Genomic DNA, 144,179 nt, shown 5'->3' on the forward strand with positions numbered 1-144,179 from the left:
ATTTTATATTTTAATTGCTCAACCTATTTGTTTAGTTTTTCAGACTCGAATTTATAGAAGGTATTAATTCTTTCAAGTCTATCATTATCTGAATAATATTGTTGCAAATCATTGATTAGATGTGTATTAATTTCTAGAGTTTTATCCAAATCATTTTGCAGCAATTCCCTTTTGTTTTCAGATATTCCAAGTCTTCTAACAATGTTGATGCTATGGATGTAAAGTTGATTGTAAGCATCTTGTAGTTTATTTTGTTCTTCTTCTTCTTCCTTTTCGGTTTCTTCATTGTCTGATGGAAATGATTCGATGGCTTGCGGTTCAGACTCGTTCTCAGTTTCAGTGGGAATAATTGAGGCTATGGAGACCATAAGAATTTTCAAGGATTTCTGGTCTCCATCACTCTCAGAGTCGCTAAATTCTGAGTTTGACTCTTCCGTATTATCCCATGTGGCAGTCATTGCCTTGCCCTTAGTTTTTTTGTTTGGGCATTCAGTAGATAGGGGTCCAAACTTTTGACAGGCATAACATTGTGGTTCTTTGGTCTTTTTACCAAATTTGCCTGCAAACTATCTGTTATTCATCCTTCTTCCGTTAAGTGGACGGCCACAATTTTTCTAAAAGAACTTTTTGAATCGTTAAGCCAACAAAGCCACTTCCTCATTTTCATCTTCTCTTTCACTTTCAATGTCCTCATTTGCTATTTTCTTTGAAGTTTTGAGGATAGTAGTTTTGGATTTAGGGGTTTGTTTGAAGTGTAGTTCAAATGTTTGTAGGGAACCTACCAATTCTTCTACTTTCATTTCGTCTATGTTTCTACATTCTTCAATAGTTGTTACTTTTGGATTGAACCATTCCGGTAGGGATCTTAGAATTTTTCTATAGATTTTTGGTAATGGAACTCTCTCTCCTAATCCACCCATGGAGTTGCAAATGATATTCAACTTTGTGAAAAACTCCATAAAGGTCTCATTCTCTTCTATTCTAAGACTTTCGAACTGTGAGGTCAGTAGTTGAAGTTTGGATCTCTTCATAGTGCTTGTGCCTTCATGGGTTGTTTCCAATAGATCCCATACTTCTTTAGATGTCCCACACATACTTATTTGAATGAAAATGTCTTGGGACAACATAGTAGATGGCGTTCATAGCTTTAGCTTCAACGGTTTGTTTTTCTTTATCGAACGACGTCCACTTCTCTTTGGGTTTGGGTTTTGTGATGGTTGTGCCATTATCAAGTACAATTTGTTCAGATGGTGACACATATCCACTTTCAACTATATCTCAAACATCATGATCTAAAGATCTCAGAAAGTAGTGCATTCTAGCCTTCTAATATGCGTAATTTGAGCCATCAAATACTAGAGGCCTAGTGACTGATGAGCCCTCTCCTTTGGCCATATTCACAACTTCAGTCAAGATCACTCTCTAGGTGGTGAAGCCCTTAAAGAGAGACCCTCTCTGATACCAATTGAAATTGCGGTGAAGACCGCCTTAGTTGAAGTAGGAATATGCCAATATGTCTTATAGGGGGTGAATAGGAATTTTTAAAGGTTTTATGGTTTATTTAAAATCCTATCACTTTAATCCTAATCACAAACATGTATTAGGATTACTCAAAATTAACCCTACCGGCTTCTAAGCCCAGTAGAGGATCTAATCACAAACTTACTTAAGAGATGAATAATATGTAAGCTAGTTTACGATGGTTATGACTGTGTGTGTGAGGTGTGATCTCAGATAATCAAATATGAAGAGTTTTTAAGGAAATCACACAAACAAATATAACACAATAGCAATCCCAAACATAGTCATTTTTATAGTGGTTCGACTACTTGTCTACTCCACTCCCGGTAACCGCACTCAACCCTGGAGTGTACCGGATTTCACTGAGGTTTCACATCGTTCACCCCAAACCCAAGGTTTTAAATCAGGTTCACCTTTAACCTTTACAACCTAGCCCTAGGCTGACTGTTTATGCTCCCTAAACAAGGGTCAACACATAGCACCCGATTTTAGACACACTGGCCAAGGTCCACACAAGGAACCTAACTGTTTATGCTCTCACGAGCAACGGTCAACACAACGCACCCACTTTTAGGTACACTGGCCAAGGATCTTCCACAAGACCCTAACTGTTTATGCTCTCACGAGTAAGGGTCAAGACAACACACCCACATTTAGGCACACTAGCCAAGGATCTTCCACAAGACCCTGACTGTTTATGCTCTCTACAGAATAAGGGTCAACACAACGCACCCACTACATACACTCCTGCCGGAAGCCTCCTAGAGGACTTGCAAGGGGTGAGAAATACCTTAGACCCAATCCTACAAAGGAATGATCACAAGGGTCCTCTGGACTCTAATAACTTACAGATAAGTAGATGATTCCCTTTCAGCGCATTGACGAAGATCTCCTCCTATGTTAACGAAGAATCTTCTGCTTCCATGATCCGCAACTCAGATGATGTACCAATACATGGCGACGGGTTGGGTCAAGGTTAAGACGGAATCCTACTCTATTAAATGTTTTCCTATAAGAAAGATAGAGTGATTCCAGTCATCTATGCAATCAAGGCATCCTAGCTTAATGATTTGCTATTAAGGTGGAAGCTAGAGGATCCTTGAATGTGGAAGTTCATTCCCCAATCCACTCTATTGAATATCAATCATGAGGGTGGATTAGAGGATGAACTCCCTTGAGAGAAAGGGCTTTGTATAAATAATCTAAGGTTAAACACTCAAAAGCATTCTCTTCTTTCTCTGCCAGCAACGAAAGACAAGCTCTCTATATATAGGCAAAAAGTTCCAACGGATATAAAACGGTCACATTTATGAAAGAGTTCGATATCATTGAGCAGGGTCGATATCATCGAGGGTATACTCTCGATTGCATCGACTGGCCGCTCGATGACACAAACTCAAATGTCATATGATATTGAAACTTTCTGCCAGCGGTCGAGGGAATCAAAACACGCGTCGATGCCATTAGATTTCGAACTTTGATTTTATCGAAACGAGGATCGATTCCTCGATATTTGAAAATGAGAGAGACTTGCTTTGAAATATTTTAGGTTTACAAGAATGATTGAGGGACCTTCGATATCATCAAAATTTGAATGTTAATGATATCGATAGCTGTGTCGAGGCATCGATAAATCCAAAGGATTTTCGTTTAAGCTTGCTAGATAGTTTGTCCTTGTTCGATGCCATGGAAACCGTACCGATATCATCAATATTTGAATATCGATTCTATCAAGTGACCCTCGATCATAGATAAACTATCTTGAAATATTTTGCTGAAAATCTTCATGCCCATAACCGATAACATCGAGAGCCTTCCGATGACATCCGGATTTGAACATCGATGGTATCGAGGAGGGCTTCGATATATCGTTGCAAATATGAAATTGTTAAGTGAAAACAGGGGCACCTGAGATCTGCCTGTCGATATTATCAAGTCACCTTTGATGGACTCGAGATTCAAATATCGATGATATCGATAGGTATATCGATACATGGATAAATCCATCCAGAGATATATGTGGTTACTGGACATATTTTGTCTTCATATCGATGATATCATTTAGGCATCGAGGACATCGACAGCGCTGGTCGATGGTATCAAGCAGTGTATCGATAAAATCAACCAAGTAAGAAAACTTAGAGATTTTCTAATTTTGAAAAAGTTTTCTTAACTTAAAAATCCTATGTTGTTCTATCTTGTTTTAAGGGTTTAAATACCTGGTGTTATAGGACATGGAATGTGAGGCTTAGATTTACCTGTGGCGAGGTTGTGTACACATCCGATTGAGGCAAATGCTTTGAATTGATCTTCCTATGAGGCTCTGCAGTCTAACTGACTCAACACTCACACTAATTGACAAACCAGGGCACTTTCAGGGTACACTCAATTTATTATTTTCTAATTTTCTTATGGTAGATTCCCCTTCATCTCATCCTTAGGAACTTGTGGGGCCCATCAAGCGATGATGGAGGTCCCCCATGTTTCCATGATTGAGGCTAATGGTCCATTCCTTTGCTTGCAAGTTTCATGGATGGGGCCATTCTCCATGGACCCCATCATGGCATTTTTCCTTGATGCATATCTTTTAGGGGTCATCTAGACCATAGATTTGGGTGAGAAAGTGTTGAGGGTCAAATATTGCATATCAGACCCAGTTGTTACCTGGATTTACAAACATAGTATTGTTTAACGGCCTGATTTAATTATGTTTGTGATGCAGAGTGTATTTACGAGCATGGACTGAAAAAGGATGCTTAAAGCATTGATTTAACGCTCTGATGACACCAAAGCATGGGATGGACCCCAGGAGATCAAGATCGACTGATTTGTACGCCAGGGATCCAAGAAAATCGAGGAATTGAAGCTCAAGTGGCCTGAAAAGTGTCCAGAATGCAAGATCATAGGGTTCCCACCATCTGATCAGTTCGAAACTTCATACGTGGCCTGAGGACCACAAATTAACCGTACAAGGCGAATTCCAACCTTCAGATCCCTCCAGAAGTGGCCCAACGGATAGATCAGCCCCTAAAATCTTGATTTGGGGCCCGTCTGATATCTGGATACACTTGAATTTCATTATCAACGCCTCAAAGTGGATGAGGAAAAGGAAGGAAGGAACGGATTTCTCAGATTCATCACGAGTGGACCCCATTGAATTGCCAGAGCATGGTGCGTAAGTGCACTCGACGTGCACCGAATCAAACCGATCGGGTCAGCGGCGCTGACCCGATCCTTCTCGCATGCGGAGAACAGCGGGCGGACGCTGCTCGTCCGTTTTTGTGTAGTGGACCCCATCTATCGCAGGTTTCGAAAATCAGAACCGTCCATATGCTCTGCGAGGTGACCAAAACCGTCGCCTAGCTTTCTTTTTTGTCCCATGCACACACACACAGGTACAGTGCATGTAAACGCAGGATAGACGGTGCAACGAAGAAATCCGTGGGCCACACCAAGTTTGATCCGAAACCAGCCATTCCCACCTAGTTTTTCATTCCTCATTCAATGGACGGAGTGGATTTTCAACCCGGTCTCAAAAAACGGGCCATCGCAGGTGGCAGAGTCAACTTGCGGCGACTCTGTTTCGCAGCAGGAAGCTACGTCGACTCTGGTGGGCCACCATCATCATACCTCATGATGATCCAAGCCATTCAGATGGAGCAGGAGTGAAAATCGACCGTGCACGGAAGTTTTCTCGAAGATATCCGCGGTGAACATCACCGACCATGTCGTTCTTCCGGTGGCGAAATTCTCGGCTGCGGCAGCTCTGTCTGCGTAAAAGGATTTGTTTCCGTTTCGAATACAACACCTCGCTCCTCCGTCCCTAGCAAGGGATAAAAGGAAAAGAGAGAGAGAAGAGGGAGGCATTCTTGGAGGCTGGAACGGGCTTAGCTTTGAAGAGAAACGGAGAAGAAAGCGTGGCTGCTGGACGTTAGCTCGGGACTGGCAGCGTTCAAGGAAAAAAAACGGGAGGGCTGCACGTTGAAAAGAAGGGCTGCACGGCTGGAAGAGGGAACAAGGAGGGGCTACGTGTCAAGGAAGGCTGGACGTGGGAGGGAGAGACGTTGGCTGCTGGGATTGAAAGAGACGGACGGCTGGAACGGGAGGAAAAGCTGGGTTTTCTCTCTCTTCCCTTCTTGTTCTTTTCTTTTCCTTTTTATTTTTTATTTTGTGTTTAATCAGCCCATCCATGTGTAGCTAATCCTCTTAGCTGGGGCTAAGAGGAGAAGCCTGTAGCGAGATGGGAGACACTATTTTCTACTTTGCGCCTTTAATTTAAATTTCAGAACCGAACTTGATTCTAGTTGATTATTCAAGGAATATTTTTCTTAGTCTTTAATGGTCTGTTGTGACTGAAATTACAATGGGTTTGCAATGGCTTTGAATATTTCTTTCCTTTTTTTTATGTTTATGAAGTCAGGAAGCCCTGTTGTTCATCATTGTTCCATGGGCATGGTAGGATGACAGTACCCTTCCTGATCTTCATACGTTGTTGGTTGGTTGGTAATTAGTTTAATTCTATTGTTTACTTTGTCTCCTGGGCATGGTTTGATGATGGAATCCATTCTAATTCATATACCTTTCATCTCTTGAAAATCAGATCAAGTAAGTTCAGTTTGAATTCCATAATCCTTGATGCAGGCATAAGATCTCCCTGATCCCTACAAGTGGATCCTCTGAATCCCTAGTTTCTTTCCTCTGAATTTCTTAAAGTTTTAAATAATTATTCCACAATTATTTCCTCAATTCTATTTGGTTTAGATCACATCTTAATCTAGTTCTATTTCTACCTAGTTTCAGGATACGTACAAGTTTCAGTCCCTGTGGATTCGACCTCGGTCTTACCGAGTTTATTACTACATCACAACCCTATACTTGGGGAGTGAACAGAAAGGTATTCCCACCATTGGATTGATTCCTAACTCCATGCATGTGCTAGATCTAGATTGTATATGATCCAATGGATGACATGAATGTGTTGTGATGAATGGAGGACTCAATAGTGGCAGAGATCCTCTCTTGTGGCTGGACTTTCATTTTTCCCTTATTCTATATTTCATTTCTGATGTGTGTGGCCCACTTGGGGGCATTGGAATATCCAAACCGTCCAACTAAGGTGGATGCCCATGGCTGTCCATTCCTTGGACGTTGGCACCCTAATTGCTCCATATCGGATGCATGCAATGGGTCTTATGAAGGGGAATTGGTTTGGATGTTTATGGGGCCCACTAAGGTGGACCACAACACTAATTTCATTGGGTGATTCCCCTTATATTGGTTCCCATGCTCAGTTCATTTCATATATATGTTGCTGTCCAGAAATTTTCTGGACAGTTGCTGGATGGTTTTTGCGTCAGGATAATGGACTGATAAGAGAGATGTTTCACCCCCATTGATAGATGATTCTTGGAGGTGTGTACCCCACCTTGATATATGTTGAATCCCACATCCATCCGCCCATGATTGATCACCCAAAAAGGTGGGCCAAGAAGGTTAGTCAGTCTAGATTTTCTGGACTGTCCAGCCACTTTGCATGTTGTAAAAACATAAATATCAGCTTGTTTCTAAAATGGTGGACCACCTTTGTGGACCCCAAATTATTGTATACTTGTACAGGGATGTTGGCCCTACATTTTCCCAAATTTTTGTAGATCTAGGCCCACTCTAATGAGGTGCACAAGTCAGGGGCAGCAACATTGTTTCAGCAGGAATTACTTATGGACCTTGTTGTCCATAATTTGTGTGAATCAAATAAAATACTTATACTACCTCAAAAATTCTAAATTTTGTAGATATGTGACCCACCCAAGGTAGGACCCACCTACAAAATTGGGAGTCCAATGGACACTTGTATAGACCATGGTGGTGGCTGGACCGGCCCACTATAATGTGGTGTCCAGATCAGGCAGTATCTCAGGATCGATTGTTTTCTTAAAATAATTTAAAATATCTCTAGTTGTCAAAAAATCATGAAATTTTGTGGAGATGTGTTACACCCATGTTAGGACCCACCTACCAAGTTTTGGTGCCAAAGGACCCCTTTGCACACCGTGACAAGGGCTAGACCGGCCCACCACGTTGGCACGTTCAGGTCAGTCTGATTTTCTGGACAGACTTCTTTATTTAAATTAATTAAAATATTTATAGATGTCCAAAAATCCTGAGATTTTATGGGGGTGTGTCCCACCCATGGAAGTATTACTCTCTAAAATTTTAGAGCCATCGGGCCCTTATACTGCCCGCGGTGAGGCCTGGAGTGGCACACCAGGCAGGGACACCCAGGCTGGGGTGTCCAGCCTGCTTTGTGGGCCCACCTAGATGTGTTGTATATCCCATCATCCATCCATGTGGGGTCCTTAAGGGACTTGTTCATCTTCCCCTTTGGTAGTTTGCAATTGGGGCCCATTTGGATGAGATTCTGGGCTAAATACACGGGCCCATAGGGCTGCCTACTCATGAGGCATCCCCATCTTGGGCCGCTGCTGAGCCTGCACTCCAACGGCACATCTCACTTGATATATGAGTTATATGCCCCCATCTAGTGGGACCCACTGTTATGTTTGTGGGCCATCAGGAATTTCTTCTACTATAAAATAATTTTTTTGTTGTTGGATTCCAACCAACCTAGAAAAATGGGTGGGCTGGAATTTGGCAATAAGCCTAATAATTGTTGCTTATAAATGTTGTTTTGGGGCAGTATGGCCTACTAGATTTGAGGAGGATTTAAGTTAGTTATCTTACTATTTTAATTTTATTTTTGGGCTTAATTAGTGCATGATTAAAGGCCCATTCCAATTGGATTCTTCTTGGGCTAGTCTTCTAGTTAATTAATGGGCCTTATAACCTTGGTTGAGCTGGAACTTTTAATAGGCCTGATGGACCCATGGGTCCTATATTTACCATGCCATTGTGATGGGTCTTATGGGCCAAATACTCAAGTAGTTGAGCCCTTGCTTTCCCACTATAATAAATCCATACTTGGGCCGAGATGTGAGGCCCAACTTACTTGTGATAAATATAAGGATTTCCCATATGTTGGGATAATGGGCTGCCCATTAGGCCCACCACAATGACTGAACCCATGACCCTTATGGTTGGGCCCCAACCTTGCTTAAGGGCCCACTAGGTTACCAATGTATTGGGCTTAGTGTATGGCCCACTATGCCATGGATTGATTGGGCCTTGGACCTTACTTTATATACGTAGCAAGCTACCTTTTTGGGACCCAGTTGAGGTTAGATGTCCTCCTTGGTGGCCCTAAGGTAGGCACATAAGGACCTTATAGGTGGTTGAAGGCCCACCTTGGACCTTATTAGGCCCGTTTCCTTTTTGAGGCCTTAAGACTCCCCTAACTTGTGGGTCATCCCGAACTGTTGGGCCCCCACTAAGAGAACTTCATTTGTCCTTAGAGTACCTGTCTATATATATCTTGTCATTGTCCCTCCTTGGGAAGGAGGAATACATATATTCTACAGGTAGCACACTTACATCGTTGTGACCCATATGCATCATTTGTGTGAATTGATTGCATTGTATGGTGGTCATAAAGGGACAGAGTTTCTCCCCTTGTACACGTTGAGTGCCTGAAGCTTGTGCATGATCTGTATGTATGACTCATGCATTGGCATCCTATTTCATAATGATACCGCCCTTGCTTTATCAGGGCCTTGCCTCCATAGGAATATAAGTGGATGGCTAGATGTATGGACACCGAAAATATTACTTGAGCATACCGGGTGCATAGGATGCCCATTGGTGAAATTCTCAAAACTTCCATGGTACCAAGGATCTGCTCCAACATCGTGACCGGGTGGAATATATGAGTGTACGAGGGCCTTATTCTGTTAGGCCGCAACTCCCACTGTCGTGTAGTCAGTTGGATAGGAGTGTGGCCTTACTCGCCTGATGTAAGGAAGCATTGCCAGGCTGAGTCTGACCAGCTCGTGAATGGGTCCGCTACCGTCAGGCCTTGCTAGTGATTGGCTGTCCACAGGCGGGTAGTGAGGTCTCTTATGCTCGTTTGACTGTATGGGTTTTGTAAAGCGGCATTCATTCAGAAGTGTAATGGACCCCAGTGAGTTCCTTATGATTGGAAAAGTACTTGACAAGTGGTTTGGATATGAGCACTGGCATTACTTGCATCCCATTAGCATTGCCTAAATAAGCCCCTTCATGCACTGCCATGGTATGGCACCTAGTACTCATTGCATTGTATTCATGATAAGCCTTGGTAAGGCTAGTGATATTGTCATCGAGCATGTTTCCCTTCCTGTATCCCCTATTATTCTCTTGTGCACTATTATCACACACATTCACCACCCTTTAAGCTTCTATAAGCTTATGCACGATTAATGCATGCAGGAGATCCTAGGCAGGCGTCGTAGCGGTAGAGTGTGGAGTAGAGTTGAACTTGAGGACCCCAGTGTTGCAGTCCTTCCTTTCCTTTTTCTATCATCTTATGTATGTCCTCTTGGATCTTATGGATACTTGTAAAAAATTTAAATTCTTAGTGGATTTTGTGATGTGTGCCCTTAGTTATTGTCAGATGTACTTGCTGTGATATTGGGTATGCTCGCATTGGAATTGATTATACTATTATGGAAATCCTCCTTGTAGGATCCAAGGATCGGAACCTACCTCAGGAGCCGAGAATAGGGTACTATGGAGGCTATTGTGGTCAGAACTGGTCATCGGGTTCCTTGTGAGTCCGGTTACCATGTCTGGGGCATGACAGGAGTTGGTATCAAAGCATGGCAAGTAATTCTAAAATAACTCGGGGTAACATCACATGTCTGCTTAGGGCATAAGGCAAGTAGTGTCCTGAGACCTTTCCTTTCGCTCCATATCAAGTCTGTAATTACCCTGATTCTTCGCATCATTATTATTTTGTAGACGATGCCACCTAGATGTGGCACCCGAGGTCTCAGCACCCGTGGTCTCGGCTGTAAGACCCGTGTCCTAATCCGTACTGTTCCGTTAGCTTCCGCGGTCCTTCCGGTCAAATTCCGGCAACCTTCGCACCGTATTCGGTATTTGCGCACGATCCTAAGCCAGGTCCCGCGCACCGACGTCGGCTTGGTCTGAAAGTTATATCATAGCGACCGCGTCGTCGCCGCGGTTCCAACGCCGTGACTTGCACACTGAACCGATATCCAGGCAAGAAGATGTCGATCAGCGTTTATTCCGAAGAAACACCGCGCGTTGCGGATTTCGAGGGAATCTCTACAATTAGTCCCATCAATCAACCATTAAAGCATCCCATACCTCAAGTACAACAACCCATCACCACCTTTTACAAAAGTCCACCATTCTTTCCACCTCACCACTCCTCTTTTCCAAATTTCAACAACAACCATACCTCTTTTTACCATTTTCAACCCAAACCATCCCCCATCACTCCATCACCCATCTCCTTCTCTCTCTCTCTCTCTCTCTCTCTCTCTCTCTCTCTCTCTCCCTTTACAACTATCTCTCTTATTCATTTTTTTAAAAATCCAATCCAAGAGAGAGCACCATACGTATGAGACCCTCTCCCATTCTCTCCCAAGTTTCAAGTGTGGCCCATCTCCTACCCCTTGATCTCTCATCTCAACCATCCATTTCTCATCTTCCACCATCAAAGAGGAGCTCAAGGAACTAAGGAAGCCAAGGGAGCAAGAAGATCAAGTGGTGGGTGCCTTGATAGGGTAGATTTTCATATTTATAAGATGGGCCAAGTGAGGCCAACCGATCAATGGTTTGGATCTCACATTGGACCCTAAGATGTGGCCGATGGCCCACTTGGATCATCATGATCATTCCATGATGGGGCCATTCTCCATGGACCCCATCATGATGTTTATTTTCTTGTATGTTTAGGGTCATCTAGACCGTTTAATTTGGTGGAGAAGGGATCTCCACCGTTGGATTTAATTTTTAATGGGCCACATAAAATGGGACCCACTTGATGTATGATTTAGTGCAAGGGAGGGCCCATAGTGCCGGGGTCCCTCCATCACACGGTCTCACTCTCTATCTCTCTCCCTTTTTATTTTTAATTGTTTTATTTTTATTTTTATTTTTATTTTTTTATGTTAATGAGGTTATGTGGCCCACTTGAATGGACCCCACCATAGGGCATGTATTCCATCCAACTCACCTACGAGTGGGGCCCACCTTGTGTGTAGTATACACACCATCCTCCATGAGGTGGCCCACCTAAGCAAGGCCCACCTCTATAATAGTTGCAGAGTCCAGCGTCCAGGGACGCTGGACGTTCCATGAAAAAAAAAAAAAAAATGTAAAAAAAAAAAAAAAGAATTTGCTTGGTTTGGGGATGGCCCACTTGTGTAGGCTCCACCTTGATGCATGTATTAAATCCACACCATCCATTCCCTTCCCAAGCTCTTTTTAGCCGTTGACCTGAAAGATGGGATCCATCAGTTCATGCGGGCCATACCGTAGCAAATGATGGTCTTTACCATTAAAACTTTCCCTATTGGTTTTATGCATCGAAACAGGTCCAATATTGGGCTCGTTTAACTTGTCTAGGGCCATGGAAGGCCATTGGATGGAGTGGATGGCTTGGATATGGACCCCACCTGCAAAACCCATCAAAAAACAAAAATAAAAAAAAAGAGCGACCGGGCGGGCGGACTGGCCGCCGTACAGCCACCCACGGCTGCGGCCGTGGGCCCCACGTTGATGTTTACATGTCATCTAATCCATTCATCAGATGGGCCACTCTCTGAAGTGGGCCCATCTCAAAAATCAGCCAGCTCCAAGACTCAGGTGGCCCACACCGTGTGAAACAGTGGAATTGAACATTTACCTTTCAAACCCTTTTTGGGGTCCACAGAAGTTTTGGATCAGGGTGAAAACTTCTCCCACCCTCTATTTAGGCCCACTCGGCCTTGTCAACGGGTCGGATGGCATAGAAACGTCATGGTGGGCCCCACATGGAGCCCATAGTAATGTAAGTGTTTTATCTCCACCGTCCGCCTGGACGGTGGAGCCCACTGTATGTGTGTGCGCGTGCGTGTGTGGGTGCGTGTGTATGCACGTGTGTGTGTGGGTACATGTGTGTGCTGGTGTGTGTATATATATTTATATATAATATTATATTACATATAATATATGTTATATATATATATATAATATTATGGTATATATAATATATGTTATGTGTATATTTATAATGTTATATTATATATAATATTATATGATATATATATATATACATATGTGTGTGTGTGTGTATATATTATATTATATATAATTTATTGATGGTGGGAGGCCCACCTCAGTACTTGTGACCCAATGAGTTGAGGCCCATTTGATGTGCACATGGGGCCCAATTGGCGAGGCCCATTTGATACATATAAGGCCCAGGTGAGTAGGCCCATTTGATGTACATATGGAGCCCAACTGTCGAGGCCCATTTGACACGTATAAGGCCCATAAACGTAGGCCTATTTGACACGTTCTAAAGCCCACGGGTTATAGCCCATTGCAATGTACATATGGCCCATTGGTGCGGTCCGCTTGATGAACATGAGGCCCATATGATACGGCCCATTTGATGTATTGAAGGCCCAATGAGTTATACCTAAGGTTCATTGCAATGTGCAGTCCCATTATGATTTATGTAATGATGTTTACGTCAGGGCTATGCCTTGGGAGCAATGGTGGTTTGACGTCCACATTGCAAGTATAGTGTGGTTAAATGTCCGCATTATGACATTCCCTAAGGCCCATTGTTAGGCCCATGCGTGTTATGTGCAGGCCGTCTAGGCCCACCTTCGTTATGCATGTCATCCATCCTATATAGCATGTTTAAATTCCATGATTCATGATCATATGCATCATATGTATGCTTGATATGAGAGATGACTGATCATAGCATAAGTCTTTGGGTAGATTGTTTAGGGACTCCCGTATAGGGGGTGTTGCCCTACATGAGCGCACGATACGCGCAGGATTGCTGCATGACTGAATAGTGTGATTCATGCATTCGCATTATGTGATATGGTTACTCTACGCCCTAGCGACATCAGGGCCATAGCCTCCACAGACGCATCGTGGTTGGCAGGATTGGATACCGGAAATGCTGTTCTACATGGGGTGCGATAGATATCTCTGGGTGAAAGTCCCTAAACCCTTATGGTACCAGGAGGTTGCTCCAACGTCTAGACCGAGTGGGTGCATGAGCGCTGGGTGCCGATTACCAGACGGTTGCGCTTTCCACTGTGTCGTGGTCGGTTGGAAGGGGGTGCGGCCTTACCCGCCCGAGAGTAGGGGGCAATGCTAGGCTGAGTCTGACCAGCTCGAGGAATGGGTCCGCTATTGACGAGCCGAGCCCGATATTGGCAGGCGGATAGTGAGGTCTTTTCCACTCACCTTATTGCGCGCGATGGGGCGGCAATCTGGCTTGGAGTGTACTAGACCCCGGTGATGTTCCAGATTTGAGCCGTATTGACATGTGGACTTAGATGAGGATTTGTATGCTTGACTTGCATTTTGCATGGCCTTGGTATGGCCGACATCATTCTTTGCACCGCATGGCCTTGGTACGGCTAATGGGATTCTTAGCATTCATTAGCATGTTCCGCATTACTCTGATACTGCATAACTACATTATCACCTTGAGCATACACTTTCACCATCCTCTAAGCTTTCTATAAGCTTATGCACGACCGTTGCGTGCAGGTGACGTTGGATCGCAGCAGCGCTGAGGCTTGGACGCGTGGCTGATCTTCTTTTGGAGTTTTGGTCTATCTTCATTGTATTTCCCTTATGCTCATTGTACCTGTAAAGTTTTTGATTATAGTGGAAATGTGATGGAGTTTTTGGTCGTTGTTTGTGGGTTATGTCTTTGGTTATGCTTATTACGAATCAAACTGAAGTTAAAAATCCTCCTTGTAGCATCCCAGGATCGGAACCTGGCGAATGGGCGCTGGGAGCCGAGAATGGGGTTCTACGGAGGCTGTCGGTGCCAGATTCGGCGATCGGGAATTTTGTGAGCCCGGTTTCCGAGTTTGGGGCGTGACATCGGCACCCATGGTCATGGTGCCCGTGGTAGAGGCACCCAAGATACCCGTCCTACTCAAGCATATCCTGCTTCCATTGTTGAGGAACCGATTCCAAAGGTCCCAATCTGTCCTGTTCCTCCGGTTGAGCCTGTAGCACCTGCTTCTTCAGTTGCTCCGGTTCCCCCACTGATCCTCCCTCCTCAGCCTACTATTCAGGCTACAGATGCTCCTACTCCATCGGCCACACCCGTACCTCCGTCCGAGGCGAGTGCTGCTCTTGCCTTTTCGATAATGCCGATAGGGGCCAAGCATTTTCAGCAGCTGATGCAGCTTGTTGCCACTACATTGCAGACCCATCAGCCTGCTACCGTCGAGGTTTCTAGGCCGTCTGACTGACCGCGTGCTAGCGCGATAGCTCGAGAGTTCCAACAGCTTGATCCCCCGAGGTTTAGTGGTGATCCTGACCCTTCTGTCGGTGAGGCTTGGTGCACCGAGGTTGCAAGGATTTTTGACACTATACAATGTCCTACAGATCAGAGAGTATCTCTTGCGACCTATCTTCTTTAGGGTGAGGCCCGTCATTGGTAGTCATCCATATCCAGGATGGTCGGGCCTCAGTTCGTTTGGACATGAGAGGAGTTCACGGTTCATTTCGATCAGAAGTTCTTCCCTGAGCACGTTCAGATCCAGCGGGTGATCGAGTTTGAGACCCTGGTTCAGGGAGATTTGACCGTATCTTAGTATGAGGCTCGTTTCTTGGCCTTGTCCAGATTTGCTTATCATCTCACCAGCGATGAAAAGATGAGGGTCTGTACTTTTGTGACTAGTTTGTGTCATGCCTTTCGCAGCCGTGTAGTAGGGCATTGCTTGGAGACGTTCGACCAGGTCATACATCAGGCACTGGTTTATGAGGAGGACTAGGCTATGACCCATAGATTGAGAGAGCAGAGTTCCGGTAGAGACCGAAAGAGGAGAGCTCCAGCCGGCAGTTCCATGCATCACCGTCAGCAAAAAAGGAGGGGCAGATCAAGGTATCGAAAATCTGTGGCTCAGTCAGTAGCTTCTTCATCATCATCAGCACCGCCAGCCGCTTCACCTTCCGGCCTCTTTTCCAGTGTTTGCTTCGGTTGTGGATAGGCCAGGCATCGGAGGCGTGAGTACCCTCTCCCCATTCAGTAGGAGAGGCCACCGCAGTTTCCCCCTCCTCATCCCCCTCAGCAGCAGCAGCAGTGATCACAGCTTTCACCTGCTACTCCTAGGGCTCCTCCTCAGCAGTAGAGGCAGCTAGGCAGACCTCCCCAATAGAGACAGCAATAGCAGCAGCACCAGTAGAGGGGATATCCGTATGTCCAGTCCTTGGGTCGAGTGTGTATCGCAGCCCAGCAGGCATAGACTTAGGACCCCCAGTCTTCCAGTTTGCTTCCTCTACCAGCTCAGGGCTGCTTTTATTCTGTGCAGCAAGCACCAAGCCAGGACCTGCAGTCATTGACCGGTGGAGTCATTGAGGGTATTCTTCTTGTTTCTGCTTGCGTTGCTCATGTTTTATTTGATTCGGGTGCTTCCCATTCTTTTGTGGCTGAGCAATTTTGCCGATAGATCGGTATTCCATCGAAGTTAATATCTGAGGCCTTGGTCGTTTCGACTCCCATGAGGAAGTCCGTTGTGTTGACCCATCGCTATCCTTCTTGCCCGGTGTTAGTGGGTGAGATGTTCCTTCCTGCCGATCTGTTCATGATGCCGTTGTCAGGCTTCGATATTATTCTGGGTATGGACTGGCTTGTGGAGTATCATGTCATCTTAAACTATGCCGTGAGGACAGTCACATTCCACATTCCAAGCTTACCAGTTTTTCAGTTTGTCACTGAGCCCAGAGGAGAGCCGTTATCTAGTTTCTTAGCTTCTGTCGTCGAGGATTATGTGGCAGAGTGTATTGAGCAGCTGTCAATTGTTTACGAGTACCCGGATGTGTTCCAGGAGATACCGGGTTTACCGTCGAGTCGAGAGGTGGAGTTTCATATTGATCTGGTGCCCGGTACCGCGCCTATCTCAAAGGCCCCCTACCGGATGGCACCGTTGGAGTTAAGAAAACTGCATGAGCAATTAGATGAGCTCCAGGAGTTAAGTTTCATTCGTCCCAGTACTTTGCCTTGGGGAGCCCCGATACTGTTTTTGAAGAAGAAGGATGGTTCGTTGCGGCTCTGTGTGGACTATCGTGAGCTCAATAGAGTCACCATCAAGAACCGATACTTGCTTCCCTGTATTGATAATCTGTTCGATCATTTGCAGGGTGCACAGTATTTTTCTAAGATAGACTTGCGCTTCGGTTACCATCAGATTTGGGTCCGAGAGGAGGACATTCCGAAGACCGCTTTCCGGACACACTATGGTCACTTTGAGTTCCTAGTCATGTCGTTCAGACTGACCAATGCACCCGCCGTATTCATGCAGCTAATGACCAAGGTTTTCCTGCCATTCTTCGTTCAATTTGTGGTGGTATTCATTGATGATATTCTTGTATATTCGAGGGCTCGAGAGGAACATGCTGAGCACATGTGAATTGTACTAGAGACCCTCCGTGCCCATCAACTGTATGCGAAGCTGGAGAAGTGTGAGTTTTGGCATGAGGAGGTAAAGTTCCTCGGTCATGTTGTGACAAGGGAGGGTGTCACTGTGGACCCCTCAAAGGTTGATGTAGTGCGTCAGTGGAGCCAACCCACGAACGCGTTCGAGATCCATAGTTTCCTCGGTCTAGTAGTGTATTATCGACGGTTTATTGAGGGTTTCTCCCATATTGCAGCACCGCTGACCTGGTTGACGCGGAAGGGCATCGAGTTCGTCTAGAGTGACGCCTGCGAGGAGGCATTTATGGAGTTGAAGGACATCTCAAGTCCTCTCCTGTTCTCACTCTTCCTGATGGGAGTGAGGGTTTTGTTGTTTTCACCAATTGCTCTAGAGATGGCTTGGGTGCTGTACTGATACAGCACGGGAAGCTAGTGATGTATGCCTCGTGCCAGCTCAAGGTTCATGAGCTAAACTACCCCACCCATGATTTGGAGCTTACAACAATTGTCTTCACACTGAAGGTGCAGAGGCATTATCTATATGGGGTCAGGTTCGAGCTCTTCTCTGATCATAAGAGCTTGAAGTATCTGTTTTCGCAGTCCAAGTTAAACCTGCGTCAGAGGCGATGGATGAAGCTATTGAAAGACTATGATTTTGACTTTTAGTATCACCCGGGCAAGGTAAACGTGGTGGCAGACACGCTCAGCTATCAGCCACAAGGCCTGGTGGCACATATGATGGTTCGATAGTGGCAGATGCTCGAGGATGTTTCAAAGTATGACTTTGAGTTCAGTCTATAGTCTTCCATTGTTCAGCTTTCAAGCTTATCGATTCAACCCTCTTTGGTGGCTAGGGTGATCGAGGCTCAGCAGACGAACGAATCACTTCAAGAGTACCAAGCGGAGGCCGCATCCATGGAGCAGTCAGACTGACAGATTGGTTCTGATGGTGGATTACGCTTTAGAGGCCGATTCTGTGTCCCGGACGTGACAGAGCTGCGTCGTGATCTGATGACCAAGGTACACCAATCGAGACTTACTATTCACTCGGGCTCCACGAAGATGTATCATGATTTGAGGAGGCGGTATTTTTGATAGGGGCTGAAGCACCAAATCGCTAGTTTTGTGGCTGAGTGTGACACATGCCAACGTGTCAAGGCCGATCACCAAAGACCCCCTGGTCCCTTGCAGCCGTTGAGTGTTCCAGAGTGGAAGTGGGAGCACATATTGATGGACTTCATCGTAGGTTTACCGAGGACTCCGCGTAGTCACGATACCATCTAGGTTATCGTTGATCTTCTGACGAAGTCGGCTCATTTCATTCCAGTGCGTGCTTCCTAGTCTATGGACTGGCTTGCAAAGGTGTTCATTGAGGAGATAGTGAGATTGTACGGCGTCCCAGTTTTGATCGCTTTAAACCGAGACTCCAGATTTACGTCTCAGTTTTGGAGGAGTTTTCAGCAGGCGTTGGGGGTCACTTTGCGTCTTAGCACCGCTTATCATTCACAGATGGATCGGCAGACTGAAAGGGTCAACCAGATCCTTGAGGATATGCTAAGAGTTTGTGTGATCGACTTTGCAGGCGATTGGGATGAGCATATGTGCCTCGTCGAGTTCGCGTACAACAACAGCTATCAAGCAACTATCGGTATGTCTCCTTTTAAGACACTTCATGGTAGATCATGCAAATCTCCTAGTTGTTGGACTGAGGTTGGAGAGCGTCATCTCTTAGGTAGTGAGCTTGTGCAGCAGACATCAGAGGCTATTGATGTTATCAGGCAGAGGATGCACACAGCTCAAAGTCGGCAAAAGAGTTTTGATGATCGTCGGTGTCGACCCCTCAAGTTCGCAGTCGGGGACATGGTATATCTCAAGGTCTCGCCTATGAAGGGCGTGGTTCGCTTTATTGTGAAGGGCAAGCTCGCCCCGAGATTTATTGGATGTTTTGAGATTACCGAGCATGTGGGCACTATGGCCTATAAGCTTGCCTTACCTCCTGAGTTGTCCGCGATCTACGATGTGTTTCATTTTTCTATGTTGCGGAAATGTGAGTCAGACACTATTCTTGTGATTGATTGGCAGCCACTTGAGGTCCGTGAGGATGCTTCTTACATTAAGCAGCTGATTCGTATTCTTAATCAGAAAGAGTAGGTCCTTAGGACCAAGGTCATTCCCTTGGTGAAGGTGCAATGGGGTCATCATTCAGAGGCCGAGGCATCTTGGGAACTCGAGGCCGAGATTAGAGAGCATTATCCTCATTTGTTCGAAGATTGATTTTTTGTATTGCTTATATTGCTTCTCTTGTGATTGGTGATTGAGATATATATATATATATATTATATATATATATGATGTTTATGCATTTTTATTATTCCAATTTTGTCAATTTCAAGGATGAAATTTCTTTGTTGGTGGGGAGGATTGTGAGACTCGACCTGAGTTCGCATGCACATGTGTGCATGTGAGTATGCATCTCGTTCATTTTGGTCCCATGGTCCTACCGGTCAAATTTCGGTGACCCACGACCCTTGGGTAGTGTTTGCGGTCATCTTTGAGTTTGATCACGTAGATCCGACTCGGATTAACCCAAGACCTATACCATTGTGACTACATCGTCGTCGCGGTTCCAACGCCGCGTCTCGTGTATAAATCCAACGTGTACATCAAAAGTTGTAGGCCGCACATTATTTGGGCCATTGATCACGATGTGGGACCCACCTGGAGCTTGTACACATTTTCCTAGGTGGACCCACCCTGGTTCCATAATTTTCTATGAGAGTTATCATTACTTATAGCCATCTAGTCAACTCTCTTACAAGCCATCATGGATTTTCTTCCCAAAAAGGTTACCATGAGCCTTCTTCTCAAAAAGCAATGATTTCCTTACATTGCAATGATGAGTTCTCTACAACACTCCATCTTCTTCTCATATCCTTCCTTTTCTCTCCTCTAGCAACCCAAGAGAAGCCCTTAGACGTCCCCCATATTCCAGCAGCTCCAGCCCATTTTCTCTCAAAAACCTCCCAATCTAACCTTTGAAAAATAATCTCAACCATACATCTATAACCCTTGGAGCTTAAGGAGCTTGAAGATAGGAGAATCTTCAAGATCCATTAAGGTGGGTGCAGTTAGCTTAGTATTTTCTTATTTTCTTTTGGTAGATTCCCCTGCATCTCATCCTTAGGAACTTGTGAGGCCCATCAAGTGATGATGGAGGTCCCCCATATTTCCATGATTGAGGCTAATGGTCCATTCCTTTGCATGCAAGTTACATGGATGGGGCCATTCTCCATGGACCCCATCACAGCATTTTTCCTTGATGCATGTCTTTTAGGGGTCATCTAGACCATAGATTTAGGTGGGAAAGGAATTCCCACCATTGGATTGATTCCTAACTCCATGCATGTGCTAGATCTAGATTGTATATAATCCAATGGATGACATGAATGTGTTGTGATGGAGAGAGGACTCAATAGTGGCGGAGATCCTCTCTTGTGACTTTCATTTTTCCCTTATTTTATCTTTCATTTATAATGTGTGTAGCCCACCTGGGGGCCCTGGAATATCCAGACCGTCCAAGCAAGGTGGACGCCCATGGCTGTCCATTCCTTGGACGTTGGCACCCTAATTGCTCCATATCGGATGCATGCAATGGGTCTTTTGAAGGGAAATTGGTCTAGATGTTTGTGGGGCCCACTGAGGTGGACCACAACACTGATTTCATTGGGTGATTCTCCTTATGTTGGTTCCTATGCTCAGTTCATTTCATATATATGTTACTGTCCAGAAATTTTCTAGACAATTGCTGGATGGTTTTTGGGTCAGGATTATGGAATGATAAGAGGATGTTTCTGTAAGTGTTATGGTCTCATGCTCCTTTGATTGTCAAATTTTGTTATGCCAAAACCTCTATCTATGTCTTGTGTTTGTATGTTGATATATATATGATCAAGACACTGCATCACAATGGTTCAAGACATGTACGGTGCTCTACTTCAAGAAATGTAAAGTCATGTATTTTAAGCATCAATGTTCAGAGCTACATCGATAAGAATAGTACATTTCAAGACTCAAGTACAACTCAAGATGAAGTTTAAGTTCAAGCTTTCGAAGATCTCAAGATCAAGCTACATCAAGATAGAGATCTCAAGCTTCATAAGGTTTAAAGGTCAACCTACATCTGAAGGGACGAAGTTCAATGTTCATACTTCATGTCCCAGGTATGATTGAGTCATTTCGGATTCATAATTCAAATTATATGTTTATATATGAATTTGGTCTGTTCTAAGACTAGTCCTGAACCTTGTTCGACTAGTCCTAGCACTGGTTCGACCAGTCCAAGAAATTCCATGACCAGTCCTAAGTTGTTGAAGATTTTCAGAATTATTTGGTTACTCTACAACCAGTCGTGGAGACTGTTCGACCAGTCGTAAGGAGGTCACGACTCGACCTTCAACCAGTCCTAGAACTACGACTCAAACTCCAGCAACCAAACCTGGTTGTCTACGACCAGTCCTAGGTCAGCTACGACCAGTCGTAGGTGGTCCACGACCAGTCGTAGCACAGTTTTTAAGATCGCACTCAAAAATTTCAAAATGCCGTTGGTTCTACGACCAGTCGAAGGGTTCCTAAAACCAGTTATAGATGTGATCTTTTCATCTATAAAGTGAACGCGAACTTCAGAGTTTTTCATCGATTAATTTCAAGAAAATTCAAGCCTCCACTCTGAGATAAATTTGTTCATTTTAAACTATGATGTGCATATTTAATATTCTTTTTGTTAGCTTTTCTTATTTGATTTTATTCCTATATTCTAATCTTATTTGAAAAGAGAATTTGTTGTATTCTTTCTTCTTGGAATCAAAATCAAATAGAGCTAAGCCCATATGATTTAATTTAAAATCAATTAGAACTTAGAACCATTGTAAAGTGAGTATTGGACATTGAGCGTTGATTCGAACATCTACTCCGATTGGTTCTACCGGGCTACTACAAAAAGGAGAAATCTAGGTATTTTACTTTTATGTAATTTACATTCTTTTGGTTTCTTTTGAGATTGAGCCAGAAAAATCTCATTGTGTTGGTTATCTGAGGAAAGCCAGAAAACTCAGAAAGTGTGAGTTTTTGGATTGTGTAAGCCTAAGTTAAAAAGGCACAATTGTGAAGGTTTTAGGTGAACCTGTGAAACCTATTTTGATAGTGAACGCAAATATCCCCTGTGTGAGCATATTAGGAGTGAAGTAGTGTGTGGCTATTATTTAACAGTTGGTGAACACACAGGCGAACCACTATAATTCCTTGTGTTTTGTGGTTTGAATATTTGTTTAAATTCTTATCTATTATCATTCAAGTTTGTGGAATGTATGTGTGGATGTGAATGTTGTAATAATTTAGATTTAAATTTTTACAATTTATCTCAATTCCTTGCTATTTATTTATTCCTTTTCGATTTGAGTTTTTAATTCAAAGAACGTTCTAGAAATAAGGTTGTCCTATCATAAACCCTTGGTTTTTATGGTGTAAGGTTGTCTTTAGAACTACATTTGTTTCAATCTCTCAATACTTGATTATTAAGGCTGCTTTCCATTTAAGCATTGTGAATTGATTTCTTTTATTTAGCTATCACATTATTTAATTCCACTGTCATTATTTTAAATTTGGCATAGTCCTATTCACCCCCCCCCCCCCCTTAGGACATAGCTTGGCCTTTTCAGTTTCACCCCCATTGATAGATGATTCTTAGAGGTGTGGACCTCACCTTGATGTGTGTTGAATCTCACCTTCATCCGCCCTTGATTGATCACCCAAAAAGGTGGGCCAAGAAGGTTGGTCAGTCCAGATTTTCTGGACTGTCCAGCCACTCTGCATGTTGTAAAAACATAAATATCAGCTTATTTCTGAAACGGTGGGCCACCTTTGTGGACCCTACCTTGTTGTATACTTATACAGGGATGTTGGCCCTACATTTTCTCAAATTTTGGCAGATCTGGGCCCACTCTAATTGAAATTGCGGTGAGGACTGCTTTAGTTGAAGCAAGAATATGCCATTATGTCCTAGAGGGGGGGTGAATAGGACTTTTTAAAGTTTTTATGATTTATTAAAAATCCTATTACACTAATCCTAACAGACTGTACTTATCAGGATTACTCAAAAGTAACTCCACTGGCTTCCAAGCCAGGTAGAGGATCCAATCACAAACTATTTAAGAAATGAACAATATGCAAACTAATTTATGATAGATATGACTGTGTATGTGTGTGAGGTGTTATCTCAGATATAAAAGTATTAAAGTAAATCACACAATCAAAAGAATAACAATCTCAAACATAGTCATTTTTATATTAGTTCGACTACTTGTCTACTCCACTCCCGGTAACCACACTCAACCCTTGAGTGTATAGGATTTCACTAAGGAGGTTTCACAGCGGTTCACCTCAAACCTAAGATTTTCAATCAGGTTCACCTTCAACCTTTACAACCTACACTGAGGCTGACTGTTTATGCTCCCTAAGCAAGGGTCAACACATAGCACTCAGGTTTTCGGCACACTGGCCAAGGATCCACACAAGGAACCTCTGTTTATGCTCTCACGAGCAAGGGTCAACACAACGCACCCACTTTTAGGCACACTGGCCAAGGATCTTTCACAAGACCTTAACTATTTATGCTCTCCACAAAGTAAGGGTCAACACAACGCACCCACCACGTACACTCCCGCCGGAGGCCTCCTACAAGGGCTTGCAAGGGTGAGAAATACCTTAGACCCAATCCTAAAAAGGAATGATCACAAGTGTCCTCTGGACTCTAATAACTTACAAATAAGTGGATGAGTCTCATTCAGCACGTCGACGAAGTTCACCTCCTTATTGATGAAGAATCTTCGACTTCCTTGATCCGCAACTCAGATGATGTACCAATACGAGGCTTCGGGTTGGGTCAAGGTTAAGACGGAATCCTACTCTATAAAATGTTTTCCTATAAGGAAGATAGAGTGATTTCGATTATGCATTTAAGGCATCTCAGCTTAATGATTTGTCATTAAGGTAGTAGCTGGAGGATCCTTGAATGTGGAAGTTCATTCCCCAATCCATTCTATTGAATATCAATGATGAGTGTGGATTGGAGGATGAACTTTCCTGAGAGAAAGGGCTTTGGGTATATAATCTAAAGTAAAACACTCAAAAGCACTCTCTTCTTTCTTTGCCAGCAACAATAGACAAGCTCTCTTTATATAGGCAAAAGGTTCCAATGGATATAAAACGGTCACATTTATGACAGAGTTCGATATCATCAAGCAGGATGGATATCATCGAGCGTATACACTCAATAGCATCGACGGTCCGCTCAATAACACAAACTCAAATGTCATATGCTTTTGAAACCAATTACCAGCTGGTCGAGGGAATCGAAACACGAATCGATGTCATCGGATTTCGAACTCGATTCCATCGATGCGAGGTTCGATTCCTCGACATTTGAAAATGAAAGAGACTTACTTTGAAATATTTCAGGTTTATAAGAATGATCGAGGGACCTTCGAGATCATTAGAATTTGAATGTCGATGATATCGATAGCTGTGTCGAGGCATCGATAAATCCAAGGGATTTTCATTTAAGCTTGCTAGACAGTTTTTATCCCTATTCGATGCCATCGAAACCGTACCGATATCATCGATATTTGAATATCGATTCGATCGAGTGACCCTCGTCACAGATAAACATCCCTGAAATAATTGCTAGAAGACTAGGCGCCCATGATCGATAATATCGAGAGCCCTCCGATGTCATCGAGATTTAAACTTCGATGGTATCGAGAACGGCTTTGATATATCGATGCACATGTGATTTTTTTATGTAAAAACAGGGGTGCCGGATATCTATCTGTCGATGTTATCGAGTCAACTTCGATGGATTCGAGATTCAAATATCAATGATATCAATAGGTATATCGATGCATCGATAAATTCGTCTAGAGATATATGTGTTTGCTGGACATATTTTGTCCTCATTTCGATGATATCGTTTAAGCATCGAGGACATCGACAGCACAAGTCGATTCTATCGAGAAGTGTATCGATAAAATCAACAAAGTAAGAAAACTTAGAGAATTTTTTTATTTTGAAAAAGTTTTCTTTACTTAAAAACCCTATGATATTCCAGTTTCTTCTAAGGGTTTTATATACCTGGTGTTTTGGGACATGGGATGTGAAGCTTAGATTTACCTGTGGCGAGCTTGCACACATCCAGTTGAGACAGATGCTTTGATTTGATCTTCCTATAAGGCTCTGCAGTCTAACTGACTCAACACTCATGCTAATTGACAAACCAGGGCACTTTCATAAATGGGGTGCACAAGTCAGGGGTAGCAGCATTGTTTCATTAGGAATTATTTCTGGACCTTCCTGTCCATAATTTGTGTGAATTAAATAAAATACTTATACTACCTCAAAAATTTTAAACTTTTGCAGAGAGGTGACCCACCCATGGTAGGACCCACCTACAAAATTTAGGGGCCAATGGACACTTGTACACACCATGGTGGTGGCTGGACCGGCCCACGATATTGTGGTGTCCAGATCAGGCAATATCTCAGGATAAATTGTTTTCTTAAAATAAATTAAAATATCTCTAGTTGTCCAAAAATCTAAAAAAATTTTAAAAGTATGTTCCACCAATGGTAGGACCCACCTACCAAATTTTGGGGCCAACAGACCCCTGTGCACACCGTGGCAAGGGCTGGACCGGCCCACCACGTTGGGAAGTCCAGGTCAGTCCGATTTTCTGGAAAGACTGCCTTATTTAAATTAATTCAAATATTTATAGATGTCCAAAAATTTTGAAATTTTGTGGGCTCATGGACCACCCATGGAAGTATCACTCTGAAAAATTTGAGAGCCATTGGGCCCTTGTACTGCTCGCGGAGAGGCCTGGAGTGGCACACCAGGCAGGGACGCCCAGGCTGGGGCCAGCCTTGGCTGGCCGTCCAGCCTGCTTTGTGGGCCCACCTAAATGTGTTGTATATCCCATCATCCATCCATGTGGGGTCCTTAAGGGACTTGATCATCTTTCCCTTTGAGAGTTTGCAATTGGGGCCCATTTGGATGAGATTCTGGGCTAAATACACGGGCCCATAGGGCTGCCTACTCATGAGGCATCCCTGTCTTGGGCCGCTGCTGGGCCTGCACTCCAACGGCACGGCCCACTTGATATATGAGTTATATGCCCCCCCTCTCATGTGATGGGAGCCACTGTTATGTATGTGGGCCATCAGGAATTTCATCTACTATAAAATAATTTTTTTATTGTTGGATTCCAGCCAACCCAGAAAAATGGGTGGGCTGGAATTTGGCAATGAGCCCAATAATTGTTGCCTATAAACGTTGTTTTGAGGCAGTATGGCCCACTAGATTTGAGGAGGATTTAGGTCAGTTATCTTACCATTTTAATTTTATTTTGGGGCTTAACTAGTGCATGATTAAAGGCCCATTCCAATTGGATTCTTCTTGGGCTAGTCTTCTAGTTAATTAATGGGCCTTATAGCCTTGGTTGGGCTGGAACTTTTGATAGGCCCGTTGGACCCTTGGGTCCTATATTTACCATGCCATTGTGATGGGTCTTATGGGCTAAATACTCAAGTAGTTGGGCCCTTACTTGCCCACTATAATAAATCCATTCTTGGGCCGAGATGTGAAGCCTAACTTACTTGTGTTAAATATAAGGATTTCCCATATATTGGGATAATGGGCTCCCCATTAGGCCCACCACAATGACTGAACCCATGACCCTTATGGTTGGGCCCCAACCTTGCTTAAGGGCCCACCAGGTTACCTATGTATTGGGCTTAGTGTATGGCCCACTAGGCCATGGATTGATTGGGCCTTGGACCTTACTTTACATATGTAGCAGGCTACCTTTTTAGGACCCAGTTGAGGTTAGATGTCCTCCTTGATGCCCTAAGGTAGGCACATAAGGACCTTATAGGTGGTTGAAGGCTCACCTTAACCTTGTTAGGCCAATTTTGTAAGTCCCGTATCCTAGCCCGTACTATTCCGTAGGCTTCCGCAGTCCTCCCAGTCGAATTCTAGCGACCCACGATCTGTTATCAGTGTTTGCGAGCAAACATAAGTCGTGTCCTATATATCAGGGTCGGCTCAACTTGAAACTTATACCCTTACTACCGCGCCGTCGCCGCGGTTCCGACGCCGCGTATTACGCTCCAAGGCGATACCCGGGCCAGGAGATGTGGGCCCACGTTTAGTTCGAGGAAAAAACGCCACGCGTTGCAAATTTCAAGAGAGCATCACATCAAACCTATCAATCAGGTACACATCACACATTAATGTCAAGTACAACCACCTCTCCTCTAAGTCAACTCTTTCTTACAACAAGTATATACCCTTCGCCCATCACCATCCCTCTCCCCATCACTCACATCACCTCCCTCTCTCTCTTACACCTCTCTCTCTCACCTCTCTCTCATTTTCAAACTCCACCTCTCCAAGTAACCCACATCCATGGCTTCCATGGGGAGAAGCTAGTGTGGCCCACCTTCTTAACTCTCATCTCCACCATCCATGATCCATCTCAACCGTTGAAGTTCGTCCATTGGGGTTTTAGCATGCATTGGCGGAAGAAGGAAGGGAAGATCTAACTATGGGTGCTTCTCTCTCTCAAACCCTCTCTTTTTCATTTGTTTTGTGTGTGAAGATGTGATTGTGTGGCCCACTTAATGAGTTGTGAGATGTCCAAACCATTCATCAAATAGACCTCACCTTGATGTGTGTCTTATGCACACCATCCAAACATTTGGTGGGCCACCCTAATAGCACGTCTATGGGTGGGGCCCACCTTAAATGTGTTATATGCAACCGTCCAGCGTCCCTAGATGCTGGATGGGCTTCACAGTAAAGTGTGAGCTGATAGTGGATGCACTAATGCCAGTAAGGAAAAAAAGGGGGGGGGGGGGGGGGGATTTGGGTGGACCACTTGTGTAGGCCCCCCCTTGATATACATTTTCAATCCAAGCCGTCCATCCCCTTTCCTACCTCATTCTAGGCATTGAGCCGAAAAATGGAGCCAATCTGAGGTTCTGGCGGACCATAACATAGCAAACAGTTCCTTTACCATTGAAAATCACCCTGCTATTTCTGTACCCCAAAACATGCTCGATATTGGGCTCGTTTGGTTTGTCTTGACCAGTAAGAACCAATGGGCGGGGTGGATTTTGTTGATGCGGGCCCCACCTATGAAAAACCTCAGAAAAACCTTTTTTTTTAAAAATAAATAAATAAGCAGCACCTCTGCTGCTAACGTTAAGGACGCAGCAGCGTCCTGCGCTGGACACGGACGGGCAGGGACGTGAGTCCCATACGTGGGCCCACCATGGTGTGTGTTGGACATCCCCACCGTGCATAAGGTGGGCCCCCTTTTGCTGTGAGCCCCACCTCAAAAATCAGCCGTACCTGGAGTTCAGGTGGCCCACATCATAAGAAACAGCGGGATTGAACGTCAGCCATTGTAACCCTGTTTGGGTATCACAGAAGTTTTGGATTAATATGAAATTTGTTTCCCCTTTTCATCCAGGCCCGTGTGATCCTATTAACGGGTTAGATTGTAAATAGACATTGTGGTGGGCCCCACGTGGAACCCACCATGAATTATGTGTTTCATTTACACCGTCCACAGCTGTGGACGGTGGAACCCCCCCTTGGCCTATGTGTTTATCCACACCGTCCACCCCTGGATGGTGGGACCCACTCCATGATGCATGTGTTGCATCTAAACCATCCAACCATTTTGAAAGCCCGTCTTAAGGCTTGAGACTAAAAATGAGACAGATCCAGTTGTCAGGTGGACCACACTACAGAAAATAGTGAAGTGAATGCCTACCATTGAAACCCCCTTTGGGTTACAAAAGCTTTGGATCAATATGATATTTGTTTCTCCCTAGGTCCTTGTGACCATGGGAATAGTCTGGATGGAAATTAAAAGTTGTGGTGGGCCCACTGGAATTTGAAAGTGGAAAATTAATATCACCACTATTAGTTGTAGTATGGTCCAGATGAACTTTGGATATGATTCATTTTATTTTTTTTTTGATATGATTCATTTTATCTATTTATTCATTTATTTAATGCTCTATAATGATCTCTATTGACAAATGATTGATTTGGCCCATTCGAGTCGACCCATTTGACTCGGCCAACTCGACTCGGCCCATTTGCTCAGCCCACTTGCCATATATAAGGCCCATTTGAGGAGGCCCATCTTGATATGGTTATGGCCCATCCATTGAGGCCCACCTTGATATGTATAAGGCCCATTTGAGGAGGCCCATCTTGATATGGTTATGGCCCATCCATTGAGGCCCACCTTGATATGTATAAGGCCCATTTGAGGAGGCCCATCTTGATATGGTTATGACCCATCCATTGAGGCCCACCTTGATATGTATAAGGCCCATTTGAGGAGGCCCATCTTGATATGGTATGGCCCATCCATTGAGGCCCACCTTAATATGTATAAGGCCCATTTGAGGAGGCCCATCGTGATATGGTTATGGCCCATCCATTGAGGCCCACCTTGATATGTATAAGGCCCATTGGTGTGGCCCATGGATAGGCCCATTCTCATCGTTCTCCAATGGGTTAACCCAAACACTTGGGCCCCTTTGATATTGTTTGATCCATCATCGGCCATCCATCTATGAACCCCACCTTGGGGCCGATTGCCGATTAGCAATCAGGGCCGATTATCGTGACCGATTGCTGATTAGCAATCGAGGCCGGTTATCGTGACCGATTGCCAATTAGTAATCGAGGCCGAATATCATGACCGATTGCCAATTCCGATTATCGAGGCTGATTATCGATTAAGGTCGATTATCGATCGATTCCGATTATCGTGGCCGATTGCTAATTTCGATTATCGAGGCTGAGTATCTTAGTCGAGTCAGATTGTTGAGGCAGATTATCGAGGCCGATTCTGATTATCGACGTCGATTCCGATTGTCGAGGCCTAATGTAATGTATATAAGGCTATGGAGCCCTTTGTGGTGTATATTAGGCCCGTGTTAGAGGCTCATTGTGATGTATATGTGGCCCATTGATGCAGCCCAACTGATGTATATTGAGGCCCATGGGTCGTAGCCCATTGTGATGTATATTTGAGGCCCAGATATGAGGCCTGTTACGATGTAATTGTGACCCATATGATGAGGCCTGGTATAATGTATCTAAGACTCATTTGGTTAGGCCCAATGAGGTGTATTTCTGCCCATAAGATGCGGCCCATTGTGATGTATATAAGCCCAGGTATGTGGCCCGTTGTAAACTATTTGTGGCCCATTTGGTAAGGCCCGATGTGGTGTATATGTGGCCCTTGTATGAGGCCCATTCGATGTATTTTAGTTCTTAATGTGAGGTCGCGGGCCTACTATACGTTTGGCTCTATGTGGGCCACTCAATGGGAGCAATGTTGGTTAAATGTCCACATTGATGGGCAGTGATGGTTAAATGTCCATATTGAGACCTTCCTTTAGGCCTGGATAGGCTCATTTTCGTCATCCTCTAGTGGATTACCCCAAACAAATGGGCCCCATTGATATTGCTTAGACCATCATCGGCCACCCATCTATGAATCCCCGTCTTGAGGTCGATTTCGATTGATGTGGCCGATTTACCGATTTCTGATTATTGATTGCCGATAATCGATCAAGATCGATTATCGATCGATTCCGATTGTCGTGGCCGATTGCCGATTATCGTGACCTATTACCGATTCCGATTGACATGGATGATTTACCGATTTCTAATTATTGTGGCCCATTTGATGTATATGAGGCCGAGTATCGAGGCCGATTCCGAGTGTCAATTCCGTTTGTTTAGGCCGATTTCGAATGCTGAGGCCGGTTATCGAGACCATATGATATATACGCGACCCATAGTTGAGGCCTATTATGATGTGTATTCAGCCCGTGTTTAAGGCCTAATGTGAATAGGAGGTCTATGTAATAAGGCCCATTGTGATGATTTAAGGCCCATGGGCAAGGCCCATTGTGATGTATTCGTGGCCCATTGGCAAGGCCCATTTTGATGTGTATTAGGCCCATGATGCATGGCCTATTTGATGTATTCGAGACTCATGTGTAGGGCCCACATGTCATGTATTTGAGGCCCATGAGCAGGGCCCACCTATTGCGTATATGTGGCCCTTGAGTAATGCTCATTGTGTTGTATATTAAACTTTTGTGTGAGGCCGTGGGCCCATTATATTTTTGGCTCTATGTGGGCCATTCCTTGGAGGCGATGTTGGTTAAATGTCCACATTGTCGAGGCTAATTGTTGATGTCGATTGATGGTACCGATTATGAGTATGTGACAGCATAGCATCATGATAAATGCACATACACATCATCTGTATGTTTGTTATGAGATGTGGTTGACCATTGTATATGACATTGGGCAGGTTATTATGAGACTCCTAGATAGACGGAGGTTATCTCACATGAGCGCACGGTATGCGCAGGATTGATGCATGACTGGATTGTATGACTCATGCATCTTACATTGTGATTACTGTACGCCCTAGCGACATCAGGGTCGTAGCCTCCACAGGCATATCGTGGATGGCCAAATGTAACATCAGAAATCTGTTACTAGCATCGGGCTACCATAGATGGCCCTGGGTGAAAATCCTTAAACCCTCTTAGTACCAGAGGACGCCCCAACGTCAAGACCGAGTGGATACATGAGCGCCCGAGTGCCGAATACCAGGAGGCCGTGTCTCCCACTGTGTCATGGTCAGTTGGGAGGGGGTGTGGCCTTACCCGCCCGAGAGCAAGGGGCATTGCTAGGCTGAGTTTGACCAGCTCGTGAATGGGTCTACTATCGACGTGCCGGATAGGTATTGGCAGATTATTGGCCAGGCGGATAGTGAGGTTTCTTACGCTCACTTGGACTGTACGGCTGGGAGAGCGGCAGTGCCATTTAGAGTGTATTAAACCCCAGTGATGATCCTAAAGATGAACTGTACTGATACGTGGACTTATTGAGTAGGAGTTGCATACTCATTCATTCATTCATTCACTATCCACTCGAGCTAGTGGTGCCAACTATTTGTTACGTGTACCTTCGAATGGCCAGAATTTCGGTTGGGGCGCGCAACTAACCTGAGATCAGGAGTTTACCACATTGGGACTAACTATCCAAATTAGGTATGGGACTAGTTTGGATAGAAGTCCCTTGTGATGGGCCCCATAGCCTGCAATACTACGTACTATCATCCCAACTTCACACTCTAGCATGGTCACTCCATTCACACCGCATATTGCATTATATCTGTGTGTAATGACCCGAAAAATTTTGTGTAAAGACCCGAGTACTACCTCAAATTCTTTAGAAGTTTAATGTGGGTTATTTGGCGCTAAATTCGATTGCTTGTGAAACTAGCATCAATCACTTTAAATTTGATCTGCAGGACTCAAAACCTGTAGAATTGTTAGCGATATGTTACCCTGAAATCTGGGATTCAACGCTATATCCAGTTGCTCTCGGGAGTACTTAGAAACTTTGTATCGGACCTGGACCGCGTGTCGAAAGTCCGATAACGATGATCTTAGACAATTATGATTTCCTGGTTGGGCTTGACCATCACCTCAAAAATCAAGTCCAGATGATGTCCTGAGTCGATTTGCTTGAGTCCGAAGTAAAGAGTGTGAGAAAGCTAAGAAATTAAATATAAATTTGTGAAATCTGAGTCGTGTCGCTTGCGCGCCGATTCTAAGCTTTCTGACCGTTGGATTCTAACCCAATTTCACCCTCGGATCAGGGAAGATGGCCCAGGCATGTCCTAGTGCCGGTGGACCTGATCGAGTTTCGGTGATCGTTGAATTGAGATTGGTCCGCCACGGCTGATCTGTAAATCCGATCGCTACGAAAACTCAGACTGACCTAGATCCATGGTCAGTGAGCTTAAGTCCGACCGCACATGGAAAAAAGACCACCAGAAGTTCTCCGTTGGACCGATATAGACCTGATTTGGTTATAACCTAAGTATACCTTGGCCCTGGGGCTATTTTCATCAATTTTAGGCCTATATAAAGACCTTAAAACCCTCACTCTCTATTCCATACGAATTTTCTAACCCTAGCTAAGAGAGAGAGAGAGGAAAAGAGAGAGAAAGTGAGAGAGAAGTTGGTGAATCATCTTGAGATTCTTCCTTGTTGCTTTGCATCCCTAAACCATCACTTCTAAATCGTTATTCCGGCGATTATAAGTTCATTCATGGGTAAGTCAATCAAACCCTAACCTGTTTTGGAGCTTAGAACAGTCTAAGTGTTGATGTAGCTCATTTCTATTCATGTCTTAGGTTATCTAATCACCGTTGACGAAGACTTATCGTCTGAATCAGATCTGTGCACTTTTTCTGGTTTAAGGTGCGGACTATATTCGTATAGGTTATGGTTTTCAAGGCTTTCAATGTCGGTTAATGATTTATTATTGTTGTGGGTGTAATTTCACATGCCAAATGCGACGTTTATATTGCGTTCTTGATATATATGAGATATATTGAGATGTGTGTATTCCTAGTATATGTAGAAAGTATCGTATACGTATAAAATATGAACATGTGTTTTCCATGATTAATTGTCGTGTACTTGTGCTAGTTGTATGTGTGTCAACTCCTTGGCAAAAGGAATTGTCCAAATGTGTGTTATCGCCAACATATGTCATGTATGTTGGAATATGTAGTCTAAGTGTTTGTAGAAATGTCTGAATAATCATGTGTAATATATTGTCCTGTTTACGGACGTTGAGAAGAGATTCTCAACTCTCTTATTGGTGTGTATGATTTCCTACATGTAATTTACATTATTTGTTGTTTAACTTCAAGTACTACTTATATGTAAATCCATGTTAAGTTGATATTCATCAAATGCTTCCATATTGTATGATTAGAATTGTTATTCCATTACTGTTCTAAATTGTTCATAGGAATATCTATTATAATTGAATGTGTTTGGGACTATAAAATAGTCCAGGGAATCGGTAACAAACCTTGAGTTCGTGGGAGAGGTTGTTTTCGCCACGTAGGATGTGTTTGACGAACCCGAGTCGTATTAGGGTTATCGGCAGTGGTTTGGCCACACGGAGTGTTTGCGCACTCTATGTCGTTCAATTCAATGTGCACTCGTGCTAGTCAAGTTCGTCAAGTAACTCGATTGTCCCGATGGATGTACACCATGTATAGACGCTATTGTTTGAATCTAGGGTACCAAACTTACCGATGCAATCCCGTTAACCGTTGTACCTTGATCCGCCAAGACTCATGAGCCGGACATGGTGGTATGGGACACCGTGGTCGAGCTGTCGGCCTACGCTGGGGTGACGAGCCTCCCCGTAGTGACCAATGAGCACACCAGACTCTTGAGCCGATTGTGGTGGTATGGGATACTATATTCGTGCTGTCGGCCTACATTGATTGGTGACGAGCCCTATGTAGTGACCTTGAGCATACCTTGCTACTGCACTGAGGCGATGAGCCTTAGGATAGTAACTAAGGTATGATAGGCATGCATTGATTGGTGACGAGTCCTTTACAGTGACCTAGAACCATATGGTCATATGAGATTGTCTAGGACTGACGACCCTAGAATGGATCACCGTTTGGAAATTGATATGAGGAAGGTACCTTAGTTTCCCAATCCTGCTGTATGAAAAGGACTAATAACAACTTGGTAATCATGTTCATACATCGCATTGCATGTGCGTTGGCGTCGTTGGCACTGCGGGAAGTTGTCATGCGTATCGTAAGATGAAGACACTGAGAGAGTGCAGGCGAGGGCATGCATCATTTCTTCATACATCCTTGCATTAACAAGAGTACTTAGGACATGTTTGATTATATTGCCTTATCATTACTGCTTGATTGATTTGATAACATGTTAACTTTTACTGTATAGTTCTACTGAGTTGATCACTCACTCCCACATTCTGGGACGGTGTTTCAACACCAACCAGACTCTGTCTTAGATGCAGATGATAACGTGACCCCTGAGGCAGAGCAGGAGTATGAGGATGATGAGGACGCGTTTTCTGTTATGCAGTTCTCAGGCGGGTTCATGTGAGCTGTGTCCTGATCTACGGGGATACAGAGTTTATGTTGTAATGGTTTCTTTCTTTTGATACTTGCATTTTGAGACACACATGAATGTAATAATGACCTGGCAGAGTATACATATTACAGGGACTTTCACATGTACACATATATTTCTTTAAGTCTTCCGCTTGTGTCTTTCACTTATCCCTGAATTATGTTGCAATTTGGCTTAATCTATTCCATGTTTTATACACTCATACAGACAACATACATCCATCATTAAATATGTTGCATAAGTGATGTTTTGAAACTCAGGAGCTGAGTTATGCTCGACCCCCAAATTTCAGGGCGTTACACTGTGGCATATGGCAATTTGGGTTATTGTGTTTCTGCATTTATATGGTTTAGGTACAGCTGACGCTATTTGTATTACTCATCAGGAACGTATATTGCATTGCATCCTCTGCATCTAATAGTTGGCGCTCTATGACTCCTCATTTGAATAGTTGATTCGTATTGCGTATTCTAATATTATATGACTTATGGACTTGTCAGTATTTCAGCTTACTCTGTTATCTTATGATTTATGATCTTGCCAGTATTTCCTTTTACTCTGATAATTCCTGATCTTGTCAGTATTTCTGCTTACTCTGATAATTCATGATCTTGTTAGTATTTCTGTTTATTCCGATATTGTACGATTTATGGATTACCAATATTTTCGGTATTGTATGACTATGGCATTGTATTGAATACTTGGTACTTACCTTATACACATACTTACACCACCCTCTAAGCTTTCTATAAGCTTATGCACGATAGATGCGTGCAGGTGATGTTAGGTTACAGCATTGCTGAGCTTGGAGCGTACAGTGGCCTTCTGAAGCTTGATTTTCGATTTATGTATTTCCTTTTTAGCATTGTACTGAAATGATTATATTAGTAGATATGTGATGATGATGTTGACTGTGTGAATTGCGTAATCTTGTGATTATACTTATTACGAGTTAAATGTACAAAAAAAAAATCCTCCTTATAAAATCCCAGGATCGGAATCTGGCGTATGGACGCTAGGAGCCGAGAATAGGGTACTGCAGAGGTTATCGGTACTGGATTCGGCGATCGGAATTTCTGTGAGTCCGATTTTCGGGTTTGAGGCGTGATACGTTTCCTTTTTGAGGCCTTAGGACTCTCCTAACTTGTGGGTCATCCCGAACTGTTGGGCCCCCATTAAGAGAACTTCTTTTCTCCTTAGAGTACCTGTTTATATATAGCTTGTCGTTGTCCTTCCTTGGGAAGGAGGAATACATATATTCTACAGGTAGCACACTTACATCGTGGTGACCCTTATGCATCATTTGTGTGAATTGATTGCATTGTATGGTAGTCATAGAGGGACGGAGTTTCTCCCCTTGTACACGTTGAGTGCCTGAAGCTTGTGCATGATCTGTATCTGTGACTCATGCATTGGCATCGCATTTCATGATGATACCAGCCTTGCCTCATTAGGGCCTTGCCTCCACAGGGATATTCGTGGATGACTGGATGCGTGGACACCAAAAATATTACTTGAGCATACCGGGTGCATAGGATGCCCATTGTTGAAATTCTCAAAACTTCCATGGTACCAAGGATCTGCTCCAACGTCGTGACCGGGTAAAATATATGAGCGCACGAGGGCCTTATACCATTAGGTCGCAACTCCCACTATCATGTAGTCGGTTGGATAGGGGTGTGGCCTTACTCGCCTGATATAAGGAGGTATTGCTTGGCTGAGTCTGACCAGCTCGTGAATGGGTCCGCTACCGTCAGGCCTTGCTAGTGATTGGTTGTCCACAGGCGGGTAGTGAGGTCTCTTATGCTCGTTTGATTATGCGGGGTCTATAGAGCAGCAGTCATTCAACAATGTAATAGACCCCGGTGATTTCCTTATGATTGGAAATGTACTTGACATGTGGTTTGGATATGAGCACTAGCATTACTTGCATCTCATTAGCATTGCCTGCATAAGCCCCTTCATGCACTGTCGTGGTTTGGCATCTAGTACTCATTGCATTATATTCATGATAAGCCTTCGTAAAGCTAGTGATATTTTCATCGAGCATGTTTCCCTTCCTGTATCCCCTATTATTCTCCTGTGCACTATTATCACACACCTTCACCACCCTCTAAGCTTCTATAAGTTTATGCACAATTGATGCGTGCAGGAGATCCTATGCAGGTGTCATAGCGGCAGAGCGTAGAGTAGAGTTGATCTTGAGGACCCTAGTGTTACAGACCTTCCTTTCCTTTTTCTATCATCTTATGTATGTCCTCTTGGACCTTATGGATACTTGTAAAAAATTCAAATTCTTAGTAAATTTTGTGATGTGTGCCCTTAGTTATTCTTAGATGTACATGCTGTGATCTTGAGTATGCTCGTATCGAAATTGATTATACTATTATGAAAATCCTCCTTGAATGATCCTAGGATTAAAACCTGCCTCAGGAGTTGAAAATGGGGTATTATGGAAGCTGTTACGGTCAGAACCGGTCATCAGGTTCCTTGTGAGTCCGGTTACTGAGTCTGGGGCGTGACAGACATTTAATGCGCAGCTAGTTGGACCAATTTAAATAGTCCAACTAGTTGTGTGTGAGCATTTCTCATATATATATATATATATATATATATAATCATTCATGAATCAATATTGAACCATTGATTGATTGAGGTAAGGTAATCTACCTTTGTGGTGGCCGAGTGGGCTGAGACTAGTGGCCGAGTGTTGAGCCGGGCTGAGACGAGTCAGGTTGGGCGCGAGCAAGTGGCTAAGTGAGGATCAGGGAGAGAAGGAGAGAGAGAGAGAGAGAGAGAGAGAGAGAGAGAGAGAGAGAGCTGCTCGTAGGGGTGTACACGAGACGAGTCGAGCCGAGCCGAGCTTTGCCCAGCTTGTGCTTGACTCGGACTGCTCGAGTCCCAGCTCGTGCTCGGCTCGACTTGGCCTTCGAGCTTAGAACAATAGCTCGTGCTCGGCTCGGCCGAGTTCGAGCTAATAACTACTCCTTGTATTCCACCTCGATTTGCTTCAGGGTCGCCTTCTGCTCTTCCCTGAGTGCGCACATCTTCAACTCTATCTCTTCCATCTTCTCCCACCGCCGGGACGCCTTCTCTGACTCCAGTTGTAGCTCCACCCTCATCAACCTCCAGGTTGCTTCCTTCTTATGCCACAACAAGCCCTGATGCCCCTCTTCCAACTCTCTGCAACACTCCACCAGTTCAAAAACCATCAGACTATTTGCAATGGGGACTGCACCATGCTGTAAGCTACCCAAGAGCAAGTTATTATCTGATCCTCTTTTGGGCTGAATCCACGGAATGGAAGCTGAAGGAATAGTCGAGTTGGATGTATTTTGAAAAGGGGGGTAGGGTTTTTTTTTTTTTTTTTTAAGGATATATATACCCTGTACCGAGTTGAGCCAAGTTCAAGCAGTATTCAAAGTCGAGTCGAGTTGAGCTGGGGCAAGATCGAACTTGTTTCGAGCTCCAAAAATCAGCTCGACCTAGTTCGAACTCAGCTTCGATCCGAGTCAAGTCGAGCGAGCTATCGAGTTAACTCTGCTCGTGTACAACTCTAGCTGCTCGGCCTGGCGACCGGCAAGTTGCAGCGGGTTAGGTAAGGGAAAGAGAGGAAAAGAGATGGGAATGGGAATGGGTTGGGTTGGGTAGGGTTTTGTTTTATTTTAAAATTTTATATATATATATATATATATATATATATATATATATATATATATATATATATAGTCAAGTCGAGGTACAATATGCTCAAACTTGGCTCGATTTCAAATCAAGTTGTTTAGTAAGGAGCTTGACTCACCCCGAGTCGGCCCTTCAAGTCGGAGTCAATCGGAGCTAACTCGAGCCAAGTCGAGCAAGTTATTTAAGCCAGCTCAACTCGTGTACAGCTCTAGTCCTAACCCATGGGATGCAAGTGCTGGGTCATGAGATAACGGGATTGCTTCACCATGTTCTATCAGTTCGAGCTTTTAGAGCAAGTGATTAATTGTCCTGCATCAAAGTGGTATCAAAGAGGGAGGTCTCGCGTTCAAGACTCCTCATCGGAACATAGAACACGAGTTGATGAAGTTACCGCCTCAGTTAAAAAGGCCTAGGAAACCTCATTTATTATTCTAGAATAATCAATATATATTAAATATGTTTACCGTTAAAACCAACTCAACCGACCCAGACCAGTAGACCCAATTTTAAACTGGGTCTAAAGGTGAGAACTGAATCCAACCCGTTTTCTCAATGGGTCCAATAAATGGGAGCAGCAATCATTAAAATACGGTCGGTTCCATTGACAGCCCTAACCCCCAACTATCCATTCAGATATCAGAGTAAGTGAACGGGTTCTTATACAACTACAATAATACCCATGGCTACATGAATCTTTCTACCATTCCACTCTATCAAGGGTTAAACCTTTAATTAGGCCACAGGTTATCAATCAAGTCTTTTCTTATTAGCTCCATCCACGCATCCTTTTGGGCATTCCCCTTACTATTTTAGAGCCTTCAACTTGTACCAACTCCTAGCTTGGTGCGCTTCTTGGAAATGTGGAAATATTATATGTGAATGAGAAAGCCTACTCAAAAAGAGAAACAAATAAGAGGGAGTGAACCTGAACTCATATATCTTTCGTGACAATGACCACAATTATTTTGATATCAGGCAGAAAAGTCTTACTGTAGCTTTCCCAAACTCGTGGGTCAAAGTCCCACATGGGGCCCATATAGTCCAATACGACTTTTATATGAGCCAAGCTCATCTAGGCTTTGCAGGACAGCTTACATTATTCAACAGTGATTTAAGAACTTCACTTCCATGGTATGTAGTAACTAATAAAGAAGTGCCAGAACAAAGCACAGAGTGTCTACTTTGCCCTTCTGCTAACTTCATAGACGTAACTAAGGATTACCACAGTGGCAGCAACGGCAACTCCAACAGCACTTTGCGCCAATACAGTACTGGTCTTTGCATCTATCTTGTTGACTGAGGTGGACGAACTAGGAGAAAATCCCAGTTCAGAAAGTTTCTTGTGTGATTCCGCGTAGTCTTTGAAAAATGCATCCTCATCCTGCAGAAGTTAACAGGCGTACATGCTTTTGATTTAGCATCAGGTACTGCATACTGAGAGAACATTCCTCAGAAAAGAATAAAAATAAAAATAAAAAAGACTGTGGACAATGATAGGAGGAAAGAAACTATATGGTCCACAACCCGAGGATGTGTACGTCTGTGGTGTCCAATTACAGAGGCCACATCAATCTGAAGGGCCCCACTGTGGAAGCAAAATGGCCCAAAAATCTCCTCAATGGCACAATCATGTAGCCCTTCAATTGGTGCCTGATGATAATAGTTCGAGGAAGAAATATAGCAAAGTCCACATTGAAGTGAAAAAGGACCATGAATGGATAGCTAGGATGTTTAAATGATGGTATTTGGGGAATGGCCCATTCAGGCAGGAGACATCATATCAAATTGGTGGTGGATAAAAGTTCTATTCATGGTCCTAACATTCAGTGGGTTGGCTCAAAACTCAGCCGAGTCAGATCTCCTCTGAGAGGCGTGACTCAGTTGGAAACCGTCAAGACAAATCGAGTCATCTCTAAACTCAGTTTACTGGTATGAGTCAACATGACTCAACTGAGTCACTTGCCCAGTCAACAACATTTTGGGTTATAGAAAGACAATGATGATTGCATGGCTCAAACTAAAGAGCTAACAGTTCAATCATTTAAATATTTCCCCACCGCTCCAAATAATTTTTATTCAATTACTAATACATCGGGTCAAGTTTAGTAAAGACTCAGTCGAGTCTTTGAGTTCACCCAACCTGATTGGACATCGAGTCAAGTTGAGTTTTTGGATTTTTAAACTCTGGTTATATTATGTTCTCTGCGTGATATGGAAAATTGACAACACTTTCTGGATGGTAAGAGGCTTGATCGTTTAGTTTTAATCAGTGACAGGTTTTCATCGACTTGAATCACAGTGTGCGTCCATTCTCCTGTAAGTGCAAAATCCAGTTAAAGATTGAAGAGGAATTATAAGGTACTTTACCTCAAAAACATACGGCTCATGAATGCTCCCAAATATGTATATTTCGGACCCATGGTTCAGTCTTCCAGGCCATCGACTAAACTGACAAACTGGCCATCGGGGGATGCCACGAAATATCCCATATTTCAAGATATTAACTTTTCGGTGGGTGGTCAAGAAGCAGAAATGAAAAAGAGAACCATGAGATCCCGATTCATGTTAGGGTCAAAGATCGAAGGATTAGACTTGTGCAGCTCTTGGGGCATCCACCATGCACGGTAAGGCCCATCAGATCAACAGTCTGGATCACCTACCCATAAACCCCCGCCTGTCCAGAATCAGGAGCATCTGAAAACTTTACATTTGTTGAATAGATTCTCTGGTTAGAAGATGTGCAAGAGTGGAACTCGAAGATATTTCCAAACCGATGCCATTCATGCCAAATATGTCAACTTTTAGCTGATTTAATACACACATCAAATGTTATCTTTTATTGAGGAAATCATGCGCATAGTTAGCAAAACTCCCTTTTGAACTCCATCTTTCTGAAAGGAAAATAAATAAATAAAACCCTCGTATAATTGATTAAACGTTTTAAACAGTATACTTTAGAAGATAGGCCAAAAAGAAAAAAAAAAAACTCCTTTTTATTCTTTTTTAAGCAAAATGAATTGAACACTTTCTTGTGAATAAAATACATTTTAATAATTAAAAAAGGACTTTTGGGGGAAGTTTAAAAAATAGAGATTGGTGGGCACTACCCATTGATAAAATTGAGTAGAAGGTGAAAATTTTTAGTAGAGACGGACTGATTTATATGCAGAGTACTTGAAAAGGAAGGATTTGCAAGCTGCAAAGAACACCATTCAACTATATATATATAAACACACACACACACACACACACACACACACATTATTGTTCATACATGTGGAAATTGTAATTTTTTTAATTAAAGTGTTCTATTTTAACCTTATTTATATATAATATATAGACACATATTTGCACATATATAGCCATTCTTTTCGCTCTGTTTTCTTGAGTCCAAACCATATTAAACCCGAACTTCTCATTCTCCAAAATTTTGGCAATTCCTTCTCTTACTGTATTTTTTTTTTCTTACTGTATTTTTATAGATCGAGAACGAATTAAACTCGAACATTTCCCCTAACCTTTTTTTTTCTTTTCCTGCATGCCCTTTTGTTAACTATGATCATGTGTTGATGTAGATATATTGGTAGTTCAAAAATCAAATGCTGCACAATAAAAAGGCCATACCAGCAATATTACCTTTGCATACAGCTCGACATAACATCGAAACTCAGGATCCACCAATAGAGTCTTGTCCGTCGGAAGCTTCAACAGCCCTTCTGTTTCCCCTTTCAGCAGCTCCCTGATACAAACAAACTTTGTAGTGAGTTTGCTTGGTTCCTATTACTATATAAATTAATTGGAAAGTGAGATCGAAGATTGAGTCCGAAGTTTTAATTGGCATGGAAAATAGTTAAGTTTCTATTAGTCTTACACAAAGTAGGAGTTGTCAAATTTCAGAGGCTCCTTTGTCCAAGGTCCTTCAAAGCCTGACCTCTCTGGATGTGCCCTTCCCTGCAACAGCAACCCAATAGGATGCAAAGGATGATATGCATTTACACCATGAAGATGTATGGTACCTAGATGTGCTTCTATGCTTGCTCAATCAAAAGAAATAGTGCGGGCCCCACCTTGCATAACCAAAGTGGTGCACCTGCTGATCATTTGATGGGCCATGCCCTAATATCTTTCTACCCATCAGATGATACTATCCATGTGATGAAAATGGATAATTACAACCAATTTCACATTTAATATGGCTCAATCGTACGTAGGATCATCTGGTAGGGGTAACTTTGGAGCTTCTTACACCCACCCATCATATGAACGGAATGGATCACCAGAAGGTGACGCACATACATTTTCTTGGGCCAAGAAAATGCTTTGATTAAAAGTTGAGAGTTTCCTCATGATATTTGTATGTAGGTGTAGAAACGTGCATCTTATCCTTGGACAACATTACCAGTGTATGGCCACCAGACAACGCCACAATATCCTTGTCAGAAAGACCCATCCGATAAAAAATGTCTTTCAGATGCTGTGAACCTACAACCAACACCAGCAATTAAAATGATCATTATCAATGTCTTTATAATTGAAAATCAAACTAATCAATTACAAATGCTGCTGCTTAGCAGATTCAATTTTTCACTTGTTTGTATATGAATCCTTTACAATATTATAGAGAGCATTAATCACTCAAGATTCTTGATCAGGCTTGAGTTAGAAAAATCCAAATATGCATGAATTGCATTACCAAAGAAGAAATGGCCCCCCATTCTTCATAGAGCAAAGAAGATCACAGAAAAATATTTCTAGACCCCATTAGAAAATGTCCATCTCCCAGAAAATTTGCACATGAATCCTTGCAAATGACAAATAGGGGGGACACTGCCAAGAATGTCGGGTGAAGGACATTCATGACCAGCAGTGCCCTAACCTCCATTTAGAATTGAGATCACTAAGGGCCTGTTTAGCATTGCTTAAATAAACACTTTTAGGTAATTGTGATTTCCAAAATCACTTATTTAATCATTAATTACATTATGCTTGCCTCCAACATGATCTTTTGGCTTTACAAGTGGCGCCAACGACAACACTGCTTTAACATCCTTACTGGTCAAGGCTGAGGTGATGGTCATAGTGGCAGGGGCAATCAAGGTGATCATGATGAAGCAAGAGGACGTGGACCTAAGAAGTGCACCCATTGTCAGCATAGGAATCATTCTATTGAAAATTGTTGTGCTCTTCATGTAAAATCAGCATAGGTTAATCCGGCGTCTCACATTGGAGAGCAATGGGTCTTATTCGGCTGGTTCTATATCTACAACTCAACAGTCACGTATATATGGTGAAACGGTTATGCATACTCAAGAAGTGTATTCCAAGTCGTTGAAAAATCTACAAATAATATTAGTTTATTCCTACTACTTCTGCAACTACTTCAACTCCTATGGTTACATTTGTTACCTCAAATATGCCATGTTTAGGATCCAAGTTCCATGCTCCATGGGTAATTGATTATAGAGCATTTGACAGTATGACAAGTGAGTCCATTTCTTTTTCCTCTATTAATAATATTCATGGGTTCATCTATCACTTTGGCAAATGGTACCCAGTCCAAAGTATGTGGAATGAGTATTGTTCATCCAAGTTCTTCCCTTTCATTATCATCTGTCCTTTATATCCCTAAATTTCCTTTAAGTCTTTTGTCTATTAGCAAGCTCACCAAATCTCTTAATTGCTTTGTGACTTTCTATCCTTCATATTATGTTTTTTCAAGATCTATAAACGAAGAAGAAGATCGGTAGAGGACAAAAATATGATGGGATGTACCATCTTGATTGTGACATTGTTGGCGCAACAGCCCATAAGAATATTTCTCCATATCAGTAGCACTACCATCTTGGTCATCCATCCTTTTTTTTTCTTTTTTTTTACACGCACACACACCACCACACACTCACGCCTTAGTGGGATTTCACCACCTATGGGTGCTTGAACCCTTGACCAGGTGTTGAAACTCCTAAGAGTCTACCACTGGAGCAAGAGCAAGGACCAGGTGTTCTTGGTCATCCATCCTTGAAGATTCTTAAAGGCGTTATTTCTTCTTTGTCAACTGTCTCAATTCTATAATATAAAGTGTGTGAATTGAGTAAACATCACCATGTTAGTTTTCCACCATGTGTGGAAAAGTATAGTTTAGTTCATTTTTGAGATTTTTGGAGACCGGTTAAATTTTCCAATAGGCCAAGGTATAAATACTTTGTAACATTTGATGACGATTTTTCACAAATGACTTGAATTTATTTAATGAAAGACTGATCTAAATTATCCTCAAATTTTAAGACTTTTCAAATGGAATTATAAAATTAATTTAACTCAAAAGTGTCTATGTTTCATTTCGATAATGCCAATGAATACCAATCCTTCAATCAGTATTTTTTTTAGAAATAGGTATTCTTCATCAAACACGATGTATCCACACCACACAACAAAATAGTATTTTGGAATGGAAAAATTGTCACTTGTTTGAGATGATTCGTGCTCTATTAATTCACATGAATTTTCCCAAAAGTTTTTATTGTGATGCAGTATTGACGATATGTTTTTTAATAAATCGAATGCCCTCGATTGTTTAACTATGTCAATCATCTCATGAGGTTTTACTTCCAGATACTTCATTGTTTTCTCTGCCTTCCAAAGTTTTTGAATGTATATGCTTTGTTTACCTATTGGAGTCAGGCCACGATAAATTAGATCCTAAAGCCTTTAAATGTATCTTTCTTGAGTACTCCAGGACACAGAGGTTATCGTTGTTAGTCCTTCACTTCGAAAACAACGTGTGCAAATGTTACATATTTTAAGTCCACTCCTTATTTCTCAAAAGATAGTAAATCTATTGATGTTAAAATGTGCCTATACTTATTGTCATTCAAGAAGACATCATCCAAGCTCCTCAAGTTGCTGACCCTTCCATTACCACTATGCCTCAGTTGAAAATCTATTCACGCCGAAAATGAAACAATAGTGCAGCCAATCGTGATGTGCCACCGACCATATCTTGTTTCGAACCTAGTGATCTAGTGAGCTCTCCAAACAGGTTTGATGTTCCTATTGCCTTGAGAAAAGTTAAATGTGCTTAGACTGATCATCATATCTCCAAAAAAGTCTCTTTCCAATGCTTACCTCCCACTTTCCATAGATTTGTCCCATCCTTGTCCTCTCACTCTATTCCCAAGTCACACTAAGAGCACTTTTGCATAGGAGGTAGGTGCAAGTAATGAAAGAGGAAATGGGTGCTCTTTATGAAAATAACAGTTGCAAGCTAACTAATCTACCTACCGGTAAACGTGTTGTTGGTTGCGGATGAGTGTGCACTATTAAGTTTCATCCTGCTAATACAGTTGAACGTTTAAAGGCATGCTTTGGTTGCTAAGGGATATATTTAGACCCTTGGCATTGGTTATACTACAACATTCTCTCATGTTGCCAAGTTGAACTCCAATTTATGTTATCCTTTACGTGGCCAATAATCATGGTTGGCCACTCTTCCAACTTGACGTAAAAATGACTTTCTTCATAATGATCTCACTAAGGAGGTCTATATGGAGTAACTACCTGGAGTTGTTGCTCAGGAAGAGTCATACAAGTTGTGTAAGCTGTAGAAGGCAATTTATGCGTTAAAGCAATCATCATATGCATAGTTTGACAAATTTAATAAAGTTGTGTTAAACTATGGCTTTGTTCGAAGTCATACTGATCATTCTATCTTTGTACGGAAATGCACCTTGGGTTTTATTGTATTAGTAGTATATGTTAATGATATTATTGTTACAGAAAATGGCAATGGGGGATTATGGATCTTACGAAGTATCTCCGAATAGATTTTCTTACAAAAGATCTTGGTCATCTTTTATACTTTCTTGGTATAGAAGTAAGTCACTTTCAAGGAAGAATTTAATTTGTCTCAATAGAAATATGTTCTAGATTTACTCACGAGATAAGTCTTCTTGGTACTAAGCTAGTTGATACACTAATAAATTTGAATCATAAACCTTTTGGTGATCAAAGAGAAGTAGTTGAACACCTATGGAGGTATAGAAGTTTGGTTGGGAAACTTATCTGTTTAACTATCACTCAGCCAGAGATATCTTATGCTGGGAGTGTGGTGAGTCAGTTTCTGAGTTCTCTAAGAGTACCTAGCATGTATGCAGTTGTTTGAAATTTTGCAGTACCTTAAAGGAGCATCAGGACAAGAAATTATGTAAAGACGGAACAATCATCTTCAGATCATAGGGTACTTTGATGCAGACTGGGCAAGTTCTTTAATAGATGGGCGATCTACTACTGAGTACTACACATTTGTGGGAAGAAATCTAGTCATATTGAATAGTAATAAGCAGTGTTGCGACCTGATCAAGCACTGAAGCAGAACATTGAGCAACAGCTCATACTACTTGGAGTTTAAGTAGATATAGAAACTATTGTAGGAAATTGGGTTTGCGACAAATCTACATATGCAGCTGTTTTGTGATAAACAAGCAGCATCCCAAGGTGCAAACTTATTGGATTCATCATGAAAGAACTAAACATAGAAAAGTCAACTGTCACTTATACATGAGAAGGTCTCCAATGGTGAAATCTCTACACCAAATGTCCGGTCTTAGGATTAATTTGCTAGTTTATTCACCAAGGACCTTCCTTACAACCAGTCTACATACATATACTCCAAGCTTGGCATCGACAACATCCATGCTCCAGCTTGAGGGAGAGTGTTAATGCATTAGGATATGGCTTATACAACTGTATGGCCACCTAATGGATGTGAATGTAGGTCATCTCACTGTATAGCCTACCTAGCTTCTTTCTATTTTATATTTAGTGTTTATATTGGATTAAAACTTGTTTGGAATATGAACCATGTTAGTGAGGATATTTTTGTACTTTTGTTTTTTATTATTAATGTAAAGGAGTGAGGACATGATGAGGACATCCAAGCAACATACCGGAGGAGGGTTGAGCCAGTCTCCTTATGGCTAGATGACCATTACATGCAGCTCACTTGGCCCAATTCATATTCCTAGCCACGTTGAAGACCCCACGTGCATGTCCATGCATTTTTTAAGACCTCACACTAGGAAGATGCACGTAGGCTGAATATAGGAGCTTGATGGACACATCGGACTGTTGGATCGATTGGACACGAGGATCGGACTGCTGGATCATCATCATCAGACATTTTTATCGTGGACCCTCATGGGCCACGAAATAATTTAGTTTTTTTGTTTGTTTACATGTTTCGTTATTTTTGGTATAGCTCATATTTGTATTGAGATTGGGGAGTTAGGAACAACTTTTAATTAATTATCTTTATGTTAAGAAGTTTATCTAAGAGCGCCTTTTTGTAAAAGGTCTTTTCTGAGACTATAAAGGGTTGGATGTCCCCGCCCTAACCGATATGCATGTTATGAATGAAAGAGATTTCTCTCCTTTCGCTTTGAGAATGAGCAAAATTTCATCCTATGATTGGATTAGTGGTGTTAAACCACGATGAGCGATTCCCTAGTTATCTTTTCTACTTTTCTCTCTCCTCAACAAGGTATCATCTTTTCTCATTATCTTCTTTTCTTCTTTCATCTCTTCCTTTCTTTTCTTCTTTGTTACCAAAAGCCAAATCGACCAGTTCCAAGCCCAATCGACCACAGTTGGCCATCCTTTGTTGTCCATACAAATAGCCTTGTATAGTGGCCCTCTTGTTTCATCACGAATGCTCTTCCCTTAGCTTCCCTCTTCAAAATCCCTAAACTAATTTTACCAAACTCCAACCCTAAAATCCACTAATTCCAAAATCCCCAATTTTTCAAACCCAAATCCCCAAAATCAAAAAATCCCTTGACCAAATCGTAAATCCCTAATTCCCATAACCTGAAACCCATATTCTTAATTCTAAAAACCCTAAATCCTAAATCCCTTAAATCCTAAATCTGAAATCCAAACCCAAAACCTCAACCCTAATGTTTCAAACCCTAATTCCTCTAAGCCTAAATACCCCAAACCCATTTCCCACATTCCCTAGCCTTTAAATAGCCCTAACACGTCAAAACTCTTATATGACACATGATTTCCATTGAATTCAGATTTAACCCTATGATAGGATGGGGGTTATATCTCCCATAGGTCCCTGTTAATCAGTAATTTATGAGATTCGCATTGTAGGACTGTCATAGGCTTAGATTTGGATATGTCATGAATCTGATATTTATAAATTTATGGTAAATTAACTTTATTTTATCGTTCCATTGCCCTAGTTAATCTGTCTTTTAATTTCATGGCATCATATTAGGTTAGATCATTTTGTCCTGCATCGGGACATCTAACCTTAACTCTTTTTCCGCTCTTCTCCTAACTTTCTCTTCTCTATCCTCCGCTTCTTCTCTCTTTAATCTATATGATTCTACATGTATAAATGCCTTAGAATGGATAAATAAATAAATGAGAGACTGGAGGTAAACCAAAAAAAATTGTGAGTTAAAGTAGGGGAAAAGCTGGGGTCGAGATTGATGGTTTTTAGGTCTCAATAAGAAGATGAGTAGAATGAAGAAAGGGAGAAAAAAGGAGAATAATAAGAAATGGCTTAGCGCCACTTACCCAAAAAGTAGATAAATTTAATTTGAGAAACAGGATCTCTAAAGTTAGTATGTTAAACTTAAGCTCTTAGGGCTCATGCTATCACACCAATGTTTTAAATATTGATATCACAAATACGACGTAACACCCATTGTTTTAAATATCGACGATATTGGCCAATATATCTTATATCCCGCCTGTGCGATACGAAACACACAAGTAGTGGGATATATCCCACATGTTTGATCCAGTGAGCATTTTTTATTTTTTTTCAATACTTTTTTCTGTAAATCATGTTAAATCAGTATCAAATTGTTACAAATCCATATGAAAAATCATGGACTGGGAGCTTTGATTTTGAGATTTGGAGGAGAAGAACCGAGTTGCGGAAAATTGGAAAAAATCAAAATCAAACATGCATAACCTAATCTAATACTTCTTTTGCTTTTGAATGTATTACTTGTGTTTCCACACGTCTTCTTACATTTATAAATTATATGAATAGACTTTGAATATACTTGCATCAATTCAGTTAGACAACGCATAAATTAGGACCCCATACAAAGAAAACCTATTATGTGCACTTGATTTTTATAATGTTTTCATTTGTAAGTGTATTAATATCTTTTTTAACAATCACTGAAATTTCATTGACAAATTCAACCAATTTCCAATGTTTCCCCATGTTTCCAACAACAACGATGCATTACGTGATACAACTGATATATCCCATGCGATAACCGACACATATCCATATCCCAAGGGTGCGATATGTAACGCAATACCGATATTTCGAACACTGGTAACACCTTAGACAATGGGAAATATTGCAGATATTGCGTGAAGTTTTATAATTTACAGGGTCATTTGGATGTAAGGTTCCTGACCTCTTCTTTTTTTTTTTGAACGGTGAATACACACTCTCTTAGACCCACACACACGCACGCACACACCACATAGGTTCTCAAACCCATAACCTCATAATGAAAATCTGAAAGTCCAAACCCGAGTGAAAATTTACAACTACGACTTCTTGTATGTCTTCCGCCTATGCATGGAGTCTCTCTCCATTCGCCCCAACAAACTGAGAAACACCTCTCCCTCTCTCCATTGCCCCTACTCTCTCTGATGATAGAGTGATTTTTATTAAGGATACAATAATCACGATCCCTTGTGTTTTTAGGCCTCAGCTTCTGTCACATAGGGTTATGTAAAGATCAATAAGAAGGTAAAAAGGATCAACTTTGTTCCTTGACATTGGCAACAATCATTGACATGTTCTTGCAAGCGGAGCCTTTATTTCATTCATGATGCTATGATGATAGTGGGAATTGAATCCGTTTAAACCAGTCAAGGATCTCCTATACAAGTTGATGCAGGACATAAAATTTAAATATGATATGCAAGATCTCAGGCTTAGATCATACTAATTCAGAACAATCACAGAATAATTCCACATCCCACACAAAAGCTCAAATATTCAAGGGAAATCTACACAGGTCCAGGCCTACACAGGCTAGGATTGAATCATTAAAATTATGGACCAAACGATGCTCAAAGGGAAATAGAAATCATCCACACACGCACAACAATCAGTCCCTAATCCAAGGGATTCACCAATTTGCAATTCAGAAAACCTTATGGTAAGAAAAGGGGCAAACGAAGTAGGGATCACGCAATCTAGGGTTAGGGTTATGAAAACAGGTATGGAAATGGAAAAATAAGGAGGAAACCTGAACCTGTGATAGTCCGCGTGTGCGAACAGTGGGCCAGGGCCTGGCGCACATGCGAGCGTGGCCCAATTCCCCGAACCGACTCCTAGGGTCTAGTCGGCCAGGGGTGGACTCCAAAACCCTTGATTTTCAGCTCGATCCGAGATGTGGTCTGCGTGTGGTGCTCTCAAAGTTTCAGCCCTCCTACAGGGCCAGATTCTGGAAACTGGCTGTATGGAGAAGATCTGCTGCAAAAACTGATGAATTCGAGGCGAGGATGGCTATAAAAGGTGAGAAGTATGGATGATAGGCGATAGGGGCGGGTTGGGATAGATGTGGCTTCGCACCACGGTATTTAGCCATTTAATGAAGGGAAGGCTTCGCACCCACTTGAATTTTTCCACAACTCAGGAACTCAGAGAGTTGAAAAAAACACAGAAATTTTTATTAAACTTCAATAATCAAAAAAGCTACAAGGGGTGCCTATTTATACAAAACCCTATACCCCAAAACTCGCGCCATGTGCGCAACCTATTACTTGGCGATGAGGTAAACCAAAATAAAAATTAATCAAAGAAATCTAAAGCGTTCATGATATTCCAAATAACATAAATAATCAAAATCTAAAATATGAAATTAATCCGACTAGTGGGCCATGATCATGAGATCCTATGATGGGCTTTATTTGACTATTGGGCCCACTCTCTTGAACCAAAACTCCGTCTTCTAACTAGGAGGTCCTCCCTGGACGTCGTCATCGAGTCAGATCAACAGTGAGGCCCTCCTCCTTGCGTATGTGCGTAGGGGGCAGCGTGCGTGCGCGTGCGTGTGATGTCCCCATCAACTCTCCCGGGCTACGAAGATTTCGCCACTGGCGAAATAAAACTCTTGAACCACTCTAGGATGTCAAGATCAAGTCTCTGAAGCTCCTCCTCAGTGAGTCACGTGTTGTTTGAAGCTGGGCGTGACTTCCATTTAACCAGGTACTTCTGAAACCCGTCATCCAACGTTGAAACTATCTGATGATCCAGCATATCCTCTATTTCCTCTCTGGGTGTGTGAAGGTTAGGTATGGGAGGTAGAGGCCGGGAAGAAAGGTCGGGAAGAGGCCATGGATCAAAGGATAAATCTGAGGAATCAGGATGGGTGAGCGAAGGGCCAGACAAAGTATCAGTGGTCCCCTGAAAAGTAACAAGATCCTCCACATTGAATGTGTAACTAATTCCCATGGAAGGTGAAAGATCTACCTCATATGCATTGAGACCGTTTCGTTTTATAACTTTGAAGGATCCAGTGCTACGCGCATGTAACTTACGAACGGCCACCGAAGGATACCGCTCGGGCCTGATGCGGACCATCATAGAGTCCCCAATATTCAGTTATGCTGGTCTGCAGAAAATTTGTAATGTTCATTACTAGTAGTGATCTTTCGCCTGATTTCTTGATACAATGAATGGATGAGATGCACAAAAGACTCTACAAACTCTGATGGCCTATGCGACAATGACATAGGGACAAGATCAAATGACATAGGGACAAGATCAATAGGCTTCCTAAGCTTATAACCAGTAACGAATTCAAAAGGACCTGAACCTGTGGACCTATTGACAGAACTATTGAATGCAAACTCGGCTATGGGTAGTACGGTGTCCCATGTCCTGGTATACTCCCCCACTAAACATCTGAGCAAACTCCTAGGCTCCTATTAACCACCTCAGTCTAACCATCGGTCTGAGGGTGGTAGGCAGAAGAAAATTAGATCCTAGTATTCATCATGTGCCATAGCATCTTCCAAAAGTAACTCATGAATCGCACGTCACGGTCAGACACTATGGTTTTAGGTAACCCATGCAGTTTGACGACCTCACTAAAGAACGGCTTGGCAACATGATATGCGTTGGAGGTCTTAGAACAATGAATAAAGTGGGCCATTTTAGAAAAACGGTCCATGACAACAAATATGGAATCGTGTTTCTGAATAGTCTTGGGAAGTCCAAACACGAAGTCCATACTGATGTCCTGCCAAGGGATAAATGGGACTGGCAAAGGTGTGTATAATCCTGTATTTTGTTTCTTTTGCTTTGCCAGTTGACAAGTACGGCATTGCCCTATAATTTTGGCCACATCTCTCTTGAGGCTTGGCCAATGAAGCTCATCCTCCACTAAGGCAATGGTCTTGTCTCGACCAAAATGACCCGCAACCAGTGTTCAAGTTGTCGGTGATATTATCGAAATATTGCCGATAATATCGGTATCGCTAGTCTTGCGATACCAAAACCCCATTATTTCGTTTCCCTTCGGATTATCGGCGAAATATCGCAGATATCGGTGAAAAGTCGGAGATATCGGCGAAAATCTTGGATTATCGCCGATAATATTGAGATTTTTGCACTGTAACTACCAACCACGATCCCTATCACGGGAAAACTGTGGCCAACAACCCATAAATCCAATAAATAGGTAAGAAAACCCCTCTTTCAAAAAATCGAAAAAAAATATCGGAATCGAGAAGATCGCCTACTTGTTGATCGGATCGACAGTCGGAGCTCAGAAGAACGCATCGATCAATAGCGCCAGGTGCCATTCCGTTCAGATTTTCAGGTATGAAAATCCCCTTTCTACATTAACCCTCTTTCAAAAATCCTAATTCTTCGGCGAAGATCTCTCTTCCACGAAATTTTAGGGGTTTTTTTCTTTTCTTTTCTTTTCGTAAAGAAAAACCCGTAATAGATATCGGGATTTTTTTTTCTTTTCTTTTCTTAAAGAAATACCAACCTGATGAGGCATGCGCACCTACGCACTTACGCACATGTGCACCTTTGTACACGTGTCACGGGAGTGTAATCCGGACGGTCCATGTGATGCGGAATCACATGAAACCTTGTAGGGACAAATTTCATACTAATCTAAAACTCTGGTGGGCTATAGAAAAGAGAAATGCAAATCAATAGATGAAACATTTTTCTTCTTTCATGGCCCACCAAAGTTTTGGATCAAAGTAAAAGTTGGGCCTTACAGGTTTCATGGGGTGCTGCATCACGTGGACCGTTCAAATTTTGGACTCCCATCATGTATGATGGCCAACCAAAAAGTTCGCACCAGTTACGTACGAACTGGTTCGCAGTGAGCGTATATCAACGGATTACGCGGAAAACAATCCGCGCGTGTATAAAGGCAGCCCGGCCACAGCATGTAAGGCCCACCATGTTTTATTTATTTTATCCACTCTGTCCATACATGTTAACAGATAATTTTAGGCCTTTTATAAAAATAAAATAAAAATAAAAATAAAAATAAAAAAATTGAGGCATATCAATGTTCAAATGGACTACACTATAAGAAACAGTTGAATTGAATGTCTACCGTTGAAAAATATTTGGAGGGCCACGGAAGTTTTGGATCGATCTTATATTTGTGTTTTCCCTTCATCCATGTATGTATGATCTTATGAACAGGTTGGATGAAAAATAAACATCACTGTGGGGCCTATAAAGGTTTCAACGGTGGAAATCATTATCCCTACTGTTCACAATGGTATGATCTACTTAGTCTTTGGATATGAATCAATTTTGGGCTCAACCCCTTAAATTAGATGGAAAAACGGATGGACGGCGTGGATATACCACATACATTCAAGGTGGGCCTAAATGAGTAGTTAATTATGTTTAAACGGTGGTCACTGAATCTCCACTATTTCCTCTCGTGCAGCTGCCCTGAGTTTTGGATCCACATGATTTTTTGTCTGATGTCCTAAAATGATCTTAAAAAACGGATGAATGGGGTGGATTTTTTAAAAACATTATGGTGGGCCCCACATAGCATCCCAGTGCAATAAAGAACCCCCCTTAAGCGGATTAGCTGCTGGCGTAGGGAGACTTGCTACCGAGGTGACGTCCCAAAGTCCTGTAGGCCCCACCATGATGTATGTGTTGTATCAACACTGTCCATCTATTTTTCTAAACCATTTTTGGGTATGAGACCAAAAATGAGGTATATCTAAATGCCACGAAAATGGGACAGTGACGCCCACCATTAAAAACTTCTAAATGCCACGAAAGTTTTAGATCAAGCTGATATTCGTGTTTTCCCTTCTTTCGTGTCATTTTTAACTTTTGAACAGGTTGGATTTCAAATAACATTATGGTGGGCCTTAGAATAGTTTCAATTGTGGGAATCACTCTTCAACTGTTTTCTGTGGTGGGGTCCACTACAGATTTTTATCTACCTCATCCTTTCGCTCATGCCCTAAAATGATATCTCAAAATGGATGGGCGGTGTGGATACAACACATACATCGTAGTGGGGCCTACAGAACATGGTGACGTCACTTCAATAGCCGACCGCTACTCAACCTATCAGTATCTAAGCCACGTCCGCGCGGATCGGAAGTGGATTGGCTATTCCCCTGCCACCAGCCATTGCTCTGTGGACCCCACCATGATGTATATGATTCATCCATGCCGTTTATCTATTTTTATAGATAATTTTACGGTATGAGACCAAAAATGAGGTATATCCCAATCTTAAGTGGACCACATTACAAGAAAGTGTTGAATGAACATTGACGATTTAAAACTTTTTGCGGCCCATCCAATGAACGTCTCACCTCTTGTTTTTACTGTAAACATGTCTTTGATAGTATATCAGATCCATGAAAACGGTGGGACACACCACGATGATCACCTAGTCTGAAAATAAGGATGAACCGATTTTTGGGTGGGCCACAACTTCAAAAGCAATGGGCAGCCGATGGAATACTTAGTAGACATGTGTGCCAACCAAAAGAGTGGATCGACCTGATTTTCATTCCAGTTGATCATCATGGTGTGGTCCACCTGTGGCACGTAACCGATTTTGTACAATTGTGACACTTTTGCTAGAAAGAAATCATTGTATCAGAAAATAACATCCAGGCAGGCCCTGGTTCAGTTGAATGGGGATAATTTCTTTAAATTTCTACTCAACTCCTATTTTTGGGCCAAAAATAGAAAGCTCCAAAAATGATATTTTGCTAATTGGGTCAACGCATGCTTTTCGGCCCCCATTAAATGGAAACTTTTAATTTAATGTATTCTTTTTGCAAATTTTTCATTCCTGAATATGTAAATATATGTATTTAGGCATGTCCTGAAGTTTCACTGAAAAATTCCACCATTTTCTCCATATTTTCCCCTTTTTCCCTGCATTTTCGATTATCGGCGATAACGATATTATATCTTTATCTCCGACCAGCGAAACTTGTAGCGACACCGACAACTCGAACACTGCCTGCAACCCCTCCTGAATGTAACTCTCAGACAAGAAAATCGCGGAGGGAGGTGCATGGTATACACAAGCGGTCACTCCTAAACAAATATCCGTCTAAAATCAAGTACTCAATACTAACACCTAACGGACTCCCTAACAACGATGCTTACACAACTCTAAAATCTGGACACTCAGACTACTCTTCTTTAATGCACTCCAGGCCCGTAACTTCCACACTCATGGAGTTGAGTAATGCGACTCGACGACTCAACGCATCGGCAAGCTTATTCTCTACACCGGCCTTATGCTTAAGCACAAAAGTATACTCTTGAAGGGATTGAACCCACTTGGTATGTCTAAGGTTTAATTGCTTCCGAGAGTTCAGATATCTCAAGGCCTCATGATCTGAGAATAATACGAATTCTTGCAGCAATAGGTAATGACGCCAATAGCGCAGTGATTGCACTACCACATAAAATTCCTTGTCATAGGTAGAATATCTTTGTCTCGCCTTATTCAGTTTCTCACTAAAAAAGGCGACAGGGTACCTTTCCTGACCAAGTACTCCTCCTATGCCGACTCCTGATGCGTCACACGCGACTTCAAAAGCTTTTAAAAAATCTAGAAGCCGCGTGACTGGAGCTTCGCTCATCTTGACCTTTATCTCTTTGAAGGCCTTCGAGACTGCCTTTGTCCATTGAAACTCTCCCTTTTTTATGCAATCCGTGATGGAAGCCATAATGGAACTGAAACCTCGAATGAACTGCCTATAGAAGGTAGCTAAGCCATGAAAGCTGTGCACCTCATGAATATTGCGGAGTTCAGGCCAATTGACGATGGCCTTAACCTTCTCGGGATCCGCCGATACGCCCTCAGCTGACACAATAAAACCTAAGAAGATCACACTACTAGACAAAAACGCACACTTCTTTAGGTTGGTGTACAACTTTTCGACCCTAAGGATCTCACAAACCTGCCTCAAGTGGTTGAAGTGTTGCTCCTTGGTCATACTATAAATTAAGATATCATCAAAGTATATGACCAGGAACTTCCCCTATAAGAACCCTAATCTCCGATACCAAATTTGATGCAGGACGCGAAATTTAAATATGATATGCAAGATCTCAGGCTTAAATCATACTAACTCAAAACAATCACATAATAATTCCACATCTCACACAAAAGCTCAAATATTCAAGAGGAATCTGCGCGGGTCCAGGCCTACACAGGCTAGGACTGGACCATTAAAATTATGGACCAAACAATGCTCAAAGGGAAATAGAAATCATCCACACACGCATAGCAATCAGTCCTTAATCCAAGGGATTCACCAATTTGCAATTCAGAAACCCTAAGGTAAGAAAAGGGACAAATGAAGTAGGGATCACGCAATCTGGTGTTAGGGTCATGAAAACAAGTATGGAAAGGGGAAAATAAGGAGGAAACCTGAACCTATGATAGTCTCCACGTGCGAACAGTGGGCCAGGGCCTGGCACACGTGCGCAGAAGCCTGCCCGATTCCCCGAACCGACTCCTAGGGTCTGGTCGACCAAGGGAGGACTCAAAAACCCTTGATTTTCAGCTCGATCTGAGATGGGTTCTGTGCGTGGTGCTCCGCCGAAGTTTCAGCCATCCTGCAGGGCCAGATTCTAGAAACTAGCTGTAAGGAGAAGATCTGCTACAAAAACTGATGGATTCGAGGCGAGAATAGCTGTAAAAGGTGAGAAGTATGGATGATTGGCGAAAGAGGCGGATTAGGATAGATGTGGCTTCGCACCACAGTATTTAACCATTCGATGAAGGGAGGACTTCGCACCCACTTGAATTTTTCCACAACTCAGGAACTTAGAGAGTTGAAAAAAATGTAAGAATTTTTATTAAACTTCAATAATCAAAAAAGCTACAAGGGGTGCCTATTTATAAGAAAACCTTATACCCCAAAACTCACGCCATGTGCGCAACCTATTACTTGGCAATGAAGTAAATCAAAATAAAAACTAATCAAAGAAATCTAAAGCGTTCATGATATTCCAAATAACATAAATATTCAAAATCTAAATTATGAAATTAATCTGACTAGTAGACCACGATCACGAGATCCCATGATGGGCTTTATTTGATTATCGGGCCCACTCCCTTGAACCAAAACTCCGTCTTCTAACTAGGAGGCCCTCCCTGGACGTCGTCATCGAGCCAAATCGACAGTGGGGCCCTCCTTGCATACGTGCGTAGGGGGGGCGGCGTGCGTGCGTGTGTGCACATGATGTCCCCATCACAAGTGCTAATGATAATCCACATGGTTGTAGTTCATTCGTCCTCCTAACCAATGAATAAAAACTTATATTCTTGCACTCCCAAATCTTCACCTTCAATTTTCTCTTAAATGAAAAATATTGGGTTCCATGTAACTCTAGAGTTGCCATCCAAAAACTTTCACTCGACTTCCTGTAAATCTTCTTTCTTGTAACCCAACTTATAAGGATCTAGACTTCCCATGTAACCCAACTTCCCAGCATCCAAATGAGCCCTAAGGGAAACTTCAAGAAAAATGGTGGAATTTTTTAAATGAAACTTCAACAGATATTAAAAGACACTTGATTGAACACTTAGAACTTAGAGCATTAAAAAGAAATGCAAAATAGTTTTCCATTGTTCAGGAGACAAACAATTACTATCGGCCATAAGTGATGCAATTGTATCCAAACCGAGTTCATGTCATTCAAATGTCATACAGTACACACAATAAAACAAAAACAATACAACAAAAAATATACCTTGGTCATATCCACAAGGAGTTACCCAACCTTAGAGATTGTCTATTATGTTTGACAAAATACAGGATTGAGCTGCATGGACAAATGTTTCAATTGCCCATGCCAAGAGGGGGGTAAATGTAATCACCGACATCCTTTGCTAGAGAGGGGATCAAAAGATCATCTCTTTGAATTGGGAACTGTTGGCCTCTAGTTTGATGTAGCTCTTTCGATTTTGTACATCAAGATACCTTCCTAAATTTCTGTTTGCTAGTTCTTATAAAATCTCAACCCAATCATAAGGAAAATAATAATAACCAAATGTCATGTGGTCTCTCTATAGCTAAGAATAAATTGTCTCTTCCTCAGGAGCCCTCTGCATCAGATGGTGGAGTTGTACATCAATAATCATGGCCTTATACACCCAATGAATTGTGATTTGAAAGGCAATATCAAAGTCACATGTTCCTTTTTTCCGCATACTAAATTCCTAAGAAGTTATAGCATGACTGGTTAACTCATAATTGTTTTTCTTACTCAATTGCATTTTCGCCCTTGAGATGTAGCCGAGGGATCGAACTTTTTTATGGGAATTAAACTTATTAAGGGAGAAAATGTTGGCATACCAATTGCAGATTCACCACACCCATTTAATTGCTGCAAATAGAGAAGAAAATATCCAATAATGAATGCAGAATTAAGTTCCCATAGCCTTGTAGCTTATTTACCTAGGAACAAAAGGAAGAAACCCTCCTATAGAATGGCGGATTGAAGTCTAGGTCTTGGGTAGCATGGTCATGGAAATACACAGGTAATGCGGGAAATATCACAGATTTTGTCGAAATATTGGTTATGTGACAGATATCACAATCTATCATATATCAGCCAATGTCAACACAATCACTGTTGATTATCTTGTAAAAATTGAATTCCAAGAAGATATCATAGTGCAGATGTGGGGAAACCGTTGGCCAATATCGTCAATATTTTAAAACTGATTACATCAAGAAAGAATTCAAACAACTCTCACTAAACATATGTGGAAACAAAATATTAATAAGAATTCAATCGAGAAATATCACGGATATCACGAGAAATGTTGCAAATATTGGAGATATCACGATATGTCAGCTGATATCAATGACGATATTATCGTTGATATCTTGTAAAAAGTGAATTCCAGAAAAGATATCATATGAACATGTGGGGAAACTGATATTGGCTGGCATCGCCAATATTTTGAACACTGATTACACCAAGGAAAGAAAATTCAAACTTTTTCTCACTAGACAAGTGAAAATAAAATATTCATACAATTGTATTATGCTCAGCTGCATAACATATTATAAATCCTACTTCTTGTACCCTATATTATTTGGAATCATGGACCTATCACGTTGTATTAGAAATTTGAATACGTACTCCTCACCAGTGTTTTAAATATCGACGATATCGGCCGATATTTCCCACGATATATCTTGTATCCCACCTATGCGATATGAAACACACGAGTAGTGCGATATATCCCATATGTTCGATCTGATGAGCATTTTCGAATTTCGATCCTTTTATTTTCTGTAGATCATGTTAAATTAATGTCAAATTGTTACAAAGCTTCGATTTTGAGATTTGGAGGAGATGGGCCAAGTTGTGGAAAAATGGAAAAAAATAATAATAATAAAATAAAATCCAAATTTCCCAATTGCAAATCGTTTGCAATCTTTCTATCCAAACATCAAATAAAACATGCATGTAACCTAATCTAGTGATTCTTCTTTTGCTTTTGAATGTATTGCTATGTTTCCACAAGTCTTACATTTATAAATTATATGAATAAACATTGAATATACTTACACCAATTTAGTTAAACAACGTACAGATTAGGACCCCATACAAAGAAAACCTATTATGTGTACTTGTTTTTTGTAATGTTTTGATGTATAAGTGTGTATTGATGTCTTTTTTTAACAAGAACCAAAGATTCATTGAAAAATTCGACCAATTTCCCAATGTTTCCCCATGTTTCCAACAACAACGATACATTACACGATACAATCGATATATCCCATGCGATAACCCATAACCAATACGTATCCATATCCCAAGAATGCGATATGTAACGCAAGACTGACATTTCGAACACTTCTCCTCGTTGCATTTTGTAATTGGGACCTTTTTGGGAGATATAATGTAGTTGTTTCTTAAATATTAACTAAAAACTGGTTAACAAAAGCACCATCATCATCATATTAGCCATTCTCCCAAAAAATTGGCGTTGGCTTTTAAATGGTAGATTGGCCAACGTTTAGTGCCTGCCGTCCACGAGGCATCAGCCTTCCGCTTTTACCCACGCTCTTTCTTTTTTTCTTTTTTGTTTTTATGACGACAGAGTGTCCCCGCCCCTTTTGAAGGCAAGACTATTCCCTGCGGATGCATGCAATCACCCGCAAACCACATGCAACGAGTAAAGCACGTTGAGGGGAATCGAAGCCGCGTCTGTGGGGAGCAAACCCACGACACTAGCCATTCGCCCAGACCCCGGGCTCTTATTACTAACTAATAGAACTAAAAGACAAACATAATAATTTAAAGAAGAAAGAGTACGCTTGAGTCATGCATGGATTCTAGCGTCAACATGACGTTGGATTTAAGATAATCATATCATAACTTACATGATCTGTAACTTAGAAAATTTACAATAAGATTAGGATATTAGGACTGTTGGAGTGTCGCATGTTAATTTTAAATGGATATGTACAGTTAAAGGATTAATGAAGTTAGTAGTTTATATCATATGGATGCCCCTATGTTACTTCCCATATTGTGCAACATTTTATCATATTGTTCAGTGTGTGTAAACGTGGATATATGTATTCACCATTTATATAACATGCCTCTATAATGTCAATAACCGACCATACATGTTACAATCACTGAAAGGTGAACATAAACTTCTACTTTTAGATAAGCAGATAGATCTAAGAACATCAACTTCAAAGAATATCTAAAAGTATTGACCATGTGATTAACATGTCTTATGCTCATCTCCTGCAAATTTTCTTTTTGTTCATAAACAGGTCTCAATAAATAGTGAAAACTTCTAGACCATTGCGGTATAGAGGAACCTTGTTTGGCATCAGGAAGCCGTCCTTCTTTGGGAGAAACCAACGAATCCTGGCAGCAAGACAACAACCGATTGTTAATCAGCACCAAGCCACTGACTCGGTTACCAGGTATTCCCAATAAAATGCAACATCACCATACCTTTCTACCTGGACGGAAGTCAATAGTCGGTCCTCCAGTGACCTCAACAGCAACCACCCCAGCAAGCTGAAAATGTCAATAGGATCAATGGATTAGTTCATGATAAAGTTTAGATTATAACAAAATAAAAAATAAAAAAAGAACAGCCCAAGCCCACTTGAAATTACAGCTGTTTTTACCAAAAAATGGCACCGCATCTCATCATCTAACACAGTTATATTTAAGAGAACATTCTGCGTAAATATTGGCCATTATTCCGTTGTATAAAGGCCAGTACAGAGAAAATAATGGTCATTATTTATCAGGCATTTTTCGCTACATAACAAAACATCGAGTGATAGTATGTAGCACGTGCTACATACCATCACTCAATTACAGCTATTTTTACCAAAAAATGGCACTACATCTCATCATCTAACACAGTTATAATTAAGAGAACATTCTGCGTAAATATTGGCCGTTATTCCGTCGTATAAAGGCCAGTACATAGAAAATAATGGTCATTATTTATTAGGCAATTTTCGCTACATAACAAAAGATTGAGTGATGGTATGTAGCACGTGCTACACAAAAACCCTTTTTTGCAGTAAACTTCCCATGGTGTATGCAGCAAACATGGTGTTCTGAACCTTTGTTCTGGTGGGACATCACGTGAATAAGCTATAGCCCAAAAATGAAGGGGAGTGAACTGTCGTAGTTATCAGATAGGTAGCCAGCAAAGGAATGGTTAGAGAATTGGTCAAATATGGCACCAATATACACAAATGTATATATTTATTATAGTCTGACTCAACTAATATTAAATTCAGCTTTCACTAAATATTAACACCCAATATACCCCAAATGTACATATTTACAAGTCCTTAGCAGTGTTTTAAATAACAAATGGCGTAGTGCAATGTTCACTCCTATAAAGCATGAGGCGTACACCAGTGTCACATAAGCCACACTCTACTTCTAGATTTTAATTCAGGTTTCACTTGGTTGCACCAAATTTTATGAAAAGCCTAAAATAATTGGAAAATTAGGCCAAAGACTAAGGATAAAGATAAAGAAATAATGACAAAAATTATTTAATACTTTCTTTTAAGGAAAGGATTTAACACTACTACTTCAATTAATTTTATTAAATCATTGAAAAGACTAACAATTTTTAGTGGAAATAGAAAAATGTAACAAATCATTGAAACATTTATTGATTTTAATATTCTAGTGCAAAATAACTTATAGTGTAAGCTACCTAGCATGTAGTAGGCTACATAGCATGTAGCGTATGCTAATTAGCATATAGCTTAGGCTACACACAATAGTGATCAGTGTTTAAGCTGTCAACATGAAATCGATAATATCGCTGATAATTTCAGTGTCGCCACCACAACGATACCAAAACCCACTAATGTCATTTCTCTGCCAAAAGTCGATGAAATTTCGACGATTTTTTTTTTCGTTTTCACAATAAAATGGGTTGTCGGCAACAGTGTAAATACATTAAAATAATAATAATAATAATAATAATAAAAGGAAAAACTTTCGTTTCAATTTATTTTTTTATGATTCGAAAGAGAATGAAAGTGATTTCCAATACTTGTAGAAGAAAACTGCTAAATCGGAAACCATATTTGGTGGACCAATCGCGAACCAATCGACAGCTGTGGGCCGGTATTCTGTATGAATGAAAAAATCTCCAATTTTTCTTCAGTTAGATGACATATTTCAAACAAGGTGTTCTGTAACGGTAATGGTGGCCATAACAGCCACCACCGTTACCTTTACGATACAGGTCATAACGGCTATTACGGCCCCCGTAACAGCCGTTACAGTCTCTTTTTTTATTGAAAAAATAATCCTGAAAAACTTGTATTTACCCCGTAATATTGATTAAAAAGTATGGAAAACATGTATCTGCCCCATAACAAAGAATTGTGGGGCTGTTATAGCCTTTGTAGGGGACGTAACATGCCGTTAACGGCAATTACAGGTCTTTTTTTCCATAATGGCTGTTACGACTGTTACGACCCCGTAACACGTAATGGTTGCCACCGTTACCATTACATAACAGCCTTTACGGCACACAATGATTTCAAACGCATCAGAGATTTCGACAAATCTTCAGGGATTTTTTTTGTGGATGTTTGGTAGATATTTGGGTATAAATGTAAGGTTTTGAAATGGTGGGTTCAAAACCCTTTTCCCCCAAATAGCTTCCACTTTCACTTTTTATGGGGACAATGTTGATGCGAGTTGCGAATCGTGACTACGTAATGGGCCACCTTCAGTGCTATGTGGGCCCCGCTGATCTAATTTGTTTTATCCTCTCCGTCCATCTATTTTGGGAGGTCATTTTAGGGCTTGAGCTTAAAAATGAGTCAGATCCATGTCTCAAGTGGACCACAACAAAGGCAACAGTGGTGATTGAATGCTTACCATTAAAAACTTCTTAGGGCCCATTGTAATGTTTATTTACCATCCAACCACTTGATTAGGTAACACAGACCAGGATGAAGGGAAAACAAAAATATTAGCTTGATCAAAACTTTTGTGGCTCCCAAAAAGTTTTAAATGGTGGTCATTCAATGACCACTATGTTCATGTGGTGTGGTCCACCTAAGATTTAGATCTACCTCATTTTTTGGCTCATGGCCTAAAATGATCTGCCAAAATTAATGGAAGGCACAAATATACAATGAAATTCATCGAGGTGGGCCATGGTCAGGGTCTCATGAGAGAGGTGAATTGCCTGCTAAAGGCTTTCTCAAGAACTTCCAAAGAGAGGAGCTAGATGGGGCCCACCGTAATGTTTGTGAGAAATCCACTCCTTCCATCCATTTTTCCAGATCATGTCAGGACATGGGACAAAAAGTTAGGCAGATCCAAAACTCAAGTGGGCCGCACGACAGGAGACAACCGGTAAGGAAATGTTTACTATTGAAACATCCTCGAGGTCCACCGTGATGCTTATATGTCATCCATGATGTTCATAAGGTCATTCTTACTAGCATAAACTGAAAACAAAAAAAAAATATTAACCTCATTCAAAATTTATGTGATCTCACGAATGTTTCAACGGTGCAGGTTCACTTCTCGTTTTTTCCTGTGGTGCAACCCATTTGAGTTTTGGATTTGCCTCATTTTTTGGCCCATTTTCGAACATAATCTCACAAAACTCATTAATGGAATAGATTTCTCACAAAAATTACTGTGGGCCCCACTTACATTCCCGTCGTAGGAAATTGTTGCGAAAGGCTTTGGCCGGTCATCTACATCTTCTTTTGAGGAGTGTGACTTGGCTGAACCCGGAACCATTGAAGTGGGTGGGACCCTAACCGTAAGGCCTACCTCAATATATGAATTGTCTATCCACGCCGTCCATCTGTTTTTCTAGGCTATTATAGGGCATATTCCCAAAAATAAAGTAGATACAAATTTCAGGTGGACCACACTACAGAAAATAGAGGTCCTTGACCGCTCCCATTAAAAACTTCCTAAGGTCCACTATAATGTTTATTGACCACCCAATCTATTAATAAGGTCACATAGACCTGGATGAAAGACAAAATACAAATATCAGCTTGATCGAAAACTTTTGTGGCACAAAAAAGGTTTTTAAATGTGGCCATTCAATGACCATTGTTTCATGTGGTGTTAGGCATGGTTTACTTGAAATTTGTATTTACTTAATTTTTTTGCACCATGCCTTAAAATAGGCTCGCAAAACAGATGGGAAGCCTAGATATACAATGCACACATCTAGATGGACCCTACGGTTAAGATCCCACAGTGTTCACAACCAAGTTTTGGGTCACAACCTAGTCAAGCTAGATTTTTTGGATAATGAGTTCATATTGCCAGTTTGGGAATTTAGGATTATCATCATACATCATTGGACTAGGCCCACATGTAGAAATATTTTGACGAACCAATCCATCCTTCATCTTGGAAATTGAATGGATTTATCACAATTCACAACTCTAAATCCAAAATTCTTAATGAATAGATGATTCTATACATTTTTATAAATAATTGAATATTGGCTTTTACACATGAAATTCTCGAACACTTATGTGAGATCTAAGCCACTCACCAGATTGGACCCACTGTGTAGATGCCTCGTTTTCAAATGATAGGCTATTCTCATTAGCTAGGACAATTATATGAATAGCCACCAATTTGATGTCTCAAGTGGACCATGCCACGAGAAACAGTGGTCATTGAATGCCCACCATTAAAATCTTTTTTGGGGCCACAAAAGTTTCAAATGAATGCATACATGGGATGGATGGATGGATGGATGGTTGGATGGAAGGATGGTGGGATGGATGGATGGATGGATGGGATGGTTGGATGGATGGTGGGATGGTTGGATAGATGGATGGATGGATGGATGGATGGATGGATGTGATGGTTGGATGGATTGTTGGATGGATGTAGGATTTCGGTTACTATTGTAGTAATTTCTTATAGCAATGGATGCTTTTAGGCCTCCATTAAATGAAAACTTATTATATATGTATTCTTTTTATAATTTTTTATTCCTAAATATGCAAATATGTGTACTTAGGTATCTCCTGAAGTTTCACTGAAAAATTCCACCATTTTCGCACGTTTCCCCTTGTTTTCCCGTGTTTCTCCTACATTTCCAGTTATCAGCGATATTATCAACGATAACGATATTTCTTCTTTATCTCTGGCCGACGAAACCTGTAGTGATACCGAAAAAAACTCAAACACCGACAGTGATTAAGTATCGGTATCGACGCAGATATCACACCCTTGGGATATGGAAAAATATCAGTATCGCATGAGAAATATTGCATGTATCACAAAATGTATCATTGTTTTTAGGTTGAGAAACATTCGAAAATTGGTAGAATTTTTCAATGAAACTTCAGGAGATGTTAAAAAAGACATTATTACACATTTAGAACTCAAAAGATCATAAATTAAAAAGTACACATAATAAGTCTCCTTTATATAGGGTCCTAAAATATAAGTGTTAACAAAAGTAATGCAATTATATTCAAAATCAGTTCATATAATTCATATAATTTATTAACACATTCAATGTATTAATTACTTGTAGTAAATTTGTCCTAAAATGCATGGTTCATTTATTTTAAAAGTATATTTTAATTTATTTTTATAATTTTTTAAAAAGAATTAAATTTAGTTTTGAAAATAAATAAATGAGTGGTTCAATGTTTTTTTGTATTGTTATCGCATAATCTATCGCTCCCTTGGGATATGGATACATATCGGTTATTGCATGGGATATATCGGTTGTATCATGTAATGTATCGTTGTTGTTAGGAAACATGGGGAAACATTGGGAAATTGGTCGAATATTTCAATGAAACTTCAGTGATTGTTGAAAATAAAATTAAAAAAGACATCAATAGACACTTAGAAATCAAAACATCACAAAAAACAAGTGCACATAATAAGTTTCCTTTGTATGGGGTCCTAATCTATGCTTTGTCTGACTGAACTAATGCAAGTATATTCAAAGTCTATTCATATGATTTATAAATGTAAAAAAGACATGTATGGAAACACAAGCAATACATTCAAAAGCAAAACTAAGAATATGCCTATGAATAATAATGTGTGGCTGTGACTCAGACCCACAGATTTGTGCAGTTGCTCACAATCATTATCTCCATCTCAACGGAACTAGGCATATTACTACTTATCCATAAACCAACAATACCATGCCCAAGTTATAGTAAAATGATTACACTAGAAACATGTGAAGATTACTGGCATGCAAATACTTGATTAAGAAATATACACAAACAATCCGCATTCAATGGAAAAGATGCTAAAGATTAAATGAAACAAAGAGGCACCACCTGCAATTAGAAAACAAAACTTAATAATCCAAGGATCCTTACAACCTATAGCCTGGTCTAGAAGTTTTTAAAAAATTACAAAACAACTAAATAATAAAGTTTCCGTTAGCACTTTGGGCCAACCAAGAATTTCACCAAGCATCACATCTCCAAATGTCCTATCATCACCAAACAACTTCAAAGTGGGAATCTTGATACCAACTATTACGACCCTGACATAGTCTGGAGAGATGCCCATATTGTCTCTTGTGGGGGATGAATTGTAAGGAATCTTATGTGCAGAAGAGAACTCCAGGACTGGGAGATCGAAGATTATACGGCTCTCCTTAGTCGATTAAATACTTGCAAGCTGGATCAGAACAATGAAGATACCCTAATATGGAAATTGGACAAATCCAGCACATTTTCGGTTAAGTCCTTGTACATCTCTATTGGTAGCGAATCCTCTGCCAATTTCGAGAACTTGAAAGAATGAGTGTGGAAATCTAAAGTTCCTCCAAAGATAGCGGCCCTTGGATGGCTAGTTGGAAAGAAGAAAGTCCTGACAATCGACAATTTGAGAAAAAGGGGCATGATAATCACAAATGTTTGCCTGTGTTGTATGGCAAACGAAGAATCAGTAGACCATTTGTTCATTCATTGCCCGCTTGTTAATCAAATCTGGCCAGTTATTTTATCCCTCTTTGGAATGTACCAGTCCTTTTCAGAATCCATAGGTCGGTTGCTCAATGCCTGTCAAGGTGCTAGATTAGGCAATCAAAGAAAGGAGATTTGGAGAATGGCCCTCCTAGCTATCTGGTGGTCCGTGTGGGAAGAAAGGAATGGAAGGTGCTTCAGAGATACCTCAAACTCGGCAAAGTCTCTAGTTAAAAGGGCAAAATACCTGATTGTAGAATGGGCTTCTAATGTTGGTTCCTTAAAGGGATGTAATTTATCTTTTCTAGGCGAGTAGTATGTCCACTATCTCAGCGGGCTGATTATCCCTGTTTGTGTACTCCTTTATCATCTAATATAGAAATTGTTACCTTTAAAAAATAAAAATAAAGATACTCTCTAACATAACACCGGTACTCATCCTCTCCGATTTGAAAAATTTTGAGGAAATTTTGAATTTCTCTCAATTTTCCGCAAATCAGCACATCTACCCATAGATCTCAAAATTAGAGTGTATGTGATTATGATTTCATCAAACACTCCTTAATACTCATAAATAAGGGATAATTGACTACTGATCGAAGAGGAATTTTGAAAAAGAAAAATAACATCTTTAATGAGTTTTTAATTAAAAAATAAAAATTTTCCGAAAAATCCCTAAATTTCCAAGAATCACATATTAGGTTACATACATGTTTGATTTTGTATTTGGACACAAGGATTGCAGCCGATTTGTGAGAAATTGGAAAATAAAAATAAAAAACTCCAATTTTCCACAACTTGGTCCATCTCTCTCAAATCTCAAAATCGAGACTTCAAATCCATGGTCTTTCTTGCAAAACATGAAGAATCATAGATTGGTTACCATTCAACACTGATTTAACATGATATACAGCACAAAAAATGGATCTAAAATAAAACATGCTCACCAAATCGAACATGTAGGATATATCGGCATTAACTGTGCATTTCGTATCGAAAATGTGGGATACAATACAAGATATATCATGAGAAATATTGGTTGATATCATCAATACTGAAAACTTTGGTGGGTTTGATATTAAGATCAGCATACACTCATAAATAAATAAATATTAGGAATAAAAAACACTTGGTCAATGTAATTTAAAAATATATCTTTTTATTCATTTATCGATATTTTTAATTAAAATCCATTTTTCAAAAGTTACAGAAAGTTTTGTCAATATGTAGATCTACCTCCAAGCACTATCACATGATTTTTCGACACTCTAATTACAAGTTAAATGGGTGAAATATGAAAATCTTTGGATTTCCCCCAAAAAAAAAATTTCGGAGGTCAAAATCCATAACCAAGCATTTAAAAAAAAAAAAAAGAAACAAAATGCAAAATCATAAAATTACTCACTTTTTCACAGATTTTAAGCAGTTCAAACAAGAGAAAACTGTTTAAATTAACCAAAATTCACCGATTGGGTTTTCGATACCATGCTCCGATCTTAATTTCTGCACCCAAATCCTCATCTCCAAACAAATGAAAAGGATTGGTCAAGATTCCCTTAAGAACGTAATCACAACCAGAGAGGGTTTTTTAATTTTAGTGAATTTTCCTTCTTTCTTTCTTTTTTTTTCTTTTTCTTTCCTTTTTTTGTGCCAGGGGACTAATGCAGGTGTGAAATCGTCGACAAGTATTGCAAGTATTGATGATATCAGGCAAAATATAACTGTGATATTTTGAATATATCGCAATGTATCGAAAGATCATCGATACATTGCAACATATCACAATATTTCAACCAAGGCTATGGAGTTTTTCAACTCCATCCCTGTTTTGTTTCAGCCTGTGCGATATCGATAGTATCAGCCAATACTATCAATATTTAAAACACTACATGTGACTAAAGCTATTCTCATGAGTTATGTATCATGAAGGCTATGCTATGCTACATAGTGTAAGGCTGTAGGCTACACACTACGTAGCATAAGCTATTTTAAAGTGGTCCTTAGGAAACATGAAGACTTAGGCAAAATAGCTACCGTACTTGTGACAAAACCTTTAATCAAATGTAAGAAGCACAATGCACTTAAAGAAATTACAGATCAGGTGAGCATGTTGGACTCATGACTAACAACATGACACAGGAATAAAAATTAAATGTCAATGTTCTTTTATTATCTGTAGCATTATTTACAAAATTTCTGTAGGTTTTTAATAAATCTTTGTTTGTCTAAATACTAAATAGGGTTGCTTCTCCACTCCATGAAATCTGATAAAGTGATGAACAAGCTTTCCTAAGCCCACACGCATGTACAAGTCAGCTAATGCACACACCACCACAGATGACAGCATGGCAGACAGGTGAAATATCCAAGCCATCCATCAGGTGGCCCTCTGCCCGAAGATAGAAGTGATCCATTCAGTAGGTCAGTAATGATATTAGAAACAAGTTGACGGGTAAGAAAACCTCTGCTGATTTTTTTTTTCACAACCGTACATCTGTCAGTTAATTGTGGCCTACTGCCTACCTGACTGGTGGAAAAAAAGGACCCAATTCTTGCATAGGGAATCTACAAAGTGATACCCTTCTGATGGATAGCTTGAATATTGCACCTGTCCGCCACATAAGGCATATGTTGTAACACGTGCATTAGCTGACTTGAACAGGAGTGTGGGATTAGCAAAGCTCATTAAGTCCTGAAAGATCATTGGCCATCAAGAATTTCTGTGAGGTCAGTAGAGCTATTCAGTGACTCATAATGGCGGAAAACAGTCTTCCACAGGGAGATTATCAGCACTTCTGTAATGCCAGGCTTTCAATTGTCCTGTTTGGCATTCAAGAAGTCAGTCGAGCAGTGGGAAACAAGTGTACATGGACAATAAGGAAAGGGAATTTTTCTGAGAGATTAAGGAAAATTGATGGCAACTAAAAGAAACAAGACCATCTTTCAAGCCGTAGTTGCAGGAACTGTCAGCCAAAGTTGCCAGTCTCACTCTCATTCCTGCTTAGGAAGCACGCTCCCCTTTCCTAGGCGTTTACACTTGCTAATATTTGAAACAGCCACTTCTTTCCCCCACATCCGAATCTGCTCCTGCTTCATGCTCGGTGCAACTAGGGTTAAAGCTAACGTCAAGGATGACATAAGCGACCTTATTAATTAAATAATCTTCAGTGGCATGAACACCAGCTGCAGTGAAGCTATTATATATATATATATATATATATATATATATATATATATATATATATATATATATATATATATATATATATATATATAAGTTTAAGACATGCTATTGTTGCATGCAGTCATTACTGCTTTTGGTTCACTGAATGTCATCAATTTAGTGTACTATGTTGTTCATATTTATTTAATAACGTGGGGTGGGCGGCGGTGGTACCAGTACTACCATAAGCTACAGTGACACAGGACAGATGTAGGGACCACGTGATGTGTGCACGACGTCCAACCCATCCACCAGATGCATCACCACAAAATACCTCTAGGAAACAAAACCCAGGCTGATCCAAAACTCAGGCGGGCCAAGGCACATGGAACAAGCTACAAGGGAACGTCCACCCTTGATTTTTGCAGGGGCTGAACGTGTTGCATATATAGAAACCAGGCTGTTTAGACCCTTCATCGTTAGGCCATAAATCAGGCGGTTTTTCAACTCAGGTGGGCCCAATGAAAATCAAGGGTGGGCATCACCTCCCACCTTGTTCCCTGTGTTGTGGCCCACCTAAGCTTCAGATCAAGCTTATTTTTGGGGCCAGTAGTTTATTGAGGTGATGCATCTTATTAACTGATTGGATGTCATGCACACATCACATGGGGAAAAAAAGGCATACTATGAAATAACAGAAAACAGTTAGTTTCAGCGACTAACCCTGAGTATAGAATGGGAACCAGTATTCTATGTTGCACTTCTAATTTCATATTTGCAATGATGGTAAACTTTTTATATCTTAGTAAGCAGTAAAGATCTCTATATTTTTTTTTTCACATTTTCCTTACTCACATGTTTTCCTAGTTTCTCTTTATCGTGTAGGAAAAGTTGTCTTAATGCTTGGATTTTTCATTTCCATTTCTCTGGTCACGATTGTTAACATTGCAGTCAACTTTATAGTCTCTTGAAACTTCATAACATATCAAAGCTGTATCCAATGTTTGTTAAGTGAGGAGTAGCAAACAACATCAATCTTATATAGATTGATGCAGGTGTCAATCAATCTGGACTGTTAGGCAGGGTATTGAAAATCAGTTATGGTATGACCGTATCAAGTCTATGTTAGCCACCCCGTTACCAGCAATGTTTTAAATATCGACGATATCGGCCAATATATCCCATGATATATCTTGTATCCCACTTGTGCGATATGAAACACACAAGTAGTGCCGATATATCCCACATGTTCGATCCGGTAAGCATTTTCAATTTCCAATCTTCTTCTTTTTTGTGAAATTATGTTAAATCAGTGTCAAATGGTTACAAATCCATTAGTTCTTCATGTTTTGCATGAAAAATCATGGAATTGGAACTTCGATTTCGATATCCATTGGTTCTTCATGTTCTCCATGTTTTTTTCCAAAATTTTCCTTAGATGTCAATTGAGACTAATTTCAAAGTATTTAGGTCTAATTGATGAAATGATCATCACGTACATTGATTTCGAAATTTGAGTGTAGGTGGTCCGATGTGGGGAAAATTCAAAATTTCCCAAATTGCTTGCAATGTTGCATTCCAAACATGAAATAACGCATGTATGAGGGCTGATCTACTAATTTGTTAAGTCCTCGTCAATTTTTGGAAAATAAAAATCATTTTTAATTAAAAATTAATATAAAAACTTTTTATTAAAATATTAATTTTTTTCCGAAATTTTCCTTTAACCAGCTGTCAATTGAGACTAATTTCAAAGTATTTAGAAGTGTTTCATGAAATGATCATCACATACACTCTAAATGTTATGCATTCAATTTGAATATAGTTACATCAGTTTAGTCAAACAGTGCGGAGCTTAAAACCCTATACAAAGAAAACCCATTATGTGCACTTCTTTTTTGAGATTTTATGCTTTAAAAGTGTGTATTAAGGTCTTTTTAACAATCCCTAAAGTTTCATTGAACAATCCAACCATTTCCCTAATGTTTCCCCATGTTACCCAAAAAGTGCAATAAATTACCCGATACAAATGATATATCATGTGAGATAACCGATACATATCTGTATCCCAAGGATGCGATACATAACACGATACCGATATTTCGAACACTGGTTACAAGATACATGGGTAAAACAACCATTTAAAGGTAACTTCTGTATCGGCCCGTATCAATGCCATTATGCTGACAGTTATTGGACCTGACCATTAACATGCCTATAAAGGGGTTGGGTTTTTTGTTGTTTCCCATTCTTCAACTTCCCTTCTCTTTTTTTTTTCATTCTTTTTCCATTTTTTGGAAAGATAAAGGGGATTTTATTAAGAGGGCAACCAGATGGTGCCTTAAAGCTTACAACCCTTTCTAGCAGAAAGCAAAGGAGAATCTTTCAAAAATGAAATACAAGAAGCCCATTTGACAACTAGAGGTGTACACGAGTCGAGTTAGCTCGTTAGCTCGCTCGGATCGACCTGAAAAGCTCGACTCGACTCGGATCGAAACTATGTTCAAGCCGAGTCGAGCCAGCTTTAATGAGCTCGAAACATTTCGAGCCAATCCGAGCTGGACCTAGCTCGACTCGACTTGGTTCGGCAGATCGACTCAGATCGATTTTTGAGTCAAGTATATATAGGTTTTTTAAAAAATTAAAAAAAAAAAAAACCTTATCCGTTCGCCCAACCCTAACCCCAGCTCCCAAATCGTCTCGAGTCGACTCTCACCCGTTCGCCCAACCCTAACCCCAGCGCCCAAATCGTCTCGCCCGTTCGCCCAAATCTAACCTCAGCGGCCAAATCCTCTTGGTCATTCACCCAAATCCTCTCAGTCATTAGCCCAAATCCAAACCAAACTTCTCGCCGTTCTCCAGCGCCCGACAGGCGATTACTCTCCTTCTAGTGTCTGTCCGGATGACCGGCAACTGAAAGTGAGTCTCCTCTCTCTCTCTCTCCATTTTTCCAACATTTGTCCGGTAAGTAGTGTCTATCCGATTAGCGGACCCCACCCGACCACTGGCTGGGTAGCTCTGGTACAGTCGAACAGTGGTCATGGCCCAATCAAACTCGTAACCAGCTCGAAGACTCGAAACTTGAACTCGGCTCGAACTAGAGCAAGCTGCTAACCGAACCAAGCCGAGCTGCTGATCCAAGCTCGAAGGCCAAGCTGAGGACTCTAGCTGGCCGAGTCGAGCCGAGCTGGGCAAAGCTCAGCTCGGATCGACTCGTGTACACCTCTATTGACAACAATAAATTTCACCATATAATTACAAAAACAACTTCCTTTATAGTATCGTTGAAGCATTGCCCATTTCTCTCCTCCCAAATAGCCCAAAAAGCCACTAAAATAGCTAATCGCCACTTCGCCCGAGCTTGCTTCGGAATACAAACCCCATGCCCTCCTTAAATTTTTCTTTTACACTAGCAACACCCTAACACTCTGTACAATGAAGCATAACTTCTCCACCTTCCCCCATCCGAACATCCATACTTTCAAGGCGATCGTTCTTCTCCAAAGAGAATTATCCTCCATCCCTAACTTCCATTACCATTTCCCTATTCATAGACCCTCCCCCTGCTTGCATACCTCCTCCCTCCCAAGATAAGAGGTGAAATTTATTTTTGTCTTGTGTCCCTTGCCATAAAAAGAATTTTTTTTTTTTTAAAAAAAAAAAAAAAAAAAAAAAGGATCTCTTAAGCTTCTCCAAGGGCACAAAACCGATTCAGGCATTTAGGGAGAAAAGAAATAAAAACACACATTAGAAGAACGGCTTTAATAAGTGTAATTCTGCCCCTCAAAGACAAATATCTAACTTTCCACCTCAAGAGCTTCCCCTCAACCCTTTTCCACCACCTTGTCCGAAAGATGTTTGGAGGCTTCCCAAGACACAAAAGGAAGCCTAGATAAGAAGAAAGAAACTTCTCCACCTTGCATTACACCCAAAGATACCTGCAAGAACATTCATCTCCCCCTCCATTCTAACTCCCAACAATTCACTTTTAGCTATATTAACCATCATGCCCAAAAACACTTCAAAACAAGTTATTATCATGTAAAGCCCATCCACCATATCTGGATCTGCATCACAAAATATAATCATATCATTCGCAAACTAAAGATGAGTAATCAGATGTCTATTCCTATCAACCTTGAAGCCATTTATAAAGCTCATCTGCTGCCCTTTTAACAGCATTGAACATTCTACCCAATGCTTTTGCCATAAACAAGAATAGAAAAGGGGATAAGGGGTCCCCCTGCCGCAATCCTCTCAAACTTCTTAAGTACCGTTTAGGAAATCCATTGATAAGGATAAAGAACCTAATTGATCAAACACACTCTTTCATCCACATCCTCATGAAGGGGCATGTTAGAAAGGGTTGCTTTAAGAAGTGTAATTCTGGACCCCCCCCCCCCCCCCATTGAACATTCTACCCAATGCTTTTGCCATAAACAAGAATAGAAAAGGGGATAAGGGGTCCCCCTGCCGCAATCCTCTCAAACTTCTTAAGTACCGTTTAGGAAATCCATTGATAAGGATAAAGAACCTAATTGATCAAACACACTCTTTCATCCACATCCTCATGAAGGGGCATGTTAGAAAGGGTTGCTTTAAGAAGTGTAATTCTGGACCCCCCCCCCCCCCCCAAGGCAAACATCTACCTTTCCACCTAGAGAGTTTCCTCTCAACCCTTTCCACCACATTGTCCTAGAGATGCTTTGGAGGCTTCCCAATACATAAAAGAAGGCCTAAATAAGAAGAAGGAAACTTCCCCACCTTACACCCATAGATACCTACAAGAAAATTCATCTCCCCCTCCTCTGTTCTAGCTCCCCAACAACTCACTTCTAGCTATATTAACCTTCATGCCCAATACCTCTTCAAAACAAGTTATGACCATGTCTGGATCCACATCACAAAATATAATTGTATCATCTGGGAACTAAAGATGATCATTGTTCGAATGATCCCCAACATTATCAAAATATACCTGATATTATCCATAGCTCCAGCTCGCGATATCGATAACGCTGAAAGTCTTAGAAATTCTAAGTATCGGATATGTATCATTAGTGCATTGATATTGCCAATGTATCACCAATATTTTCAATTGTGTAAATTTCAGGTGTCGCTTGCATCGCCAATGTATTGATATTGCCAATATTTTTTACTATGTAAATTCCAGGCATCGCTTGTATCGCCAATGTATTGGTGATATTTCGATAATATCGTCAATGTATCGATATTGCCAAAAATCTATTTATTAAAAAAATTCCATTTCAATTTTCTTTACGGGCACATGGTTGTATGCAGTGTTCAAATTGTCGACGATAATATCGATCATTTCACAATATTAGTGTTATCACAAAATGAGCGATATCAAGACCAAAGTCTTTCATTTCCTTTTCAATTGTCGATGATTTTTGGGGAAATATCGTGTTGCCGATATTCTGAAATATCGATGGATGTTTGGATGTTTGGATGGGGAAGGTTACATGGATAGTTAGATGGATAGATGGGGTGGTTGTACTGGTTTCTTACAACAATACATGCTTTTAGGCCCCCATTAAATAGAAACTTATTATGTATGCATTCTTTTTGCAATTTTTTATTCCTAAATATGTAAATATATGTATTTTAGCATCTCTTGAAGTTTCACTAAAAAATCCCACCATTTTCCCCATGTTCCCCCACATTTCTGGTTATTGGCAATATCGATGTGGTTTTTTTGTCCTCGGCCAGCGAAGCTTATAGCAATACCAATACTTCGAACACTGAAGATGAGTAATTAGAAGTCTATTCCTATCAAGCTTGAAGTTGTTTATAAAGCTCGGTTGCTACCCCTTTAATAACATTCTATCTAGTGTTTAAATTATCGGCGACAATATCAAATTGTCACTGATAACATCGGTATCGGTGGGTAATCGAAACATATAACCCATTTTTTCGTCTCTCTGTTGGATATCGCCAAAATCTCGCCAATAATATCATTTTTTTGATATTTTCTAAAAATCACCGATAATTCCCTGTTCCCACCAACCACAAGTGGGAACTATAGCCAACTATTTCCATTTTTCCGATAAAAGGGCAACATTTTCAGTTATTCTTTCCAATTGTAATCAGTACCTAGCAGCTAAAGCCAAATTGGCGGGGAGTTAGGATATTGGATAGTGGCATGGGTCTAGATTAGGTAGCAGTGGATGGCAGCCTCTTTGAGACTATTATCACAAGACTGTAAATTAGGATATCAACTTAAACAACACTCGCCCCCTCAAAAGGAGCAAATCACAGGGTGTCCAAGTTCCTAGAGAAGGGAGCTAATGAGAAGGCATTTTTTTTAAAAAAAAGCAACGTAAGAATTCATTAAAAGAGGGAAGGCAAACAAACAACTGAAGAAAAAACAAAGAAAAAAGGAGGACTGCCGAGATAGCAGACGACTCCTAAAGACCTAAAAAAGAAAGATCAGAACTAATTAATTCCTTTACACTGCCCGCCCATTCTAATATCATCAATTTAGCCCTCGAACCCACTTTTTTTGCCGAAGAGGAGCGATCGTTGAAACATCCGTCGTTTCTTTCCTCCCAGACAGCCCACCAAATGGCAAGGATGGCCATGCGCCAGATAATAGCTTTGGTTTTCCCCAACTTAGTCCCATTCCACGCAAACAACAAATTATCCGCCGTTTCCGGGACGCACCAGGACAGAGAGAAAAGCTGACAGAATTCCATTAATACCGGCGAGATAAAAGAACAGTGAACCAACAAGTGGTTCACGGACTCCGCCTGACGCATACAACAGAGGCAGATATTGACCATCTGCAAATGAGAAGGCATTTAAAAGAGATGAAGGGAAAGAGGAGTAGGATGCTGTCAGTGTAGCTTGAGAAGAGGTTGGGGTTGAGAGGTATGAGAGGGGTGATGACATACAGTCAAACTAAATATAACAAGGAGAATGAGCCTACTAACTACTTGTGGATGAAGAACGATGACAAATGTTCAAAAAAGCAAAATTAGTTTGTGATGTAACAGGAGTGGGATGGGGGGAGGAGTGGAGTGGGAGTGGTCTACAGCATGCTTTAGCACGTGGTCTCCATCAATTGGAGCTAGTTAATAATTAATTTGTATTAAAAGAGGAAAAGCAAGAATTTGATCAAAGACGAGGAGGTTCTCAGCATGATGAGGTGGAGCTAGGCAGACCTTTCGAGGGACTCCATTATGTTTAGAAAAGAATACACAGAAAAAGAGGTTGCAGCAAGTGTGAGGGAAAGGAGTGATGGAGAAGCTTAGGAGGGCAGCATCAAAGCTGTTCATACATGACAACATTGCTCTAAATGTTGCAGAATCTCCCCACTGGCAACTTATCATAAATGCAACAGTAAAGACAGGCATAGGTGTTCGTGCACCTACAACATATGAAAGGGGAAAATATATGGTGTAGGGAAGTGATGGAGTTTGTGGCAACACTCAAGATGATATGGAGGTCTAGAAATTGCACTATTTTATGCGATGATCAATTTCATTGTTTACTATCATATGAGAATCATTTTCCGCTAAATGCAACAGACCAAGTAAAAGATGCAAAATACATTTCCAATCTCATGGATAGATTTTTATTTTTTTTTAAAGCTAATCTCATGGAAAAGATAGTAGACGAAATTCAGAGAAGAACATAATGCAAATTGTGACTGACAATGAGGCCACCTATAAGGCAGCAGGAAAATAGGTGATGGCGAAATGACCTCACTGAATAGTTAGGGTAACCATCTTCCATAAGATCCTCCCCTTAATTAGTTGAGCACCCATCCCAATTTATGTGGATGCGCCCTCGTAACCAGCTCTAGTGAACAGCTCACAAGTGACTATAAGTCCAAGCTAGCTCAACAATGTGGAATGTCTAATATGGAACTCATGCAATTCTTTTTTGGTCCTTCGGTTCTGCAAGGCAATCCATTTGCTAACTATCTCTTAGGCTGGACAATACAAACAAACCAACGATATCCTCAAGTAAAACTCAAGAAATACAAACAATCTGAAAAGTAGTTCCCATCTCTCACCATCACAAATGAATAGAATTGTGATCCATGAACCAAAGATCTTAATTATAAAATTTTCATTTGCAATTTTTATCCTAAAGAGAATTTGCTAGAAACCAAAGTAGATGACAAAACCTAAATTCTCCTGTCTATTGATGGCCATAATCATTTCTTGTATTTTTTTAATTCCTGACCCTTATTTGTCCATGTTTTATATTATCAAATATCCACAAAAAAAAAAAAAAAAAAAAAAGGACCATAGAAATACACAAGTGCGCATTTGGTAGCATGAAACAATCAAATATATGTTTAAAACCATAACAGAATATATATATATATATATATATATATATATATATATATTTTAAAAGACAAAATGCAGAAATACTTTCCCTATTTTAGTCACCTGATAAAGGTCTGCATATGTAATCCTTGGATGTTTTGCCTTCACTTCCTCTGAAATCACAAAACAAAACAGTCACTCTTCAGTAAATTTTATTTTTTTTGAAGGATCACTCTTCAGTAAGGTCATGTACATTGTTAAACAAAAGTTCCATACATGCAAGCCAAGCTCACACATTGAAGCTGAGATAAGTTGCAACAAGAATTATGTTCACATCTAATATACCATGGCCAGTGTCTTGTAAAAAAATTGCTTAAGCAATGTTGTCTATTCCATAGTAATAAAGTATAAAAGCCACCTATGGTAATACACAATACGTGTGGAACTGCTGGAACTTCTAAGTGGAAAAAGAGTTTCCTATAACAAAACCATCAAAATGAAGATGGATCATATGATCCTTGGCCCAAGGTATGTATAGCTTCCTTGAGCCCTCAGTTTGCGCAAGTGGGGCCAATGGGTCAATGATCTAAACCATTGATCCTTGATCCACGTTTCCTATTACAAAACCATCAATATAAGAGGGATCATATGATCCTTAACCCAAGGTATGTATGGTACCCTTAGGCCCTCAGTTCAGAAGTGAGGACCATGTTTGATTATTTTCTGCTAGTCTTGGGTGCTAAATTTCAAAGAGTATCATTTACTATTTTGGAAGACATGAGTGCTGACTTTGAAGATATTATTGTTGAGTTTGACAATTCTCTGAAGATTTTGGGGATGATTATCTACATTTACTGTTTTTAAGGCCATTATGGATAGGCTAAATCATCGTGGGTAGAATTTTTGCAATCTTAGATTGATTAGATTTATTTCAGATCAATGTAACAGTTAGAAAATCTTAATTAAAGATCAATAGGGATTTTAGTATGTGCCTTCTAGGGTCTGTAAAAGATGGTTGTCCTAGGAGGTAGAGGGAACTAAATTTTCTGAGTTTAGTGATGTTTATTCGAGAATTTGTGAGAAGTGAACAAATTTCAATTTCAATAAAGTTGTTTGTCCCTCTCCATTCCAATATTTCTGTGGTGTGTTCCTTGCCCATTCTTGCGACTAGGGCATCAAGATCTCAATGGTTTGATAACCAAATTGCATCAATCTACTTCCAATGGGACCTAGCTTCAACTCTAAAATAAACTACATGAACATTCGTGTGCCATGCACACTTTCGTCAACTCCAAAAAAGGTCAAGAGTTCATGAAGATGAAGTTGACCACTGGATAGTTTAAAACACATGAAAACTCGAAAGCTATATCATGTAGCCCTGTGCTAGTGTTCGGTAGATGCATCATGAAATACTAAATTATCAAAAACCTATACTGTAAGGGCATCCACAATACTAAAAACAATTGTTCCATGATTACATTGAGAATGATGCACAGAGACTTGTCAAAGGTAAAGATGCTGAGAAACGAACTATACCACAAAAGTCTAATGCAATTTTTAAGCCGTTATTTGAACCATGTCTGTACTCTTCCTCATTCCTGATTGACCCATTAGGACCACCTGTCTTTGTGTTAACATCATAAGTGCCAGCATCATGCCATCTGCAAGAAAAAGGAAAACGTCATTTGCTAAGCTGCCCATTGTACACCTGAAGTGACTACGATGCAATTTCATCATTGAAAAAGGACAGCATAACCCTTAGAAACCATCCAGCACAAATACAGATTTTCCAAGATTAATGCAATAGTACTTAGTTACACTAAAACAATTAAAAGATGAAGAAAAATGAGTAAATGTCTTTAATCTATGTCGCTTAAACTGAACCAATTGTTGATAGAAGAACATTAGTTGAGTTGAAAAAAAGAAAGGCAGATTTGAAGCGAACATATCATCATCGTCATCACCAGATCTTAGCCTGGCCACAGCCATTTGGGTCGGCCTCATGAATCCTGTTTCAAACCAAAGATTCAAAGCAGCAATTCTCTTGAAAAGAAAATGCAGCAATTGTTTTAATTTATATAGCTCGAATTGAACCAGTAGTCAATACATGAACATGAACTAAATTGGGATGAGAAAGGCAGATCGAAGAGAAAATCCCCCTGCCATGGCCTTGTCCCAGCTATTTGGGTTGAAAGGCAGATCGAAGAGAAAATCCCCCTGCCGTAGCCTTGTCCCAGCTATTTGGGTTGAAAGGCAGATCAAAGAGAAAATCCCCCTGCTGTAGCCTTGTCCCAGCTATTTGGGTTCAGCTTTATGAGCCATTGTTTCACCAAAGATCTGAAACAGGAATTCTGATGAGCACTGCAAAGATAACATACACATACATAGAAGAAGATCCCCTTTTAGAAATTATGAAAACATTCAACTAGTCGTTGATACACATTGAAATATCTATAGCAGTACAGTAATGTGTAAGATTCATGTGTATGTAATCACTATGTATCATGAATGATGTGCTCCTTCCAGCAGGAAAAAAAACAGACGACCTTGTATAATTGAACAAGTTAAACATAATACTTCCATTATCTACATATTCTAATGAATGCTTTTGATGCCTACATACTGAAAATGAGTATGAAAGACATCGCCAGTCTCTTCCATAGCAGCCAGTATAAAGATCATTACATTGGTGAAACTTAATTTGCTTCCACACTGCCCACTCAGCTTCACTACCGTTTCTAAAAAACCTGAATTCTCAATATGCCCGATGAAGAAGAAAACTAGATGGAGAGGTCACAAGTCCAAGAAGACAGATGGGGTAAGCAAGCTGCAAGCCAAATTTCTAATTCCAATTTACGAAAATAAAATAAATCCATCACACATCTCTCTGAGCTCCCAAAAGTAGTCTAAATAAAAGAGAACATCCCAAAATCACAATTACGATAACTAATACTCCTACACTGAGAAGGGAAACTTCCAAGCTTTCCTAAACTTTATTTTTAAATAAAGACTTGACAAACACTAACTAAATTTTCTAAACAAAAGAACCTTCATAGGAAGCTATGTACGGATATTTGTAATAATGTGGAGTGATTATACATTCTTTCTTTGCCCTCACATTCTTATGTAGTCATGTGGAGTACCATATTGGACTTCTTTTCTTATATTAATAATAGTGTTAGTCTACTAGAGTAATACAAATAATAGTGTGTTCATAACAGTGTGTTACTATTGAACATAATATTGTGTTATTATATTCGATAATGGTAACAATGGCCGTAACAGCCACTGTAACTACTGTTATGATACGGGCCATAACAGCCAAAATAAAAAAGTTCCGGCCCCATAACATAGGCCGTTACTGGCCATTTTTTTTGTAACGGCCACTGGAGCCACAAAACGGGTAAAAGTTTCCACCGTTACGTTAACCATTTTCTGTTATCAACCGCTATGTAACCATTTTCAATTGCATTGCCTGGCAGTAGGATGAGGGCTATAATTTTGAGCAGTGCTTTAAATAGTGAATAGTGGGTAGCATAGAATTCACCCTCTGAAGTGTGAGGTGTAAACTACATACGCTACTGCTACTTCTCGATCTTTAATTAAGGTTGCACTTTGTTGCACCAAATATCATGACATTTTGCACCAAATTACTGATCAATAATGAAATTTCATGATATTTGGTGGAACCAAACATAGCCTAAAATAATTGGAAAAACAGGGTAAAGATTTAAGTACAAGGATAAAGAAAGGGCAAAGGAATTGAATCAACACTATTACTTGTATTATTCTACTAAAATTATTGAACAAATTAACTAATTTTTATTGAAAATACAAAAATATCATAAATATTTGAAAACATTAATATTTTATTGAAAAGTAACTTTTAGTGTAAGCTAAGTAGCATGTTGCGTAGGTTATGTAGTGTGTAGCATATGCAAATTAGCATGTGGCATAAGTTGGACCCAACTTGAACTATTTTCATGAGCGACATAGCGTTAAGGCTAAGCTACGCTACGTAGCGTAAGCTACATGCTACATAGCGTAAACTATTTAAAACACTGATTTTGAGTGATGAAAATAAGAGAACCAACTTGCTACATCCTTGTACAAACTCATAGGATACATTTACAGTAAATCCACCTGCTTGTGACTATAGGATAACTCAACTCCCCCTCAATTTGAAACCATTAGCTCCACTAGAGGACCAATATCGACTATTGAAGTTTTGGAAATCAATGAACCAATGATCATTTATAAGAATTGTAGGAAAAATAAAATGCAAAGCACTCCCTATTCCATTGAGCTTAAGGACCCGTTTGGACGCACCATCAAAACAGTTGTTCAGAAACCAAAACTTCATTAACGAGGGTTTTGCAGCCTGTTTGGAAACTAACCGAAAATATCAGTTTCAAATTCACCCAATGAAATAGACGCTGAAAGTCCACTTGCCAAAAACCAATTGAATTGGTTTTCAATGAGTCGACAAAATCGGGTCGGATAGTGGCAAAAAGCCTTTTGCGGAAGTCACATCGAAACAGGCCGATGAGATGTTTACAGTCCATTATCATGATTTACTAAACTCTATTCAGAAGATAGAAAATCAGTTTACAAAAAATCACTAGCTCATGTAAACCTTTTAATGGACTAACATTGAAAAGGCTCCAATACCACCAAAGTTAATGTTGCCAAGATCATATTTGTTCGCTTAAGAATAAATTAAAACAAGCATATGAAGTAGTTTCCCTGCTTTCTTATCTCAACGTCTTTTAGGGAATGATTGATTTGTGATAGATATGTATCTTCGCCTTGTTCCAAGACCCAAAATAGCTTGGACAAGGCGATGATGACTATGATGATGGTGGTGGCCGCCTATATTTTCCTTGTTCTGAATAAAACAAATAGGCCTAGTGACGAACAAGATTATACACACTGTACCACATTTTGTTAGAATCAAACCTTCAATTTTTAGATACCCAATAAAATATCATTCAAGGAAATCATCATCATCTCTCAAGATTAGTTTAGTTCAAATTCATCATGTGAAGGGGCCAAGGGAAAGCGACTCATTTAGCTGACCATCAAGCTCACTTGGGTCTTAAGTGCAGAGTCTTGTACTCAGTAGATGGGACATCTTCCATTCCAGAAGAGATTGTAATTTCACTCTTTCCCCCACTTCTCATCTCTCTATGGGACTTGTTCCCTCTTCTTATCAACGAGCCAAGTGACAAACAAGATTATACACACTATACCACATTTTGTTGGAATCAAACCTTCAATTTCTAAACACCCAATAAAATATTGTGCAAGTAAATCATCATCATCTAAGCCTTATCCCAACTACTTTGTCGGCAACACAAATCCTGTTCCACCATTCCACACTATTGATGACCATATCCTCAATTAAAACATGCATCATCAAGTCTTTTCTTGTTACATACCCCCATGTCCTTTTGGGCCTTCCCCTTGCCCTTTTATAGCCTTCAATTTGAATCAACTTGCTCCTTCTGACCGGCACAGTTCTTGGCACATGGCCAAACCATCAAAGTCAAGTTTCCCTCATCATATTACCTATTGGTGCTACACCTAAGATCCCTTGACTGCATTCATTTCTAATTTTATCATTCTTCGTCTTGCCACTCATCCATCTCAGCATCCTCATTTCAGCTTACATTCATTCTATCATGAAAGGATATATTGGAGAAGCAATATGACAATACCTTTTGAGGCTCATTGATTTTTCCAACTCCCAAGCTTCCAATTTCCATCTCTATATTTTAGACATTTTTTGTCGTAACCAAATTTGTATAAACGCCGATGCCATTGGAATGTTCATAAACCCTTTTCGTAAAGAATGACATCTTTGTCACATAATTCTTACCCATAAACATGTTATAGACAATCAACGAGTAAACCTAGACTCAGTGTTCGAAATATCGATACTATCGGCCGATATATCGGCCGATATTATCGGTATCGCACCACTGCGAGACGATACACCCCCGATAACCACTGGAAGATACCAAAAAATCCAAAATCCCAATATCGGCCGATATATCGTCGATATCGCACAATATATCGACAATATGGTGAGATTTCCTCTCCATTGGAAAAAAAAAGAAGAAGAAGAAGAAATCGGAGCGTACCTGGCTACAGCGATGATCGGAGGTGGGCCACTTGACAGGTAAGTAGTATTTTCTTGCCATTTTCTTCAACTTCCCTCTTTCTCGGAGATTCCGGCGAAGAATCAAGCCGAATCGACGAACCGTTCCTTCCGAAACAAGATTTAAGGGGACGAGAGCTTGCGTGCATGAAAGACTCAGATCGGACTGCGTGGATGGCGGTGAAAATGGAGAGGGAAGGCGAAAGAGGGGCGCGGCGCGGATGGGGAAAAAGGATTGCGTAATGAGTTACTCCATGCGCTCTTATCATACTGAGTAAACTCTGTAGGGCCGATTGTGGGGTTTGTTAGTTCATCCACGCCGTCTATCCGTTTTTCCAGATCATTTTAGGGGTTGAGCCCAAAAATAAAGTATATCAAAATCTCAAGTAGAGCGTACCAAAGGAAACAGTGGAGGTATTGATTTCCACCGTTGAAATATTTATAAGCCCCCAATGATGTTTATTTGTCATCCAAACTGTTCATAATATCACAAAGACATGGATGAATGCAAACAACAAATATTATCTTGATCTAAAACTTCTGTGGGCCCCCACGAACTTTTCAACGGTAGACTGCAATTCAAACTGTTTCAAGTGGTGTGGTCCATTGAGCTTTGGATATGATTAATTTTTCGTTTAAATCCTTGAAATTATATGATAAAACGGATGGATGGATTCGATAAAATGCATGAATGACAGTGGGCCCCACAGAGTTTACTCAGTACACGGTGCGCAATCCGCTTCGGTGGATGGGGTAAAGGTTGTCATGGTGCTTTACTCAGTACGGTTTTATCGTACTCAGTAAACTTACTTGGGCCCACCTTTTATGTATGTGATCCATCCGCACCCTCCATACGCTTTTCCATCTAATTTAAGGGTTGATCCCAAATTTTAGAAAAATATAAGATCATACCATAGGAAACAGTGGTGATACTTATTTCCACCGTTGAAACCTTTCTCTACTGTTTTCTATGGTGGGGTCCATTCGAGTTCTGGATCTGACCCATTTTTGGCTCATGCTATAAAATGATCTCTTCAAATGTATGTACGTTATAGATAGAAAACATACATCATGATGGGACCCACGTAACTCGGTGACGTCTTGTGGCCCGCCAGGGACGCGAATTGCGTACCGAGTCACTCAGCACGCTAAGGGTACTGAGTAAACTCTGTGGGGTCCCACATGATTTACAGATGTTATCTACTCCGTCCATCCATTTTAAAAGATAATTTGAGGGCTCTAGCGCAAAAATAAAGTATATCTAAATCTCAAGTGGACCTCACCACGGGAAACAATGTGAATTGAAATTCTACCGTCGAAAATTTCTTAGGGCCACAGAAGTTTTGGATCAATCTGTTATTTGTTTTTTCCCTTCATCCATATCTGTGTGATATTATGAAATGGTTGGATGACAAATAAACATCACTGCAGGCACTACCAAGATTTCAACGGTGGAAGTCATTATTCCACTTTTTACTGTGGTGTGGCACACTTGAGCTTTGGGCTTTCTTAAATTTTCTATTCAACCAATAAAATGAGCTAGAAAAACGGATGGACGGCGTGGATAACCCACACACATTCACAGTATGCCCAACTAAGTTTACTGAGTAACTCAGTACGCAATCCGAATTCGCCCGTCACTGACGGGCGTTATCTTACTGAGTAAACTCTACTGGGCCCACCGTGATTACACGTGGTTTATCCACGCCGTGCATCCGTTTTTACTGATCATTTTAGGTGTTGAGCCCAAAATTGAACCATTACACTACTCAAGTGGACCACATTACAGGAAACAGTGTTGAATGAACGTTAACCATTAAAAATGTTTTGGGAGCCATAAAAGCTTTGGATCAACCTGATATTTATTTTTTACCTTCATCTGGGTCTTTAAGACCCAATCAACAAATTGGATGTAAAATAAACACTACAGTGGGCCTTAGGAGGATTTTAATGGTGGATATCCAATCATTATTATTTTCCTTTGGTGTGGTCCACCTGCGATTTGCATCCCTATTATTCTCTTTGTCATTCCTAAAATGATCCGTAGAAATGGATGAACGGAATGGATGAAACAAATATATTATGTTGGGGCCCACAGAGCACCAACCACCAACCATGAGGGGGTGTCAAGGGAGTAGCCAATCTGTATCCCCGCGCGCGCCATACTGACGGGTTGCGTAGCCAGACGGGCTACTGAAGTGACGCACCAAGTTCTATGGCCCTTACAAATTTTTAATGGTGTGCGTTACTCTCTCCACTGTTTTCTGTGGTGGGGTCCACTTGAGCTTTGGATCTTAATCATTCTTTTTCTCATGGCCTAAAATGATATCTCTAAATGGATGGATGGTGTGGATATAACACATACATTATGGTGGGCCCCACAGAACTTGGTGCATCACTTCAGGGTCCACCATGTCCTTTACTTTCCATCCGACTTGTTGATATGTTCATATTATGGGCCACACCAGTGAATTAGTTCTATTTTCATACATGACTATGATATATTTATAAATATCATGCATTCAATTTAAATATAGTTGCGTTAGTTCAGTTAAACATCGCATAGCTTAGGACCCTATACAAAGGAAATTTATTGGGTGCATCTTTTTTTTGAGATGTTATGATTTAAAAGTGTGTATTAAGAGCCTTTTTAACAATCCCCAAAAGTTCATTAAAAAATTCAACCATTTTCCCAATGTTTCCCCATGTTTCCCAAAAAGTTTGATAAACTATGCGATACAAACGATATATCCCGTGCGATAACCGATACGTATCTGTATCCCAAGGGTGCGATACATTGTGCGATACCGATATTTCAAACACTGGCTAGACTTGATAGTATGATCGCCCACAACCTTAATATGCAAACTAGGTGAAAAGTGGTGCCTACAAGATAAAGAAATATTGCAAACAATCTTAAGTAATTGCTTCGGCTTCTCTAAATTCCATATAGAATTGAAATTAGATAGAGAAAAAAATAATCAAGGGAAAAACATCTCTTATTTCATACTTTGAGTCACATATGATGGATTAGCAATGGAAATAACTTTCGGAGCCATGACCTAACACCCACCCTTTCTAACTTGCACACACTAATTCCTTCATTTTGGGACTTTAGTATGATCCTTTTTTATATTTTTTATCAAAGGTAACAATTATCTTGTTAGAAAAGCACCGAGATGGCACCCCAACAATTTACAAAACAAAATACACTCATTCTCCCCACCATTACACAAACCCCATTCAACAACAAAACCTTTCACCCTTGCTATCACCTAGTCAGTACTGCGGCTAACATCACAGAAGCACCTCCCACTCTTCTCCTACAAAATCTGTTGAAGGCCCAACAACAGACATAGCTACCACGATACCTTCACCTCCTTCCCTTCCTCCGTGTCACGTCAAGCCTTCAGAAAAATTACCAGTTGAACTTGGCATAACCCAAGAGGCATTGAATTTGGATTATAAAAACATTCCACACCTTGAGAGCAAACGGACAATGGAGGAACAGGTGGTTGACCTATTCAAAATTTGCAATGCACGTTAAGCAAGCATTAGGTTAGATCATCCCCCATTTCTAGAGATTATCTATAGTCAAAACCCTTTCCCTACCAACTAGCCAACCAAAAGCTGCAATGCTCAAAGAAGCGTCGTAGGACCCCACATGCAATCCTTGAATGCTTCACCAAACCTAGCTTGTGTAGCATTTCGTAGAATGACCAAACTGAGAACCTCCCTGACTTCTCTTTTCACCATATCATCCGGTCCTTCTCCCCACTATCTAGACCATACAGATGAATGTGATTTAAAAGGGAGGGCATCTTATCACCTCTTTGTTCGAGAGAAAAAGAAAAAAAAACGGCACAGAGGGGGCCACACCACAAATTTCCGCATGGTGAGAAGAATCGCGCTACCAAAATATTGCGGGCCATCAACAGTCAAGCAATTTTTTTAGAACAGGAATTGCAACGCCACATTCCCAATCCACATGCCCTCCCAAAAAGAAATCTCTTCGCTATCCCCAAGAGCAAAACCAACAACCCCTTCACTAAAGTTTGACTTTACTAAAAGAATCCCTTTACAAATTATTGAGACTCTATACATGGATGATTCCGTAATTGGATCTTCTACGGTTTACATTCCCAAATTGGAAAATGGGTGCATGCAAATCAATCAATTTAGGTGTAGATATAAGTTCTTGTTTTTCTAAACCCTATCTCCTAAAGTGTCAAGGACAAGCCAATTTTCTACAACAAAAATAAAATCAACAATACAGAAGAACTTCAACAATTAAAGAAAGATTTCAAATATTTCAGATGAATTTTTTTATAAAATAAAAAATAAAAAAAAGGTCGGAGGAGGGCATAATGATAGGCAAGGAAAACATGGAAAACCCCCCCCCCCCAACACACACGCACACACGAAAAAAAAATTACTGCATTTCCCTGGGCTGAGTACAAAGAAACTCCTACAAGATGATTGATAGAAAATGAAATCTCAGTATCGAAAACTAAAACACATAAATGACAAGAAATCCTTCAAAGAAGTATAATACAAAGGAAAGAAGAAAACCAATAAGAGAAATGAAAAGGATCATTGCACTGAAATTATCATGTGCACCATGCACAATGCTCCTTATCATGTGCTCACCCAAAAATCAGACATGCGGAACAATAGAACAGTGATCCGAGCCATTCATCCAGTGAGGCCTGCAAAGAAGAGCAATCTTAGTTGTCTGATCAGCAAACATCCTTTTCATTGCAGGTCACCATTGGATGGTTAAGATCGTCTTGTTGGCTCTTTTCTGTTTTTTAGGGGGTTTTGTGCCTCATCCATTGCAAGAAACACCAGATGAAAGATCCAGGCCACTAGAATAATGTGCCATATATCTTCTTTTGTAGAATGCAGACCATCGCTTTACAGGTCACCATATACAGTTAAAATCATCTCACTGGCTCCTTTTTTTTTCAGGTTGTATGGTTCATCCACGGTGAGAACAACCAGATGAACGGTCCAGATCACGCGACCAATGTGGCATATATCCTCTTTTGAAGAGGAAGACGATAACTTCCTAAATATGAAAAAATAAAAAGAGAAAGAAAAGGAAAAGACATGAAAGCCAGTTGAAACAAAACAAAACCCAGAACCCAAAATTCTTCATAGAAGCAGAAAAACAGGACAGAGGAAAGGCACACGATAAGTAACAAGTGCGGAGAGAACAGGTTAAAGTTCCCCAAGAACCTAAATATGAAAATAATAATAATAATAATAATAAATGATAAGACATGAAAACCCAATTGAGAAAAATGAGAACAAAACAATACCCAGAACCCAAATTCCTCATAAAAGCAGAAAAACAGGAAAAAGAATCAGGACAGGAGAGAGATAAAAGCAGAAAAACAGGAAAAAGAATCAGACCAGGAGAGAGAGAGAGAGAGAGAGAGAGAGAGAGAGCGAAGAGAATGAGAAATTACGCTAAACGAAGCATGATGGGAGCACAGTTCTTGCTAGCAATGAGCGCTCTGAGGTCTCTACGAGACTTTTCAACATCCTTCTGATACTCTGCATCGACTACAGGACCCCTCGCCATTACCTCTCTCTCTCTCTCTCTCTCTCTCTGAAACAGAGCTTTGATTTAGAAGGAGAAGATGAAAATAAATTCTGGGAGAAACGTACTTTCTAATTTTTAGAGAGAAGAAGAGAAAAAGAAGGAAATGAGACGATATTGTCTTAATTTGTGTGGTATTATTATTGTTGTTGTTGAAAAAAAAAAAAACTCAGTCAATTCGCGCGAGGATACTTGAAGGGTACATACGCAGCCTGCATGTGGACATTTGGCTTCCTCAAGGAGTGGCAATGTCGGGTAAGAGCCCGTGTAAGAGTCCTGTTTAGCCGGGCTGATTGGAAGGGATTGGAAGATAGATCCCGGTATTGGCCAGGCGTGCCAAACAGACACGGGATCCTGATCCCGTGATATAACAATCCCAATCCCATGGATCTTAAGACAATCCACTGACATCACCATCATCACCTTTAAATCCCATCCAATCCACCCTAATCCCTTCAAAATTACCTGGGACGTGTTTGGTTTGAGGGATTGGAAGGTTTAATCCCGGAATTGGCTGGGCATGCCAAACAGACCAGATATTGCAATCCCGGGATATATCAATCCCCTAGATCTTGCACCAATCCACTGATGCAGCTATCATTACCTTGAAATCCGTGCAATCCACTCTAATCCTATCCAATCTGCCTGGCCAAACAGGCCCTTAGGGCGTGTTTGGGCAGTGGGATTAGGTGGGCATAAGTGGGAGTGGGTTTCGAAATCTCACTCTTCCAGGCGCCGGCTATTTGGCGACGGGCTCAAGGTGGAATTAATGGGATTTCTTGGATATCGTGCCGGCATTGAAGAGGATCGACTTCAGATGTACGGGATTGCAAAGGATTGGAGGGATGTAAGCAAATCTCACCTAATCCCCCCTCGAAAATTTTGCACCGACCCAAGAAGCTTTCAACGGTGGATGATGGTGATGGAATGGCGATGCGATCGGGCTTCGAAGGAATGGAGGGTGTGGATGGAGCAAAAGAGGGGAAGAGTGAGGATGGGGCTTGCAGTGCGGCTTTTAAGCTCGAGAAGGAGATCTAGTAGGTTCTTCTCGTCGGACTAGCCATTTTGAAACGAGTCAAGCGAGCGAGTCATGTTACAGGGCGATTTCCAACCCCGTGTATGTTGTTGGAGAGAGCGGCTTGGGTACGCTGAGTCGGAGTCGTCCGACTTCGAGCCCACTCGCTGGGACTTTGACTCCGACTCGGAAAGGGGATGCTGATATCCCTTATCTGAGCTTGAGAGAACTGAATCTGGAGCATCATCATCAGCGGATTTCGATTTCTTCGATGCCCATTGACTTGGTTACTTAGATTTTTTTGATGTAGGTTTTTTGATTTTGTCCCCTTTCTGAGATTTGAAAGAGAAAGATGGCATTTTCAGATAGTTTCGTTTGAAATTTTGGATCTTCTTGTGGTGATTTTGTATTTTTATGTTTTCGAGTTTGTAATCGGGTTTGAGTTTTTAACTGGATGTAACTCAATGATTTTGACTCAGTTGATTGAGTCGGAAGTTGGAAAATGCTTTCCCCAAATCTCATGAGGAGAATGTGATTCGTGTGAAGAGGTGAATTGCTGCACACGTGCGAGCGTGGAATACGTGTGCCAGATCAAGGCAATCCATCCATCAAGTGGGCCACACTTGTATAAGAAAAGTGATTGTCAAAAAGAAAGAAAGAAACCTAATGCACGTGTTCAAACGTTATCGCGGGGAGTCATTTGATATTTTGGCAGTGTGATGGACCATTGTATATTTTCAGTTTTAACCGTCCAATAAACGTCCACCAATCCAAAAATCATCCTTATAAAATAAGGCATAGCTTTTCGTCCATGATACATCTGATCTTTGGAAATAATTGGAGGATTGACTTCAAGAAGCTTTCAACGGTGGATGTTTCTATTCCTAGTATGTCATTTTGTGTGGCCCACCTGAGTTTTAAAGTCCTGATCGATTGTCAGATTTGAAAAAAGATGAACGGAGTGTCTTTGTCATGCTCATCTCTGTAGGCCCCACACAGCCCCAACAATTATATCTATATATAAATATATACACAGCACATTCGTTTTAAGTTTATATTCTATGTACAGTATGACAGTTGTAGAAAAGTTCCCATCCAAACATCCTATGGGATGGGAGTTAAAACGCAGCCATCTAAACCTCCCATCCAAACATCATGCGGAATAGGAGTTATAAAAACATTTTATTCCTATGCCATCCAAACACCATGGCACGGGAGCCGATGGAATTAGAAAACCCATGGTATTGAGACAATTCTCTGACAAAGCCAATTATTACCTTTTTAAAAACCCATCCCACCTAATCCCTTCTAATCACACCGTCCAAACAGGCCCTTATTATGTTGGCGGGACATTATCATTAATTTTGATATCACTATTGAATCATTTGTATTAAACGATTCAATAAGCCAATGTAGTTTTGATTATTATAAGTTTAGGGTGAGACACTTGAATGGTGGTATTTATATATGGTTATTGAAATAAATATGATATCTGATAGTGTTGAGACTTTATTGGGGAGAAGTGTAATAAGTAAATTTCTTTATATTTTTTCTATAAATGCAGATTTTGATCATCAATTTTAATATGATTATTAGATTATTCAGTAATTATTATAAATAAGCCAGGATGCCTAACTCATGGTCCTTATACACCTCAAATAGTATAAGTGTGATGGGTATACCTCTAGCCTTCTTTTATATAAATATATTTCTTGATTTCCTCATTATTATAAACAGAAAATCATAATGTCATTGTAAAGTTTTCAAAAGAATGTAAAGTAAAGATGGTTGAGCATCTTCTTTCAATGATATCGAGGCCTTGAAAATATCTTCCCATTGTGGTATGTGTCTAAGTTTCCAGTTTAAGATATATATTAACCATGCATTCATTTATTACACTATTCAATTTACACTTTGGCCTACAATAAAACCAAACTTAAAATCTAGACGGCAATACTTGGGCCAATGATGAATGGCATGGTCAAATCATCAAGTGTGGACTACCTATGATTGAAAGATACTTCCAAGTAACTCCCATTCACCATATACATGTGCCACTTTAGATTCGTATTATGCTTTAAAGTCGGATGTGATTTGGACTCTTTGTAGGCTATGTTAAACTTTTTAATTAGATTATTTTAAGTCATTGAGTATTTTACTTTTTTCTTGTACTTGGGTATTCCTATCTTGGCCCATTGCCACCCCTAACTAATTTTAGAGTGAGACCCACTTAGGACATGCATTAGGATAAAAGGTTAATAAAATTCAAGCAGAGTTATTCTAACAAGCAGTTGGGCCTAATCATACTCGAGTATGTTGCTATTTACCAAACACTTGCAAACGCAAAAGTGAAGATCCACTGAGGCACATAGGAGTAACTCAATATGATTAGTAGCACATTGACACTGAAAGATTAATGGTAGCACATATATATCTAAATTGAAATAATCACACATGTGGCACATTACGTCATACATAAAGTTGTATATGAACCGAGTTATCATGGTTAGCTTGCTCGACTCGACTTGAAAAAGCTTGATTCGACTCGGTTCGAAACTGAGTTTGAGCTGAGTCGAGCTAATTTTTTGAGCTCGAAAAAATTTTAAGCCAAGTTCGAGCTTGCCCGAGCTCGACTCAACTTGAATCACACCCCAACTCGAATCGAACTCGGATCAAACTAGTTCAATGACTTGGTTATTTTGATATTGATGTTGCTCAACAGGTGTTTGATGAAATGACTCAACAAAGTGTCCGGCTGGTGGCGAAGAAGGTATTGATATGAAACAAATACCCTTGTATCTTGATTTTTATGTTGTATACTGAATGTTTGATGAAATACATGTAAACCAATGCTGATGTTTTACATTCCATGAGAAATTGAAGGTGCCCTCCATGTGTTTGAGAAAATGCCACAGAGGCTCGATTTTAGCCCGAACTAGCCCGAGCTACTAACCGAACCGAGCCGAGCTAACTTGTAACACCCCGGATTTCGATGGCCGAGTAAATACTCGACTTCTGATATCCCGGGTGCCACTTATGCTTTGCAGAAGCAGAATTCTAAAGTTCGTTTCACCTGACATTTGAACAGTTCATAGAATTACGCGATATACCTTAGAATAAACGTAAATTTTAACACATGTAAATCAGTTAACGAGTAAAATATGTCTATTTAGAGTACGAGACTACAATTTAGAAAAATTTACAGTTCCAAAAATACAAAATATTCGACTTTAAAAGCTCATCGTTGGCCCTAAGGCAACCTATAATGGCTCGCCTAGTATCTAGAAATACGAGAGTTCCTCCTCTGAGTCCATGAACGCCTCCTCCAGCGTGTTGGACTCTATGGTACCTGCATATGATAGAGTCTAGTTGGTATTTTAAAACACCGTCCCAGAGTGGGAGTGAGCGATCAACTCAGTGGTTCCATTAACTATAAGTTACACATTTTATCGATTCCACTAGCACAAAGAATGATAAAGCAACCTAAACACCCAATTCCTAAGTACTCTTATTAATGTACATGTATCCTGTATGAGATGATGTATGCTCTCACAATTCTACACTCCCTCACAGCAACTCCAACTCCTTATTCGCAAATGGCCAACACTCCCTCATAATGCGACCTTAACTCTCAAGTCGCCACACCTAATTAATGCAATGCGATGTATGTTCGTGTTAGCCAAGTGAATTAATTAAGTCTGTTCATTTAGCAAAATTGGGGAAGCCGGAGCATCCCCATATAATCAATGGACTTATTCAGATTGTTAGGCCCATGACAGTCGTAGGGGCTCTGTACCTGCAATCCTTGATCCATATAAGGGTTTACCACCCAGATGACAACTCTCCAATAAATGTGAGGCTAACACTGGCCTGACTAACTAGCCCGATCGATCGCTCAGGACTTGCATGACATAGCCTGGATGCACAGGGTTAGGCCGCCCATCGACAGGTGGAGAGCGCCCACAAATGATGTAAGGGCCGTCACCTAAATGCAATTGTGGAACAGTCGCGACATCATTACATTTTGATATACTAAGTTCATAGCCTTATTAGTTGCTCATTAGTCATTATAGGGAGGCTCATCACCCCAGTGTAGGCCAACAACATGGACACAATGTCCCATACCACTATACCCGGCTCCTGAGACTTGGGGATCGTATCACTAACGGTTATCAGTGGGTCTCTCCAGGGTATGAGGGTGCTCCATATTCAAGCAAACGTAAACATACATGGCGGACACACATGGTTGGTCAGTTAGTAGGCTAGTTCGATGGACTCGATGAACCTTGGCGCAACTGGCACTGGGTGCAAGCATCCCCCGTAGTCCAACTACTGTCTGTTGTTCGCGCTCAGCCCAGGTCAATCAAACTAGTCTGAGGCAGCTGACTCAATTATGACTACCCTCATAAATTTATGGTTTGCCGACCAACCCAATTAACCAAATAGCCCCAATTAATCAACAAACTAATAAATTAATTATCACAGGTACATGAAAGTGTACAAACAGCAAATCAAAAAAATTCTACTTTGTTTGGGCATTTTATCGAACATGTTGGCTGTATTATGACTAACATAGCAATTCGTGGGTGGTAAGGCAAATTAATTAAGTCTGTTCATCCAGTAGAATTATGGAAGCTGGATCATCTCCATATAATTAATGACTTTATCCAGATTGTTTGCCCAGGGCGGCTGTAGCGGCTTATGCCTGCGATCATTGATCCATATTAGGGTTTACCACTCAGACGACAACTCTCCATTCAATGTGAGGCTAACACTGGCCTGACCGATCGCTTAGGACCTAAATGACATAGGTCGGATGCACAGGGTTAGGTCGCTCATCGACGGGTGGAGGGCGCCCACAAACGATGTAAGGGTCGTCACCCAAACACAATTGTGGAACAGTCGCGACATCATTATAGTTTGATGTACTCAGCTCATAGCCTTATTGGTTGCTCATTGATCATTATGGGGAGGCCCGTCATTCTAGCATAGGCCGACAAAACAGACACAATGTCCTATACCACCATGCCTGACTCCTAAGACTTGGGGATCATATCACTAACAGTTATTAGTAGGCCTCTCTAGGATATGGGGGTGCTCCAGATTCAAGCAGATGTGAACATACATGGTGGACACATATGGTTGGTCAGCTAATAAACTAGTTCGGTGGACTCAATGAACCTTCGGGCCACCGACACTGGGTGCAAGCATACCGCGTAATCCAACTACTGTCGGTTGTCCACGTTCAGCCCTACTCAATCAGACTAGTCTGGGGCGGCAGACTCAATTATGGCTACCCTTATAAATTTATGGTTTGCCGACCAACCCAATTAACCAAATAGCCACAATTAATCAATATACTAATAAATTAATTATCATAGGTATATGAAAGTGTACAAACAACAAATCAAGAAAATTCTACTTTGTTTGGGCATTTTATCGAACATGCAGGCCGTATTACGACTAACATAGCAATTTATGGGCGATAAGGCAAATTAAATGTATAGGCAAGTGAGTACTAAGAAGCATGAGCAACAAATTAGCAAATTCAACCTATTCTAGCAACCAATCGAACATAAAGGCTTCATTACACATGGATAACAATTCATGGAAAGTAAACGGGCCATATGAGTACGCATAAGTTAGCATGCATCATATATTCATGATACAAATCATTAATCGTGACACGGGGTTCGATAAACGGCAATATGGGGATAATATTCCGCACCTAAAAGTGGTTCATCGAATTTCTAGCGCCGCTCCTAGGATTTGGGTCCATAAATCAACGTATCGGTGCCCTACACCAATAAGATTAGTTTACAAAGGCGCATGCAAATGGCTTCTGAGGTCCAAATCACGAGATGGGTTCGATTGTTACCTTTCCTTATTTCTGAGTTGGTTTCCTATAGCGCGACGCGATCGTGGGCTATGTTGCGGCCCTGATGGTAGGGAAAATCTCTCAATTTAGCTCCCCACATGCCTCTTCTCTCATTCACTCCTAACTCCCTCTCCTTGGTGCAATAAAATTCGTATGGGAGTGAGGGAGTGAAAATTTGGGCTATTTATAGCCCTAGATAAGTGTGCAAATGGCCCTGGGGGCCTCTTTCCTATTAAACTTGTCCCTAGTGGGGCTGTCTTCGGCCTATGAGGCCCTTTTGAGGGCTTGCTGGCCTATCCATACCAAGGGTTAGGTTTCCCACCATGGGATCTATGGTTTGTCACAATTGGGTGACAATCAAACACTTCAATTAACCGTGGGGGCCCCACTTACGATTGATGGTTGTTGGTGCTCGATCGAGGCCATGGCTATACGGATATGAGCTGAAAAATATCCTTAACTCATACCTCGATTTTGGTTGTGATCTAACGGTCAAAAAGTCACAACTTTGCGAAATAGTGAGGGGTCTACTTCACTTAAGTTTTCAGATTTCAGCTTAGGAGATTCACATGTTTCAAGCACTTGGCTTCTGACCCAAGTTGAGCAGTTCTAGGCACTTCCTTGGTTCGCTACCCTTGATGGATGTCAAGCCTACTAAGACGAATATCTTTCTATAATCTTAGGTTTAGTGGCCTACTAATGAGCTGTCTAGGGCTTATTCGGATAATCAGAGCATTTTTTGAATGAATTGGGTAAGGAGATTTCTTGTGCATTATTGTTAGGGTCTGGATTAACTAAGTTCATAGTGTGACTTATTTGAAATTAAAGAAAATGGTGATTTAGTCATGAGCACTCTAGATCATTGGTTCTTAGGCTAAATGAGTAACTAGGTTGATTTGGTTCATTAATTAAGATCTGACCCATAGTTATCTCAGCTTTAGGTAGGTCTTTATTTAGTTATAGTTGTCTCGATTGGTCAATGATAAGTTGGCTATATTTGGGACGTATATAAACAAATCATAAGACTAAACTTGATGTTTAAGTGATCGGTCAGATTCGTTGGCTTTCTACTGTTGATTAATCTTATTTGTGTGGTTCTTTATCAGTACACCTGCATATAGGCTCACTTCGAGCATCAAAGGTCAATAAGTGATGACGTATGCTAGTTATATATAAAAAAAAATTAAGGATTTTTCGCAATCCAAAATAGCAAAAATTCAGGAAGTTACATGGCCAGTTAGGCTTGAGGACAGAGCCAAGCCGAGTTCGAGCTTGGGTCAGCTAGTGGTCGAGTCGAGTTCAAGATGGGGTCAGCTAGTGGCCGAGTCGAGTTGAGCTGTGCCAAGCTCGACTCGGTTCGACTTGTGTACAGTTCTAGTCATACATGTCCATGAGATAATGGAATAAACTACTCGTCACGTGTAACGTTCAACCTCTACACAAACATGAGCTCAATTTTAGCTACCTCGAGGCAAAGCAGACTTGGGCCGGGCTGAACACTGGTCCATCTGTCAACTAAAAGAGGTGAGGTGGTCTTTGTTCGTTATTATTTCGACATTCCTCTTTCTAGCATGGGTGACAAGTGCACGGCGTGCCAGAATTGGAATTGCAGTTCTATTTCAAACCGAACAACAATGACCCCGAGCACCAAAGTAGGTAAACACTGGGTATGACCAAGGTTTGAGGAGATCGGTTGCCTATTCGGCCACTCGCATAAAGTGTAAATATGGATCAAGCAATGGTCAGAGCGTGGGGTTCGTCCTCTGATAATGGTTCCTCTTTGCCTTCTGTACGAAAGGACTTTCTTAATGAAATGACAATGGAAAGTTTGAATGCTAAGGAGTTATGAACTACTGAATTTACGTTATGAATTATACTAAGGAAAATAAGTAAACGCAATAAGTAAATGATTACTCTAAAGGAAATGAATTACTTGATAAGAGCCGTGATTACACTACGGAAGATGAATTTGATAGGATAATTGAAAGATAATTGGTTTGTTTGGGTTGGTATGAGACATTATTTTCTATTAACATCTTCTTATATTTATAGATCAATCCAGGCATTCTTGATTCTTCCCACAATTTGACAGTTATCATAATTGTTGATGCAAAAATCTGGTTCACCCTTGTCGAGCTCCAAGCACTCGCACCGAGCCCTGTATACCCACACAGGAGAAGGACAAAAGAGACCCTGGCTAGAGCAAGGGACCCTCTGATGCCAAAGTCAGGCTAGGAATCTAGGTCTAAGTAGTGTGGGTAGGTTTTGGGTGAGAGATTTTGTGTACCTACTTCTGTGGGTTTGATTCTTACTTATACCTTTCAATTGGAGTGAATGTGTCCGTCATTCTCGGCACGATCTTGGCCTTTAATCACGAATAACGTGCATGCTGATATTAGCGGTTATTTCGAGATCATGCGTCGGTAGTTACTTCTCGTATGTTACTGGAGATGATTCCCTAGTATGATCGCAGGTCACGTCTCTATCCAAGCTAACCTCTTAGCTTTATCAACCATACTCCTGCTGCCTGAACTGATTGGTTGGTTTAACGTCGGTACTAAGAGTAGGGGTTGTCTGAGCTCCGTTTGGGCATGCCGAGCTAAGTGTCGGTTCGATGAGCCCTGCTACTCGATGAGGTCGTTCACTTAATCGTACTACAACTTCCTTAGGTGGAATTGGCTTTAGATTTTCCCATAATAGAAGCCCCCTACTCTCTGAGTTTGAGTTCAAATTTAAGGAGTAAATGCATAAGGAAATGATCCGCTACACTCTCCGTTATGAGGAGTCAGCATAATTGAAATGTACAGTCGCAATGATGATTCTCTGTTATCGAGACGGCGTGTCGCTACAACTCTTCAACCGCGAGCTCATAGTTGTCGAACACGTGGTGACGGTTATGGATTCAAATCGTTAAGGTAGTTATGGTGCTGTCATGTGGACTTTAAAGGACGGAATAGGGACGTTACAACTATTCGATGCCGGTAGTACGTGGCTCGGTACTGCCACCATGTATTTTGCAAGCTCGGCCCAAAGGCACTTCGACTTCGGACAGAGTTATTTGTCATGATTGCAGGCGGTAACCTTGGGCTATATAAACTATTCTTCCCTCCCTCAGAATAACTCTACTCTCATACTTTTGGAAGGCGCTTGTTGTGGAAGTTCCCTAGAGCAGGCGATTTCCCGTGAGTTTTTCCTCCTTCCGACCTTCTTTCAGTCTTTTCTTTTTTCCTTTCATTCTACAATGTCGGACGGTTCGGGTGAGGTTCAAGAAGGATATGCATATGAAGGTGAATTCGAGCCAGAGAGCTTGAACTCTAGGCCTAAGGCCTCGAAGGGCCCATTAGAAGTGATACCCCTCTATCCTCGCCCTCAAAAGAGTACAGTCCCTAAAGTCAGTGCTCGCTCCAAGGGCACAAAAAGGATACCTCGAGACCCAATGGGAAGGGCTAACGTTGGACCACCAGGCGGCTAACCTGCGGAGCTCGTCCTTAGTGACTCAGTGTTTGTCGATTCTCAGATGGCTTAGATTCGTGTAGAGTTTCAAATTCTTGACTCTGTACACATACGAGCGCCTACTCTCCATGATGCTCCCAGTGATCCTGCTGAGGGTGTCGTCGCCATCTTCGTCTATGCTTTATAATATGGTCTTCAGCTTCCAATGCATTCCTTTTTGTATGCCATGACTATGCACTTAAAGTTAGCTTTGGGCCAACTTGTTCCTAATGCCTGGAGAATCTTGATGGCTTCGTATGTGATATAACACCAGGCCAAGAATCAAGAGTTGACACTCGAGAGTTCTTGTCCCTTAACCAAGACAAACATGACCACCACGAGCCGTGTTGGTACTACTTCATAGCCAGGGCCCATCAGGGCTCAGGCCTCGTGCTCAGACTTCCTTCTTCTAACAAAGATTGGAAGAATAAGTGGTTCTGGGTCTAGGGAGAATGGGAAGCGCCCGCGGCTGAGCTCAGAAATCTACAGGTCAGAGTACCCACCAGATTCTTCACTCCAGGTCAGATTTCGAGAAATGTCTGTTCCTTTATTGGTTTCCCGACTTGCGCCATTCTGACCGATTTTTGTTTATCTTTGTAGAATACCCGAAGGGAGCCCCCAAGCTCTCCTCTCTTCTCAGGACTCAGGTGGTCAGGGCGAGGTTGCTTAAAGAAGAGCAGTACGTCTGACACTATATCATCAGTCCAAAAAACCTTCATCAGTTTGGACTTTACAAACTCAAGCCCCTCCCCTCCGCTTTAAGTCAGTATCATCTCATTATGCTAAAAAAATCTCTTTAGTTGCGGATGTTTCCTTAACTTTTGCTGCTTGCATAGGTATGGCCGAGGCTTCGGGAACCAGAAAGAGGAAGCCCCCATCTATCCAAAAGATGTTACGCTCTGAACCCTAAGTAAAATTTACTACTCGGAGGAGGAAGGAGACTCCTTATGTCGAGGTCACTCTCATTGCAGTCCCTGATGTCGTTCGTAAGGTTAAGACTGCCGCTGCCTCTTGGGCTGGGGTTGCCCTACCTCCGTATTCCAACATATTTTCGCCTTCACCCAAGCCCCCGAGATGCCCCTAATTACCTCCACACATCCTCTCATGGCAGAGAGAGAAAGAGTTGGAGGGGCTGCGATCACGATTCCCTCTTCTTTCGAGCCCAAGGCAGTCGATCAGACTATTGGAGGCATGCACACCCTGTCAGGGGATGGAGGCGCTGTGATGGTCGAGGCTCAGGTCTCGGTGCAAGTGGTGTTGGTGAGGCGGCAGGGTCCACTCCCCTTCCTGAAGTCGGAGAACTCCCATCGGGCTATCACATGTCTGGCTTAGTTAACTAGGCGGTAAAACATGCCCTCGAGGAGGAGATTGCTGAACTCCTTACTCACCGCCATGAGTCTTTCGTCAACGACCTTGCCTCTGTCTGCTACAAGGTAACCTCCTTGTAAGATTCTTCTTTTGTATGGTTCCAGATTGTTCCTAACCATTTCCTTGTTTCAGTCATTGCCGATGCTCTTGTCAACTCGGGAGAGGCTGCGGGGGGTGAGTAGGAAGGTTATGGAGATTGAAACTCTCTGGGGTGAAGTCGAAGCACTTCGACAGGAGCGGGAGGAGTTACGTGGCGTATTGACAGAGGAGAAGGAAGGCATTTGTTGTACCAAGGGGACATCAATGAGCTTCAGGCCTGCTGAGGTTTTACCGAGTCTGAGCTCTCAAAGATTAAGGCCTATCTCGGCTCAATGGAGGAGGATAATGTTCAACTGGAAGCTGAGTTAGGGCAGGCTAAGGTTGACGCTGCTGCAGAGATGGAGATCGAGGTCGAAAAAGTTAAGGTAGCTCAATGTGTTAAGTTTGAGGCCTCAGCTGCTTCAATGATCACTGCCGCTGTTGAGGAGTACAAGTCTTCAGTGGAAAGGGTTGTCGAAGTTGATAGGTTTTATTGCTGTGGCTAAAATGCCTATATAGATGATGTCCGTGACCTTTATCTAAACCTCAATCTTGATGCCCTAGCCGTTGACAATGCTAGGGAGAAGTAGGCTAAAGGCGCTCCTTCTAGCCAACCCCATGGCCTCGAGCTTCCTCCCATCGCTCAACCCCTTGATGCCGACCCTCCTTCTGCCAGTTGATCCGCCATTACCCCTTTTTATATCTTTTTGTTAAACTTAAAGAATACTACAATGCCTCGGCGTTATTTTGAACATTTTTGAATGATGATTGTTGATTATGTGGATTGCATTTGATATGATTTTTCGAATGACGAGCCGACCTCTTCTATAAGAGTCGCCAAAGGGTTCTGTCTTTGCACATGAGAGATGGTCCTTCATAGCATACTCGAATGGTGAGTTGACCACTCTTATCAAGTGGTCATCCATGAGACCTTATTCCTCACGAAGGTCCCATGTAGGTTGCGTAGAAAAGAATTGGACAATTTCATGTAGAAAGATACATATTTTATTAAAGCAGTAGATTTCTGGTGAGATGGGCCGACCCTTACATCATTTCCCTTAAGGGTAGTAGATTTTCAGATGTTCGGCATTCCACGGGTGTGGCAGGGGATGCCCTTCTAGGTCCTCGAGTCGATAAGAACCGGGCTTTACTGAGCCGACAACTCGATAAGGACCTTCCTACTTAGGTCCTAAGGATCATACTCCCGGTTCTAACGTGTTTTGAAACACACGGCACAGGACTAGGTCACCTAGTTGGTAATGCCTCATCTTGGTCTTGGAGTTGTAGAAACGGGTGACCTGTTGGTGTCGAGCTGCGATTCGTAGCCTGACAGTATCTCTTAGTTCTTTGATCAAGTTGAGGCTCATCACCATTTGGTCGGCGTTCTGCTTGTCATGATATGATTGCACTCGAACGGTGGGGAGTCCTATCTCAACTGGAATGATCGCTTCAACACCACAGGAAAGAGAGAATGGTGTTTCCCCTGTTGCTGACCGAGTTGCAGTTCTATATGCCCATAACACAAATGGGAGTTCATCGGTGTACGTGCCTTTCGCCTTTTCCAACTTAGTCTTGAGGTGACTCTTTATTATTTTATTTACTGCCTCCACTTGGCCATTTGACTGAGGATGGCGAGGTGATGAATAGGCGTTCTTGATGCAGAGCTTTTAACACATGCTCCTGAACCTATCGTTATCGAACTGCTCTCGTTGTCCAAAACAGTGGTGTGTGGGATGCCAATCGATAAACGATATTCTTCCAGACGAAGTCTGTTATCTTTTGCTCAATAATCCTAGTAACAAGCTCTGCTTCGGCCCACTTGGTAAAGTAATCCACTGCTATGATCGCATACTTGGTTTGTCCCTTACCCTAGGGCAGAGGGCCTATGATATCGATTCCCCACTGAGCGAATGGCCACGGCCCACTCATGGGGGTTAGTTCTTCCACTGACTGTTTGAGGATGGCTGCGAATCTTAGCACTTGTCACACTTCCAAGTGAAGTCTCTGAAGTCACCTTGGATCGTTGGCCAAAAGTATCCTTGACGAATGATCTTTTGCGCTAGCACTCTGCATCTGGAATGATTTATGCATATCCCCCTGTGGATCCCCTAATCACCTATTTTGCCTCGTCAAGTCAGATATGGCTGAGAAAACCCCTTCTTATATAAGAGATCCCCAATGATAGTATATTGTGCTGATCTAATCCTTAGGCACCGGTCTTCTAATCTATCCTCGAGAACCTTACTATCCCTGAGGAACTCGACTATCGGGGTCCATCAAACTTGGATTATCTGCACAGGTTGGACGACCTCATGACTGTGGTAGTCGATACTCAGCTTGCTCATGAACTCCATTGGGATGAATCTCAGTATTCTTCCTTTAGTCGTCGAAGCGAGATTCACAAGCGCATTGGCCCAAAATTCTCCACCCTTGGTATTTGATTAATGTTGCATTCTTAGAACTTCTCCATTAACTTCCGAGCTTCACTCAGGTAAGCTATCATTCTAGCTTCTTTTACCTCATATTCTGATGATACCTGGTTTATGACGAGATGAGAGTCACACTTGACATTCAAAATTCTGACCCCTAGAGCAGCTGCTAATCTAAGCCTAGCCAACAGGGCTTCATACTTTGCTTCATTGTTTGGGGCTCGGAATCCGGGCCTTATCGTGTACTGAACAGTCGTCACATCAGACGCGACTAGAACGATCCCTGCTCCTCCTCGCTTTGAGTTCGATGAACCATCTACGAAGAGCGTCCATTTATCCTCTGTCTTGGTCTCCCCGGCAAGTTGGGGTATAGGGAGGATCACAAGGCTCTCTATTGAGCACTGGGGTGCATATGAGCTAAATGACTCGGTCTCATTATTTTGAGTGTTGAACTCCACTATAAAATTGACCACTGCCTAGCCCTTGATGGCCGTCCTCGGTCGATATTCGAAGTCAAATTCGCTGAGCTCAACTGCCCACTTAGTCAGCCATTCAGATACTTCAGGCTTCTGTAGTACCTATCGAAGGGGTTGATCTGTGAGGACAATTATGGAGTGTGCCTGGAAGTATGGGCGTAATCGACGAGCCGACACGATTAGAGCTAGGGCGAGCCTCTCTATATCTAGATATCTTGTTTCAGCCAGGACCAATGCCTTATTGGCATAGTAGACAGGGTATTATTTTCCTCCAGACTCTCTAATGAGCACTGAGCTGACAGCCGATGAGGAAATGGCTAAGTAGAGGAGCAACGGTTCTCCTTTCTTTAATTTAGACAACAACGGGGGTGATTCCAAATACTGCTTCAGTTGCTGGAAAGCTTGCTTGCAGTCAGGAGTCTATTTTGCCTTCTTACTATCCTTCAACTGCTGAAAGAAGGGGAGACACTTGTCCGTAGCTCTGGAGATAAAGCGGTTGAGTGTGGCTACTCTTCCCGTGAGGCATTAGATCTCTTTCATAGTCTGAGGTGAGCTCATGTCCAGGAAAGCTCTTATCTTTTCCTGATTGGCCTCGATTCCCCTCTGGCCGACTTGGAAAATAAGGAACTTGCCTGAACCCACACTGAATGCACATTTGGTCGGGTTCAGTCTCATCTGGTACTTTCAAAGGATGGAGAAGGTCTCGGCCAGATCCGAGGTGGGGTCAGTTGATCTGATGCTTTTCACCAGTATATCATCAACATAAACTTCCATGGTCTTATCGATTTGCTGGGCAAATATCTTGTTCACCAGTCGTTGATAGGTTGCCCCTGCATTCTTTAACCCAAAGGGCATGACCCGATAGTAATAGAGTCCTTTATCTGTGAAGAATGCCGTCTTCTGTTTGTCCGAGGAGTGCATAGCTATCTGGTTATAAACGGAGTATGCATCCATAAACGTTAAGAGCTCGTGCTCGGCTGTGTTGTCGACCAGTTGGTCAATCCTCGGGAGGGGAAAGCTATCCTTGGGGCAAGCTTTGTTAAGGTCGGAGTAATCTACGTAGACTCGTCACTTTCCATTGGCCTTTTTGACAAGCACGACGTTGACGATCTAGTTAGGGTAGTGGACCTCTTCTATGAAGCCAGCGTTGAGGAAATTTGCAACCTCCTCAGCAATCGCCGCATATCTCTCGGGCTCGAAAGCCCTTTATCTTCTGCTTAACTGGCTTGTGTTCCGGATCCACATTCAGCATCTGGACCATAACTTCAGAGGTGATGCCTGAAATGTCTTGGTGGGACTATGCAAAGACATCTTTTTGCTGTCGCAAAAAATTCAGTATATGATTCCGCTGATCGGCATTCAACGATGATCCGAGCTGGACTGTTCTGGTCGGATCAGCATCGTTGAGCGAGAAGATCAAGAGGTGCTCCACAGGGGAACTCTCTGTTGAGGTGTCTTCTTTGAGATCGAGCATACCGATTGTGAAGGCCTGCTTCGCTGAGCCCTATCTGATTGCTATGGAATAACATCGTCAAGCTTCTCACTGGTTACCTCTGACATATCCGATTCCCCCAACAATAGGGAACTTCATCATCAAGTGGTATGTGGATACCACCACCCTCATGGTGTTAAGAGATGGTCGTCTAAGGATGACATTGTGTGTTGATGGTGTGTGTACCACCAGAAAGTCCACCAATAGGGTGACTTGGTTTTGTCATTCTCCTGCCATGACCGGGAGAGAGATCACCTCTTCGAGATAACTTTACTGCCTGCGAAGCCGTGCAAGGGGTCCGAACAGGTTGAAGGCGTGACCTATCAATGTCCATCTTGTCGAACACCTCGGAGTACAAGATGTCAGCTGAGCTCCCAGTATCAACTAGGATGCGGTACACCTTACGATTAACTGTCATCATCGTGACTACCAAAGCATCGTTATGAGGATGCTAAATTCTGCGCGCATCATCCTCTGTAAATGTAAGACTGCACGGGCTCACTCAGAGCTCCTTTCTCAACCTGTCAGCTAAGTGGATGTAGTTCTCAAGGTCGGTGCTCCGAGCATGAGCTTTTTGGGCTTAGTTTGAGTCACTGCCTTCGGACGGACTTCCGTATATCATCCAGATCTTAGTACCATTGTCTGTAGCTCTGCCTGGTTACTTATCCTTTCGAGCCTGTCTTTCTTCTTTTATGTACTGAAGTAAGTGACCCTTGCGGATGAGGGTCTCGATCTCCTCTTTCAAGTCGATGCAAGCACTGGTGTTATGCTCATGGTCGCGATGAAAGTGATAATATTTGTGTTTGTCTCGCTAACCTACTTCTGTTTTCATACAGCTTGGCTAATGTAACAACTTTTTGTCTCGGATATCTAATAGGGGTTGCTCTGGAGATGTGTTGAGAGGAATATACGAGCTGAATCAACTTTCGGGTTTTCTACTCAGCCTTTGGCCATGGGATCCATCATTATCTAACATCTTTTTGCTTGTGCTAGGTTGGAATGGGGCATCCTTGCGCTTCTTGTCTTTGGATGAATGCTCCAAGCCTTAGGCACTTTTTCGTGAGCTAAAGAACTCCTCGGTGTTAGTATACTTCTGGGCTCGATTGATGAGATCACTTAGAGTGGTCAGGGGGTTCTTCCCTATCGAGAAGAGGAACCTCCCGTCTTTGAGTCCGCTGATCATTGCGGTTAAAGCATCTTGTTGTCGTAATCGTCGACCTACAAAGCCTCCTCGTTGAATTGAGAAATGTAATCCTTCAATGATTCTCTGCTTTTCTGTTTAAGGGTGAGTAGATGAGTCGACGACTTTCGACTCTTCTTCCCGACAATGAACTGCGTCATGTAAGGCCTGTATCCTAGTTCGTACTATTACGTCGACTCTCGCGATCCTTCCCGTCGAAGTCCGGCAATCCGTGACCTATATCGATGTTTGCGCATGACCCTAAGTCATATCTTGTAGATTTGAGTCAGCTTAATCCGAGACTTGTACTATTGTGACTGCACCGTCGCCGCGGTTCCAACGCCGTGACTCGCGCATCGACCCGATACCCTAGCCGAGAGATGTGAGCCCGCGTTCAGTTCGAGGAAAACACCGCGCATTTGTAATCCCAAGAGAATCTCTACAACCCATCACACCAATCAATCAATCAATCACCTCATGTCAAGTACAAGAGCAGCCCATGCTTTTTTTCTCCATAAGTCAAGCAACCTACCCCAAAAGTCAACAAGTCTCTCACCTCACCCTTCACTCATCTCACATCCATCACTCAACTCACATCCATCACCCATCACTCTCTCTCCTTATAACCCTCTCTCTCTCTCTCTCATTTCTCAAGCACAAAATTCCAAGCAAAAGAGAGGTGCACGTCCATAGTTTTCCAAGAGAGAAAGTGAGATGTGCGTGGCCCATTTCCCACCCCAAAAACCTTCATCCTAGCCATTTATTTCTCATCTTCCACCATCAAAGTGAGACACAAGGAGATCGGCTTTCCATCGGACCAAGAAGAATGAACGGTGGGTGCTTTTATAGGCCTAGCTTTCTTTTTTTGATGAAGGGCCAAGTGAGGCCTACCAATTGATGGTATGGATCTCACTTTGGACCCTAGGTGTGGCCGATGGCCCACCTTAATTCTCATGATCATTCCATAATGGGGCCATTCTCCATGGACCCCATCATGATGTTTATTTTCCTTGCATGAAAAGAGGTCATCTAGATCATCCATTTTGGGTGGAGAAGGAATCTCCACTGTTGATCTTTGATTTAGTGGGCCCACATGTATTGGGACCCACTTGATATATGATTGAATGCAAGGGAGGGCTCATAGTGTCGGAGCCCTCCATCACATGTGTCCCTTCTCTCTCTCTCCCTCCCTTTTTCATTTATTTTTGTGGTGTGATGATGTGGCCGTGTGGCCCACCTAGATGAGCCCCATCTTGATGTATGTATTACCTATGCCACCCAACCATTTTTTTGGTGTGGCCCACGTCTATAAGCGGGGCCCACCTTAAACATATGTGTTATGCCCAACCGTCTAGCGTCTAGGGACACTGGACGTGAACTGGAATATATATATATATATATATATTAGCTTGATTTACAAGCCTTGGAGAGGGCTGTCCATGTAGGCCCCACCTTGATGTATGGGACTAATCCACACCGTCCATTCCATTTCCCAAATCATTTTAGGCATTGAGCCAAAAAATGAAGCTGATTCGATTTTTAGGTGGGCCATAACATAGCAACAATATTTTTACCATTGAAATACCCCTTGATATTTTTGTACCCCAAAATATATCAAATATTGGGCTTGATGGGTCTGTCTTGGGCCATCAAAACCAATGGCTGGGTCGAATTCTGCTAATGCGGGCCCCACATACGAAAAACCACACAAAATATGGTTTTTTTAAAAAGCAAACAACAGTAGCTGACGCTACTGCTGCTGCAAGGACAACACAGCGTCCTCTACGCTAGGACGATCCCTGGCTGATCGTGGGACCCCAAATGTGGGCCCCACCTTGATGTGTGTGGACATCAGCACCGTGCATTTCGTAGCCCCTTTAGGGCAGCGGGCCCCCTCCAAAAATTAGCCTTATCTGGAACGCAGGTGGCCCACATCGCAGGAAATAGTGGGATTGAACATCTGTGATTGAAACACGCTTGGGTATCACAGAAGTTTTGGGTCAATATGAAATTCATTTTTCCTCTGCATCCAGGGTCCGTGTGACCTTATCAATGGTTTGGATGACAGATAAACATTATGGTGGGCCACACTTGTGGACCCCACCATGAGGTAAGTGTTTTATCTACGCCTTCCGCCCCCTGTGTGCGGCTGCGTCCGTGCAGCGTGGATCCCATGATGTATGTGTTCTATCCACACCGTCCACACCTGGACAGTGAGACCCACCATGATGCATGTGTTGCACCCAAACCGTTCAACCATTTTGGAAAGCTCATTTTAAGGCTTGAGTACAAAAATAAGTCAGATCTAAAGTTCAAATGGACCCCACCATTTAAAGTCGTGGACAACGATGTCCACCATTCAAAATTTCTAAGGGGCCATAGTAGTTTCCTATTAAGCTAATATTTGTTTCCACTTCATCTATCATTATGTTAATTTATGAACAGGTTGGATGGGAAATATATGTTATGGTGGGCCTTAGGAATTTTAATGGTGGAAATTATTATCACCACTTATCCTTAGGTATGGCCCATTTGATATGCATGGGGGCCCAATTGGTGTGGCCCATTTGATATGCATATGGCCTATGTGATGTGGCCCACTTGTCATATTTATGGCCCATTGTTGAGGCCCACCTTGATGTGTATGAGGCTGTTGTTGAGGCCCACCTTGATACGAATGTAAGGCCCATGTTATAAGGCCCATTGTGATGTATTTAAGGCCCATGGGTTATGGCCCATTGCAATGTACATAAGGCCCTTTGGTGCGGCCCACTTGATCAATATAAGGCCCATGTGATGTGGCCCATTTGATATATCTAAGGCGCATGGGTCGAGGCCCAACGGGATATCCTTAGGGCCCATTGCAATGTGTGATTCCCACGGTTTGTGTAATGATGTTTTATGGTGGGCCATACCTTGAGAGCAATGTTGGTTTGACGTCCACATTGTAAGAATAATGTTGGTTAAATGTTCGCATTATAACTCTCCCCAGGGTCCATTGATAGGCCCGTACTTGTTGTGTGTAGGTCATCTAAGCTCGTCTTCATTGTAAGGACAGTTCATCACTTTATAACATGCTTAGTATAGCTCCGTGATTCATGCTATACGCATCATATGTATGCTTGATATAAGGAATGTTTGATCATAGCATAAGCCGTTGGGCTGAGACATTTACGGGACTCCTTATGAGACGGAGTGCCCCACATGATCGTGTGGTACGCGCGAGATTGCTCCATGATTGTACGGTGTGACTCATGCATCTCACATATATGTGACTTGATCATTGTATGCCTTAGCGACATCAGGGTCGTGGCTCCATAGATACATCGTGGATGGCCGTATCGGATACCAAAAATACTTGGTTCTAGCATTGTGGGGCACTTAAGATGTCCTTGGGTGAAAATTCCAGAACCTTTTTAGTACCAGGAACTGCTCCAACGTCTAGCCGAGTGGATACACGAGTGCCCGAGTGTCGAATACCAGTAGGCCGCATCTTCCACTATGTCATGGTTAGTTGGAATGGGGTGTGGCCTTATTCGCCCGAGTGAGGGGGCTATAAGATAGGATGAGTTTGACCAGCTCACAAATGAGTCTGCTATCGATGAGCCGGGTAGGTATTGACAGACTACTGGTCAGGTGGATAGTGAAGTCTATTCCACTTGCTGGGTTGTGCGGCTAGGGAGGCAGCAGTCAGTGTGGAGTGTACTAGACCCCGGTGATATCCTAGAGAGAAACTGTACTGATATGTGTACTTGATGAGTACTGACATGCTTGCTTTGCATCTCGCATATGACATTTGGCTACATAGGCCTCGCATCGCATGGCCTTGGTATGACCGATAGCATTCATGTCTTGCATCACATAACTTTGGTACAGTTGATAGCATTCATAGACTTACCGCATATTTTCGCATTGCTCTAATATTGTACACTTGGCGCTTGCCTTGCGCACACACTTACACCACCCTCTAAGCTTTTGTAAGCTTATGTATGACCGTCGCGTGCAGGTGGCCTTGGATCGTAGCAGTGCTGAGGCAGGAGCGTACATCAGATCATTTTGGAGTTTTTGATCACCCTGTATTTCCCTTTCCACATTGTACTTAAAGTTTTGATATAGTGGATATGTGGTGATGTTATTTTGTGACTTGGTTATGCTTGTGGTTATGCTCCATTACAAAAAAAATTCATACTGAAAATCCTCCTTGTAGGATCCCAAGATCGGAATCGGGCACGTGAGTGCCGAGATCCGAGAATGGGGCACTATAGAGGCTATCGGCGCCAGATTCGGCAATTAGGAATTTTGTGAGCCCGTTTTCCGAGTTTGGGGCATGACACGTCAAGAAAGCTCTACTGAGCCTGGTGAACGTGTTGATTGACTTCGGCTTGAGTTATCGGTACCAGCTTCTCACAGCCCCTGTGAGGGTTATGGAGAATGCTCTGCACATCATCGCCTTTGATGCTGAATGAATCTCCATCCAAGAGCGATAAGACCATGTTTCTATCAAGTCCCCGGAACCTGAATATTGAATAATGGGGGGCATCTTGAACCTTGAAGGCATTACTGCGCCCATGATTTTATAGTAAACGGAGGCTCAGTCTCCTCCATCATCGCTTCTACTACAGTTGGAGCCTGTGTCTGGTGATCCCGGTGTATGCTCCTGATCTGGTTTCAGAGTTCTTCAAGCTGAGCTTCCCATGGGTCTTTGTTCTCAGCGATAGTTTCACAAGGTGCCTTGACCTCGGGCATTCTGCCCTTTATCCTCCTTTCCAACTTATGACGGAAGTTAGTTGGGGCTAATGTCGAAGTCTCAGACACATAAGTCGGTGCCTGGGTTGTTGCATTTTGTGTGTGAGTTGGGGCCCGAGCTGATATACCCCGAGACGCTCCTGCTTACGAACCTAAGAGAACGGGTCGCTCTGTTGCCACTAGAGCAACCTCCCCTTGATCGGGGGGTGGCTGTTGTCTTGCCATCTGCTGCTTCGTTTGGCTGATCTCATTAGCTAATGTTTGCACTTAGTTCTGCAGCACATGGTACTTGTGTCATGCCCCAAACCTAAAAATCGGATTCACATCAATCGGAATTAGCAATCGGTCACAACAATCAGAATCGATCGATAATCATAATCGGCAAATCGGTCACGTCAATCGTAATTAGCAATCAGCCACGACAATCAAGATCAATCGATAATCAAAATTGGCAAATCGGTCATGTCAATCGAAATTGGCAATCGGTCACGACAATCAGAATCAATCGATAATCAGAATCGGTAAATCGGTCATGTAAATCGGAATCGGCAATCGGTCACGACAATCGGAATCAATCGATAATCAGAATCGGCAAATCGGTCATAATAATCGGGATCGGTAAGAATGGGCCTAACAAGGCCTAATGGAAGGTCACAATGTGGACATTCAACCATCATTGCCCATCAATGTGGACATTTAACCAACATTGCTCCCAACGAGCGGCCCACATAGAGCCAAACGTATAGTGGGCCCATGGCCTCACACAATGGTCTAATGTACATCACGATGGGCCTCACTCAAGAGCCAAATGCACATCACGACGGCTGAATACATGAGCCTAAAATACATTACCATGGGCCACGACCCATGGTCCTCAAATACATCATAATGGGCTATGACCCATGGGTCTCAATATACATCATAATGGGCATTGCCCATGGGCCTCGAATACATCACATTGGGCCACAACCCAGGGGCTTCAAATACACAATAGGTGGGCCCTAACATGGACCTCGTACACATCTAGTGGGCTGTATCAATGGGCCCCACTAATGGGCCATGAAATAAATACATCATAGTAACACTCAGAACTTGCTGACATTAGCACAACAGCAATGGCTACTGGGCTAGCCATCAAATGGACGGCGTGGCTAAAACGCATGGATCAAGGTGGGCCATACATCCATCAAAATGGACAGACGGTGTGAATACAATACATTCATCAAGGCAGACCTCGTACAATCAGGGTGCGTCCATCTGCTGTGATGGATGGTGGATATAAACTAAATACAATCAAGGTGGGATCCACTACACAGACGGTGTAGATAAAACACTTACATCACGGTTGGTCCACACAGCAAGTGGATGATTTGGATATCACATTCCCCAGATTAGACCCACATTACCAGCTAACGTCAATCACACCAGCCATGTAGTAGATGTGAGATACACCATCCAATCTCCTCTCATGCATGTGGGTCCCACGAGGGCCCACCATAATATATATTAATATATTATATAATATATATTAATATATTATATAATATATATTAATATATTATATAATATATATTCTATCAGGTGGGTCACATCGTCTAGGAGATTGGATGGTGTGGAGAACAATACATCATGGTGGGTATCCACGTCCTTCACCAGGGACGGTGTGAATGTGTAATACATAAATTAAGGTGGGTCTCACCTGCCACACGTGTCACACATGTGGGTGGGTCCACCTTCTTAAACAGATGGACAGCTTGAATAATACACATACCTCATGGTGAGGATCCACTGTCCCAACCAGGGACGGTGTGGATAAAACCATACATCATGGTGGTCCTCACAACAGCAGAGGATGGGTGAACGGTGCAGATAAAACCCATACCTCATGATGGGGCCCACAAGGCTTGCTGTATCAAAGCAGCAGATGTAGCTACTTGCTGCAGGCCCTTTAGAAAAAAATAAAATAAAAAGGGATGGACGACTTTGATAAAACACATGCATCGCGGTGGATTTCCACCGTCCAGATGTCTGGATGGTGTGAATGTAACATATGCATTGAGGTGGGGTCCCACTGTCCATCAGATGGACAGTGTAGATAGCAAGTGAGACCCAGACCTTACTGTTTCAACATAGTAGCCATGCAGCTAGTGCAAGGCACTCTAGCAAAACTACCATCTCAACAGGTGGGTCCCACGTGGGGGCCCACCACTCATGATATATGTATATAATATATAAATATATTATTATATTATATTCCTCCTTTTTTTTTGTAAATCGTCCAGACTCTGTATGTCCTTGATGGACGGACGACGTGGATATGAAATACATTCATCAGGTGGGTCCCACATGCCACGTCTGGACGGTGGAGACCCTACACATGCACCTGGGTCCCACCATCCAGCAATGAATGGCGGTTAGTATACAACACAAAAAGGTGGGCTCCACTGTCCAGCTTGTATCAAGCTGATATTTGTTTTTTTTTTTCCACTTCACATGGTCCAGCAGTAACTGCTACTGGACGTCCTGAGGCAGGACGGTCTGGATCACCATCATCAAGGTGGGCCCAAGAATCTGGCCAAAATGGATAGATGGTTAGGATATAACGCACACCTCATGATCAACCTACCGTCCGGGAATCTGGATAGTGTGGATCTAAAGCATACATCTGGCGGGTCCCACAAAGGTGGACGGCATGGATTAACATCAAGGTGGGCCACAAAAGGGGAGAGAGAGAGAGAGAGAGAGAGAGAGAGAGAGAGAGAGAGAGAGAACGGTGTGATGAGGGACCCCGCCACTATGGGTCCCTCTAGGATATACAACACATACATCAAAACGGGTCCCACCACAAGTGGGCCTTACATCAAAATTTAAGATCAAATGCTTTGAACACCCACCTTTGATCTCCATTTCCTTCTTCCACCAATGCATGTTAGAACTCCAAAGGTACAATTTCAACAGTTGGGATTAATTTTGGAGGGTGGGATTGGGTGGTAGGGAGTGGGCCACACCTAGTTCTCTCATGGAAGCCATGGATGTTGGAGTTGCTTGGGCGAATGAGAGAGAGAATGAGAAGAGAGAGGTGATGTAGAGAGAGAGAGGGGAATGGGGTGTGATGGGTGAGAGATAGGTGATGGGTGATGGATGTGTACTTGGTTGTAAGGGAGAGTTGACTTTAGGTAAGAGAGGGATGGGTGTTGGTACTTGACATGATATAATATGGTACTTGATTGATTGATTTGATTGATGGGACATTTCTCTTGGGATTGCAACATGCGGTATTTTTTCTCTAACTGAACGCGGGCCCACATCTCTTGGCCTGGGTATCGTCTTGGCGCGCGAGACGCGGCGTTAGAACCGCGGCGACGGTGCAGTCGCAAGGATACAAGTTTCGATTCGAGCCGACTCTGATATACGAGACACGACTCGGGATCATGTGCAAATGCCGATAGCAGATCGCGGGTTGCCAGAATTTGACCGGAGGACCGCGGAGGCCTATGGAATGATAAGGGCTTGGATACGGGTCTTACAGCTCTCCCCACCTAATAAAAATTCCATCCTTGAAATTTACAGAATAGACAAGGGGAGAAGAAACATCATCAAATATATATGACAGGGCACAATCAATCTACCAAAGGATGAAGATAGCAATCTCTAATCTCAACCTCGCCCTCCTAAGACGCATCATCAACATTATGGTGACTTTACTGAACCTCGGATCCTAGATCAGAAACGATCGAAGCTGGAATACTATGCAACCTCATAATCTTAACGGTATGAGCTATATCAGAAAGTCTCTAGGTTATTCGAACTCCGGGATCTAACCGTTCTAAGTTCTCAATAATCATAGAGTGCAGGGTAGCTATCAGCAGATATGTGATGTTATCATCAAGTATTCCCAAGTTATGCTCTGATACCAACTTCTGTCACGCCCCAAACCCAGAAATCGAATTCACATCAATCGGAATTAGCAATCAGTCACGATAATCAGAATCGATAAATTGGTCATGTCAATCATAATTGGCAATCAGTTATGAAAATCAGGATCAATCGATAATCAGAATTGGCAAATCAGTCACGTCAATCGGAATCGGTAATCGGTCATGATAATCAGAATCGATCAATAATGAGAATCGGTAAATCAGTCACGTCAATCGGAATCGACAATCGGTCACGACAATCGGAATCAATCGATAATCAGAATCGGCAAATCGGTCATGATAATCGGGATTAGTAAGAATGGGCCTAACAAGGCCTAATAAAAGGTCACAATGTGGACATTCAACCATCATTGCCCATCAATGTGGACATTTAACCAATATTGCTCCCAAGGAGCGGCCCACATGGAGCCAAATGTATAGTGGGCCCATGGCCTCACACAATGGTCTAATGTACATCACGATGGGCCTCACTCAAGGGCCAAATACACATCACGATGGTTGAATACACAAGCCTAAAATACATTACCATGGGCCACGACCCATGGTCCTCAAATACATCATAATGGGCTATGACCCATGGGTCTCAATATACATCATAATGGGCCTTGCCCATGGGCCTCGAATACATCACATTGGACCACAACCCATGGGCTTCAAATACACAATAGGTGGGCCCTACACATGGGCCTCATACACATCAAGTGGGCTATATCAATGGGCCCCACTAATGGGCCATAAAACAAATACATCACGGTAGCCCTCAGAACTTGCTGACGTCTACACAACAGAATGGCTACTAGGCTAGCCATCAAATGGACGGCATGGCTAAAATGCATGCATGAAGGTGGGCCATACATCCATCAAAATGGACAGATGGTGTGAATTCAACACATTCATCAAGGCAGACCTCCTACAATCAGGGTGCGTCCATCTGCTGTGATGGATGGTGGATATAAAATAAATACAATCAAGGTGGGATCCACTACACAGACAGTGCAGATAAAACACTTACATCACGGTTGGCTCACACAGCAGGTGGACAATCTGGATATCACATTCCCCAGATCAGACCCACATAGCCAGCTGATGTTAATCACACCAGCCATGTAGCGGATGTGAGATACACCATCCAATCTCCTCTTACGCATGTGGGTGCCACGAGGGCCCACCATAATATATATTAATATATTATATAATATATATTCTATTAAGTGGGTCACACCGTCCAGGAGATTGGACGGTGTAGAGAACAATACATCATGGTGGGTATCCATGTCCTTCACCAGGGATGGTGTGAATGTGTAATACATAAATCAAGGTGGGTCCCACCTGCCATACGTGTCACACGTGTGGGGTGGGTCCACCTTCTTAAACAGATGGATGGCATGAATAATACACATACCTCATGGTGAGGATCCACCGTCCCAACCAGGGACGGTGTGGATAAAACCATACATCACGGTGGTCCTCACAATAGCAGAGGATGGGTGGACGGTGCAGATAAAACCCATACCTCATGATAGGGCCCACAAGGTTTGCTGTATCAAAGCAGCAGATGCAGCTACTTGCTGCAAGCCTTTCAGAAAAAATTAAATAAAAAGGGATGGACGGCTTTGATAAAACACATGCATCACGGTAGATTTCCACCGTCCAGATGTCTAGACGGTGTGACTGTAACATATGCATTGAGGTAGGGTCCCATCGTCCATCAGATGGACGGTGTGGATAGCAGGTGAGACCCAGACCTTGCTGTTTCAACACAGTAGCCATGCAGCTAGTGCAAGGCACTCCAGCCAAATTACCATCTCAACAAGTGGGTCCCACGTGGGGCCCACCACTCATGATATATGTATATAATATATAAATATATTATTATATTATATTCCTCCTTTTTTTTTGTAAATCGTCCAGACTCTGGACGTCCTTAATGGACGGACGACGTGGATATGAAATACATTCATCAATTGGGTCCCACATGCCACATCTGGACGGTGGAGACCCTACACATGCACCTGGGTCCCACCATCCAGCAATGGATGGACGGTGTAGTTTACAACACATAAAAAGGTGGGCTCCATCGTCTGGCTTGTATCAAGCTGATATTTGTTTTTTTTTTTTCCACTTCACACGGTCCAGTAGTAGCTGCTGCTGGACGTCCTAAGGCAGGATGGTCTGGATCACCATCATCAAGGTGGGCCCAAGAATCTGGCCAAAATGGATAGATGGTTAGGATATAACGCACACCTCATGATCAACATACCGTTTGGGAATCTGGACAGTGTGGATCTAAAGCATACATCTGGCGGGTCCCACAAAGGTGGACGGCATGGATTAACATCAAAGTGGGCCACAAAAGGGGAGAGAGAGAGAGAGAGAGAGAGAGAGAGAGAGAGAGAGAGAGAGAGAGAGAGAGAGAGCATGGTGTGATGAGGGACCCCGCCACTATGGGTACCTCTAGGATCTACAACACATACATCAAAATGGGTCCCACCATAAGTGGGCCTTACATAAAAAATTAAGATCAAATGCTTTGAACACACACCTTTGATCTCCATTTCCTTCTTCTACCAATGCATGTTAGAACTCCAAAGGTACTATTTCAATGGTTGGGATCAATTTTGGAGGGTGGGATTGGGTGGTAGGGAGTGGGCCACACTTAGTTCTCTCATGGAAGCCATGGACGTTGGAGTTGCTTGGGTTGCCTGGGAGAATGAGAGAGAGAATGAGAAGAGAGAGGTGATGTAGAGAGAGAGGGGAATGGGGTGTGATGGGTGAGAGATGGGTGATGGATGATGGATGTGTACTTGGTTGTAAGGGAGAGTTGACTTTAAGTAAGAGAGGGATGGGTGTTGGTACTTGACATGATGTGATATGGTACTTGATTGGTTGATTTGATTGATGAGACATTTTTCTTAGGATTGCAACATGCGGTGTTTTTTCTCGAACTGAATGCGGGCCCACATCTCCCGGCCCGGGTATCGTCTTGATGCTCGAGACGCGGCGTTGGAACTGCGGTGACGGCGCGGTCGCAAGGATACAAGTTTCGAATCGAGCCGACTCTGATATACCGGACACGACTCGAGATCATGCGCCAATGCCGATAGTAGATCACGGGTTGCCGGTATTCGACCGGGAGGACCGTGGAGGCCTATGGAATGATACGAGATAGGATAAGGGTTTTACAACTTGCTTCCTCGACTTCGAGTTTATTGAGACGGTCCTATTGGGGCTGATTCAGAATGAAGTATAGAAGATGAGTGTCGTTGTCCAGTGGGCTCGAGTTCTGCCACTGCTACTAGGAGTGTTTTCTTCTTTCCCTTAACCATTTATGGTAAAGTTACAAAGACTTTTTATCCATTTTCTACAGACGGCGCCAAAATGTTGATGCAAAAATCTGGTTCACCCTTACTGAGCTCCGAGCACTCGTGCCAAGCCCTGTATGCCTATATAGGAGAAGGACAAAGGAGACACTAGCTAGAGCAGGGGCCCTCCGATTCCAAAGTCATGCTAGGAATCTGGGTCTAAATAGTGCTAGTAGGTTTCGGGTAAGAGATTTTGCATACTTGGTCCTATGTGTTTGATTCCTACTTATACCTTTCAATTGGAGTGAACGTGTCCGTCATTCTTGGCACGATCTTGGCCTCTAATCACAAACGACGTGCATGCTTATATTGGTGATTATTCCGAGATCGTGCGCCGGTAGTCACTCCTCGTGTGTTATTGGAGATGATTCCCTAGTATGATCGCAGGTCATGTCTCTATCCAAGCCGACCTCTTGGCTTTAGCGACCATACTCCTGCTGCCCAAACTAACTGATTGGTTTAACGTCGGCACTAAGAGTAGGGGCTGAGTCTGAGCTCAGTTTGGGCATGTCAAGCTGAGTGTCAGTTCGATGAGCCCTGCTACTCGGTGAGGTCGTTCATTTAATCGTACTACGACTTCCTTATATGGAATTGGCTTTAGATTTTCTCATAGCAATAACCGTTTTTGCCCATGTTCTGCTTTCTACTTCCAGATTCTTCCCACAATTTGATCTTTTCTATGTCTTTAATCTCTTGTTAGACATTTGTAGCGACTTGACCGCTTACCAGACATTCATTCGGCCACTTGATTTCGGTTGCGCTTTAATGACTATATGTCGCGCTTTAATCTCGTTCGCTTATGTTCGCCCCATCATTTTGATCGCTAACCTTATACATGTGTAATTCCCACATAACAGACCGAAAATGGAATCGGGGCGCACAGGGTACAAGCAGGCTTGTCATCCTGTTTAGTCACATGGATAATGAGTTGATCCGTAAGATGGGAAGTTGTTTCTTTCTTTCTTTCTTCTTCTTTTTTATTTTTATTTTTAAATGTTTACATGTGGCCTCACCACATGGGGAGTACCTCAGTTTGTTTGGAGTGGGAACCTTCGCAATGGGTCTGACACTATGAGCGGCCGGATCTCACACACGTGTGCATATGCCGGCATCTTTAATCGGGGAGTGGATTAAGTGTTGCCCATATCGTGGGTCCATCTATATATATGTATTCTAGATCATTTTAGCAGTTGAGCCTAAAACTGAAATAAATTCAAGTCTCACCTGGACTATACTATAAAAGGTGACAGTGATTGACTATTAAAAACTTCTTGTGGCGACAAGGTCTTGTGTTAAGCTGATATTTAGTTATTTATTATTATTATTTTTACTTTAATCTAAATTTGTGTGACTTACCAACTAGTTGGGTGGAAAATAAGCGTTCTGGAAGCATTTTACAAAGGGCCTTAGGAAGCTTTTAATGGTGGGGCGTTCAATAATATAGTCCACATGAGATTTGGATATGCATCATTTTTGGACTTATAATCTAAAATTATCTGAAAAAACCGGTAGGACTGTGTGGATGTAGTCCCTCAGTAAGGACAACACCGTCTAGGGCGAGGGCGGGCGCATCCGCATCTCGTTGATATCCTTTCGTGCGAATCACCCAAGAATCTACCCGCAGGTTTTCCTCGTCATCTCGGGTTCCGTGATTCGGATAATGTGGAAAGAGAAAAATTTTGATACTCGGGCTGAGGGTGATAGATAATACACAGAAATTACCTAAAAATTGCATAATCTAACTAAACCAGCAAAAAGTATGAGGTCCACGTTAGATATATTGTGAACCAGAAAAAAAGGTTATTTAGTTACTTGACTATCATATTGGGCAGACGTTTATTGAACGGTTAAAAATGAAAATTCTAATTGTTATATTTTAACCAAAAAAGTGTCCACGAAACAGAGGTTATGATTGTTGAACCAATCTGATTTCAGGACCGTGACTTAGTTACCGTTGGATCCACAACTATAACCGATTTAGTATATGCCACGTGTACAATTTCCAAGTGGCTGAGCATTAAAGTTTCGTACGCCACCGTAGTATCAAATAAGTCGACGAAAAACGGCAATTCGTCATCCACGTTCAATCGGACGATTCTATCATCGTCATTTTTATAGAGTTAATATTATCCGCTCCCGTCAAAATTTGGAGGGACAGTATTCTATCAAAAGGGGAAATGTCACAGGTGCCGACCTGACATTTTTATGCTAGATCCGGGTCTTTCATCTGGTAGGCGCCAAACCCTGCATGTGTTGGGGCCAAGTTTCAGGCCATCAGCTGGGGCACCCTATGCAAAGAAAGAAAAAGAAAAAAAGGACAGTTACAAATATATCGATCAAAGTGTCACACTGGATCCATCCGGCCTTACTGGGATGGTCCATCGTTCAAATATCATGTGGATTGGAGGATCCAAAAAATGCAATCAGCCGACAAAAATGGACGCCCCAAGGCAATAAAATGGAAGGTAGACATTCGGCAGGCAAAAGTTCTTTGATCGATGGATTTTTTTTTTCTTTTTTTTCAGCTGTAGAACCTCGCCCATTGAATTCACGAAAGGTAGGTCCACCTTACACGTGGCATGTGGCAATAGAGTTCGTTACTGACGTGGATTGGGTACTACCCAGCCCCTCCCCTCCTCTTTTTTTATTTATTTATTTTTACACACGCACACACACCACCACACACTCACGCCGTAGTGGGCTTTCACCACCTATGGATACTCTTAACCCTTGACCGGGTGTTGAAACTCCCGAGAATCTACCACCCGAGCAAGAGCAAGGATCCAGCCCCTCCCCTCCCTTGCTCACTTGATATACGGGTTTTATCTAGAGTTGTACGAACCGAGTTAGCTCGGTTGGCTTGGTTAACTTGCTCGACTTGACTTGAAAAAGCTCGATTCGGCTCAGTTTGAAATTGAGTTTGAGCCGAGTCGAGTTGATTTTTGGAGCTCAAAACAATTTCGAGCCGAGTTCGAGCTTGGCTGAGCTCAAATCGACTTGATCGAACCTCAACTTGAATCGAACTTAGATCAAACTAGTTGGTGACTCGGTTATTTTGATATTGATGTTGCTAACCAAGTGTTTGATGAAATGACTCAACGAAGTGTTGTTTCGGGTGGATAAATTCTCTATGGGATTAGCCGGTGGCGAGGAAGGTATGGATATGAAACAAATCTCTACCAAAAAATAAACATTACATGATAAAACTACCATTGGATCTTGATTTTGATGCTGCCTACTAAGTGTTTGATGAAATACTTATAAACTGCTGCTGCTGTTTTGCAAACTGTGAGAGATGGTTCGGTTCGAGCCTAGTTCAAGTTAGGGTCAGCTAGTAGCTGAGCCGAAGCTCGACTCGGTTCGACTCATGTACAACTCTAGTTCTATCCACCCTGTCCAACCATTTTACCATATCATTTGGCCTAAGCAAGGCATACCAAGGCTTAAGCGGACCACACCACAGGGTAACTTGGATAAAAGGAAAACATAAATATCGGTTTTCAACAGAGGTGTTTAATCTCCCTATGTGTTCTTCTTGAGCCTTGGATCTTCTTCATTGTTGGGCTTAGACCAAAATGATATAGAAAAAAGAATGGACGGTGCGGATAAAAGCCATACATCATTATGGCCCTTCAGAGCTCCTGTACATTCCTTGTTAAGGACGAGCAGGGTAGTACGCAATCCGCGTTTGTTCGTTTTTGCCATCATGGGACTCAGGGATTCAGTTGCCTATAATAGCCTACAACCCATGCGTACCATGTCGTGTATTCTATGCTATATAGGCAACTTTAATAAAATTAGGCTGAAGGCATGGTTACAACCATTTTTTTGCGGGTTTGCTCATACCATTGAGATGCCACCATGTGTTGGCATGAACAATCCCACTTGCGTATGGGGTGTTTATGCACGGCTGGTCTAGTGTGGCCAGTTCAAACAATTCAGAAGGTATCACATGGTAGCCAAGGCACATGTGATGTAGAAAAGGAATATTTAGAGATGCTTGAGTATTAAATATTGAACTTTTATTAAGAGCACCTCTCCACAAAGCAAGAGTCCCATTAAAGGAAGTCATTATATATGCAAGCATTAAATTCAGGATCCTATTAAAGATCATCTTTATCTAGCATGCTAGAATCATGCCAAAAGTAACTCTCTGTGGATGCCAAAGCCAAGTCACATAAGAACTCCATCAACTTTCCTATGCAGGAGTACAGTGTCATGAGGACTCCAACTGACGCACAATCTGAATAAACGAGAGTTTTTCTCTTATAAATGTGGTTGTATGTGTTATGGGGAAATCTGGACAGGGTCAAGCAGGGTTGGCCCAAGCCATTTGAACTAATTAATAGGGTCTTGGAAAGAGAACATCATGTCGGGTGCGAGCGAACCTCTGGACTACGACCTTAGGCTGGGTAAGACGAGCTCTCGTCCTCGTCTTCATCCTCATCCGAAGAAGGTTGGCCGAACCAGGCTCTCGTCCTCGTCCTCGTCCTTATCCTTGTCCTCATCCGAAGTAGGTTAGCCGAGCCAGGCTCTCATCCTCCTCCTCATCCGAAGAAGGTTGGCCGAGCCGGGATCTCGTCCTCGTCCTCGTCTTCATCCAAAAAGCTACGGTCTCGGATCGATCGACTCATCCTTGACTTAGAGGCCGAGAGCTAAGCCTTGAATAAGCATGCCTAACAGACTCCGACCCCGATGACTTGACTATGAATTCCGACTATAGGTACTTAGCCACAAACTTGGATAGGACGAGGTTTAAGCCTAGATGAAGATACTCAGAGTATTAAGCTGGGAAACCAGTCCGAATGTGGGTGTGGCCGAAGACATGCCTGGAGATATGCTCCACTAAGACACGATGCGCTACACATTCCAAAGATTGTGGAGTATCTCTACGATTGCAATATCCGCTTGATTGAGTAGATCATGTTGAGATTGACGAACACGATCCGCCCGACCCACAGGTACAAATACTAGGGAACCCCATTACAACAGGTACGTAAGATCTCGCACCCTCTCTCTACATTATGCAATTTAGACCCAGATTCCCTAGCCTGACTTAGGCATCAAAGGGTCCCTTGTTTAAGCCAAGGTCTCCTTTGCTCACCTTTCTGCGCAGGACTAGGGTTTGTTTCGAGTTCGGAAGCATTGAGTGGAGGGTGGTCTAGAATTTGACCTCAACATTTTTTGATGCCGTCTATGGAAAGTCAAACAAAAAGATAGAAGGTTTTATTAGAAATGGCGAGAGGAAAGAAGAAGGTTACAGTAGTGGAGCTCGAACCAAGTGGACAATGTAAGACTCGTATCCTAGTCCGTATTGTTCCGTCGACTCCCGTGATCCTTTCCGTCGAATTCTGGCAACCTACAACTTATAATCGATGTTTGCCCATGACCCTGAGTCATATCCTTTAGATTTGAGTCGGCTTAATCTGAGACTTGTACCATTGCGACCGCACCGTCATCGCGGTTCCAACGCCGCGTCTTGCATACTAATCCGATACCCTGGTAGGGAGATGTGAGCCAGCGTTTATTTTGAAGAATACACTGCGCGTTTGCAATCCCAAGAGAATCCCTACAACATGTCCCATCAATCAATCAATCAATCACCTCATGTCAAGTACACACACCCATGCTTTCTTTCTCCACAAGTCAAGCAAACCCAAAAGTCAACCAATCTCTCACCTCACATCCATCACTCACCTCACATCCATCACTCACATCTCTCTTACAACCACCACACCTCTCTCTCTCTTTCTCAACACAAATTCCAAGTAACCGAGAGGTGCACACGTCCAAGTTTTTTCAAGGAGAGAAAAAGAGAAAAGGTGTTTTGTGTGGCCCACTTCCCACCCTAAAATCCTTCATCCTAGCCATTCACCTTCCATCACCTTCCATCAAAGTGAAGCACAAGGAGATCGGCTTTCCAACGGACCAAGAAGATGGAACGGTGGATGCTTATTAGGCTAGATTTTTCATATTTTGATGATGGGCCAAGTGAGGCCTACTGATTGATGGTATGGATCTTACTTTGGACCCTAGGTGTGGCCGATGGCCCACCTTGATCCTCATGATCATTCCATGATGGGGCCATTCTCCATGGACCCTATTATGATGTTTATTTTCCTTACATGAAAAGAGGTCATCTAGACCGTCCATTTTGGGTGGAGAAGGAATCTTCACCATTGATCTTTAATTTAGTGGGCCCACATGTATTGGGACCCACTTGATGTATGATTGAATGTAAGGGAGGGCTCATAGTGGTGGAGCCCTCCATTACATGTCTCTCTCTCTCTCTCTCTCTCTCTCTTTCCCTTTTGTGATGATGTAGTTGTGTGGCCCACTTGGGTGGGGCCCACTTTATATATGTGCTGTATCCACACCATTCACCATTTGGTGGCCCACCTGAGCAGGGACCACCTTATGTGCGTGGTTTGCTCAAACTGTCCAGCATCCAGGGACGCTGGACGTTAATTGAAAACACGAATGTTAGCTTTAGTTCAAAGTTCTTGGGGAGGGCTGTCCATGTAGGCCCCACCTTGATGTATGGGACTAATCCATACCATTCATTCCATTTTCCAAATCATTTTAGGCGTTGAGTCTAAAAATGAAGTCAATCAGATTATCTGGCGGGCCAAAGCTTAGCAAACAGTATTTTCTACCGTTGAAATTCACCTGATGTTTTTACACATCAAAACAACTCGAATATTGGGCTTGTTTGGCTTGTCTTGAGCCATAGCGACCAATGGTTGGGTCAGATCCAATTGATGAGGTCCCCACGTACCAAAAACCGTGAGAAAACATGATTTCAAAATAAATAAATAATTAAAATAAACAAGCAGCGCCTGCTGCTGTGTTTTGGCGGGCGGACAGCAGGGACCTACGGTCCTAGCCGTGGGCCCCACCGTGATGTGTGTGGAACATCTAAACCGTACATTTGATGGCCCCTTAGGGCAGTAGGCCCCACCCCAAAAATTAGCTGTATGGGGGACTCAGGTGGCTCACATCACAGGAGACAGTGTGGTTGAACATCTGCTATTGAAACTCCCTTCTGGGTTGATAGAAGTTTTGGGTCAATATGAAATTTATTTTTCCTCTGCATCTAGGGTCCGTGTGACCTGATCAATGGGTTGGATTGCAAATAAGCATTATGGTGGGCCTGGAACCCACAATGATGTATGTGTTTTATTCACACCGTCCATAGCAGTGGATGGTGGAACCCACCATGGTTTATGTGCTTTATCCACACCGTCCACACCTGGACGGGGGGACCCACCATGATGCATGTGCTGCATCCAAACCGTCCAGCCACTTTAAAAGCTCATTTTATGGCATGGGCTAAAGAATGAGTCAGATCTGTAGTTCATGTGGACCCCCACCATGATGCATGTGTCGCATCCAAACCATCCACCATTTGGCAAGCTTGTCTTAAAGCTTGAGTTAAAAAATGAGATAGATCCTGTATCAAGTGGACCACACAGCAAAAGCAGTAGGGATTGAGTGTCTGCCATTGAAACCTTGTTGTCACATAGGTTTTGGATCATTAGGAAAATTGTTTCCTCTTAATTCAGGTCTGTGTGACCTTATGATCAGATTAGGTAGCAAATAAATGTTATGGTGGGCCTCGAAAGTTTTGAATGGTAGAAATCATTCTCACCACTGTTATTTGGAGTGCAGTCCAGTTGATCTTTTGATATGATTCATTTATATATATATATATATATATTATAATATATTATATACATATTGATGTACTTGTGGACATCCATTGAGGCCCACCTTGGTATATATACGAGGCCCATGTGATTAGGCCCATCTTGATGTATTTGTGGCCCATTGTTGAGGCCCACCTTGATATATATGAGGCCCAAGTTATGGGGCCCGTTTGATGTATTGGAGGCCTGTGGGTTAAGGCCCAATGGGATGTGCATAAGGCCCATTGAATGTGATTTCACCGTGGTTTGTGTTAACCTTTATAGCAGGCTATGCCTTGGGAGTAATGATGGTTTGACATCCACATTGTAAGTACAATATTGATTAAATGTTCGCATTGTAACTCTCCTTAGGGCCCATTGATAGGCCCATACTTGTTGATAATTCATCACTTTATAACATGCTTAGTATAACTCTATGATTCATGCCCATACGCATCATATGTATGCTTGATATGAGGAATGTTTGATTATAGCATAAGCCGTTGGGCTGAGACATTTACGGGACTCCTTATAAGACGGAGTGCCCCACATGATCGTGCGGTACATGTTGGTTTGCTGCATAACTGACGGTGTGACTCATGCATTTCGCATTGTGTGTCATGATCACTGCACACCCTAGCGACATCAGGGCTGTGGCCTCCATAGGCACATCGTGGATGGTCGTATTGGATACCGAAAATATTGGCTCTAACATTGTGGGTACTTAGGATGTCCTTGGGTGAAAATCCCAGAACCTTTTTGGTACCAGGAGATGCTCCAACGTCTAAACCGAGTGGATACATGAGCGTCCGTGTGCCGAATACCAGTAGGCCGCGTCTCCCACTGTGTCGTGGTCGGTTGGAAGGGGGTGTGGCCTTATCCGCCCGAGTGAGGGGGCTATAAGCTAGGCTGAGTTTGACCAGCTCGCAAATGAGTCTGCTATCGATGAGCCGGGTAGGTATTAACAGACTACTGGTCAGGCGAATAGTGTGGTCTCTTCCACTTGCTTGGCTATGCAGCTAGGGAGAAGGCAATCAGTGTGAAGTGTATTAGACTCCAGTAATATCCAGAGAGGAACTGTACTGATATGTGTACTTGATAAGGACTGACATGCTTGCTTTATATCTCGCATATAACATTTGGCTACACAGGCCTTGCATCGCATGGCCTTGGTATGGTCGATAGCATTCATGCCTTGCATCATATAACTTTGGTACAGCTGATAGCATTCATAGACTTACCGCATATTTTCGCATTACTCTGATATTGTACACTTGACACTTACCTTGCACACATACTTACACCACCCTCTAAGCTTTTGTAAGCTTATGCACGACCATTGCGTGCAGGTGGCATTGGATCACAACAGCGCTGAGGCAGGAGCGCACATCAGATTATTTTAGAGTTTTTGATCACCCTGTATTTTCCTTTCCACATTGTACTTAAAGTTTTTGATATAGTGGATATGTGGTGATGTTGTTTTGTGACTTGGTTATGCTCCATTACAAAAAAAATTCATTCCAGAAATCCTCCTTGTAGCATCCCAGGATCGGAATCTGGCATGTGAGTGCCGGGGTCCGAGAATGGGGCACTACGGAGGCTGTCGGTGTTGGATTCGGCGATCGAAAATTTCATGAGCCCGTTTTCCGAGTTCAAGGCATAACAGACAACATCAGTCTTCTTCTCTATTATATACTCAATCGGCTCCGACAGGGCCATCCTAGCGGACTCAGAGCCGAGGAGGAAAGTATAAGGTGTTACAAAATGAAGTCCAGATGCTGAGGGATGAAATCAGTCGAATGAAAGCACAACAAAACCAACAGCCACCTCTTAACATGGTGGAAGCCAACTCGACACCCGAGGAACAACCGCAACAAGTCAGCTCTCGGGTCAGGGGGTCCCAAGCACAGTTCGTACGAGCTCCCGACCATACGCAGAATGCAGTGTCCCAGAACTGGTCCGCCCAATTCCCAGAACCTGCTCTGGATGCGGAGCCATCCTATGTGTCAGCAACTTCGGGTTTGGCCCCCATTGACCTCCGCCATCGGCTGGAGAGGAGAAGACAGGGCAGAGCACCCGAGGTGGCAGAGGCCCCCAAGAAGCAGTAGCTGAGAATTAGAATCCTTGGGAGGCTCAGCTTAAGGAACTCCACAACCAGATCAAGATATTGCGGAAGAACCAGCGGTCCGCATCCATCCTGGCTGCAGTCCAGGTGATGATGGAAGAGACTAAGCCTCCCTTCACCTCAGAAATCATGGATGAGGTGATGCTGTAGAGGTTCTAGATGCCTTCAGTCATCTAATACTCTAGGTCTGGAGACCCGTTAGAATATGTGAAGTCCTACTATTCATAGATGCAGATCTAGTCGGCTATGGGTGCAATGATGTGCAGGGCTTTCTCAATAACCCTCTCCGGGTCTACTAGGAGTTGGTATCAGCAGCTTAAGCTAAAGTCGATCGGCTCCTTTGTGGAGCTCAGTAGATTATTCCTTACCCAATTGATCTTTGGTAAGAAGAGTCGGAAGTCAACTATTCATCTGTTCAGCCTCAAGCAGGGGAATTAGGAGTCATTGAAGGACTTCATCACCCACTTCAATGAAGAGGCACTGTTAATGGATGACTATGACGAAAAGATGACACTTTCTGGCATGTTCACCGGACTTAGGGAAGGTAAGTACGTCTTCTCAATTGGGAAGAATCCGCCAACTACTTTGATCGAGCTCATAGTCGAGCTCAGAAATACACCAACGTCGAGGAGTTCTCCAACTCTCGCAAGAATGTCCAAGTTGCTGAGCAGTCATCCAAGGAGAAGAGACAAAGGAATGAAGAGCCTCAGTTATCTAGCAAGAAGCCAGACAATCGAGCCTCTCGCGATTATCGACCGAGTAGGAGGCTTGAGAGCAAATTCCAGTCCTACACTCCCCTCAACACATCTTTAGAGTAGATCTTGCTAGATATCAGGGACCAAAAACTCCTGCAGTGACCAGTTTGCATGAAGGCTGACGTGGATCAATGAGATAAGTGCAATTATTACCGCTTCCATCGGGACCATGGTCACAATACCGGCGACTACGTGGATTTCAAAGATGAAATCAAGACTCTCATCCATAAAGGCCATCTATGACGATACACTAAGGAAGATAAGTTAGCCCAGAGGGAAGACCGGGGGAAAGACTAACCAAGCAAGACCATGGAAGAGCCTGTAGAGATTCGAACTATCTATGGTGGTTCGTTTGGAGGGGGCGACTCGAATAGTGCTCGCAAAGCCTACTTTAAGAGCTTGCACCCTGAGCATTACATCTACTTGGCTGAAAGGCCGAGGAAAGAACTCCAAGTAAGCCCTTACAGCCTAACCTTTACAGAGGATGATGTGCGCAGAATTCAGCATCCACACGATGATGCCCTGGTAGTGGCAATGACTATAGCTAACCATAAGGTTTACCACATATTGATCGACACTGGCAGTTTGGCCGACATCATCTACTCCGAGTCCTTCGAAAGAATGGGGATCGACAGGTCATGCCTCCGACCTATGAAGACCCCCTTACACGGCTTTGGTGGAGACAAAGTGATCTCCAAGGGAGCCATCTCTCTCCCTGTGATAGCAGGGGAAGGACATCATCGGGTCACACTTCAAGTCGACTTCCTCGTTGTGAATGTGCCGTCAGTGCACAATGTTATATTGGGCCGACCTTACCTTAATGCAATGAGGGTAGTCGTGTCCACTTATCACCTCATGATGAAGTTCCTTGCCAAAGGAGGAGTTGGATACCTCTGAGGAGATCAGCGCGAAGCTCGGAGATGTTACTCTGTGGCAGTGAGAAAGGGTTTGGTAAAGCAGGCCCTCACCATCAACGTCCACCACTCCAGAGCTCCTACAAAAGATTCCTCCACGGAGGACTTAGTGACCGTCCCACTTGAAGAAGCCGACCCGAGCAGAACTATTTAGCTCGGATCATCGCTGAATCCCAAGTAGCTGTCTCAGATGCTGGCTTTCTTACAACAACACAAGGATGTCTTCACATAGTCATACGAAGATATGCTGGGCATCTCTCTCGATGTTATAGTCCACAGGCTAAACGTGGACCCGGATCACAGACTGGTGAAATAGAGAGGAGGGCATTCGACCCCGAAAGGTACTCGGCCATAATAGATGAAGTGTCAAAGCTCCTTAGTGTCAGATTCATCGAGGAAGTGCATTATCCAGACTGGATCGCAAACGTGGTCCTTGTGAAGAATTCCAACGGGAAGTGGCAGGTCTGTGTTGACTACTCAGACCTGAACAAATCTTACCCCAAAGACAGCTTCTCCTTGCCTCGGATCGATCAGCTGGTGGATAGCATAACCCGACATGAACTACCGTCCTTCTTGGACATGTACTCCGGGTACAATCAGATCACAATGCATCCTCCAAACAGGCAGAAGATGACCTTCGTCACTGATAAAGGTCTATACTGTTATTAGGTAATGGCCCTTTGGCCTGAAAAATGTTGGGGCAACATATCAGAGGCTCATGAACCAGATGTTCACTAAGCAAATTAGTCGCACCATAGAGGTTTATATTAACGACATGCTGGTGAAGAGTGTCAAGGTGTCCGACCACATTGCGGACCTCGGTGAAACTTTCTCGATACTTCGGGAGTACCGTATAAGTTGAACCCTGCCAAGTGTGCCTTCGGAGTCAGCTCTGGTAAATTCTTCGGGTTTCAAGTTTGTTAGAGGGGCACCGAGGCAAATCCCGAGAAGATCAAGGTGCTGCTTGACATGAGCTCACCTCGAACCACAAAAGAAATCCAATGCCTCATCGGTCAGGTGGTGGCACTTAGTTAATTCATATCCCGAGCCATGGATACGTGTCTCCCCTTCTTCCAATAGTTGAAGGGTCATCAGAAGGTTGAGTGGACCCAAGAGTGCAAACAGGTGTTCCAGCAGCTGAAACAGTACCTGGGCTCACCACCCTTGCTATTCAAGCCAGAAGAGGGCGAGCCCCTATTCCTATACCTGGTGGTCTCTACCTCGGCCGTCAGCTCTGCACTCATCAGAGAGGTGGGGGGTAGGCAGCACCCCATCTACTACTTAAGTAAAGCAATGGTACCCGCTGAGATCAGGTACCCGAGTATGGAGAAGCTGACACTCAGCTTAGTCTTCTCGGCACACAGGCTGCGTCCGTACTTCCAGGCACATACCATTGTTGTCTTGACTGACTCCCCCCTCAGGCAAGTCCTTCAAAAACCCGAGGTGTTAGAACGACTGACTAAGTGGGTGATAGAACTTGGAGAGTTCGACATCCAATATCGTCCGAGAACTGTAATCAAGGGCCAGGCTGTGTCCAATTTCATAGCAGAGTTCACTACTCTGAATGTAGAGATGACAGACACGGGCGCGGAGGCAGTTCCCTCGGCCCCACCAGCTCTCCTACTTATCCAAGATACGGAATCAGATGGAGAGCACAGATGGATTCTTTATGTGGATGGGTCATCCAATTCCAAGCGCGCCAGGGCAGGGATTGTCCTGGTCGCGCCCGATTCAACCTTCATCCAAAACGCTATCAAGCTCAGCTTCAAAGCCTCCAACAACGAAGTAGAGTACGAGGCCTTGTTGGTCGGACTTAGATTGGCAGCTAGTCTGGGGGTTTAGTCTCTCGAGGTGCGATGCAATTCTCAACTCATTGTGAACCACATCTCCATCGAGTACGAGGTTAAGGAGGCTAGAATGGTGGCTTATCTTGCCAAGGCCCGAAAGCTGATTGAAAATTTGAGAGCTGCATCATCAATTTGATTTCGAGGATGTAGAACTCTTCGGCCGATGCCCTCACAAAGCTAGCCTCAGCCGCTGAAGGAAAGATTCCAGGATCATTCCTGTGGATTTTTTGAATAGTCTGAGCATCGACCAGGCTAATCAAGAAACGATCAGTCTAGTGGAGACCACTCGGAGTTGGATGGACCCAATTTACAACTTCCTCACATCTGGTGAGGTCCCCCAAGATAGACTAGAGGCCTGACGTCTGAAGGTCAGAGCTGCACGATAGATAATTTTAAACGATATCCTATACAAGAAGGGGCATTCACAGCCCTACCTCAGGTGCCTCACTCATGAGGAAATCTGTGGAAATCACTCCGGTGGCCATGCCTTAGCTCTGAAGATACTCCGTCAGGGGTACTTCTGGCCGACCCTTTGAGAATACTCCAAGAACTATGTTCAGAGGTGCGACAAATGTCAGAGATTCGTTGCCGTGCCGAGATAGCTGCGGAGGAGATGACCCCTATGAGCAGGCCAAGGCCGTTTGCTTAGTGGGTGATTAACATCATGGACCTTTGCCCATTGGAAATGGACAGGTCAAATTCACTATCGTGGCGGTTGACTACTTCACCAAGTGAGTCGAGGCCGAGCTTGTGGTGAAGATTACAAAACAAAAGGTGACTGATTTCGTTTGAAAAAATATTATCTGTCGGTTAGGAATCCCTCACACCATTGTCTTTAACAACGGGAAGCAGTTCGATAATGACAGATTTCAAGGCATGTGTAGAGGGGTCGGTATTTTAAACTCATACTCCTCACCTTGTCACCCGCAGTCTAATGGATAGGTTGAAGCCGTGAATAAGGTCATTAAGCACCACCTCAAGACGAAGTTAGAAAAAGCTAAAGGTAACTGGGCTGAGGAACTCCAATTTGTCCTTTGGGCCTACAGGACTACAACTCGGTCATCTATTAGGGAAACCCCATTTTCACTATCTTACAGCTCGGAGGCAATTGTCCCAGTTAAGATCGGCCTCCCCATAGTTCGGATCAGAAATTACCAGGAGTGCCAAAATGCCGAGCAAATTGCAGCAAGCCTTGACTTACTCGAAGAGACCAGAGACGTCGCCAAACTCCGAGTGGCAACTCGACATTAGCAAGTGACACAATTCTACAATTCCAGGGTCAAGACGAGGCAATTTCAGCTAAGGGACCTGGTTCTCTACTGTGTCTTCTAGAATATAGCAGAATCGGGGGTTGGGACGCTCGAACTGAATTGGAAAGGGCCCTATCGCGTGGTCAGATCAACGAATCCAGGCTCCTACCGATTGGAAGATCTCCAAGGGCGTCAGCTTCCTCACCCCCGGAATGTCAAGCACTTGAAGATTTACTATCCATGAAAAACTATTAGCCATTCAAGGCCTTCAACGAATGTATGGCTTGGAGCTACTAGCCTATTAAGGCTCTGAATAAAAACATCTTTTCTTTTACATGGTCTGCCCGTTTAGTTTATCTACTGAAAAGGCCTAGCTATATGTCCTAGAGGGGGGGTGAATAGGACAATGCCAAATAAAACTTATAACAGCGGAATTAAAAAGAATATGATAGCCAAAATAAATCACAATGCAAGAAAGTAAAATAACCTCAAAATTCAGATCTTGAGAGGTTGATACAAATGTTGTTCTAAGGACAACCTTACACCAAAAACCAGAGTTATGGTAGGACAACCTTATTTCTAGAAAGATCTTTGTATCAAATCTCAAACCAAAGAGGAATACAGAAATAAATACAAACTGAATTGAAATAAATTGTAATCACAAATGTATTGTTCTAGGGACAACCATACACCATAAAAATGGTAGGGCAACCTTGCTGGAACAACTTTTAAAGGAAATTGAATATCAAGCTGATAAAGGAATAGCAGAAAATAAATTCTAAACTATTACAAAATTCTCACAATGCTTGAATTAAATGATTACAACATTCACCACCATACATACATCCCATAAAAGAATAATTAAAAATCAGAAGAATAAATCATTCAACCACAACACAAGGGATTATAGTGGTTCGCCTGTGTGTTCACCAACTGTTAAACAACAGCCACACAGAATGCTACTCCACTCCTAATATCCTCACACAGGTGATATTAGCGTTCACTAACAAAATAGGTTTTCCCAGGTTCACCCAAAACCTTTACAATTGTGTCTTTGTTTGTGGGCTTACACAATTAAAAAACCCCACTTCTGAGTTTTCCTGGCTCTCCTCAGATAACCAATACAACAAGATTTTTCTGGCAAATCTTGAAAGAAACCAAAACAAAAAGGAATTTATAATTAAATGTAAAATACCTGATTATCTCCTTCGTTGTAGCAGCCCTGTAGAACCAAATCAGAGCAGATGATTGAATGTCCAAGTTCAATGTCCAGTACTCAATTACAATGGTTCTAATTCTAATAGATTTTAAATTAAACCAAATAGGGCTTGCCTTAATTGATTTTGATTCCAAAGAAAGGGAATAACAATTCCTCTTATCAAATTAGATTGGATTAGTAGAAACAAAATAAATTAAATAAAGCTAAGGAAAGAGAATATTAAATAAGCAAACTTAGCTTAGATGGAGCACAGAATTATCTCTCAAAAGTTCGACGAAGATTGGCTTGAATGGATTAATTAATTCGATGATTTCTTCTGAGATTCGTGCACTATTTATAGGTGAGCAGATCGCGTCTTCGACTGGTTTAGGGAGCTCTTCGACTAGTCGAAGCAATAACAGATATTTGAAAAATCAGGAGCGATAAGCTTTGACCATTCTACGGCTGGTCGAAGGTCTCCTTCGACTGGTCGAAGAACCTGAAAAATATCGCTGGATTTTGAGTCGAAGATTTACGACTGGTCGAAGATGCAGTCGACACTGTTCCTTCGACTGGTCGAACAGATTCCTTGACTAGTCGAAGCCTAACAGATTTTATCCGATTTTTGTAACAAACTCACGACTGATCGAGGAATTTCTTAGACTGGTCGAAGCAACTCTAGGACTAGTCGAAGAAGGCCTAGGACTAGTCGAAGAACAGACCAAACTTATGTAAAATAAACATTCGACTTATGTATCCAAAATGACCTACTTCTAAGGTCAACCTATGGTCAGTCAAACCTCAATCATGAAGTAAGGACATTGAAACATTAAGAACTAGTGACCTTGAAGTATGAGCCTTGAAGTCTTGATGTAGTTGAAATCTTGATGTAGCTCATTCTTGAAAGTGTCTTGAGTTCTTTACAAACTGCCTTGTACTCTTCTTGAAGTCTTGCAGCTTGAGTCTTGTCTTGTGAGCAGTTCTTGCATTCAAGATTGATCCTTGTACTTGTGAGCTTTGCTTGTTGTGAGCTTAGCTTGTTTATGAATGTTGATCCTTGAGAGAGCTTCACTTATGCAAGTTATATATAACAGTGATTTTAGCACCACAAATTTGACAACAGACAGGGATATAAACTATAGCACTTACAATCTCCCCCTTTGTCAAATTAGTGACAAAACACATAACCAAGATAAACATAAAGTAAAACAACTGGTTAAAGAGTTATGAACCAGGTCATATAAACTGGCTTACCCGCAAATCAATATTCAATATTCAACATTCAACATTCAACCAGTTTCATTCAACTAAAACATACTCCCCCTGAGTAACATAACCAATGCTACTCCTCTCACAATCACATCGTTAAGAACAAACCATTCTCCCCCTTTTTGTCATAATATGACAAAGGAAACAACAATAAAGGAGAACTAAATAAAGGGATATATGAGAGTAAACATGAGGAGTTATGAGAGTATAGCAAAACAGTGATAGAGATACTCAGCATAGCTTCACATAGAATAAATATCCAGCATAAAACATAGATAGTATCCAACTCAAAATCAGTCAACCAAGTGCTAAGTTATAAAGTTATTACAGACCATAAGTCTCATATAAACTAGTCAGAACCAGAACCAGATGACGGAGCAGGAATAGAGGGATCAAGTTGGTGCATGCCTTTGTTCAATCGCCTAAGATATTTGCGCATGTACTTGAATTGTAAATCATGAGCAACAGACATATTTTCCATCTTTACATTTATATTCTCAACTTTATCCTTTAATGCACTCAAACGAGCATCAACATCAGATGGTTCAAAATCTGGATCATTTGTTGAGTCAGAATCCAGTTCCTCAAAAATGTCATCCATATTAATGTCATCACCAGCTTCTTCATGACCACCACCACCACCACCACCTTGTTCAGGAAGTAGATCCAGCTTCATCTTATTGATATTAGTATTGTTGAAGATCAGATGATGGATTGGTGCCTCATCAACCGGCATATCGACTAACATATGTGTAGCCAATACAGTCATTAAATAGGCAAAAGGAATGTCATTATGACCAGGATGGAGTCTAAACTGAAGAATGAAATGACAGATTAAGGATGGTAAACAAATCTGAGTACCATTGGAAATAGCATGGATAACATTAACCATAAACGAAGTCAAGTCAGTTTTATTACCTGAACGAGGATACAGATTAGACACAAAAATTTTGTGGAGAATTCTATATTTGGGTAACAAATACCTTGCGAGAAGCGCATTCCCTTTTTGCGTCCATTGAACATCCATGTTGCACAAGTCTCTAGTGAGCATGCGTTTTTCAGACATTGAGGGTTTATCAGTTAAGTTATGGATAGGAATACCCTCATCATTCACAGGAATATCCATAAGGGATGAAATTAAATGACGATCAATGTCAAAAGGCCCTTCTCTAGTAGATATTGTAAAAGTTAAATTATCCTGTGAGAAAGCACTAATACATGTAAACATGGATTGGGCAATGGACCGGTATGCAGGCCCACCCCAATGTAATAAGTTAACCCAACCTACAGCTTCAAGCATAGGAAGGATGTCAAAAGGTGTAATATGATTAACATCAACAGGATGTTCAACAATAACATTACGTAATCTAATGTCCCTAACATATGATGGATCATCATTGGGAATAAGAAGATGACGCTTGGAGATAATGGACGATCTGGAGGAAGAAGAAGGACCACGGGAAGTAGTTTTTCTACCTCTAGAAGCCATTTGCAACAAGGATATCAAGGAAATAAGAAGTTGCAAAGGATTGAGAAGTGGGTTTACACAAAATAAATTTTTTAAAATCCAAACCCCAAATCTCAATGAAATCCAAAATAGAAAGCTTCAAGCTAGAAAAGTAAACAATCTAGACACAAATCTGCAAGAAAAACGTGATTTAGAACACTAACCTTGAAGAACATGAAAGATGGGTTCGACAAGTTGAAGCTCAGCTCCTTAGAGAAGAAAAACGAAATGAGGAAGAAAGCAAAATCTCCAAATTTTAAGTGATTCTCGAGTTCTACGACTGGTCGTGGATATCTACGACTGGTCGAAGGTCGACTGGTCGAGTATACTCACGACAGGTCGAAGAATGACCAAAAATTTATATTTATTACAAATTATATAAAAATTGGAATTCAATCTAGCAAATATATACACTATAATACAAGTAGGCATAAATAATCATTTTAAAATGCACATGCCAAGATCAAATTTCATCTTATTGAACCTGCTTTTATCGAGAGGTTTTGTGAAAATGTCAGCTCGTTGATCTTCGGTAGGAATATATTCTAGAGATATAACTTTTTCTTCTACTAATTCCCTTATATAATGAAATCTAATGTCAATGTGCTTAGTACGAGAATACTGAATAGGATTTTTTGAAATATTTATCGCATTGGAATTATCACAATGTAATAACATAGAATCCTGTTTAATTCCATAATCACTTAGCATTCGTTGCATCCAAACAAGCTGTAGCTCAATCTTGAAAGTCGATATACTCAGCTTCAGTTGTTGAAAGTGATATTGAATTTTATTTCTTACTAAACCAGAAAACTAGATAATTTTCAATGCAAAAACAACCACCACTGGTTGATTTTCTATCATCTAGATTACCAGCCCAGTCAGCATCCGAGTACCTAGCTAATTGGACACTAGTCTCATGAGGATACCAGAGACCGAGATTTACGGTACTTGTGACATATCCAATAATTCGCTTGACAGAGGAATCAAGTGAGATTCTTTTGGATCGATTGATATCTTGCGCAAATACCAACACTTAGAGAAATATCAGGTCTACTAGCAGTTAAATATAACAAACTACCAATCATACTCCGATAAAGTTTTGAGTCAACATTTTTACCATTAGAGTCTTTTGAGAGTTTCAGGGTAGTACTCATAGGAGTATTGAAATTCTTGCCATTCTCAAATCCAAATTTCTTGATTAGATTCAAAGCATACTTAGATTGAGAAATGAATATTCCTTCAGGTTGTTGCTTTACTTGCAATCCAAGGAAATAAGTCAATTCCCCAACCATGCTCATTTCGAACTGTGATTTCATCAAATCTGCAAACTCAGTAGTCAAGTCAGTACAAGTTGATCCATAAATGATATCATCAACATAAATCTGCACCATTAAGATATGATCATTATGTTTTTTAACAAACAGAGTTTTATCAACAGATCCCATTTGAAAATTATGACTTAAAAGAAATTTCGTTAGTTTCTCATACCATGCCCTAGGTGCTTGTTTTAATCCATAAAGTGCCTTTTTAAGCCGATATATATAATCAGTATTTTTGGAATCTTCAAAACCCATTGGCTGTTCAACATAGACTTCTTCATGTAAATCGCCATTTAGAAAAGCACTTTTCACATCCATCTGATAGATCTTTATCTTTCTAAAATATGCAATGGATATAAATAGTTTGATAGATTCAAGACGTGCTACTGGTGCAAAAGTTTCATCGAAATTAATCCCTTTAATTTGAGTATAACCTTGTACCACTAGTCTAGCCTTGTTTCTAATTATATTTCCACACTCGTCAGACTTAGTTTTGAAAATCCATTTTGTTCCAATGGTGTGTTTATCTTTAGGTCTTGGTACGAGATACCAAACATCATTTCTTACGAATTGGTTGAGTTCTTCTTGCATCGCAACAATCCAGTTCTCATCAGCAAGAGCTTCTTTTACGTTAGATGGTTCGATTTGGGATATAAAACATACATAATTACATATATCCTCAAGTTGTCTACGAGTGCGAACACCGGTGAGAGGGTTTCCAAGAATTTGTGTGGTTAGATGATCTTTAACAGTCCTCAACTCAGAATCAGTCTGATTCGATGAAGTATCAGGTTTATCAATGATTAGTACTTCATCATTATCTAAATTAGAAATTGGCGTGTTTAAGTGATCATCAATGACAACATTAATTGATTCTTGAATCACACCAGTCCTTTTGTTCAGAACCCTATAAGCTCGACTGTTTAAGGAATATCCTAGAAAAATACCTTCATCACTCTTCGTATCGAATTTTTCCAAATTTTCACGATCACGTAAAATATAGCACTTGCTGCCAAAAACTCGAAAGTATTTAACAGTAGGCTTTTTATTGAACCGCAATTCATAAGCCGTTTTATTATTATCTTTGCTAGTGTAGACTCGGTTAATAATATAGCAAGCTGTGTTGACTGCTTCAGCCCAAAGATTTTTAGAGAGCTTCATGCTATTCAACATGACATTAGCCATTTCTTGAAGCACCCTATTCTTTCTTTCTACAATTCCATTTTGTTGTGGAGTTTTGGGAGCAGAGAATTCATGTAATATTCCTTGGTCGGTACAGAACTTCTCAAAATTGCTATTCTCAAATTCAGATCCATGATCACTATGAATTTTATTGATTTGAGAAGATTTTTTAGTTTGAATCCTTTTGAAAACTTTTCTTACTTCTTCAAGGGTTTCAGATTTATCCCTTAAGAAGACTATCCAAGTGAATCTGGTAAAGTCATTAACTATTACCAGGATATACTTTTTCCCATCACGACTTTCTGTTCTGGTAGGTCCTATCAGATTCATGTGGAAAAGTTCGAGTGGTCTTGATGTGGTGTTTGAATTCACCTTTTTGTGTGAGTTCTTTGTTTGTTTGCATATCTGGCACTCACCACATATTTTATCTAATTTCTGAAGTTTGGGTAAACCTCTTATAAGTTCTCGTTTGCTCAATCTATATAAATTTCGATAATGCACATGTCCAAGACGTTTGTGCCATAAATCAGTCCCGTCTGTATGGACCATGTAACATGTTTGATTAGATGAGCTGGATTCGCTAATAATATAGCAATTTTCAGACGTTCTACGTCCAGTTAATATTACAGAACCCTTATTGTTTAGTATCTCACAGCTTTGATTAGAAAACCGAACATTATGGTTATTATCACATATTTGAGATATACTGAGCAAGTTATGTTTTAAGCCTTCAACATATAAAACATTTTTAAACACAAGAAGATTAAAAAGTTGAACCGTACCTTGGCCTATAATCTTGCAGTTGCTACCATCACCAAATGTGACTGAACCATCAGTCATATCTTTCAGATCCGTGAATAAAGCTTTGTCACCTGTCATATGCCTGGAGCATCCATTGTCTAGGTACCACTTTGAATGACTTGTTGCTTTGAAAGCAGTGTGAGCAACCAAGTAGGTAACTTTAGGAACCCATTTCAAAACTGTTTTGGGTTTAGGAACATAGTTGGTCTTCTTTTGTGTATATTTGTAGGAATGACCTATAGAGTTAGATTTTAAGAGCTCCTTGAGTAAATCAACTATCTTTTCAGCTAGTGGATTTCGTTTCTGATTAAAGTTAACATGGCTGCTTCTAGGTTTTTGAAAAGTTTTTGAATTTCTAGAAAAATCTTGATAAGTACTTTTCCCTTTTGAGTTTGAGGATTCTCCTTTAACAAACATAGGAGGAGTATACTTTTGTTTAGGAGGTAGATTTTTATCATAGCCCAACCCGGATCGATCGCCACATTTTCTTGATCCGGATAAAAGTTTCTCTAACTTTGGATCACCTTGGGCATATTTCCATGTGTCCTTTAGACTCAGAAGAGAAGATACTTCAGTTTTAAGTTTCTCAATTTCAGATTTTAAATCAATAATAAGGGAGTTTTTGAATTCCAAATCGTATTTTGATTTTTCAAAACAATCTGAAATTTGTGA

General features: G+C 41.8%; 1 protein-coding gene across 1 annotated transcript; it reads right to left on the bottom strand.

Moving 5' to 3' along the window:
- Positions 1–39,847: 39,847 nt before the first annotated feature.
- Positions 39,848–92,311, bottom strand: LOC131251334 (L-ascorbate peroxidase 3). The gene is made up of 9 exons (XM_058252018.1): positions 92,062–92,311; positions 81,961–82,085; positions 80,548–80,597; positions 62,474–62,539; positions 62,335–62,383; positions 43,331–43,413; positions 42,803–42,882; positions 42,568–42,670; positions 39,848–40,312 (listed from the first exon to the last, which is right to left on the bottom strand). Exons 1-9 carry the CDS (start codon positions 92,175–92,177, stop codon positions 40,109–40,111), a joined length of 876 nt encoding a protein of 291 aa, XP_058108001.1. The 5' UTR covers positions 92,178–92,311; the 3' UTR covers positions 39,848–40,108.
- Between the last annotated feature and the right edge of the window lie 51,868 nt (positions 92,312–144,179).

The sequence above is a fragment of the Magnolia sinica genome, chromosome 7 (assembly GCF_029962835.1).
Source record: "Magnolia sinica isolate HGM2019 chromosome 7, MsV1, whole genome shotgun sequence".
In the NCBI taxonomy this organism is placed as follows: Eukaryota; Viridiplantae; Streptophyta; class Magnoliopsida; order Magnoliales; family Magnoliaceae; genus Magnolia; species Magnolia sinica.

What these genes read in the sequence shown, in the direction of transcription:
- LOC131251334 (XM_058252018.1), bottom strand. Translation starts at nt 92,177, where the DNA reads ATGGCGAGGGGTCCTGTAGTCGATGCAGAGTATCAGAAGGATGTTGAA. An exon ending in ACTTCCGTCCAGGTAGAAAG is followed by an intron (nt 62,384 to 62,473) that starts GTATGGTGATGT and finishes TCTTGCTGCCAG; the next exon opens with GATTCGTTGGTTTCTCCCAA. An exon ending in TGTCTGGTGGCCATACACTG is followed by an intron (nt 42,883 to 43,330) that starts GTAATGTTGTCC and finishes TTGCTGTTGCAG; the next exon opens with GGAAGGGCACATCCAGAGAG.